Genomic DNA, 137429 nt, shown 5'->3' with positions numbered 1-137429 from the left:
AACCCTCCGATGCCTAAGTCAGTACGTTTCTTAGTAATGGAGTAGAGAGAATTGGAATTCGATGGTTTACCTTGACGTTGGACGTTCCTTATATAGGCGACGATTTACTTAGAGAGCAAGCCGACATTATTCCGGCTTTTATGGCTGCATTTATGCACACACTTATGATGACAATTATTACAACACTAATAATAGTTAATAATTGCGTACTTACGACGGTCATTCATTGCGCACTTATAATCGTAATCATTGTGCATAGTTATTGTCGTAATAATCGCCGCATTCATGACTAAAATTTAACGCCATACTAACTACGGAGTTAATCGCTTTAATTGCGGGCCCAGCAGAATTTGACCACTCCCACAATGCCCCCAAATTTTCTCTTTGGACACTCGTCCTAAGAGGAAATTTCCATTCTCTGGCTGTTTCGAATCTTGCCTCGATTATTTCCTCGAGCCCTGGCCGTCCCAATTCTTTCCTCGAGCCCTGGCCGCCCCGATTCTTTCCTCGGGCCCTGGCTGTCCTGGCCGCCCCGAATCTTTCCTCGGGCCTTGGCCGCCCTGAATCTTTCCTCAGGCCCTGGCCGCCTCGATTCTTTCCTCGGGCCCTAGCCGCCTCGATTCTTTCCTCAAGGCGAAGATTCATTTTCAGCATGAGATATGGAATTGCCCCCATTTCCTTTTGAATCTGATCAACAAAATTTTATTCTCCTTGGCCACCGGCCTTGGGTATTTACTCTGGCCACCAGCCTTACACATACATTTCAACAACACTAACCACAAATATATTTCAAATATAAAAGGAAAAAAAAATCAAAATATGATTACTAAAGGAAAGAACGCCAATTTACGTTACCCAGACTTTTATCACTTCGGGGCTTGTATTCCATCACTCCCAGTCCTTAGTGACAGAAATGAAATTTCTAATGGTGCAGCTCCCGCCATCACTTTTTAGGGAAAAGTGCTTCCCACATACGGCGCCACTTGTTGGTGTCGAAAAATTCCGTAGAGGAGTTTGACTCACCAATGAATGCGGACTGGAGCGGGAGCTGACCGGGAATGATCTAGAAGCTTCCCTCGAGCGTTGACTTGGAGTTTGACCGTCGGCTCGAGGAGAAGGGGGGGTACCTGCAGAAAACCCTCCGATGCCTAAGTCAGTACGTTTCTTAGTAATGGAGTAGAGAGAATCGGAATTCGATGGTTTACCTTGACGTTGGGCGTTCCTTATATAGGCGACGATTTACTTAGAGAGCAAGCCGACATTATTCCGGCTTTTATGGCTGCATTTATTTACACACTTATGATGACAATTATTACAGCACTAATAACAGTTAATAATTGCGTACTTACGACGGTAATTCATTGCGCACTTATAATCGTAATCATTGTGCGTAGTTATTGTCGTAATAATCGCCGCATTCATGACTAAAATTTAACGTCATACTAACTACGGAGTTAATCGCTTTAATTGCGGGCCCAGCAGAATTTGACCACTCCCACATCACTAGATCACGAAACTTTCAGATCCAAAAAGGAAACTTGTATCAGTTCCGATCTAAACTAGAAGGCAATAGAGCAGATCAATATGCAAGACAAAACCTTTCTCTTACTTGGTAATTGGTGAAGTCCACTGATGCAAAGACCCGAATAAAAAGCTTGGTAAAGGGGGGACATATTCAATGTGAACCTCCGAATTTCCAATTGGGAATCCATTGACTTTGGCATTGACTGACTCAGCAAGCTCCAAGTTGGAAGCCATTGACTGAAAAAAGCACACGTAAAACTGACGGAGCGACTTCGCAAACCATTCGAGAAGACCCTAATAAAAAAAGAATAAAGAACTTTTATTGAGAATAACTAACCATATCTGAAAGCTGCGTGTTTTCAAATTTGTGAGGAGTGTAAACTGTAAACACGTTATTTTGGTGAGAGGACAAATTGGAGAGACATAAAGCAAGATTCTTTGTAAAAAAAATGACCAAGGAATATAAGTGGAAAATTCATGTTCTTAATAGCGAAGCAAACCAAACAAACTCATAACCATAATAAGTTCGGGTTTACCTTCTTCTTCATTTGACGACACCTGAAATGGATAGAGCCACCCTGCTTGCTTCTTTCTTTTCCGGTTTCCATTTGACCGTGGCGCAGCTCCCTCTCTCTCTCTCTCTGTCTAAAGAATCCTTGAAGAGTTCACACTGTTGAGTTTGGATGATTCAGTATTGTTTTTGGTGGGAGTGAAGTGGGCCGTATTCTCTCATGCAAATGTCGAGGCCCAAACTTATACCCGACATTATAATTGGGCACGGGTTTGTATGATTGGGTACACCAATTAGACAAGATTCGAGTAAACATCTCTGCGAACTTGAAATTTTCATAATTTAAATCGGTCCCATTTTTTGTGTTCTTAAATTAAATTAACAACTCATTTTATAAATTTTTTTTTTTAGATAATAAATATTTTATTTTATGTTTGGGGAAAGATGACATTATTTTGCTCCAACAGTTTTTTGAGAGATGAAAACTCAAAACTCAATAGTCTCCATGCATTCTTAACATTAATTTTCTAGTTCTTCCTTAACATGATCATCTTTCCAATTTGTATTGACCAAAAGGGATTGATGATGAGCAATTGAGCATCTTCGTTTTTCGATTACTTGCTCAAGGGGCCAAGCGCCGTGGACTACAGTTGTGTCATCACAGTGAGAATTTCTAAAATTAGTGGACCAACAACTTCCTCAAATTATCGGAAAAAAATCAGTGAAATATACTATTTTACGAGGAAGAAGGCTGTTGAGCTCTCCAGCATCTGCGGACTACGGTGTCGGTAACAATACGGCACTAAAACGAGCTTCCGAGCTCTAAGCACTTTCGGAACAAGCAAATCATTCCCACAACGCAGGGTACCAAAGAAATTTGCATTTCCATCCCACGATGCTTTGATACTGAATTGAAGTGATTGTTTGTATCACTTATGCTTCCAACTTCCAAGAGATTGCGTGCATGAAATCACTTTTTCAAAAAGGAGCTAGGCATTCACATATATTTGCCGCGGAGTATTTCATGCTATGCTGCAACACTGAAGACCTTAGATATTTAGAATCAATGCAACACAGATTAGACAAAAAAGGCTTTAACATTTATTGACGATATACAGGTCTCAAAACCTAAGGAAAAAAAAAATTTGTAAGATAGAAGTAGAGAGTATACAATACAAATCACAGATACATTTGCATTAAAATTTATCAAGGAAAAACAGGTCGTCAAAATTTTTTGAAGGTTATGTAGCCAATTCAGGTTGAGATTTTCTTTGACCAGCTTTACATGGAGGTTTCTGAGATTGGGTAAGAAGAGTTCCCATAAATCACCTGTGTCTTCATCACATACCACTTCCCGTAACTGCTCAAGATCCAAAACTGATGAAGGCAGCTCTTGCAATCTTGAACACTTTCTCATGTTGATCTTTTTTAAACTGCTCATTCCACCAAAGTCTTCAGGGAACTCCACAATGCTGAAGCAATCAGATATGTCAAGAAAATCTAATCTCTTTAGGTCTTTAACTGAGCATGGAAGTTTTACCAAGTCTGTACAAGACCTTAGCCGCAACACTTCTACCTTCTCCAGTTTTCCAATCTCTCGAGGCAAGGCAGATAGCTTATGACAGTTGGTGATACTGAGCTTCTTTAGGCGAACCAGATTGCAGAGCTCATCAGGCAATTTCACCAAATCATTGCAATAGTCAATATTCAGTTCCTCTAAATTTGGCAATGCATTTGAAATTTGAAAGGAGCAATTACTGAAAGCTTCACCGATACTGCACATGAATAAAGAGATCTTCTTTAAACTCTTCAACTGTATGGGATGCTTGGTTATAGAAGGAATTGAAACACGCTCTAGTCTGATTCTCTTCAGATTTGGTAAAGAGTGTAAGATATCTTTATTGGACATATCATGTATTGTAACTGTTTGGACCCAAAATGAACATTTTGGCCTGACAAGGCACGTCTTGGAGAAATTGAGCCAATATCAGTGGCTCAAGCAATATATTGTCGACAAGCTCGAAATATATATTTAGAGGCTAAATAAAGCCTACTATGGAAGTATGACAAGTCAACTTTAGCATATTTTCCTACTTCAGCTAGGAAAAACCGAGCTAGACAAGGAAGGAGGGGTGGCAGACTAACCAAATGAAATCGAAATGTGCTGAAACTTTCCAGATCCATTCTAGACAGCCCAAGGATCATTTCTTATGAAGAGTGAAAGAGTTATTTTTGAGTGGAAGGCCTTCAAACAATCAGCCCAATTTTCTACAGAAGCAAAACTGGAAAACTGGACCTGTAAGAGGTCCAGCAGCATTTTCGGCCCAACCACATGGAATAAAAATCTGAAAATTTGTCAGGATGATCTGCACTCATAGTGGAACATTTCATATGAAGAAGTCGAAGGCATATAATAAAGTCTTGTTGGAGAAATAATTGAAGGAATAAAGGGGCAGAAACTGACCTAAAACCAGCTCAATATTCACATGTTCATGTTTCCTACCCACATGAAGAAAGCTAGATGCTTTTCTCTTTTTCCTTGGATATATTTTTCTTCTACAATCTCTTTAATAGATCATCACCACTTCCATGTTGCTGCACCTTCATGCTTTGCTTTCATTTCATCTTTTCTCTATCTTTTCCATATTTTACAAGTGAACTTAGATCTACTTTCATTATTTTTCTTCCACTCATCATTTCACTCTTCTTTTTCTTCCCTATATAAACACCTTCTCCTCTCATTCTAAAACACACAAACACATTCACAACACAACAACATCTCTAAGATGATCTAAGTTCTCTCTAGAGCAAACCTCTCTAAGAGCAACTCCTCTCCTTTTCTTTCTCTTAGCGGTGATCACACTCCTAGTCCTAGTCTTCTCAGAAGCCGACTTTCAGTGCCACCAAACCCTCTGTCAACGTACTTCGGTCCTAGTCTCCTCGGGAGCCGACGGTAGTGCCGCGACCACAACGGTTACGGAACCAGCCAAGCAAGGGTAACGCCCTAGCAACCCAGCCAAGCTAAAGTCACGCTTTAGCAAGTTCTCCTCACTTCCCGGTGGTTCTCGCTCTGCTCGATCTACAACATCGAGTATCGATTTGGTGATTTTCAAGAAGCTCCGCAAAAGTCCTCACCACGAGGCACAAAGAATCCCACGACGAGGTTGGTGCTCTCCTCGTCCACAATTGCTTGAAAGAAGTCAGGTCAAGGGACACCCCCGACGACCGCACCCGAACGGTGCTGGCACGCCCGCGCAGAAAAGAGACTGTTGACCAGCTGCAGCAAAATTGGAGCCAAACATTTTGGCACGCCCAGTGGGACAAGGTTAGAATTTTTTTTTTTGAAGACATTCAACCACCGGGCTTCAAAACAAACATTTTGGCACGCCCAGTGGGACAAGGTTAGAATTTTTTTTTTTTCTTTTTTTTCTTGAAGACATTCAACCACCGGGCTTCAAAACAAACATTTTGGCACGCCCAGTGGGACTGCACCAGAGTCTTTTTATGTTCACCATCATTGGGATGCCAGAGGAAATTCTTTACCAAAAGAAATTCCTGAAGTCATGGCGACGATAGAAGGCTATGTGCCCATTCCCATTCCAGAGAATGCGCGCATAGAAGAGCGGCTTGATATCCTTCAAAAGAATTCTACCGCATACCATGAGAATCTGAGTAAAGCTCTCACGGAGGACCGTCGACGGCTCGATGAGTTCACGATTCCAGAACCTGCTCGCGAAGAGGTCATTTCTGAGACTAACTTGCCTATAGGTGGCAATCAACGTAAGGGTCTCACTGTTGAGTCACAGCCTTACACAGAGGTTGTGCATGGAGAAGACGGTCCACAAGAATGTTTTTCTGACAATGAAATTGTCTCTGAACATATAGCTGATTTCTCCACTGATCAAGCCAAATACGTGGCCACTGATCAGATGCATGGGGGGCAAGATATGGCCCACGATCATCCCTTTGATCAAAAGAAGCAAGTTCATGATCATTTTAATTGTGACTCTGCTACTGGACGTCATGGGGAAGGTGATCAAAATCAGGACCAACTTAATTATCAATTAAGTTGTGGCCTACAGAAACCAATCTGTGGCTTTATTAATCAATTCAACTTGAAGTTCTTCATATATTCTTCAAGGCCAAGCGGTGGCTTTGATATATGTGGAGGGCACATCTACAACCCACGTTGCATGAATGGCCAGAACAATTATTCTAGTGGCCAAGTTGTCCTTCGCAACTGTAAATTTGAGTATCATCAATACAAGTTAACTCTTGTTTACAATTATCCAGCAAGTGAAGCTCTTGATATGGAGAATTCAGACCAGCAAGTGGTCGTCTATAATGGCCAATCTGTGGCTAATCCTGAAGACACCATGTTCTATGATATGGTAGTTGGTAACAAAGCCGATTTATACTCATCTTCATCTCCTCAATTGCAATTGAAGATCATGCTTCACCAACCAACAAGGATACTTGGGGGGCAAGATTACCCCTCTCACGAGCCAAATTCCTCCAAATTCTTCAACAAGAAGTATCTTTGTTCTTTTCCTACAAGCTCTCACATGAGGAATTTTTACCCTACAAATTTTGATACATCGGAGCTTGGAATGAAGCATAGATGGCCTCCCCCGTGGTCTTCTAGAGGTTAGCCAAACATGGTGTTGCTAGCTTCTTTCTTTCTTTGCTTTTATTTTTCTGTTACTTTTTCGTTTTCTTTTCATTAAAAAATAAAAAATAAAAAAAAAGTTGAATTTGGTAAGGTGTTGTGAATCATAACGGAATAGGTGAAGTCTCTTTTGTTAATATTGGCCTAAACTCGTTATTGGTGCCTAGTTCAGGTCCCTTAAGGTTAAGGGCGGCTTTTATTAACACTTGTTGAACTGTCTTCACACTTATGACCTTTCTCATCTTAATAAGTATAGCCTATGTGAAATGGTGTCTAGAAAGGGGACAACGTTCATGACAGGTTCTTGAATCCAGAAGTGCGTGCAAATGGGCCTAAACCACTATGTGGGAGTAGCTCATGCCAAAATGGATTCTGCCTCTCTTGTTCGCCCTCCCCCACCTGGCCATTTCAGTAAGGTTGCCCAAAGGATTTGAAAGAAAATTTGTGTCTAGACGACTATACTTGGGCCGCATGTCTAAACCTTGATTCACAATGTCTTATTAAAATTTAAAAAAAAAAAAAAAAATACAAAAATACAAAAATACAAAAAGAGTTTCAAATTTGTGCGTCGCGGAGGATGCAAAAAATTGTGTTCTTGCCTAATAGTGGCTGGAACTTGCTAATATACTTAAGAGGCCATTGGTATTGGTCTGGGCACATATACAAGAGGCATTTAATATGCCTAGTATGGTATTAGCAGTGGAGGAGGTCAAATCAATATTTTTGCCAATAATTGTGGCGAAAGCTGGGTTGCGAATTGTTGGCAGCGAAGTGGTTTTAATTACATGGCCTCGCAAAGGATGGTTTGCGAAGGAAGACTGGCGATTAATATATGTATGCTCACTATGTATAATTAAGAGGGAGAGAGGCTACTGTTCAAGTAATTTTAGTCAAGCCAATACAAGTGGCTTTGGAGCAACGACATTATAAGAGCAGTGCTGATTCAAGACCTCTTCAGTCAAGACGAAGACCCTTTGACTTCGAGGTCTGGGGGGCAATGTTTGGACCCAAAATGAACATTTTGGCCTGACAAGGTACGTCTTGGAGAAATTGAGCCAATATCAGTGGCTCAAGCTATATATTGTCGTCAAGCTCGAAATATATATTTAGAGGCTAAATAAAGCCTACTATGGAAGTATGACAAGTCAACTTTAGCATATTTTCCTACTTCGGCTAGGAAAAACCGAGCTAGACAAGGAAGGAGGGGTGGCAGACTAACCAAATGAAATCGAAATGTGCTGAAACTTTCCAGATCCATTCTAGACAGCCCAAGGATCATTTCTTATGAAGAGTGCAAGAGCCTTTTTTGAGTGGAAGGCCTTCAAACAATCAGCCCAATTTTCTACAGAAGCAAAACTGGAAAACTGGACCTGTAAGAGGTCCAGCAGCATTTTCAGCCCAACCACATGGAATAAAAATCTGAAAATTTGTCAGGATGATCTGCACTCATAGTGGAACATTTCATATGAAGAAGTCGAAGGCATATAATAAAGTCTTGTTGGAGAAATAATTGAAGGAATAAAGGGGCAGAAACTGACCTAAAACCAGCTCAATATTCACATGTTCATGTTTCCTACCCACATGAAGAAAGCTAGATGCTTTTCTCTTTTTCCTTGGATATATTTTTCTTCTACAATCTCTTTAATAGATCATCACCACTTCCATGTTGCTGCACTTTCATGCTTTGCTTTCATTTCATCTTTTCTCTATCTTTTCCATATTTTACAAGTGAACTTAGATCTACTTTCATTATTTTTCTTCCACTCATCATTTCACTCTTCTTTTTCTTCCCTATATAAACACCTTCTCCTCTCATTCTAAAACACACAAACACATTCACAACACAACAACATCTCTAAGATGATCTAAGTTCTCTCTAGAGCAAACCTCTCTAAGAGCAACTCCTCTCCTTTTCTTTCTCTTAGCGGTGATCACACTCCTAGTCCTAGTCTTCTCAGAAGCCGACTTTCAGTGCCACCAAACCCTCTGTCAACGTACTTCGGTCCTAGTCTCCTCGGGAGCCGACGGTAGTGCCGCGACCACAACGGTTACGGAACCAGCCAAGCAAGGGTAACGCCCTAGCAACCCAGCCAAGCTAAAGTCACGCTTTAGCAAGTTCTCCTCACTTCCCGGTGGTTCTCGCTCTGCTCGATCTACAACATCGAGTATCGATTTGGTGATTTTCAAGAAGCTCAGCAAAAGTCCTCACCACGAGGCACAAAGAATCCCACGACGAGGTTGGTGCTCTCCTCGTCCACAATTGCTTGAAAGAAGTCAGGTCAAGGGACACCCCCGACGACCGCACCCGAACGGTGCTGGCACGCCGGCGCAGAAAAGAGACTGTTGACCAGCTGCAGCAAAATTGGAGCCAAACAGTAACGATATTAAGGAAACCAATTAGTCAATGATTAAATAGTTGAGAATATAATAATGATTATCCGGTTACGATATATTGTTTATGTGATATAATATATTGTTTGGACACCTAACAAATAAAGGATTAATATGATCCTAAAGATATGCTATTAAGGTTACTTGGTCGTCAAGTTGTGTCTTGTTGTATCCTCGATGGGTTAGGACTTTAAGACATATGACCATATAAATACAGGGTCCCTAGGCTCACAGTCAATACGCTAAACATTCTGCCCCATTAAGATATAGCATAAGGAGACTGGAGAGACTAGAAGATCTTGTATTCTACGACGACATCAACCGAAGCAATGGCATCCGGACAAGGTTAGTATGCTATTTGGTTAATCAAAACTTATGGTATAATGTGTTTCTATGTATGCATATGTATAAGGATAATTCAGAATAAAGATTACATGTGGTATCAGAGCGGGTCATATGCATCTAGAAATCGTGAAGGTTGTTTTGATTAAATCTTAGGTTTTCAAAATTGAACAATTCAATTTTAATTTTAATTTTGCTGGATCTTGTTTTTAAAGAAAAGAACAAAAAAAAAAAAAAAAAAGGGGTCAGAACGCTTTACACAAAACAACGTCATTTATTTTTCCTTGGTAAGAGAATTTCTCTCTCTTCCCTACGCGGACGACAGCACCTGGAGAATTTCTTTTTCCTCCATTTTTTTGCAATTTTCAAGCTCCTTTTCATGGAGTTAGAAACTAAATTGATGCGAATCCTTCTGGGTTTTTACTACTCGTTGCATCACGATTCCATTGAGGTATGTTTAGAATCTTATGGTTTAATCTTTTGTGAATTCCCAAAATTTGGAGTTTCTAGAGTTGGTGAGTTTTTTCAAATTCGGGTAACCTTGATTCATCGTTTGCTTATGGGTAGTTGTTTATATTGTTTCTTGATGCTTATTGCATGCTTGATTGCAAAGAATTGAGGTTTTGTGCAGATTAAAGAATATATATATATATATATATATTTTTTTTTTCTTTCGTTTATTCTGGAAGTGATGAACTATTGCCTGCTGTGATTGTACAATTGGTGTGAAGACCTTTATGTCTATACGAACTAAAGAACACTAACCATGCAGGTACATAACAAAAACAAAACTCATAAACCGTATAAAGAACCAGTTTAAATTTTCTTACATAAAGCTGGTTGAGTATTGTTAGACCATGAGTCCATATCAAGAAAAGAAATTAAACAATTGACCTTGGTCAAAAGTTTAAGTATGCTTGGGACCATAAAGAATTTGGTCGATTTGTGGTTTTAACGATTATGATTGATAAATAGAGCCTTGGAATTTGTTTATTTGATTATACGTTAAAATCAGCATGCTGGGGTACTTTTAGGGTGCAATAAAGCGATGCCTCCTTACATCTTGGTTGTGAGAAAGACATCTTCACAGACATGCATTCTAATAATTCCTGCGGTATGAAAAGAAAATAAAGACATATTGTATGACATCTTTGGGATCAAATATAATATGTAAACTAAAGAAAAATGGGGTTTGAACAATTATACTTGTTTTATTGTTCTTGATTTAAGCATGTTTTATATATATTTTCTCTCATGTTGTTTTACATGTTTAAATTCAGTTCCTAGCAATGTTCTCTCTGTTGAACCATTAAGTGGTTCAAATTTTAAGAAGTGGAAGGAGGACATAATTATTTCGCTAGGACTAGCAGATTTGGATATATCACTTAGGACTCCCAAACCGGAGAGCGCACATGCCACCGGGACGAACCAACAACGAGCTGCGTATGAAAAGTGGGAGAGGTCTAACCGGTTATCTTTATTGGTTATGAAACGATCCATGACGGAGGCAGTACGTGGTAGCATTGAGGATTGTGAGTATGCTGTTGACTATCTTGATGCTATTGGTAAGAAATATAAGGAGTCTGAGAAGGCTGAAGGGGTTGCTTTGCTATCTAAGTTTAATTCATCACAGTATGATGGCAATGGAAATATCAGAGAGTACATCATGGGTGTTTTAGAGCTAGGTGCCAAGCTTAATTCTCTAGATTTTGGCATCTCTAAGAAGGTGATGGTGGCCCACATCCTAAATACACTACCACCCTCTTTTAGTCAAATGACTGTTTCCTACAACACCCAAAAAGAAAGCTGGACACCTGATGAGCTTATTTCAAATTGTGTTCAAGAGGAGGAACGTCTTCGTCGGGAGAAGGGAAAATCTGTTAATTTTGTGCAAAAAGGGAAACAAGGACAGCAGCAAAAGGGAAAAAAGAAGCAGCCATATCTTGGGCCTCAAGGGGGTGTGCAAAAGAAAACGCCTACAACTTCTTCGAAGCCTAGTTCTTCCAATTCTAAAGGATCTTCCAACCCAAAATCTGAACCTTTTCTCTGCTACTTCTGTAAGAAAGATGGACACATGAAGCGAGATTGCTCTCGCTACAAAAAATGGCTTGCAAAACAAGGTAACTCTTTGGTTTTCACTGTTTTTGAATCAAATAAAATTTCTGTTTTTACTATTTTTGAAACCAACTTAGTTTCCATTCCCACAAACTCCTTTTGGATCGATAGCGGCTCACCAATTCATATTACAAACTCTTTACAGGGTTACAGAACAAAGAGGAAACCAAGAAGGGATGAGCTGCAAGTGTTCGTGGGCAATGGAAACAAAGTTCAAGTGGATTTCATAGGCACTGTTAGGATAAAATTAGAGTCAGGATTTTCTTTTGATTTAAAGGATGTTGCTTTTATTCCCTCTATGAGGAGAAATTTAATTTCAGTTGTCAAACTTCGTAGAGATTCTGGTTTTACTTTTGTCATTGATGATGAAATAAAATTTTATAAAGACAATCATTTATTGGGAACTGCGCATCTTTTATATGATCATTGGTGTTTAAATTGTACTTTTTCTACAGAAACCATGCTTGTTGAAAATTCAAGTTTTAAATCTCCATCTATTTCAAAAAAGGGGCATTTTCAACAACCAAAATCTTCGTTTCTTTGGCACAAAAGACTTGGTCATATTTCAAAAGAAAGAATTCAGCAACTTCAAAGACAAGACCTTCTTAAAGATTTAGATTTTTCGGATTTAAATATTTGTCTTGGTTGCATCAAAGGAAAATTTACCAAGTTAAGAAAGAAAGGATCCACTCGAAGTTCCCATCTTTTAGAAATTATTCATACAGATATTTGTGGTCCTTTTTCTGTCAAAACAATTTGTGGAAACCGATATTTTATTACTTTTATTGATGATTTTTCCTGATTTTGTTACCTCTATTTAATTTCGGAAAAATCACAAGCCCTTGATGTGTTCAAACAATACAAGTCTGAAGTAGAAAATAAGTTGGGCCAGAAAATTAAAGTGGTGAGATCCGATAGAGGAGGAGAATATTATGGCAAATATGATGAAGCAGGGCAACATAAAGGGCCATTCGCCCTTTTCTTGCAAGAGCACGGTATTGTTCCTCAATATACTATGCCTGGGACACCGGAGCAGAATGGAGTTGCTGAAAGGAGAAATAGAACTTTACTAAATATGGTGAGGAGCATGATAAATACTACGACTCTTCCTACCTTTTTGTGGGGAGAAGCCATGAAAACTGCCAACTTTATCTCTAACTATGTTCCCAGCAAAGCAGTAGATTTGACTCCTTACGAGTTGTGGGAATCCAAGAAGCCTGCGTTGCATTTTTTCCGCATTTGGGGGTGTCAAGCTGAGGTTAACATCTACAATCCCGAGATCAAGAAACTTGATTCCAAAACCACTAGTGGGTATTTCGTAGGATATCCTCCGCATAGCAAAGGGTTTAGATTTTATTGCCCTACTCATTCTACTCGGATTGTAGAATCTATGAGAGCTACTTTTATTGAAGATCCTCATCTTGCACCAAGAATACCAGAATTTGTGTTGGAGGAAGAGGGAGAAGAAATACAAACAAGTGATGTTAATACACAGAATATTGTTACCATACCTTTTGCTGCCACATCTACTCAAGAGGAACCCCAAAACATGCAAGAGATGGACGTTGGTGATCATGGTCCTAATGGACCCCAAGCCATGCAAGCCATGCACGTTGGTGATGTTGTTCCTAATGAATCCTTGCACATTGATCCGCAAGTGGCAGCTGCACCACTTGTTCAAGATCTTCCTCCACCACCTCAGCCACCTATTGTTAGACAATCACAAAGAGTCAGGAGGCCAGCTATCAACACCGATGACTATTATGTCTATATGCAAGAAATTGATTTTGATTTCAGAGAAGAGAGTGACCCTACTACCTTCAAACAAGCAATTTGTAGTGCCAATTCAAATAAATGGAAAGAAGCTATGGAAGCAGAATTAGAATCGATGAGAAATAATGAAGTGTGGGAGTTAGTAGAGTTGCCTGAAGGAAAACGAGCTATTGGCTGTAAGTGGGTTTTTAAGACCAAGAAAAATTCTGATGGTTCAATTGAACGACATAAGGCGAGACTAGTAGCTAAGGGTTTTACTCAAAAAGAAGGTGTTGACTACAATGATACTTTTTCACCGGTGTCAACGAAGGATGCTTTTAGATATATTATGGCTTTGGTTGCTCATTATGATTTGAAATTACACCAAATGGATGTAAAGACGGCTTTTCTTAATGGGGATTTACAAGAAGACATCTATATGAAGCAGCCGGAAGGTTTTGAAATCGAAGGTGCTGAAAACAAGGTATGTAGACTCAAGAAATCAATTTATGGATTAAAGCAAGCTTCTAGGCAATGGTATTTAAAATTCGATTCGGTTGTTGTGAAAGATGGTTTTGTGGAGAATGAAGTAGATGAGTGCATATATCTCAAGGTCAATGGGAGGAATTTCATCTTCTTAGTTCTCTACGTGGATGACATTCTTCTAGCAAGTAATAATCTGGATCTGATTCTTGAAACAAAGAATTTTCTGGAAAGCAGTTTTGAGATGAAAGATTTGGGAGAAGCTTCTTTTGTATTGGGCATAGAAATTAAGAGAGATAGAGCACGGAAGCTTTTGGGACTCTCTCAGTCAAATTACATTGATAGAGTCTTGAAGAGGTTCAACATGGAAGGTTGCGCAAGCATTGATATTCCTATGGCGAAAGGAGACAGATTTAATAAAGGTCAATGTCCACAGAATAACTTAGAGAAAGAATCGATGGAGGGAAAGCCTTATGCATCGTTGATAGGGAGTGTCATGTATGCACAAGTTTGCACACGTCCAGATTTAGCTTTTGCAATTGGAATGCTCAGTAGATATCAGTCCAATCCTGGAATCATTCATTGGAATGCAGGTAAGCGACTTTTGCGATACTTGAAGAAAACTAGAGATTACATGCTCACTTATAGAAGGGTAGACAATCTGGAACCCGTTGGTTATTCGGATTCAGATTTAGGACGTGACAAAGATGAAGGAAAGTCTACATCAGGTTTTATTTTCATGTTAGCTGGAGGTGCTATTTCTTGGAGATCAATCAAGCAAAAGGCGATTTGCACTTCTACTATGCAAGCTGAATTCGCAGCTTTACATGAAGCTACAGTTCATGGCATATGGCTGAAGAATTTTATTTCTCAGACTCATCTAGTGGACTCTATAGAACGCCCTATCACCATTTATTGTGATAATACATCAGCTGTGTTCTTTGCCAAGAACAACAAGCGTTCTTCTAGTTCTAAGCAAATACCTTTGAAGCAGCTATTTGTTAGACAGAAGACAAGGAGTGAAGAGATAGTAGTACCTTACATAGAGACTGCAAACATGCTTGCAGATCCTCTTACTAAAGCTTTAGCAAATAAAAATTTTATTAGGCACACTTTCAATATGGGATTAGTTGCTAGTTTCGATCTAATTGAATAGTGGGAGCTTGTAAGCAAGCTCTGGGAGGACTGAGGCCATATTGAAAGATCTGGTGTTACTATTCTTTTATGCTTTTATGGATTTTATGACATGTCATTGAGATTTATTTGGATGTATTGAACCCATATTTAAAGTTACTTGTGCACTTATTCAGACCATTTTTATTGGTTTATATTGTTGCTGCAGCTTATGTTTTAATTGATAGCTATTGAAGGATTAACTTTGCTTGAAGGTTTATTGCAAAGTGGAGTGTGTGCTCGTTGTGGCATACATGCTTCTTGGAAGCATCAGGAGATTTGAGGATGCTCAAATAATTAAGTGGACCACCGTATGAAACAATAAGGTATCACATTAAAGAAAGTTTCATATAATTTTCATTTAAGCATTATCTTATGATCATGTGAACATTGTGCTAGTAATGTGGTTATGGGACTCTTACATTAACAGATTGTGTAAGCTGTGGTGTAGCTCTTTACTTGTCACATGTTTGACCGATCATGAGTTGGGTTATTATCATATATGTATTCTCGTGCGCACTAAGGAATTATTTAATCAGTTGAAGATTGGTATTGCTGTTATGATACATGAAAGTCCAAGTGGGAGAATGTAAGATATCTTTATTGGACATATCATGTATTGTAACGATATTAAGGAAACCAATTAGTCAATGATTAAATAGTTGAGAATATAATAATGATTATCCAGTTACAATATATTGTTTATGTGATATAATATATTGTTTGGACACCTAACAAATAAAGGATTAATATGATCCTAAAGATATGCTATTAAGGTTACTTGGTCGTAAAGTTGTGTCTTATTGTATCCTCGATGGGTTAGGACTTTAAGACATATGACCATATAAATACAGGGTCCCTAGGCTCACAGTCAATACGCTAAACATTCTGCCCCATTAAGATATAGCATAAGGAGACTGGAGAGACTAGAAGATCTTGTATTCTACGACGACATCAACCGAAGCAATGGCATCCGGACAAGGTTAGTATGCTATTTGGTTAATCAAAACTTATGGTATAATGTGTTTCTATGTATATGTATAAGGATAATTCAGAATAAAGATTACAAAGAGTACTCCAGTAGGTGAAAATTACTCAATTCAGCAGGTATGAAACCATGATTTGTGACTCTTAGAACCTTCAGATTAACCATTTTCTCCACAAATTCAGGTAAAGCATAACTCTTTGTGTTGAAATTCAAAACTAGAACCTCAACATCAGCTAGTTGAATGTTGTGTAAGTTTGTCGAGAACGTTTCATCTGCAAATAGCGATATGATGTTAGTAAGGAGAAATTGAATGCCGAAATACTATTCAAATTTCAAATTTATGCAAGTGCTCATGGATGTGTGGGTGCATGTGCATGTGTGTGCATAATTACGTATTTGGTGAGAGAGAGGACCAACCAGAGGAGATGGATAACAGGCGAGGTTTAATTGGTTGATGCTTCTGTTCAGTCAAGCACTTAGGTAGATTGTCTCCACGGTTGCCTATGATCAGTCGTTTTTTACTTGGGTCTAGTTTCGCTTGGTAGACAGCGAGCTGTCTGAGCAAATCATGTTGGGTGACAAAGTGTTCACTGTAGTAGTCATCATCCTCCACTGTCTCCTTCCTGGTTATGATCAAAACTTAGTTACTCATAAGACACTTGTTCGCCAAACATAATCCAAAAGCAAGTTATATCAGCATCTATTCCTGAATATAGATAAGCTGAATCAAGATCATACAAGAGAAACAAAGAAGCTTGCATACCTTGTGACTACAAGATCAGCCAAACTTCGGGTGGTAAGCTCATACACGTTTGTAATGGCCAGAAAATCTTTATCGAGATCTTCATATAACTCTGTCCACATATCAATCAGAGCAGCTGCGGGAATTCTTTGGTCTTGGGGAAATGAACCAAGGTCTAAAAAACATTCTTTGATGAAAGCTTTTTTTTCATCCAAAGCATCTAAGCTGGTTTGAAGGCGGAGAAGCACTTCAGTCTCAGAATCAATAATAGAATCACCTTCAGTCTCGGTATTGTTTTTGGTGGGAGTGCAGCCCACTGCATTCTCTCATACAAATGTGGAGGCCCAAACTTAAGATTCTCTAGGCTCAGGCTGCTAGGCCAGTCCAACCTAAACCCAACCCGACAATATAATTGAGCACGGGCTGTCTGATTGTTATACACTTATACCAATTAGACAAGATTCAAGTATCCATCTCTACAAACTCGAAATTCTCAAGTAAATCGGTCTGATAAGAAACTCGGACAACTACTTTCATAATTTTTTTTTAAATTTTTTTAATTTTTAATTTTTTATGGTTAGGAAAGATTAGCATTATTTTGCTCCATGGGGGATGGTCAACCAATTTGACCCTACAATCAAGGCTATTAAAGGGAAGTAATGACAAACAGTAAATGCGATTATTATTCGCGTCGTAAATACGGCGATCAATGCAGCATTCAACACAGCAATCATTGCCGCCAATAAGTGGCGGTTATTGCAGGAGTAAGTGCGATCTTAATGGTGACTTGTCACCCAAGTTACTGGTAACTTGCCGTGCAAATGTACTTGCAGCCCAAGGCATAAGTCATCTATAAATAGGGACGAGACGACCAGGTATGACATCGAACTCTAGTTGAGACTTTTATACTTGACTCAGAAAAATATTGACTTAGGCATCGGAGGGTCTTTTGCAGGTACGGCGAAGAGGAGTCTCTGCTTCCTCGTAAAGGCCAAGAAGCGGAGAGAGACTACGGAGGGAGGTTAAGGAGGGAAACTACAGAGAGAGATTACGGAGCGGAGAGAGGTTACAAAGAGAGGCTACGGAGGGAGGTGACGGAAAGAGGTTACGGAGTAGACTCAGTAGAGAGAGATCACAGAGCGGTGACAAGTTACGAAACTAAGAGGGTTCTTCTCTTCGTCAACATCAAGTCAATGACGAATATAAGCTTCCCGATCGTCCTCTATTCAGCTCCCGCTCCAGTCCGCATTAATTGTTGGGTCAAATTCCTAATCGGAATTTTTCACCACCAACACTCCAACAATTTTCAAGGGATGAAAATCTGTGGAAGTAATTATTTCAATTTCAATTACTCGTCATGCTCAAACAATAATGTTTACAGAGAACCGACCCTAAGATTCTAGAGGAGGTCGACACTTCCAAAGAATTAAAATGTGGTCTCAGAGCATCTCCTATGGTAGGCTATAAAACTATTTTTAGCTTACAAGGTGCTCCCATGGTAAACTATTTCCCCGACTCTTTTTAAGAAAAAAAATTTGGGCTGGATTTGGTAAGCTAAATGGTGGCAACGCTAATTTTTGTTGTTGTTTTTTTTTTTTTTTTTTGAAATAGAAGTTGAATTCATTAGATCAATAGTCAATGGCCAGAGTCTACCATAACTTACATAAGCCAAACTCGGCAAGAAAAAACTGAACTAAACTATCTAAGCTAAAGCAGATTATTAAAATCACTGAGACGCTCACTTTTAAGCAAGCCTATCTAAGAATGTATAAACCTCGCCTTCTATGGAAAAGAAATCATTCAACTATCCCTCCCTTGCCAATCACGCAATTGTGGTACAAGCAAGAAATTAGAAACGTCATAGAAGACTCATAGAAGTCCATGCACTCTCACATAAGCTTCACCCCAATAACAAAATTTAAAAAAATAGCTATCTCCTTCCCTTTCGAGTTGGAGTGTTTACCCACAGACTGCTTCTTCTTGGGAGACTTGTGTTGCTCATTGCCCTCATCATGCTTTGAGGTCTTATGTTTGTCAGCAGAAGACTACCTATTCTTACTGCTAATAGGGCACCCTCTCTTTCTCTTCATACTACCAGAAGTATTCTCTACCTGCAATACCGGGTCCAAACCAAGATTTTCAGAATCCAAAATGAGGTTTCTCTTTCCCACAGCAAAACTCAATTTCAGCTTCTTAGGGGATATAATCAAGCCATCATCCCGACCTCGACGTTTGCCAGTAAGTCGCTCCGGAGTTCCAGCTGTTTCTTGGAGGTCACGCACCACCATATGCCATTTTTTCTTTGGAAACAAGGCACCTAACGAGGGCTCACCGACCGGACCAGGGACTGGAGTCCGAAACACCAACGACGGGCACGAAGTAGAAACCCTAGCCCGCATACCAGTAATGACCGTGTTGTTGCTTGTTGTGCCAGAAGATGACCCACCTATAGTCCCCTGCACCGGCATATCTAGGCCTGGGCATAAGTCGGGGCGGGTCGGTTTGAGGCCCAAACCGACTCCGACCCTATTCCATCGATTTGACCCATTTTCAGACCGACAACCGAACGTTCTTGGGCTAGGCCGAATTTCCGGTTCGGCCCGGTTCGGTTGTGGACTGCACCGATTCAGTCTTGGCCCATTTTCAAGGCCCATTTTACGCAAGTGTACAACTGCTTTTCAGCTTTTGTATGGTTCTAGCCCATTTTTCTGGACCATTATTCATCAAAGATTTTACCTGATAAATTCTAAGCATTTTCAACAATTCTAAGCAATCAAACATCCAAACAGGAAACAATTTAAACTTCAAAAGATCAACATGGACTTGTATCTCACTCCATCAGTCCATCACCACTACTTAGTTACATTCCAAACTCCAAAGTCCCAAACTTGAAACAGAACAAAGTTCGATTCCATCATCACTACTTAAGTACTTAGTTACATGCCAAAGTCCCATCAGCAAGTGTCTTTTTAAGCAAATAAAATATAAAACAAAAGGAGAGTGCAGCTCCTAAACTTCACCCATCATTGATGACTCCAGGCCATGTCTCCCACTCTCCATCAGAGAGTTTCAGCAGGAAGGTCATCTACAGCACATGATACACCTGAATCTACAAAATTTCCCAAATCGGACAGTCATAATTCAACATTTGAATGAACTTCATGTCAACATACAAAGTCAAGAAATCAAAGAAATTAAAAGTTACACAAACTAACATAAAAATGTACCTGCTTCCATCTTTTCCAATTCAGAGTACTGCTCCATTTCATCCCTAGTAGGCTCTTTGAACAACGGCTTACTTGTAGCCCTCAACCAGTCATTTGAACAAACAAGGGCCTCGACCATTTTAGGGGTCAAACTTGACCTAAATGGATCCACAATCCGCTTTCCAAGACTGAATGCACTTTCGGAAGCTACTGTTGATGCAGGTACAGCCAAAACATCTCTTGCAATCTGCGACAGAATTGGAAATCTTGCAGCATTTTCTTTCCACCATTCTAACAGCTGAAAGCTTTGATTTGCAGGGTCTTCGGATGGCTCTAGCAGGTATTTATCAACCTCATTCTTGATCTCGACAACATCCTTTTGCTGCCTAAGCTTCATGAACTCAATCATGCTTGCTGCATGGCTGTCCTCTTCCACAGTACTTGCATCTGCAACGTCAAACCTAGGCTGAGTTGAAGAGAAAGATGCTTGTGCTGCCTCCGGATCATTTTCTGCATACTCAACGAAGAGCTGCAGAAACATGGTCTTCACTTCATTCACCATCACAGTCACCATGGAAATGTCTTGCTGCAGTTTTGGAAAAAAATATTCCAAGTACAACAGCTTGTACCTAAAAACAAAAAATTGAAAATCAAAATTGCAGCAATGTTCCAGAATGTGCAGAAAACAGAAATTAAGGTGCAGCTTTTTAATACAAAGCAGAAGTACCTTGGATCCAAAACAACAGCTACCAAAAGTATCTTGTTCAACTCCTCAAGCCTCCCCCAATATTTGTCGAACTTTTTCTTCATTGAATTCCCGATGCTCATCATCAATGCATCATCACCTTGTCAAAACAGAAATCATGCAATGTTATATTTAGAAAAAAAGAAAACTGACAAGTAAAAAAAAAACAGAATTTGTGCAATGATATTTACCTTTAGTACACTTGTCCAACTCTCCAATGATGGTGCACATCCAAAGCAATGGTTGGTTTGCAGTCACAACTTGTGTCCCACTAAACTTAAGTGTTGCCTCGTAAAATATCTTCAAGAACTTGACCAGCCTCGCAGCTTTCTCCCAATCAAGACCAATTGGAGGTCCAGCTCTCTTCTTCCCACCAACCCTCTCATTGAAATAGGATTCAAACTGTGAATCATCATCCTCCATCCTAAGAAAAGCTTTCCGATACTTGATTGCTATGTCTAGCATGAAATAAGTCGAGTTCCATCTAGTGCACACATCTAAAGGCACTATCCCCCCCTTATGGTCAATTTTTTCTTGGGCAGCACACTTTCGAAACTTCTCTAGCCTAGCTAGACTTGACCTAATGTACTTTACGCAGTTTCTAATCCCCTCAATTGAAGAATCCAACTCATACATCCCATCCTTAACTATTAAGTTAAGGATGTGGCAGCAGCACCTCAAATGTAGAAACTGCCCACTCAAGACCAACTCTTTCCAATTTCCGATCTTTTCTCTCATGTAATCTAAAGCCACTTGATTAGGAGAAGCATTATCCACCACAATACAAAAAATTTTCTCTACTCCCCACCCAATTAAACAAGTCTCCACTAGCTGCCCTATTGTTTTACCCCTATGGTTTGGTATCACACATAAATTAAGGATTCTTTTGTGCAGAACCCATTCATCATCAATGAAGTGGGCTGTGAGAACCATATAGTTGATATTTTGGACCGAAGTCCAAGTATCAGTGGTTAGGGACACTCTCTGACCATAAGTGGCTAAAATATTTTTGATCCTAGTCTTCTCCGACAGATACAGATCCCATATATCCCTAGCTATTGTCCTGCGGGACAATAGCTTAAACTGTGGCTGCACACTCTTCATGAAATCAATGAATCCCTGCCCCTCAACAAAGCTAAAGGGCAGTTCATCCCTAATTACCATCCTAGCACAAGCAACCCTAGCAACTTCCGGATCAAAAACCCTTGCAACTAGCTTCCCCCCATTATCTACCGAATGAAAAACTAGGTTTTTCTGTTTTTTTTGCACGTATATAAAGGGGACACTTCTTACACTGATAAAGCATGTGAGTTCTCATCGAACTTGTGCCATTTGACTTTGTGTGGCAGTAGTATGTCTGCGGACAGTAGTTGCATTTTGCCCTCGGCTTCACCAACTTTGAACCGTCAGGATTGAGCAACTGCGTGAAATGCTCCCACGCCACGCTCTTGTTCTTCCTCTTTGCAGCAGACTGAACTAGTGGCTCTGGAGCAGGGGTGGCAGCAGTAGAAGGTGGAACCGTGGCACTGGATGCAGGGGTTGCAGCATTGGTTCCAATGCTGCTTCCAGTGATCTCAGTCCCGGCTCCTTGATTTGTGTACATACATGTACATTTGCAAGCATAATTAGCTCTAATGGGCTACGCTCATTCTACCGCCAAAGGTACTAATTCCAACCAAAGGAATGACATGCAGACACACCGCCAGGCGGGCTACAGCCCCAACGTCGGACCACCTCCAGATCGCCGCCGACGCGCCGCCACGCGCCGCGCCAAGATGGCATCAGAAGCTTCTGAAACTGGGAACTGAAGCATATCAGTCCCACATCGAAAACAAAAAGAGAAGATCAACCTCTTCATCACCTATAAAAGGTCCTCTCCTCTCTCCTCATTAATTACGCATTCAATACTTACCTGCCGTTACTTTGTCAACATAAATACATTGACTAACTTAGGCATCGGAGAGTTGAAGACCGCCCAACGCGGTCTCCCTCTGACGCCCTTTGTATTTTACTTGACAGGTAGCGGAGACTTTGAGAGCGTCACAAGTATCGATCCGCCCACCGGATCAGCGTTAACAAAGGTTCAGCTACCGCTGAACTTTTTAGACATTAACATTGGCGCCGTCTGTGGGAATCCTTGAACAAAAGGCCGTCCCACCACAATTACCATGACTAATGGTAGCGGGGGAAACGCTGAAGAGCAGGCAGACCATCCTGCCGTCCCCCAACCTCCCGACCCAGCAGTAGGCGTTAACCCCGCACTATTCACAACCCCGGCAAACCCTGGCGGTGAGGCAAATCCAAGCAGTAGCCGCCCACCGGGCCAAGATCTCGTCACTATGTACGAGCTAGCGCTGGCGGATCTTCACAAGGCAAACAAAGAACGTGAGGCGGAGCGCAAGGAAAAGGCTGAGGCCCAGCGGCAGGTGGCTACACTCATGACACGTTTCGAGGAATTGAAGAAGACGCTGGAGACCACCGCCCGCCCAACACAGAGCGAGCAGTCACATAGCACCAGGCATAGCCGACCCTGCACCGGAACGTTGGGACCGGGGCCGGTCATACAGATGCAGGTACCGCTGAACCCACCCGAGTTATTGGGAATGGGACCACCGCCCATACCCCAACCCATGTTAGAACAAGAAGCGGAATCACTCCCGCACACCAACCGCTCGGAGGCTAGGGCAAGGACCGAGAATATTCCGCCTGTGCCAAGGCGCAGGCTGTCCCAGCGGGTTGTTCAGGCTGATTCCACCAACGATGCAACCGCCCAGATATTGGAAAGGATGCACCAGCTGGAGCAGAGGTTGATCCGGGCGGAGTCGGGCGTCCCAGCGCCAACTCAGAATCCGCTCTTCGCTTCCAGACCCGGGCCCTTCACCGCTGCCATTCTGCAAGCTGTCAGACCGGCATATGCAAAAACCCCAAAGATGGCGTATTACGGTGGAATGTCTGATCCCTTCGTCCACATGGACACCTTCAAGAAGGTCACCAACAACAAGGGGTTCGACGACGCCACCTTGTGCCACTTGTTCAGCGAAACATTGGATGGCGAGGCAATGAACTGGTTCGTTGAGTGTCCGCCTGGGTCTGTCAGTTCATTCAATGCACTATCCCATGCTTTCCTCTCCCGGTTCATCTTATTATCCGCCGGTCATCACAACACAAGTCAGCTGTTCAGCGTCAAGCAGGGGGAGGACGAGTCACTGAAGGCCTTCGTCACAAGGTGGCGGGCGGCAGCATCTCAGTGCCGTGACCTAGACAAAACGATGGCGTCAGCGGCCTTCAGGAAGGGACTGCTCAAGGGACCGTTCCTCTATCACCTCAACTACAATCATCCCAATGCGACGTATGACCACGTCATGAGTGAGGCGGTCATTCACGCCCAGGCGGAATTCATCACATATGGAGAAACCCCACCGCCACCACCAACACCAAAATCAACACAGCCATCCTCCAGTCATCAGGAAACCGCTAGCAAGACCCCCTCAGCACCATCAACTGACAAGAAAAGGGAGTGGCAACAGGGCCACCACCAGAGCAAGCGGCAGAAGGACCAGCATTACCATAAGGGCAACCGCCCAACCCATGGGGATAACCGCAACAAGCAGGCGGAGTCCTCGCAGCGGTATGCAGTTTTCACGGTCCTGACTGCCTCATATGAAGACATCTACAATCAGTGCAAGGATCAGATCCCGCCGCCACCCCCTCCAAAATACCCAAAAACAGGCAAACCCAGGAACACCGGCAAGTGGTGCAAATACCACGAGGACAGCGGCCACAATACCAATAGCTGCAATGCTCTCAAAACGGCCATTGAGACCTTGTACCGTGACGGCAAGTTGGAGCAGTTCAAGGTGCGTCAACCACCACCAGTAATTGCCAACGTTGAGACCTTGGGCCGCATCAACACCATCGATGGCGGTGCTCCAATCACCAGCATGTCTCACAGGGCAAGAAAGCGCTATGCACGCGCTAATCACCCAAAGGAAGTCTGCAACATCCGCTACGAAAGATCCGCCAAACTCCCAAAATCAGGTTGGGAACCTATTACCTTTTCGGAGGAGGAAGAGCGCGGAGTGCGTTTACCCCATGACGACCCATTCTTGGTCGATGCCATTCTGGGCAAATTCTCGGTGGGGAGAATTTTGGTAGATAGCGGGTCCGCTGTCAACGTCATCTTCAATGGCTGCTACGACCATCTCAAGCGGAACAAAAAACTACTCCAGGATCACGAGCCACTGCTCAGCTTCTCCGGTGACGTCACACAACCGCTGGGGTCAGATTACATGCGGTTGGTTATTGGCACTAGCCCCTGCATGGCGGAGGTACATACAGAATTCATTATTGTCGACTGCTTCAGTTCGTACAACGCCATCATCGGTCGACCAACACTTAACAAGCTCAAGTGCATCATTGCCGGGTACATGCTTCTCATGAAGTTCCCCACGCCCAACGGCACGGGCTGTGTCAGGGGAAGCCAACAGCTGGCACGAGAATGTTACTCAACGACTATAGCGCGGTCGACGCGTCGCCATGAAATTCTGACAGTAGGTAGTGAGGCACCGCCACCAAACATCTTTGAGGATCCTAGGGATGAGGAGGAGAAGTACGTAAGGAAGGAGCCGGTCGACCCTGACACGTCGTTAAAAGTTGTCTGCCTCTCAGACGAACACCCTGAGCGGACAGTCCGCATAGGCGCCCAACTACACCCAGAGGTGGAGGCAGAACTCACTCAGTTCCTACGTGATAATGCCGCCGTCTTTGCATGGTCATACGCGGACATGCCAGGTATCTCTCCTGAAATTATCACTCATAAACTGACCATCAAACCCTCCTTTTATCCCATCAAACAGAAGCGAAGGGCCTTCGATGAGGAAAAATACCGGGCAATCAGAGAAGAGGTCGCCAAACTCCAGGACATTGGGTTCATCCGCCAAGTCATCTATCCCCAGTGGATCTCAAACCTGGTAATGGTCAAAAAGGCCAGCGGCAAGTGGCAGATGTGTGTCGACTTTAAAAATCTCAACAAGGCATGCCCAAAGGATAGTTTCCCGCTACCTCGTATCGATCAGCTAGTCGATGCAACTGCCGGACATGAGCTCCTCAGCATGATGGACGCTTTCTCCGGATACAATCAGATCAAGATGCACCCCAGCGACCAGGAATGCACCACCTTCACCACCGACAAAGGCCTCTACTGCTACAATGTCATGCCTTTCGGTCTGAAGAACGCCGGTGCAACTTACCAGCGGTTGATGAACGCCATGTTCGCTGAGCATCTGGGAAAAATCATCGAGGTCTACGTGGACGACATGCTAGTCAAGAGCGTAAGGGCCAGCGGACATGTGGCAAACCTTAAGGTCATAGTAACCATTCTCTTGGCCTACGGCATGCGCCTCAACCCAGAGAAGTGTTTCTTTGCGGTCACCGCAAGCAAATTCCTGGGCTACATCGTCAGCGAGCGAGGCATCGAGGCTAACCCAGACAAGGTCCAGGCCATCCTTGACCTGGCAGACCCTGAATATAAGGTACACGTCCAGTGCCTCCAGGGCAAGTTAACCGCCCTTTCTCGGTTCATCTCTCGACTCACTGATAAGTGCGCCCCATTCTTCAAACTCCTCAAAACAACGCACAAGAAGGTCATCAATTGGAACCCAGAGTGCCAGGCAGCGTTCCAGGGCCTAAAAGAATACCTGGCGGCAGTCCCTCTCCTTTCTGTTCCTGTGCAAGGAGAAACACTGTTCATCTACCTGGCGGTCTCGGAATCGGCGGTAAGTTGCGCCATTGTCCGGCGGGAGGGCCAAGATGAGCTTCCAGTGTTTTACGCCGGCAGAGGTATGAACGGAGCAGAGACAAGATATCCTCCCTTGGAACAACTAGCCCTCGCACTTATCGTTGCCGCCAGACGCCTCCGGCAATACTTCCAGGCTCACACGATCCATGTGTTAACCAATCAGCCGCTGAGGCAAGTGATGCAGAACCCTGAGCACTCGGGGCGCCTCAGCAAGTGGGCCATTGAGCTCAGCGAGTTCGACATAGATTACAGGCCAAGAACCGCCATGAAGGGCCAGGCAGTGGCGGACTTCATCGCTGAGCTAACCGAGCGACAGCCGGAACCCGGTGCTGAGACTGGGCCCGGAACAGAAATGGTAACCGTTGAGGAGGTAGCTCCCCCACAGTCAGATTGGAACCTGCATGTGGACGGCTCCGCCAGTGCCAAGGCCAGCGGCGCCGGAATCATCTTAACAGGACCCGGGGGACTGAACGCGGAGTACGCGTTAAAATTCAACTTCAAAGCTTCAAACAACATTGCGGAGTACGAGGCACTCATCGCCGGTCTACTCCTCGCCATTGACTCAGGGGCTGACAGCGTCAACATATTCAGCGACTCCCAGTTAGTCGTTAACCAGGTCAACGACAGCTTCCAAGCCAAGGACCAGCAGTTAGGGGCATATTTGGGGTACGTCAAAACGTTGCTAAAAAAGTTCAAATTTCACACCATCACACAAATCCCCAGGGAAAAGAACGCCAAGGCTGATTCACTGGCGAGACTGGCAACCGCCCAGCCACATCAGAGTCCAGCGGACACAAGGGTAGAATACCTTGACAGGCCAAGCATCACAAAGACCCTGGCGGAGATCTTCAACATTGAAGTCAACCCCAGCTGGATGGACGAGATCATTGCATATAAACGCAGCGGCACATTGCCAGAGGATAGGGTCCAGGCACGACAGCTCAAGCGGAGAGCAACCCGCTACAACATTCAGAATGGCAAGCTGTACCGCCAGGGGTTCACCTATCCCAACCTCCGCTGTCTAACCCCAGAGGAGGGAAAGGTCGTCCTGGCGGAAATCCACGGCGGAGAATGTGGAAACCACTCAGGAGCTAGATCATTGGCCAACCGCACATTGCGACAGGGCTACTTCTGGCCCACACTGGGTGATGATGCCCGGCAAATTTCGAGGTCCTGCCACAAATGCCAGCAGTTTGCAGATCTCCCACATGCACCGGCAGAACCTCTGTCAGTCATCATCGGCCCTTGGATTCACTCCACATGGGGCCTCGATTTGATGGGAAAATTCCAAACCGCCAAGGGCCAGTTCAAGTACATTATTGTAGCCGTCGACTACAACAGCAAATGGATAGAGGCGGAGCCACTAACGGCAATTACTTCCGCCAAGGTCATTCGCTTCCTCTGGAAGAACATCTACTGCCGCTATGGTGTCCCACACACAATCATTACAGACAACGGTACACAGTTCAACAACAAGGAACTCATATCGTTCACCGCCAACTTGGGCACCAAGTTAAGTTTTGCATCTGTCGCCCATCCCCAAACCAACGGCCAGGTCGAAGCAGCAAACAAGATAATCAAGAAGCTGCTAAAAAAGAAGCTCGACAGCGCCAAGGGTTTGTGGGCGGAGAAGCTTCCAGAAGTCCTATGGGCCATCCGGACAACTCCAACTACCGCCACCGGCGAAACTCCTTTCTGTATGATGTTCGGCACAGAGGCGGTCCTACCTATTGAAGTAACTCAGCCTACCGCTAGGGTCGAGGGCTACTGCCCAGACACCAACAGCGACGGCATCAACCTGGACAGGAACCTCCTAGAAGAAAAGAGACACAGGGCCCATTTGCGCAACTTGCAAAACAAAAGGCAGGTATCGCGTTTCTACAACGCCAGAGTCAAAGCCCGGAACCTCTAACTGGGGGACTGGGTAATGAAGGAAGTCATTCCGCCACCAACAAAGCTCCGCCCAACTTGGGAAGGCCCATACAACATTGTGGAAGTCGTGAGCCCAGGCACCTTCTACTTAATGGACAAGGATGGCGTCAAATCGGCCCACCCTTGGAATACTGAACACCTTCGGTATTACTACAAATAGTCAGACCGCTACCCAGGAGCATCTTGACTTAGCTAAATTTTTGTTTAATATTTAGCTAAGGGAAGCTACCCGACGGGTACTACCCCACTTTTGCACGCTGATCAATCAGCTATCAATGAAACGAGGAATTATTCAAACCATTGTTACCAAGTCTAGCACTGAGGGCAACTGGCAACGCCAGCAATCGTCAGCGGACCTCGTCCGCTACGAGGTGCACTTGGACCAATTTTAATTCCTTTAATGTGTCATTGATTGGCAAAAGCAAAATGTAACTCAAAGTACTAACGGTACAAACACATCCCAGCGAACACCAAAACTCAAAATTTCATATTACTCAGCAAAACATTACAAAATGGCATGCCTCAACGGCTACAAAAGAAACAAAGTTGAAAAATCGGGAGAGGTCCAAACTGGCCTCAGGGGTGGCCTTCGACATCTTCTGCTTCGGCAGGCGGCGGCACGACCGCTCGACTCGTCTGATCGGATCCTCGCGCTGTCGGACTTGGAGTCTCGATGGTACCATCCGCACGGGTGTGCGCCGCCAGGAAACCAGCGCGCGACACCTCCGATGGGGTGGGGTTGGGAGTCTGCTGGGACCCTTCCGCCGGATGTGCACCACTTTCCCCGCTGCCTGACCGGGCACCTCCCGCTGGAGCGGCCACGCCGTCTCTCTCCAAGGGGGTACTCTTGGCTGGCGGCGCTTCGGGCTGCGACGCTTTGGCGAAGTCGATGGCACCCTTCCGCTTCAGCATATCTATGTTTGCCAGGGCCCCGGCCTTCGCCGACTCGGTCATCGCCTTCTTAAACTCCGCAGACCGCTTGAATGCTTCCACAGCGGCTGCCGCGGCAGTATCCCCTTCAGCTCTCACACGAGCAACCTCACCTTCTAACCGCTTCAACTCCGTCGCTTTGGCGGCGGACTCCCGCTGTACGATAATAAGTTTTTTATCCTTAGCGGCAATCCGCTCCTGCAGCAACGCAACGTCCTGCTCCAACTTGGAGACGCGGTCGTTCCTCTCCAAATCGCGCTCGATGGCCACGCGGAGCTTACCGCGGGCGTCGGCAAGGTCACACTCCGCCTTCGCCAGGCGCCGTTCTGCCTCCGCCAGCTTCTCCTTCTCCTCCGCCAACTCCTTCTGGAGACCTTGAATTTCCTCCCTCAGCTCCCCCTCGACCATGGGCTGCTTCGACGCCGCCACGAACATGTCGTGCAGTCCCGCCGATATTTGCCCAAACGCCAAGTTGAAGGGCGATTGGTCAATTGCTGTCGGGCGTGAGATACCCGCTAGGCCGCCGAACCCTAGCCGTTCGCATAGGTGGAAGAGAAATTCCCGCTCCCCATCTGTCATGAACGCCGCGTACTCGGCAAACGAGTCTAGCTCGCTGGCGGCGGGCTCTTCTTCCTCCACCACAACAGTCTTCGACGGAGCTCCTCGGGCCCTCTTCTGTCGGCGGGAGCCGATCACTTCCACGTCCTCCCCCTCTTCCTCGTCAGGAGAGTCAGCCTGCCGACGTTTTCTCTCCGGCGCCCTTTGGTTCCCGGCGGCAGTCTTCGTCACCCTCACCGGCGGTTCCTCCCTTGCCGCAATGACAGTGTCCGCCGGCGGCACCACCTTTTCCTTTTGGGGGCCACGCCTGTTGGCGGGCATCCGATCTTTCTACTACCCAGCCGCAGCGCCTCCCTTCTTCCCGCCAGCCACTTGGACCCCCGCCTGCACTACCGGCAGGCCATCCTCACCAAGATGGGAGTGGTGCGGCATTGGCAGCACCACCGGAACCTCCGACTGGCTCAGCGCCAATGTCTCGGGGTTCACCAGCGTCTGTTGGGCCGCCAGCCCCTCGGCGTACATGGTCTCCAGAAAGTTGTCCACCTCGGCGCGGTCCATTGCTTTTTCAAAAGCGTCGCGACTCGACTTATTTCCCGGCGGAGTTTCTAGGAAAATATACATAAACCAGTCAGTCTCGGCTACTTATTACAAAGGAGACATCGGTCTGACGGAAATTTCTTACCAACGGAGCGAGTAAGTTTCTGGTCGACTAGCAACTCCCAGCCAGTCAGAAGTCTAAAGTCCAGCAGGTTGCGGTTCCGCCAGCAGCCTCTGATCCGAGCAATGCGACACTCCTCCTCCCGCGTTAGGTTGTACCGCAGTCCCGCTGCACAAACACATGAATTAGTAAGAATACCAAATCTTCAAGATAGAAACCCCGCCGGCTACCTCCAGCGGAAATTGGTCACCAACCTCGGATGGGTTGGAACTCCGACTTAATCCTAAACGTCGGCCCTTCTTCGTTCGCTCCAGCCTGGTACTCCCATCCCTCCGTGGCGACACAGAAGGTCCCCCGCCAATAGGACATTGAATCCCTTAGATTCTCTATTAGCTTGGGTGCTCCCTGACGGCGGCTCAGGTTCACTTGCCCTCTGCAACCCTGGCGCTTCACGTACACCAGCTCGTAGAAGTGAAGCACTTCCGCCACAGTAGGCCCCTCGCACCCGGACAACCGCCACAAGGAATTCATCGCCAACAGCAAACGCCACATGTTGGGACAAACCTGACCGAACGCAAGGCCGAATTCACACACCAGGATTTGCAGATTCGGCACCAGCGGTAATGTCACTCCTTGGCGGAGTATCGCTTCGTGAACGGCCGCAAATCCCGCTGGGAGAATCGACGCCTTCTCATCCGCCGTTGGCGGGCGCAGCTTCACAGAGCCCGGCAGCCGGAACGTCCGCTTCATCTTGGTAACGGCGGCGAGAGTCATCCTTCCTCCTGCCTCGTCGACAGGGGTGCCATCCCGGAGGAACCACGCGGACTCAGCGTCCTCCCCCGCTGTTTCCTCATCCCCAGCGGATCCGCTGGCGGCGCTGTTGCTTGCCAAGCGCTCGTCGCGCCTAGCTTTGGCCGCGGCCACATCACCCGCCTTAGAGCTCTCCGGACGTGACGTACGACCCATCGCTACTGCCCAAGGTATGGTCTGTAGCGGCTCAACCTCTAGCGGTTCCGGCAGTGAGGTTCCTGCATGGGCAGACGGACGCAACGAGTCAATAAATATCCTATCCGCCGCGCTGAACGACACGTCAGACCCGGAATCCTCACTGCTCGATATCTCTATGACGTTAGCCATCCCAAACCCTAAAACCCACACCAGTTAGCACAAACACAGATCTGGCCTATTCTTACATCAGTTATCGACAAGAACATCAGTCACAGTTTACCCAGAAATCACAAAAACAAGAACAAATAACCAACAAACACTAAACCTAGATTCGACCATCTAGCAAACCCAGAAATCCCAACTGTCAAAAACACCAAAACCCATCCCCCAAAGCCCACTTTACACACTCAGAACACCCCAAATTCACAAAACCCAGAAAACTGCCAACAGCAAGTACATAGAAATTCAAGGGAACAGGGATAAGATTCAGAGAACCAACCTTACTGATGAAACCTTTGCTGTGATTGCAAGCGCTTGTCCTCACCAATAGAAACCTCGTCCCCAAGATCCGGTAACTCCACAGCTTTCGCCCCGCAGAACTCTATTCGCAAATCGCAGAGAGCTTGAAGACGACGACTCGGATTTGAAGTTTTCACAAAGTGTCAAATCTCGCTAAGGTTCCCCCCCTTTTATGTCAACATCAACGCGTTCTAGGCCGTCCGCTAAAATACGACACCACACACCAGCCGTACACGTGTCACCACTTTTCACTTACTCTCCGGATTAACCGAGGCGTCGCCTCGGTTACGAAATCCATCATTACTATCATTAATGGCGAGAAGACAGCTACGCTTAGGGGACAGGCCTCCGCACGCTAACCCTCTACGGGTTCAACACGTGTCAACCACCACCAGACGAAGCGTCTGGTGGGAGCAACCATTTGGGAAGAGTTCCCCAATCGTCCGAAGTATCCGCTGAGCGAAACCCCGCCAGCGGAACTTTTCCCTTGTCATCTTCCAAGTGACGAAGTCTCCGCTGAGCGAAACCCCGCCAGCGGAACTTTTCCCTTGTCATCTTCCAAGTGACGAAGTCTCCGCTGAGCGAAACCCCGCCAGCGGAACTTTTCCCTTATCATCTGCCAAGTGACGAAGTTTCCGCTGAGCGAAACCCCGCCAGCGGAACTTCTCACTTGTCATCTGCCAAGTGACGAAGTCTCCGCTGAGCGAAACCCCTCCAGCAGAACTTTTCCCTTGTCATCTGCCAAGTGACGAAGTTTCCGCTGAGCGAAACCCCGCCAGCGGAACTTCTCACTTGTCATCTGCCAAGTGACGAAGTCTCCGCTGAGCGAAACCCCGCCAGCGGAACTTCTCACTTGTCATCTGCCAAGTGACGGAGTCTCCACTGAGCGAAACCCCGCCAGCGGAACTTCTCCCTTGCCATCCTGCAAGCTGGGCATCTTCCGCTATGAACCTCTAGCGGAACCTCCTTTTCAGCTTGCTAGCTGCGTATGTTGTTCAGCACTATCGCTCAACAAAATACCGCCAGGCACGTCTACCGGACGCTGCTTCCTACTGCATTTAGCGGGGGGATATCCGCCAAACGGCGAATCCCGAGGCCACGCCTCACTCTGACAACGACCGCCACGCGGCGTTACCGTCAGACCGTCCCTACGGGACACGGGGACTTGTCAACAGTCTACGACGGCCCTGATCAGGCACGTTGACCCCGGTCATTTGGGTCCTAAAGCTTGGGCTCGCTACCCAACACCCTCTGCTCCGTGCAGCTCCCCCTCAACAAACAATTTGCCGACCATCCGGAGGTCTATCTTAGCCGGGGAGTGGGGGACTCCCTGGGGGCCTAGCAGGGGCCCACCCGAAAGGGTATAAAGCGTTTGCTCAGTAAAACCAACGGTTGACAACGCACTGACGCTAATTATGCTCTTGCAAGTCTAGCGGAAGAAAACGCTTCAAACCGCCGAACAACTCCCCAACCAAGATTGCCCTCCTTGACTGGGGACTTGGGGGACTTGTACATACATGTACATTTGCAAGCATAATTAGCTCTAATGGGCTACGCTCATTCTACCGCCAAAGGTACTAATTCCAACCAAAGGAATGACATGCAGACACACCGCCAGGCGGGCTACAGCCCCAACGTCGGACCACCTCCAGATCGCCGCCGACGCGCCGCCACGCGCCGCGCCAAGATGGCATCAGAAGCTTCTGAAACTGGGAACTGAAGCATATCAGTCCCACATCGAAAACAAAGAGAAGATCAACCTCTTCATCACCTATAAAAGGTCATCTCCTCTCTCCTCATTAATTACGCATTCAATACTTACCTGCCGTTACTTTGTCAACATAAATACATTGACTAACTTAGGCATCGGAGAGTTGAAGACCGCCCAACGCGGTCTCCCTCTGACGCCCTTTGTATTTTACTTGACAGGTAGCGGAGACTTTGAGAGCGTCACAAGTATCGATCCGCCCACCGGATCAGCGTTAACAAAGGTTCAGCTACCGCTGAACTTTTTAGACATTAACAATTTGGAATCGACGATTCATCCATTAGCTATCCTGCATCATGAACCCAAAATATTATCAATTTCAAAAAGAATAAATAAACTACAGTCAGTTTATCAATAACCACATATTATCAACCCAACATATTATCTCACCATCAGTTTCTCATATCTCAATTACCATAAAACAAATCAGTTTATCACCCATCAGTTTATCTCCCACATCACAAATCAGTTTATCGCAGAATCACAAATCAACCAAACAAGTATCACCCAATCACAGATCATAAAACCGTTTAACAAAAGCCCTAATTAAAAACTTTAAAACACAGATTACAAACCCACAAACAGTGAAACTTCAAACCCTAATCCCAAAACGGCAACATATTAACAATCAAAATATGAACACACACACACACAATACTGACAATAGTGTTCGAGATCCCTACATCAGAAAATCAAGACACAAAATCAAAAAATTTAAGTGAAACTTCAAACCCTAATCCCAAAACGGCAACATCTAGTGAATCAAAATATGAACACACACACACACACAATACTGACAATAGTGTTCGAGATCGGAGATCCCTACATCAGAAAATCAAGACACAAAATCAAAAAATTTAAATGAAAAGAGAGGGGCCGACCCGATCTGGAAGAGAGGGAGAGTGAACGGCGAGAGCGAGAGGTTTTGGGCTTTTAGAGAAGAAGAGGTGATCGATGAAGGGCGGCCGCCGATCGCTGGAATGAGAGCGGCGAAGGGTGAGTATTTGAGAAACTGAGAGAGAGAGAGAGAGAGAGACTGAGGCGGAAATGAAATGAGGTCGCTCGATTAGGTGTCTAGGGTTTTCTAAGGTCGAGTGATCTAGTGTGGTGTAGTCTACTCAGCCCTTGTGTTCCACCAGTCATCTGAAGACATGTATAAAAAAATATATATAAAAATAATTAAAATATATTTATTTAAACATCGGTTCGGTCCGGTTTAAACCGGTCGGTCCAAGATTCAAAACCGAGCCCGACCCGGTTCACACCCGGTTCGGTCCGGTTCTGTCAACTTTCGGTCACAAAGTCATCGGTTCGGTTACCGAACCTGAAAAACCGACCCGATTCGGTCGGTTTTCAGCCTCATTTCGGTTTTTTGTCCACCCCTAGGCATATCACCACTAGCCATCTCTGGTGCCCTAGCCTGGAACCCCAACACAGTCCGTTCAGCATCAACATCATCCTCATCCAATACCGACCCTGAGCACGGCAGTCCAACATGCGTTACAAAGCCACAGTTTGAACACTGCCCAAAAAGCTTGTCGTACCGGAATGTGCATCGAAACTCGACTTCATCCTCCACCAGATACCACATCTTGAAAGGCAACAGTTTATTCAGCGGGATTTCAACCCTAATCCGAAGCTTCCCGGCCTTCTTGGCATTCTTTTCGATCTCTTGGAAATCCCCCAATGTGTATCCTATCATAGTCATGACTCTTTCAGACCGGAACACCGGCGGGATCTCCTGAAGAGTAATCCAATATGACGCCATGACCAGGGGAACTTTTTCAACCGGTATGATGCCGTCATACCACGCCAACGCCACTGGAGCATGGTTATATCCCCATGGCGCACCGCGCTAGACCCAAACCCGATCAGCCGGATCTGACAGCGTGAAGAGCACATTTTGCTCCTCCGCTTCCTCCACTTGCAACGTTCCATTAATTCTCCAAGCTTTGCGAAACATCCCCATGAATGACTTGATCTTGAAATCACTGGCTGTGAAGAGTTTGCCCACCAAAAACACGATTGCTTGTCTCAAACCCTGGCCCTGTGTTGGGTGCAAATCGATCTGCCTCTTGTCTTCCGCAATAGCAAGAGAGGAGGCTAGTCTAGCAACCATGGTATCTGTTTGAACCCAAAATAAGCATTTTGGCCTGACAAGGCGTGTCTTAGAGAAATTGAGCCAATATCAGTGACTCAAGCTATATATTGTCGACAAATTTGAGATATATTATTTAGAGGCTAAATAAAGCCTACCTGCATAATTATGGAAGATTATGTGAGCTGCAACAAAAGGAAATGATGGAAGCATGGAAATGAAAAGTCAACTTTAGCACATATTCCTACTTCGACTAGGAGAAACCGAGCTAAACAAGGAAGGAGGGGCGGCAGACTAACCAAATGAAATCCAAATGAGCTAAAACTTTCCAGATTCATTCTAGACATCCTAAGAATCATTTATTATGAATAGTGCAGGAGCTAGTTTGGAGTGGAAAACCTTCATTTCCTTGGTCCAGTTTTCTGAAAGACAAAACTGGAAAACCGGACCTGCAAGGAGTCCACCGGCATTTCCGGCATTTACCAGAATGATCTAGACTCATGGTGGATCATTCCATATGAAAAAGTCGAAGGCCCATTCTGAGTTCTTGATGGAGATATAATTAAAGGAATAAATGAGCAGAAAGTGACTCAAAATCACTCCAAAACTCATCATTTTCAATCTCATTTAGTGCTCCACTATCTCCAATTAGTGCTCCACTATCTCCAATTAGTGCTCCACTATCTTCAATAAGTGCTCCACTATCTCCAATTAGTGCTCCACTATCTTCAATAAGTGCTCCACTATCTCACTTAGTGCTCCACTATCTCCAGTTAGTGCTCCACTATCTTCAATAAGTGCTCCACTATCTCACTTAGTGCTTCACTATGTCCAATTAGTGCTCCACTATCATTTGTTTAAGGTCAACCACTTTGACATGGTACCCTATAAGTAGAGGTTACAATGAAACAACACAATACACAATTCATCAACAACAATCTCTATGATTATCCAAGCCTCTCTAGAGCAACCCCTCTCCTTCTCTTACCGGTAGTCACACTCCAGTCCTAGTCTTCTCAGGAGCCGACTGTTAGTGTCACCAAACCCTCCAGCCAAGCTAAAGTCACGCTTTAGCAAGTTCTCCTCACTTCCCAGTGGTTCTCGCTCTGCTCGATTTACGACATCGATTATCGATTGTGATTTTGAAGAAGCTCAGCAAAAGTCCTCGCCACAAGGCACAAAGAATCCCACGACGAGGTTGGTGCTCTCCTCGTCCACAATCGCTTGAAAGAAGTCAGGTCAAGGGACACCCTCGACGACCGCACCCCGAACGGTGCTGGCACGCCCGCGCAAGAAAAGAGACTGTTGACCAGCTGCAACGAAACTGGAGCCAAACAGTATCAACAGAGCTCATCTTGTTGACAAGGAGAAGCAAAGAAACCGAAACCCTAACCCTAGGTTGAGAGAGAGAGTTGGCGGCTCTAACTTGGTATGTTGCTGATTTTTGTTGTTGTTTATTTATGAATAGGTATTATACATTTTACGAAAACCAATTTTCTAATATACATGTGTTATTTATAATGTTACTAAATATTAAAATATATCAGTGTAAAGATCTTGTTGAGATCTTCAATATAAGCCAAATATTTGAAATGTTTAGAATTTTAAAAATAAATGTGTAATCATTAATTTTTATAATATACTTATTTTTCGTAAATCTACTAGTTTTATTGATAGTCTCGTCAAAACCATACTCGGAGATATATTCTGAGCTAGCCAAATATTTGAAATGTTTAGAATTTTTAAAATAAATGTGTAATCATTAATTTTTATAATATACTTATTTTTCGTAAATCTACTAGTTTTATTGATAGTCTCGTCAAAACCATACTCGGAGATATATTCTGAGCTAGGAAAAAAAACTAGTTTCATAAATTATTTGTATGTCCAGACCGAAAAGTGCCTATGATTCTTCTTTCTCCTCATCACATATCACCTCCTTCAGTTTCTTAAGATCCATAACTGATAGAGGTAGATCTTGCACTCTAGAGCACTGTCTCATATTGATCTTTTCTAAAGTGCTTATTTGACCAATGTTGTCAGGCAACTCCTTAATGCTGAAACAATCAGATATGTCGAGAAAGTTTAACTTTTCAAGGTCCGTAATTGAGGCCGGAAATGTTTTTAAGTCAGTACAAGACTTTAGCCTCAAGACTTCCAATTTGATCAGCTTCCCAATCTCATCAGGCAAGGCAGATAGGTTATGACAGTGGGTGATACTGAGCTTCCTTAGCTCAATCAGATCACAGAGATCAACAGACAATTCCACCAAGTCACTGCAATAGTCAATGTTCAATTCCTCTAGATTTGGAAATGCATACGAAATTCGGAAGGAAGAGTTGCTGAAAACTTGACCAATGCTACACATGAATAAGGATATCTTCTTTAGACTCTTCACGTTTACAGGATTCTTGGCTATGGAAGGAATTGAAATTCGCTCTAGTCTGATTATCTTCAGATTTGGTAAAGAATCCAGTAGTTGAAAATTACTAAATTTGGCTGGTACGGAACCATGATTTGTAACTATTAGAACCTTCAAGTTTTCCATTTTCGCCACAAATTTAGGTAAAGCATAGATGTCTGTGCTGAAGTTTAAAACTAGAACCTCAACCTCTGATAGTTTAATGTTGTTCAAAGTTGTTGAGAACACTCCATCTGCAAACAATGTGCTATATGATGTCAGTGGAAGAATTGAATGTCAAAATACTATAATCAATTCTTTGTGTGCGCGCTATGTACTTGTGCTTCTGTTGGTGTGTGATTATGGGCATGCCTTTATAGGTATTTTAAAGAGGAAGGATTTGGGAGAACTAGAGGAGATTGATAATAGTCGAGTCTTGATGGGTTGATGCCTTTGTTCAGTCAAGCACTTGGGTAGATTGTCTCCCCATTTGTCTATAATAATCTTCTTTTGTTTGGATCTAGTTTCGTTTCATAGATGGCTAGCTGTCTAAGAAAATCATGCTGGGTGACAAAGTGTTCACTGTAGTACCCATCCACCTCCATCCTCTTCTTCCTGGTAATGATCCATCAAAATTAGATTTCTTAGAGCTAGGTGTTGAAGGAAAATCAACTTAGTGTGCCTTATCAAACTAGGAGTAGTAATAGGAGAGAATGTTCTAGATTTCCTAGTCCTATTCAGATTAGTTTTCCTTGTAACATTAGAGCATGTACTTTGTAATCCTTATATATAGGGCTCCTATTCTCAATAATGAAACACAATTCTCTCTCGAAATCTCTTTTACTTAAACACGTTATCAGCACGAGCCCTAACCACAAAACAGAAAACCAAAAACCAAAAACCAAAAACCAAAACCCAAAAATCTTCTTTCACCACCGCAACCCCTAGCCCGAGCTAGCCGAGCCTTCGCTACAGCCTGCCTTCGCGCCCCCCGCGCCCCTACGCTCCTTCGCTGCAGCCTGCGTGCCCGTGCGCTTGCAGCGCTGTATCGCTGCCACTGCAGCCTCACAGCAGCACCTGCTGCCTTGCGCACTGCCCCTGCAGCCTTGCCACAAGCCTACTGCCCCGTTTCAGCCATCTGTTACGACCAGGATTGCAAACTGTCTGCAATCCTAGCTTAGGATCGAATCGTATCTGCAATCCCGATCTAGGATCGATAGCACGTCTGCAATCCTTCACGGTTTCAAAGCTTCAAATAACCAAGTAAGTATTTACATTAAAGTTCCCGCTTTCCGAATTTAAATTTCCTCCTTCTTTTCTTCGGGGACTTGCAACCTCTCTTCTTCTTCATCCCACCTTTCTTATAACGTGGGTTCGATTCTTGAAAAGCGGAATCGTGGGGATTCACGCAATTAACGAACTAAGAGCGTTCGTAAGACTTCAGACTAAGAGCGTCCGCAAGCATCGATTGATGACCTTAAACATCATTGTTTCGGTCTAATCCAATCATTCTTGGAAATTGATTTCTTGGTAGCATAGCTCAGAAATCTTATTATCTATTAGTTGTTGTGGAAGTTTTTACTCCGAGACTAATATATTTCTTCTTCTTATTTCAGGATGTCAAGGCTTGACTTTCCTATCCTTGACTCAACTGGCTCGGAATATCATAGTTGGGTCACGGATGTTGAGAACCATCTCACTTCAAAAGGGATCCTACCCGTAATTCAGGCACCAAACCCAGATCTCCTATTCGAGCGTACGGCTACGAATAATGCCACCGCCCTTATCTTGATAAGGCGCCACATGGATAAATCACTCTGATTGGAGTACATGGCAATCAAGGTTGATAGAGAATTATGGGTTGCGCTAGAAGAGCGTTTTGGTAATGTCAAGGATACCCTCATCCCTGACTTGAAAGTTCAATGGAGCAATCTACGATTTGCTGACTTCAAGTTTGTAGCTGAATATCATTCAGAAGTTCTACGCCTCAAAACCATGTTGGGGTTCTGTGGACAACCCGTCACAGAGCAAGAACTAATTGAGAAAACTCTCTCCACCTTCCCCATCTCAGCTATTTTGCTATCAAAGCAATATCGAACTGAATACAATACTGGACGGATCACGAGGTTTCATCAGCTAATTAATGTGATGTCTGTAGCTGAAAAACATGATAATATCCTCGTGAGGAATTATAAATCAAGGCCTATCGGAACTAAGAGCGTTCATGAGGCGAATTATAATAATGCACCCAAAAGAGGGCGCAAGGAGCGGAACCCTAAAAATAAGGGACACAACGGACGTTTTGGTCCATATAACTGCCCTACAAAGGAAGGAAACCGCCAAAATGGAGCGGGAGCACGTGGCAACACGGGCCAACGTGGGAGAGGGGGACACAAGGCCGCCGGCCATAGAGGTGGCGCCATTTTCCAACAAGGACGTCAATCTCGTCCTCATGCACAAGATGCATCTCAATTAAAGGGAGGAAATCGTAATGATGCATGCCATAGATGTGGATCTATTGAACATTGGTTCAAGCAATGCAATGCAAGCAAACAATTAGCTGCACATTACAAGGCGTATAGAGACTTCAAAGAGCATGAAGCCTATTTTGCCGAAGAAGAAGAAGAAGATGGTGATGATGCCAACGTCAATCTCACCATAGCGGACTTCAAATCTGACAAGGAATTGCACAAGGATGCTGCAGATTTTGATTAGTGTAGTCCTTTATTTTTCCAAGAATTATGTAATGGCAATTATGCCTTAGTCAATAAATGACATTTTGTATTAACTCTTTCTTATGTGGCGCATCCAATGAAATATGATGTCTAGGAAAGTAAGGGGCCGTGACCAGTTACCCATTTTTAGCCCAATATTTCCCCAATCACTCCACCTTCAACTGTTTGTGCCCACTTACCCAATTCAACAGTGTCATGACTCATCTAGGCTCTGAAAAAAATGATATTACGGTAGTGCCACTACACTAAAACCGCACGACTCGTCAGTTACCCGTCTCTATCAAACGTCAAACCGATTCAAAACTCTTCCTCCCTCGATACCCGATTCTCTCTCTCTCTACCTCACTCGCTCTTTCTCTCACTCTCTCTCTCACTCTCTCACACCTCGATACTCACCGTTCTACGGCGACGACGCTTCAAGGTCCGACAACAGTTTCGCTTTCCCTTTTTCGGCTTCGAAGATATCGAAACAGGTAAAAACTCAATTTCCGAATCCGTTTTCCAGATTTTCATGTTTTCTGAGGAATCTATTACAGAAATCTTCGTTTTAAACCTGTTAGTAGCTTCAAACTGGTTACATATCTGTGAAATTTGTTATATGAATTTGCATGTGCCAAAATCTGTGAAATCTAGGGTTTCCGGTTCATAATTGTGAAATTATGTGCTGAATGTTGTTTGTGGGATTATAATCTGTTAATTGAGTGATAATGAAGACTGTTTGAAAGCCTGTTGTGGAGTCCTAATCATAAAAGATATAACATTATTGCCCCCCAGTAGACTTTGAATTGAGGGTCAATGATCTCTGCGTTGTTCATTGAAGTACAGAAATCTACTATTCCAACGAAAATGGAGTGTTTTTTTGTTTGTCCACTGGGGGGCAATAGACAGATTATTGGCTCCCAAAAATATTTAATTTCCCTGTGGTTCTTAAATCTGCTGTAATTAAGGCTTTGATATGTATTCTGTTTTTAAGTTTGATATCTGGTTTTTGTAGTTTGTTAAGTAGCAGTAGTAGATAAATGAATAAAATTGTTGGTGTTTTTTTTTGTCTAGTGGGGGGCAATAGACAGATTATTGCCCCCCCATAATGTGGGCTTTGAGACATTATCTGTTGTTTTGTGTGTAAAGAAGTGCTATAATCTGTGAAACCTAGAAAGTGGTGTAATATTTGATGGTCTATTGGGGGGCAGTATACACATTTTTGCCACCCAATAATGTCTTCATTAGGGGTAAGTAATCATCTCTTGTTGATTATAAAATGATCAGTTTGGTTTTTTTTTTTGTGATAAAGTGCAATACTCTGTGAATCCTGCAAACTTGTGGAAGTTTTGATGGTTTAGTGGGGGGCAGTAGATACATTATTGTCCCCCAATAATGTCTTTGTTAGGGGTCAGAAATCTTCGCGTGACGATTTTAGAATAATCATTTTGGTTTTGTTTTGATGCAGAATGAGTATACCGAAATTCACCCTGATGAGTGACTCGGAAGAAGATGAACGGAGTTCAGATAGTTTGGATAACCGTACTGAGTTAACGTTTAATGAGCCCCTGCAAAAAAAAATTGACGAAATCAGGAAGAGGAAGCGACAACAGGCGGATGAGATTTCCGACCAAGAATCTGCTGAAGAAGAAGTCAATGAAGATTCAGAACAATCGATAGAAGAAGAATCAGAATCAGAAGGCGAACAGACAACGAAAAGGTTTGTAATCAAAACAAGACAACAGCCAAAAGTGAAAACAGTTCAAGAGGAAGAGGATTCAGAAGAAGAAGAACCAAATTGGAGGAAAGCCAAGAAGCATAAGAAAGGGTCAATTAAAAAGGAAGTGCAGAAAAAAGAGACCCAAAAAGCGAAGATTGAGTGGATGCAGCAGAAGTGCACGCTCAGTTCCTTCTGGAGAATGGTTGACGCACACAAGGATAGAATACCGGACGAAACAAAGGAGATATTGAGGGGTACAGACTTTGGTGACATGATCGAACCATTCTGGCAAGACAAGATAACCGAGATCCAGCTCCACAAGCATGAAGCGGACCTTGAGATAATCATGAGGCACTTCGACCACACAAACAACAAATAGAAGTTTGGGGATGTTGTTATGGAAATAACGGAGGAGGATGTCACAGATTTATTTCACCTTCCGGCTGAAGGAGAAGTGTTCAATGTGAACAGGAGGGTGGTGAGGGAAGACATGGAAGACTCCGCAATATTTGGCAGCCCTTTAAAGATGCAGGCTGTCCTCAGAACAAAGGTGGAATCGAAGCTGGTAACTGAGTTGACAAAGCCGGCAAAACAGAAAGATGCCAGGAAGATAGCCGTGCTAATGATCACGTATCTATTCAGCACATTCTTCTTCAATCGAACCGGAGCTCAGATTACATGGGATATGGTCGCCGTATGTGAACGGATTGAGACCATAAACGTGTACAACTGGCCAAGACTGATTATGAACTTCTTGATGGAGGGGCTATAAAAGTATAGGAGGAACAGCCCATCTACAATGAATGGATGCCTTCTTCTCATCTACTACTAGTTCCTTGAGAAGACAAAGGCAATGACCTGGATACCTGGAAAGCAGAATGAAACTCCACGATTCATCCGATGGTCGATAAAGGAAATATTTAGCCTGGAGCAGCTGTACAGGAATGAGAACTTAGCCGTGGTAAGGAAAACACAAAAACATTACATGGATGTACATATGTGATTACTACACCGAACTGACTTGTTATGTTGTAACAGGATCTGATAAAAGATGGACCGTGGTCTGCGAGGATTGAACTTGAAGACCTCGAGCTGGGAGATGAGGTGCAGGACACTCCAAGCTTTGACAACTGGGTGAGTATCACAGCTGATCTTGTCTACTGCCTATTATTGGGGGCAAATAGATACATTATTGAGCCCCAATAATGTTTTGACACTTGTTAAGTAATAACTTAAACTAGACCTTGGAAGTGAAAAAATGATGTTTGTGTGTTTCTTTAATACATTGGCTTGTTTTCCATGGAAATATGAGCTTTTATGGTGGTCTACTGGGGGGCAATAATATTATTATGGCCCCCCAGTAAACACATTATTGGGGACCAATAACTTACTGGTTTTGGTTCAATTTTTGCAGGTGCCACAGGCAAGCCAAGCGGAAGAGGAACAAAATGAAAGGCTGACAGGGAATATCAAAGAACTAATCAGGGAGATGGAAGCAGCCATTGGTGAGACAAAGCCCACCAAAGAAATGGAGGCAAAGCTAGGAAAGCTTGCCAAAGCAAACGGGGAACTGAATGCGCAGAACAAAGATCTTTGGGCCAAGCTAAAGGTTGCCGATGAGAGGATTAAAGATCTGGAGAATGAAAAAAGGGCAAAAAATAACCTCATCAGGGCGTTGTACATCAGGCTTAGAAAGGAGAAAGGAGAGGTCCCCCCACCACAAACACAGCTTGAGATAGTTCCTTTCACGCCGAAAGTGGCCCCCCAGGATGAAGTTGAGGATGAAAATCCAAACTTTGGACCAAGCGTCGGAGAGGAAACCCATTATGCAGCCAGTGTGGGAAAGTCGACGGACACGATGACGTCAACGTTTCCCATTGCAATGGAAGTACCTGAACAACAAGATGAAATCCGTTTACAACCAGAGCAACCAGAACTTGAGAATCAAGAGGAAGATGAACAGCTCGATCACATCATAAGGATGATTGCTGAGAAAGAAGTGATGGCAGTAGTTAGAAAGGGAAAACAGAAAGAAGGGACCCATGCCGAACAGCAAAAACAGAAGAAAACTCCGGAGATACATTCTATAGAGAAGAACGTGAAGACATACCGGAGGGCCGCCAAGAAGCCTAGAGAAGAGGAGTGGGAGTATGACACTCCAGAAGAAGCAAAAATGAGGAAGAGAGCTGCGCCAAAGAAAGCTGGAATCAGGCCGCAGGTCTAGAGAAAAATGGAGAACAAGATCAAGATCAAGGGTGTCAACTATGATAAGCAAACATGGAGGACACTGGACCCAGCAGTGGCAAGGCACTATCGAGACTTCTTCAACGTTGCTGTGAAAGACACGTAAGTACACAGCCTGTTTTAATATGGTACAACAATTCCGTTTCCGTATTTCATACTGATTACATCTGCCTTAAAATCAAATGTTTCTGTTTGAACAGAACCGAGTACTGGACCAGCATCGATCTTCTACGTCGGATCACCAAGCACGACCTCAGAGTAATCATCCAAGAGGGGGATGTCGAAACTGATGTAAGTCTTCCAAAGAAGGGATCCATTTAATGTGTTACTGGGGGCCAATAGAAAGATTATTGCCCCCCAAGTAATTTGGTTATTTTGTGCAATTTGGTTTAACCATGTTCACTTATTTGATACTTTCGGAAAATGAAATGACACAATTGCAGGTGATCAGCGTTTATATTGACTTGTTGAAGTCTGATGTCGCAAAGCGAAATGCGCAAGTGGGATTTCTGACTGTAGACGCTGCAGTGAGTATCCTAAACCCAGCACATTGAATTTTCAGTTTAATAAAGAGTAGTAGTGTGTAAATAAGGTTAAAATGGAGGGCTTTTGGTTGGATTACTGGGGGGCACTAATCGGTTTATTGGCCCCCCATAATCTATTGACTATATGTTATCACTACACCAATTTCAGAATCAGACAACACATATCAGACGACAGCAAACATTTTAACTGTCGTCTGAAATAATCAGACGACAGCAAGAAATATTCTGTCGTCTAAGTTTTTGAATCCAACAACAGTTTTTTCTTGGCTCTTGTGCAAAAGCATTTCAGACAATGGTTGATTTTTTTGATGTTGTCTGAATGAGTCAATTCAAACAACAGTTATTATGTGATGTTGTCCAAGGTTCATTTATACAATGGTTTATTTTTGCTGTTGTCTGATTATTTTCAGTCACACAACTGTTTTATTTTATTTTAGGTGTCTGTTGTCTGATATTTTTTAAGTCAATGCCTACTGAAAGATGTTGTCTGATTGTTCTGATTCACACAACAGTTTTTAGGTTTCTATTGTGCCACTCTCTTTCAGACAATGTACTTGAGTTGATGTTGTCTGAGTTTTAGGGTTCAATATGCTGGCGCCCTAGAATTGACTTTTAAGGCTTGGTTAAATTTTCAAAATTCACTTCCCTCCGTTCGACCAAATTTTGGTGAAATGACTCACTAGCGACCCATTTGCTCTACTCTTCCCCGAAACTCTATGTCTCTATCCCTCTCATCCTCTCTCTCTCTACATCCTGATCGAAACAAAACACAAAACTCTAGAAAACGATTCTCTCTCTCACTCTCTCCCCGTCCTAATCGACCCAAACCACAAAACCCTAGAAAACAAATAGATTTCTTTGTGGTCAGCTCGGAGGTGGACTGGACGGAGCTGTGTGGCCATGCTTCTAGTCGTGGCCGGAGGACGTGCAGCTTAGCGTTGACTCGTCGAAGGAAGGCAAAGAAGATGGTGGCTCCGGTGAGTCTACCCTGATGGTCGGAGATCGGTGACAGAAGAAACAGAGTCCTCCAGATCCACTTTCTCTCTCCTCCTTCTCTTTCTCGTCTGTGCTTTAGGGTGGTCCAGTACTGTGGTCCTCTTCGGATTCGTATAGAGACGAACGTTTCTCTACCTACTATACACCGACATCGACTCATTTAGCGAAATCAGATCTCAAAATCAATTGTTTCAGACTATCAAGGTGAGCCAGTTGCGAAATCAAATTGGAAAAGCAATTCTATTTTAGTTAGTCGTGTCGATTTTGGATTTTTTGCCTTTGTTTTTGTTCTCAGTTAAGCTTTTCCTGATTGCTTCTTCTTCTTATGCTCAGTAGAGTGTCGAAACTCGAGGCTTTGACGCGATACTGTGGTATTTGTCATCTAAAGAAATTCCGAAGAAAGAAAAACAATAGAAGCTCTTGCGTTGTTGGGATCGAGGGAAGAGAAGAAGAGGTTTTTCATCGGAGGTGATGTTTTATTGATGTCTGTGGTTTTGTGGTTTTGAATCGGTGGATTTTGCTGTGGTTGGGTTTCGATTGATCTTGATTTTTATGTTTTGTTGAGGTATTGATCTTGGTCTTCAGTGGGTGATTTTTGTTGAGGTTTGGATGTTCGGTTTTTATGGATGTTTGGGTGTTTTCTTTGTGTTTGACTGGTGGTGATCGTTTTGTTCTTTGTGCAAGTTTTATGCAAAGGAGTATTTGGGTTGTTCTTTTGCCGGTGTTCCTGGTTTGGTTAGTTGGTGTTACTTGGTTGTGCTGCTGTGAATATGGTATGTATCGATAGCAGGGTCTTAGTTTTTGTTATACTCTCTCTCACTCTCAGAGATATACTGATTTGATAATGAGGTTTTTGTACTGGTGTTAATCTCACTGCCACCCCCTTATCATATCCATCACAATCTCTCTCTGTTTTGAGTATGCGTGAGAAAGTGTGCAAGTAGTCCTCTGTCTGTGAAGAAATTGAAAGACTAGTGGGAATAGAAAGTAGTTTCTGTGGGAGAAGAAGAGCCTCTTTGAGAGTGAGAGAGAGAGAGAGAGAGAGAGAGAGAGAGAGAGATTTTCATATATTGTTGTTGTTCACCATGAATTGATAAAGCTGCGGCCTATCCCTCATGTCAGCACAGTACAAGTAATCAATAATTGAATGAAACCAATTTAATACCCACATACCAAACTATCTTTCATTTTTTGTTTTCCCTTTTCTCTATCTTTCATTGAATCCCTTTTCATGTCAGCACTATGCAGATACATTACTAGCTAGATAGGTTAACTACCAGAACATCATTAATTAGTTACTTAGAAATATGACTTGAAAATAAAGAAGATTAATATACTGTTTTAGCTAGTAAGTTATACAAGCAATGCAGCTGTCTATGCTTTCTTTCCTCTATTGTCGTTTGGCTCTTGATGCAGGATGAGGACTTGTTCACAATTTTCTCACGCTTTGGAACTGTGCAAGTGTAAGTAGTATTCTTGTTTGTTAATTACTAATAACTTCTGGGATTTGTGAGTTAGGGATTACAAAGAGCTTATGTGATGATATGTAAATGATTGCAGGGCTGACATAATACGTGATTATAAGACTATAGACAGTTTGTGTTATGCGTTCATAGGTGAGTGAATTTTATGTTAGATACTAATTCTTTCCTTCTGTTTCACGTACGAAATATACTTGTCTTCTGTGCTTGAGAATGTATTTTTGTTACCTTCGCTTTATATGTCCTTCGATTTCTGTCCTTCCAACGTCTGTGCACAAGTTCAGTGGTTGACCTTAGTCCTTAAGTATCATCACGTTCTCTATCCTTTACTTATTCTCTTCTTGTCGAATTCATTTCAGTTTCTTTAGTGTAGTATTCAAATTTCTGATTATGTTAAGCTAATCATTATGACATTTTGTAATGCCAGAATTTGAAACGAAAGAGGCCTATGAACAAGCATATTTCAAGGTATGCTGAAAGAATCAATTTACCTATTTCTTGAATCTAATTGTCATTTCTTGCGTGCATGCATGATAATCTCAGTACTTGCTTCATTCTATGATTCTTAATCTTGTCATTAGTTATTGTAGCAACTTTTATGGAGATCATAATTAAGATTGAACTTGTGGTGTTGCTCAGTTCTTTTCTTGTTTAAACAAAATAGGTTAGTAGAATTCTTGCAGCAAAACGTAAGTAATCTTGCTGCAAAAATTGACTTCTGATTTGTTTGAGTCATTCTCTAAATAAATAAGGCATTCTGTAATTAATTGATATCAAAGTCCATTTTTGTTGCACAAATGAATAATGCTTTGATTGATGACTGAAGAAATATTCTGTAAACAAGGAATGAAATACTCTGCAATTATTTGATATCAAAGCCCATTCTGGATCTCTTGTTTTATTCAACATTTTTGTGGTACAGATGGATAATGCGTTGATTGATGATCGACCGAAGAATTCATGTAGAGTTTAGTCAGAGTGTTGCAAGGTTGTGGTCCCAATACAGGCGCAAAGAAGGCCTATGCTTTGTGTTTTCAAAAAAGGCTCAGTTTTTAACACCACCCCATTTTTTCAAAAGCCATTTTGTACCACTCTAGCAAATGGGTGAGTTGTTTTCATGAACATTGTATTACCACAAAGGTCTTTTAGGGATATATTTGAGTTTAGATGGTAATTAGATCATAGAAGAGAGAGCCAACTTAGATATCACTCATCATATTCTACATTTGTATAGTTTTCAACGTGAGGGCTTTATGTTTCCCATTTTTTGTAACTGTTTGCTCTGTTTCGTGATCTCTCTCCCTCCCTCTCTCTCCCGTTTGAAACCTTTAATTCCATTTCAAGCATGGGAGTTGATGATTCTGAAACTGACGCTATAATAAATTGTGAGATCAAACTAGAATTCTGATGTTCATATACCTGTTGGATCATTTCATGCCTTGTTAAGAGATTTGTATTAGTTTTTTGTTGGCTTGTTTTAAAATGAACTTTTAGTCAACTAGGCGGCATTGGGTGAAAAAAGTGCTTATCTAACTTCCCATCATTCATACATACATAAAGGAGAGGCATCAAGGCATAGGGGAGTGATAGCGAAAGTAAAGGCTGTTGTTGATGCAACTTCTGCTGGCATCTTCATTGTCATCACAAAGTGTGTTCTTCAAGACTTGGTTGGTTTCAACATTTTACTAAATTTTGTTAGAAAACTAGTTATGTTGATGTAATGACTTTATTGGATATATGGATGAATGTATCGGATTTTAACATAAATGAATGTGTTTTGGATGTGATGTCATTTTGAATGTCTATTAAACCGTTTAATCCAGCTAAAAACTATTGTCCAATAATTTATCATCACAAAATGCCTAACAAAAACTGTTGTATGAGCCATCTAACTATAATACTATAAGGACTAAAAGAACGAGAAAGTCATTGTCCATCAAAACAACAAACAACAGTTTTTTGGAGAAATCTATAGTATCAGTAATGGATGGACAATGGGATTTGCAAGTACATATTGTCTGACTAAGCCTTCAGACAACAGCAAGCATATAAGCCCTTGTTGTCTGGCACAGCCTTCAGACAACAGCAAGCATATAAGCCCCTGTTGTCTGGCACAGAATTCAGACAACAGTAAGTATATAAGCCGCTGTTGTTCTTTGTGGTATTCAGACAACAGACTGGGTAGTAACTGTTGTTGTACTAAATTTTATCAGACGACAGTTTTCTGGTATTGTCTGATTCATGTATCAGACGGCATTGAGATAGACAACAGCAAACCTTATACTCAGACGACAGTGAAAAACTGTCGTCTGATTGAAAAATTGGTGTAGTGTATTATTTGTGGGTAATATGTTATTGATGGCTGATACGTTTATTTGTGTTTATAGAGTGGAAATGAAGTGTACTATGTTTGTCTATTGGGGGGCAATATACATATTATTGCCCCCCAGTAACATGATTGTTTGGAGTCAGTGATTGCTTATTAGTTAACAGTTTTCAGTTTTATCTTGTATTAACTTGGTTATGTTTTCTATACAGTACTATGCTCTAAAGTATGAACAAAACAAAGAAAAAGATGAGGATACTAGACCGTTTGAGTGTGGTGTCGAAACAATGTTGTATGAACCTCTGTGGTCAATCTTCCGTTTCAAAAAGGTCCTAGTACCAATTCACCACAGTACAAGCATGCACTACACTTTGCTGGTAGTCGACAATGAAAAAAGGAGCTTCACTCATATGAATTCAATGACGCCAGCAATCAATGAATTCACCAATGAGGAGAAGTACCACCTGAATGCAGCAAGAGTGGTATGTAATCACATGAACAATGCTTGTTTATGTTTTTCATGAATTTGTTTAGCATGCTTTTGTAGAACTAAACATTTATATCTGCGAAATGACAGGCAAAGCACATCAGGAAGTTCATACATGCTGTGAACTTGACTAAGATGAGAATCCCGGGTGACAGCCAAGATCCAGAGGTCACACGAGAAAAATGCAAAGGCGAAGATGACAAGGAAAACCTAATTATTGTTGAAGAAGCAATGACCGAGGAGGAAAAACAAACGAGGAACTGAATATTGCAGAACAACGTTGTGGAGACAGACTATGAACTATATGAAGACTTTGAGTGTCCGCAACAGAACACAACATCGTAAGTAGCTCAAACCACACTTTTTGACATTGTAAATGTGAAACATGATGTTATTGAATTGATTTCTAAATGCCACTTAAAACAATCTCTCTGTTTATTGCCCCCCAATAAAATTAACATAAATTCATTTACTAATTTTGCAGTGTTGATTGTGGACCATTTTTGCTCCATTTCATGGAAAGCATAGTAAATGGGGAAGATCCTACCAAGGAAGGAGGGGACAACATGAGGCAAAGAATGCTTGAGAGGTTCATGCACCTTTTATTGGGCAGAAAGTGAGGAGCGAAATTAGAGATAACATATGTAGAAATTTGGTTTCAGTATTTGAAGAGTAGGGATTGTACAGTTCTTGTACTATCATTAATTTCAAAATATGGTGAAATGGGCTGCAATATTTAATGATATAATATACTCTTGGTGACTTCAATTAATAGCAGGTCCTTTACACGAATTAGGGTGACATTACATGCAGTATTCGATACATGCTCCACAATAGACATGTTTATTGCCCCCCAATAATATTTGGTATTTTGGTCAGAATAGTCATGGGGCTCACTAATAAGATGGCGAGAAATATCTCAGTTGGTAATGAAAAGATTAAAATTGTTGGCAACATTTGAGATGGGTATCAAATCACAAGAAGGGCTATAGTCCAAAAATGGATGACATTATTGGGGGGCAATAGACAGTTTATTGCCCCCCCCATGAAACCACCTGTAAGCAATAAAAGCAACTGAAACCTGTTCGAAATTTAACTTCAGCTATCTAAAAGCAATTTTATTCAAACCAAAAGTAAAAATCTGCTATCTGAAAAGAATAATGATTGTTTGAGCCTGAATATAAACAATTACTGGCCCCCAATAAACCCATTACTGCCCCCCAATAGAAAAAAGTAAAACCTATCAACTCTTTACAGAAAAATATACTACTGCTGAACGAGAGGTTCAGTGCAGCTCAACTTGTTATGAGTGCCCATTTTGCCACAACGAATCAGCTTCTTTTCAACCTCTCCAACAGACTTGAACCGGTTCACCCTAGGCCTCCCGGGTGGCCTCTTCACAAGGGGAGGTAATATACATTCCGATGCAGATTCAGAAGAAGACATATCAACATTGGTTATCGGCCGGATAGGAAAACTGTAGCTCTTCTTGAACATATCAACACAAAAGTACTCATCAATATAATCATAGACATTTTCAGAGGCACCTTGTATTGCAGCAAGGCCGTGAGGACAAGGAAAACAATTGATCTGCCATTTCACACATGAACATGAATGATAAGAAATGTTGACTACATAGGAAAAGTCAGATCGAACCTCGTAAACTCCAGGGCTAGAATAATGGACACTGAAACGACGAGATTTCTCCATCTGCACCTTCAACCTTTCCTCCATTTTGGGAGTTAGTTCTGTGGTCCAACGTTGTGCCTCATCCCTCCTCTCACCCATCTACTCCATTTGTTTTATTCTTGTCTGGTCCAGCATACAATAGACCGGCATCAAACGCTCAATTGCAATCCAAGAGTTACATGATTCAGCAATCCCATTAGCCATAATTCCATATCGGCAGCTAGTATAAAATGCACGGCACCAATTTTCCACAGGGATTTCAGCAAGAAAAGGGTCAATAATATCGGCACCTCCAACTGCTCTAAGCAACCGCAAATTGAAATGGTATTCCTTTTCAGTGGAGGAATATGCAACCTTAAAAAACTTCTGCTTAACATCTTCTATCAAGACAGAATTACCTTTACCCCTATATTTACCGGCAAGGTTCGCTACCAAATGCTTGTAACAAAACAGATGAGGATTACCAGCAAATACCTTATCGAAAGCACTCAACAAACCAGTACCCCGATCACTAATAAATGTGATGACTCTTCCTTGAGGTTCAAGCAAACTTTTCAAATGCTTGAAAAAGAATGTCCAATTTGCATCTGTCTCAGAATCACAAAAACATATGGCTAGAGGGTAGAAACCTGCATAAACCAGAACACCGAAAAATCAGTGTACTGGGGGCCAATAATGTTTTTATTGCAGAGCAGTAAACTATCGCAGCGTGGGGCCAATAATAAAATTATGTAAAACAATGAAAGAAACTAAAACAAGAAATATTAATCACAAAGATGAATAAACTTTAACAAAAGCCAATATTACTGGGGGCCAATAATAAAATTATGGGGGGGCAATAAACTATACCGCTACCTTGATTTCCATTCCTTCCAGTTGCAGAAAGAATCTGACCCTTGTAAATGCTTTTACCAAACGTTCCATCAACATACAACACAGGCAAACAGAATTGGAAGCCTTCAACACAACCTCCGTAAGCAACGAAAAGCCTCTGAAAACGATTAGTAGATGGGTCAACTTCCAACACAAAAGAAGAGCCCGGGTTACTCTGCAAAACAGCTTCCTTATACCAAGATAACTTGTTGAACGAGTCTGCATCAGAACCATAAATCGCTTCCTTAGCCCTATGCTTTGCTTTCAAGGCAACCTTGTAGGAAATATCAAACCCATATGTTGATTTGAACTTGTTCATAATCTCCCTTGGCTTCAATGAAAGATTATAGCTAACATCAGCAGCAATGCAAGTCTTGACAACCTTGGATCCCAAAAGTTTGTGCTTTTGAGTCCTAACTACACCCTTGCAAGTGTAAATATTATTCAACTCTGTTATATAAAGGCAACCATTGGCAGATGATGAAAGAGCGCGAAGATGCCAATCACAACCTTCGTTTCCAACATTTGCACAGACTGCATGAATATGGTCCAAATCATTTCTCAAGAATACAAACTCAAAACCAACTGCAACTGCATACTTCCTGAGCTTCTCACGGAGCTCAGCAGCACCATGAAACTTATCCCCAACATGATGAATATAAGAACTCCACTCATCAGACAAATACGTCTTGTGAACTTCAGTCCTGAATGCATCACCCAAATAATCATCTTCATCAATAACTTCCGAACAACTATCCACTGAACAAGTTCTGTTGCAACTTCCCCCAATCTTTAAAACTGAAATATCGACACACTCTAACCTATGTATTCTAGCAGAGCAAAACAGCATCTGGAAATCACGATCGTTACGAAGAAAACAAACTTCACACCCAGGAACTGAATACTGAAGCTCAATAACATCACTTGGCAAAAACTGGAATGTACGGAAAATGTCTTCATACAACTCAGAGAAGCTCATACATTGATTCAAAGGAATCATATAACCTTTGCCAGAGTAAAGGCACCTAGCAACCAGAGGATCAACCATAATCCTGCGAAAAAAACACAGGAGAACGAATCTATTATTAACCCTAAAACACATATTACTGCCCGCCAATAAACCAATTAGTGCCCCCCAATGATTTAATCAAAACTACCAAAACACAGAAATAGCAGTACCAAAAGGATAACTAGACAACAATTACAGCGACTTAATAACACATAAAAAACATTACTGCCCCCCAATACACAGACTATTGGTCCCCAATAATATAGTCAAAACTACAAAAATACTTCGGAAACTGTAATAAATTGCTATGCACCCAAATAAAAAGATCAATAAACAACAATTATAGAGACTAAATATCATTTAACACATATTATTGGCCCCCAATAGAAATATTATTGCCTCCCAATAATATAATCAGAACTACAACAACACTTCGGAAACTGCTCAAACCCAAATCCAAGCATGAATTCACCAAAAAAAACACGCAGGTAATACAGAAATTCAAATCTAACACAATGCACTCAAAAACACCTGGAAATTCAAATCAAACCTGCAAAAACACTTCAAAACCAAAACAAACATAACACGAAGCTCTGATTCAGAAAAATCAGTTCGAAAATAACCCAACAATTCGTACACAAAAAGACCTAAAATCAAACAGATTAAATCGAGCTAAAAATCATCCAGATTAGATAGAGCTAAAGAAAAAAAAGCAAACCGCAATGGAGGAACACAAAGAGCATCTCGATCTCGCTCCATGTGAAAGTCGCAGCAGATCTTCTCTCTCTAGGAATCGCAAGTTGTACATACGCATACATTGACAAGCATAATTAGCTATAATGGGCTACGCTCATTGTACCGCCAGAGGTACTTATTCCGGCCAAAGGAATAGCTTATGGATACACTGCCAGGCGAGCTACCGCCTGAGCCTCAGATCACCCCCAGATCACCGCCGACGCGCTGCCACGCGCCGTGTCAGGATGGCATCAGAAGCTCCTGAAGCTGAGAACTGAAGCACATCAGTCCCACATCGAAAACAAGGAGAAGATCAGCCTTCTCCTCACCTATAAAAGGTTCTCTCCTCTCTCCTCATTAATTACGCATTTACTATTCATTTATTGTTATGTTGCCTATATGCAATGACTGACTTAGGCATCGGAGAAGTGAAGACCACCCAACGCGGTCTCCCTCTGACGCCCTGTCTTTCATTTGACAGCTAGTGAAGATCATCAAATCTACAGAGTAGCGGTCCGCCCACCGGACCCGCGTTGAACGAAGGTTCGGCTACCGCCGGACTTTGAGCATTAACACAAGTCTTCTACCACCAGCTCTAAATACAAATAGCAGAGATTCACACACTGAAATCGCCGGAGAGCTTTACACACTGAAACCAGGGAGCTTCTGTCTCCTGCCTCTAAAAATCGCACAGCTCCTCTCTCTCTCTAAAATGGTAAAGCTCCACTCTCAAAAACCAGGGAGTTTCTCTCTCTACAATTCCAGCCGATCATCTCTCTCTCTAAAATCGGAGAGCTTCGCTCCCTAAATCTCGTTTCTGTTACAATTTGAAAGCGTTTCAGTTATAGAGGGGCAAAAGGGTCAGAAATATTGGATAAAACAGGCACGTGTTGAAAAGGTTGGGTAATTGGGGTTTTAAAATGAAAACTGTTGATTAAGTGGGCAATCTTTTAGAGTGTTTGGGTAAGTGGGGTTAAATAACCCAAAAATTGGGTAAATGATCATTTCCCCGGAAAGTAATTGAGATTAGTGGTACTTAAGAGAGCCTCACTCCACCGACATCTCTCTCTACTTCCCTGGTCATATTTGATTGGAGTTACCAAACGGATATAGTGACTACGATTTGCCTAACTTTGATTTTAGGACTAAATTCAGTTTGCCCCCTCAAACTTTGGGGCAAACATCAGTTTGGTCCCTGATCTTTTTTTTTAATCATGATGGTCCCTGCACTTCCATTTTCCATCACGTAAGTCCAAAATTCAAAATTGGCTTGAAATATGACGTCAGATGCTGAGTTGGACCCGACATCCGGGCCCATTTTTCAGATTTTAAATCACCAAGAAGGGTAAAATGGATATTTCTTATTTAATTTAATTTATTTTTTCTTTTATTAGAATTTAATCAAATTTCTAAAGTTTTTTTTCTTTACGGACCAAAAAAAAATTTCTTTTTTCTCGGCATGAAAATCTTTTGCTTCACTTTGCCTCTCTCTGCCTAAAACTAAATCGATCCAACCTCTCAATCTTCTCAATCCTCCGCCGCCCTCTTGCTCTCCTTCTTCGCAGGCTTCCTCTTCCTCGAAAATCGCACCACCACCGCGGCATTCTGAAATGACCGATACAGCCTCCATCAACGACTGCTTTGAATACGTCAGGGTCGCCGGAGACGCCACCAAGGAGGATGAAGATGATGACAAAGTAGGCGAAGGCGAAATTGGCTTCTGGGTCTGATTTGGATCGATCATATTCTGTACCAAAACGGCGTCGCCTCTTTCCTCCTCCTCGTCGTTATCATCGAGGAGCTGCTTCTCCAAAGAAGGTTCAATCGTTGGCTCTCCAGATCGACCGATGGCACCTCTTCTTCAAAGAAGGTTCTATCGCTGCTTCTCCTTCCTCCTCGTCATCGTTATCATCAAGGAGCTGCTTCTCTAGATCAATCATCGTCTTCTCAGAATCAACAGACGAAATTGAAGCAATCGGGTTGAATGGTTGTTGAGATTTGGTGGCCAGAGCTGGATCGATGGGACAAAAATCGGAGCTGGATCGATTGCGAATCCCAGATTGCTAATTTCAATTTCCAATCTCGACACCATCGAAATCGAAGCGATGGCTCGATTTACTTTCTAATTTTGCTTCTGTTCCTTTTGGTTTGCGATTCGATTTGGTTTTCTATTTTATTTGTTTCCATGTATTATGGGGTTTTGAAATCGGGGTTAGATTTTTGGTGTTGTTCGACTGGATTTGATTCGTAACATGTTTGGATTGCTAGAGATTTGGGAATGTTAAGGGCATTAGAGTCTGATTTGTTGTGTCAGACTTTTTGTTCTTCTGAGTTCTGATGGAGAAGAGAGAAGGAGGTCGAGGGCGAGAGGGTTGTTGGTGCTTTGTGTTTCATGGCGGAGGAAGAGGAGGAGGAAGAAGAGAGAGGGAGTCAGCCATTGTTTTTTGGTTTTTGGGTAATAAGGGGTAGTTTGGACATTTCGTCCATATTGAGGGTCAATGTCTGAAAAGTGGGCCCGGATGTCGGGTCCAACTCAACATCTGACGTCACGTTTCAAGCTAATTTTGAATTTTAGACTTGCGTGATGGAAAATGAAAGTGCAGGGACCATCATGATTAAAAAAAAAAACATCAGGGACCAAACTGATGTTTGCCCCTGTTCATACCTACACTAGCAAGCTAGTTCTCTACATCACCAAGCATAAGTAACACCCTCTTTGAGACATCCACAAGCCATGGTGAGGCCCAACCGAGACTTGCATCGTGTAGCCCTATGTTCAAGCTACGCGGCGGTATCCGGAAGTCGTAAATCCGCCACCGGGAAGCCACCTTCCCGCCCTTGCCAAGATGCCACCACAACATAGCTTTCTACATGTTAAATAGACTAGAAATATGTGGAAACTTATCCCACATCGAAGAATAAGTAGAGGAAGGGCATTCCTTCATCTATAAAAGGGAATGCCTCCTCCCACAACTGAATTCATTCATTCATCCCATTACATCTTTTGTAATCTCGTTGGGCCGCAAGGCTCGACACACTAGTACACATTCAAGTGGACGTAGTCTCCCGCTCATGCGGAGGTGAACCACTATACATCTCGTGTCAACTCTTTCTCTCTCTCTATCTCTCTCTCTTTGATGCTAACTAGAGTCCACACGGATTCTAACGTTAACATTTGGCGCCGTCTGTGGGAAGCCAACAATTGGCTTCGTCACCTTCCATGAGCTAAGTCTGCTTAGCGGAACTTGAAGAAATTCCTCCCTTCTTTGAGTTTATGTTCGAATTAATGTTTCTTGGCGGCAACTAGAGCAGAATGTGCAGAAATTTGCACTTTGTGGGCCGGTCAACACTGGTCAACACCGGTCAACACGTAGTCAACGCCCAAGGAGTGGTCAAAATTTGCAGAAATTGCTCAAAACACCAACATATCGGTCGGCAATGGTTGGTCAACGCCCGGCGGAGCTAGTCAACGCCCATCAGGCTTGGTCACACTTTCGGTCAACGCCCAACCCATGAAGGTCAACGCCAACTACAAAAAAAAAAAAAAAAAAAAAAAATTTGGATTTACTCTGGACACCCAGAAAAACTCTCTGGGCACCCATGACCAGTTTCAAAATTTGCATGCGCGCCAAAGGCTACTCCTCCGCTGCACACGCACACTCCGCAACGTAGCCTTCGCAGGCGCACTTCGCAGGCGCACCACAGCTCCGCTCCGCCCCGCTGCAGCCCCGCCACGTCAAGCATTAGCTCCACCGGCCCCGCTATCTAGCTATACCGCCAGCGAGCTCTACTGCTCAACCATCAGCGGCCAAATCCAGTCACCGGCGGCACACCACCGCCCAACTCACCATGTTCCGCTGCACACCTGCAGTTCCGCCAGCCACCACCGCCAGCGAAGCTCCGTCACCACCAACCTTCCACCGCTAAACACCATCAGCGGCTCCTTTTTTCGCCAGGCTAGCAGGCCCAACTCCCGACCTTCCTCCGTCAAGCGGACACCGCCGGAAGGGCTCCACCGCCGAACTTAGCCAGCGGCTCCTCTCCGCCCAAATCCGCCGAGTTTCCTCCGCTAGCTAGCTCGGACGGCGATGCTCCGCTGCACTCTAGCTTCGGCGATGCTCCGCTGCACTCTAGCTTCGGCGATGCTCCGCTGCACTCTAGCTTCGGCGATCCTCCGCTGCACTCTAGCTTCGGCGATGCTCCGCTGCACTCTAGCTAGCTCGGTCAGAGATGCTCCCACCACCACCTAGTGCAACGAGAGCAACAACTAGCGACCTCCGCTCCGCCACACTTTTTCAGCGGCACACCTCCGCCGAACTTCAACGCTGGCTAACCGGTCAAATTCCGATCCGCTAGACGAAGGCTCCGCTCCGCCGGCATGTTCTTCAGGTTCCGCCGGCGAGTCTTCTGCCAGCAGGTTCCGTCCGTCCGCTAGCGGGTCTTCCACCCACGAGTCTTGCGTCGGCGAACCTTCCGCCAAGCCTCGGATGCAGCTCAGCGCCTCCTCTCTGAACCAAACTGGAAAGCAGATAAGTTTTTCCTTCGGTGCTGCAAGGCTAAATTGCGAACACATGTATATGCCTATTATAATTGACAGAGCATATATATAATTTAATATATCCTCATTGCTTGCTACACGTCCTTGACCAAGCACATATATTATCTTATCATTTCTTGCAAAAGTTGGTGACCTACCATATGCAACACATGTGCACCTATGAAAGTCCATGTCAGGCATTGACAATCGATAGCTTTATATACATGCATATGCATATATATGTACACATATTTTAAACCCATCTAATATGCATCCTAATACTCTGATAAATCCATGTCTCCATGTCTCCATCAGACCATGACATGCATATCCAATTGCATTCACATTATGCAGCTATGTGTATATGGCTACCTGCTTATAATAATCATAAGCCTGCAAGATCACATGCTCCGCCCATAGTTTCTTGTACTTGGTCATGCGGCAGTGCCTTTTAAATTCCTATGACATATATAATTGTATATGTCTAGCAGCTTTATTCCAAGAATGATCAATGCCTATATTGTTTGTTCAAACTTGGTCATATACAACTATATATGCAGCGGCACTGAGCATATATATTGCTGATTGCACACACTCGTGTCCGCATTTAATTGATGCTTCGCTTTTAATGGCCTTACTCAAGTGCTCCACCATTCTTCTCCGCTCAATGCACTTAACAATCATTTAACACTTCAAAAATGATTACATGAAGCATGCCTTTAGTCCACCTAACATGGCCAAATTGCAATTCATCTTAGATTGCTTATACAAATTGCTTCAAATCTTTTCAAAGTACATATGCAAATTAGTTATGTTGATTTTACAAATCCACATATTAATCATTTCTTTTGTTTCAAGGCAATTCAACTATTTCTATGGAGCATTCAACCGCCACTACGAGTTGACGGACATTATCGGAGTACTTTCTCCGCCACAATGCAATGGAGCGTCACGCTCGGCCGACTCCAATTCGCTCCAAATCGGCATAAGATAAGTAGCAATATCTTCTCTTACGCTCTTGCAAATTGAGCTACCGCCGATGCCATGACTATACATCTCTCTATAAACCCTTACGCATGTCTACGACATGTTCCTGGCCACTTTACTACTTGTACATGCTTGCTCTATGTGTTTGTCATTTTTTTTTTTATGCACATACATACTGTACACATCCACGGTCTACGACCAAAACCGCCATGCGGCCAGGCAACGCCTCATAATAGCCATTGATCCGGCAGCAAGGGACTAGTTAACGCAGCCTACGGCAGCCATTGATCCGGCAGTTAACCCCGACGCTTGGGTACCAAAGATTGGGATCGCTTCCCAACACCCTCTGCTCCGTGCAGCTCCCCCTCAACAAACATGGCTGGGGAGTCGGGGACTCTCTAGCGGGGCCTAGCAGGGGCCCGCCCCATTGAGCTTCCGCTCACGAGCTTCCCGCTCATGCCTTCCCGGCAACCCATTGAGCTTCCGCTCATCCCCCTTGAGCTTCCCGCTCATGCCTTCCCGGCGCCCCATTGAGCTTCCGCTCACGAGCTTCCCGCTCATGCCTTCCCGGCAACCCATTGAGCTTCCGCTCATCCCCCTTGAGCTTCCCGCTCATGCCTTCCCGGCAATCCTCGAGCTTCCCGCTCACGCCTTCCCGGCATTCCCAATCTTCACATTCATGTCTACTCGACACACCACACGTTAATGGAACATGGAATTCTTCTACCATTTGTCGCTCCCGACAAATTGAATTCTTTTCGCGTTCCATTAATACAAGCGACAACCAAACAAACGCTTACCTTCGCTGCGCTCATACAACGTACATTTATCATATGCAATCCATATGCTCACACGACCATACGCGCTCTCGAGCTTGTACGTCATAATCGATCGTCCTCGACGCCATTCGCGTGCATACATCAACATGTATCACGCACCTCATACGTTTATATATGCCAACGCATATCCATACAATTCACTTTTGTTGCTCCAAGCAACGCGCATTCTACGTATGCCTGCTTTTTGTTGTGCAGGTTAACGAGTCCCTTCTTGCTTGCGGAGCTTGGGGACTTGTAGGGGCCGTGCGCCTCTCGGATATTACTTATGCTTGATGACTTCATGATTTGAACTCCCCAACCAAGAAGCTACTCTTACTCGGGGACTTCGGGGACTTGTTCATACCTACACTAGCAAGCTAGTTCTCTACATCACCAAGCATAAGTAACACCCTCTTTGAGACATCCACAAGCCATGGTGAGGCCCAACCGAGACTTGCATCGTGTAGCCCTATGTTCAAGCTACGCGGCGGTATCCGGAAGTCGCAAATCCGCCACCGGGAAGCCACCTTCCCGCCCTTGCCAAGATGCCACCACAACATAGCTTTCTACATGTTAAATAGACTAGAAATATGTGGAAACTTATCCCACATCGAAGAATAAGTAGAGGAAGGGCATTCCTTCATCTATAAAAGGGAATGCCTCCTCCCACAACTGAATTCATTCATTCATCCCATTACATCTTTTGTAATCTCGTTGGGCCGCAAGGCTCGACACACTAGTACACATTCAAGTGGACGTAGTCTCCCGCTCATGCGGAGGTGAACCACTATACATCTCGTGTCAACTCTTTCTCTCTCTCTATCTCTCTCTCTTTGATGCTAACTAGAGTCCACACGGATTCTAACGTTAACAGCCCCAAAGTTGAAGGGGGCAAACTGAATTTAGTCCTTGATTTTATGTTGGATTAGATTTTGGTCACGAAACTTTGATGTAATCATTGGCTATTATTAATAAAGTATCGATTTATTTTATTCAATGTCTCGGACATGTTTTAATTTCGAACTTTATTATTTTTCAGTATGTTTCCCGGAGAGCAAGAATGCCTCGTGGATAGTGCAACTACACATACCATCCTTCGAAATAGGCAACTATTTTTATGGATGACGCCTTCTCGATCTTCCATGACTACGATGGCTGGATCATCTCAATTGATTCATGGTCGAGGACCAGCCCAATTTATGTTGCCAAATGGCACAACTTTAAATGTCACCGAAGCTCTTTATGCTCCTAGGGCAGGAAGAACCCTATTGAGTTTCAAAGATATAAGAGCCAATGGTTTTCATGTGGAAACACATTGTGAGAATGGACAAGAGTTCCTTTGCATCACCTCTAATGACTACGGACATAAACGAGTATTAGATAAACTTATGTGTCGCTCTAGTGGGTTGTATGCAACCACTATTCGAGTCATTGAATCCAATCATGTTATGAGAGATGATTTATGGGATTCTGACACATATAGGCTTTGGCATGACCGTTTGGGACACCCAGGTCGTGATATGATGATCCGTATATTAAAGACTTCACACGGACATTCATTTTTCAGAACGAAACGAAGTAAAAGTCGGATTTTGGACTCCGAAAGAGCTCCTGCGCTTCACGGCGCCGTTCACCCCCAGAAAAGGCCACCCTTGGCCTGCGCCACCGTCCCCCTGCGGCCTCAGGGTGGCATTGACGCCACCAATGCTCTTTCCAATCCAAAATTTACTTCTCAAGTCACTTGTGACTTCGTGGCTCAACCAAAATCCTCATTGGTTGTTTCTAAAGCCCATTATTCGTTCTGCAAAGCCTGCTCTTTAGCAAAATTAGGATCGAGACCATCCTATGTAAAGGACACCAAAGAAAATATACCATTCTTACAAAGAATCCAAGGTGATATTTGTGGACCTATTCAACCACCTTGCGGACCATTTAGATATTTTATGGTGTTGGTTGATGCATCGACACGCTGGTCACATGTCATGCTATTGTCCACAAGGAACGCTGCATTTGCTAAACTCCTAGCACAAATAATTAAGTTAAGGGCTCACCACCCTGATCATCCTATTAAGTCTATAAGATTAGACAACGCTGGGGAGTTTACATCAAAAACTTTTGATGATTATTGCATGTCCATTGGGATTGATGTTGAACATCCAGTTCCTTATGTTCAAACCCAAAATTGTCTCGCAGAAGCCGCTATTAAACGACTACAAATGGTCGCTAGGGCATTGGTGATGCGCACCAATCTCCCTATTTCTGCTTGGGGCTATGCAATATTGCATGCAACTGTGCTTATTCGTCTGAGGCCCACTGCCACTCAACCCTTTTCTGCGTCCCAGATGGTGATTGGGTATGAGCCTAATGTCTCACACTTACGCATATTTGGGTGTGCAGTATATGTGCCTATTGCGCCGCCACAGCGCACCAAAATGGGTCCTCAAAGACGATTAGGCATTTATGTTGGATATGATTCTCCAACGATTATCCGCTACATAGAACCCTTGACAGGCGATCTCTTTACCGCTAGATTTGCGGATTGTCACTTCGATAAGACAGTCTTCCCGTCGTTAGGGGGAGATAATAACATAAATGTTCAACAGGAACGACATGAATTGTCGTGGTCTGTCCCCACTCTGTCTCATCTTGATCCCCGAATCGCACAGTCCGAAATTGAAGTGCGGAGAATTCTCGATCTTCAGAACGTAGCAGAATCGATGCCTGATGTGTTTTCTGATATCGCTAAAGTGACGAGATCACATATACCTGCTGCAAACGTGCCTGCAAGGATTGATGTTCCTAAAATTAGAGGACATGATGCCATCTCAAGGGCAACTGAGCATGGCGCCAAATTCCCCTCTCACAGTGATGGTGGCATTGTGGCTAGGCCCATGGCTCCTGCCAGGAAGCGCGGGAGGCCCATAGGTTCGATGGATTCTCGCCCAAGAAAGAAAGCGAGTTTGGCACAAAATAATCCATTAATCATCGATGTAAATAATCCATCTCATGAGAATATTCCGGATTATGGTTATGTCCAAGAGACATCATTGGGGGACGCTCCAATGTCAGAACCAACTCCAGAGAATAGAGAGATCTCCATGAATTACACTAGTGTACATGAGATGATGTAGTGTACATGAGATGATGGATAGAAATTCTAAGGCGATTGATGATGCATTTGCATATCATATTGCAAAAGGAATTATAGAATATGATGATATCGAACCTCGCTCTGTCGAAGAATGTCAATGAAGAGCAGATTGGCCTAAATGGAAAGATGCGATCCAGGCTGAATTGGATTCACTAACAAAGAGACAGGTATTTGGGCCTATAACGCAGACACCCCCAAATGTAAAACCTGTTGGCCATAAATGGGTCTTTGTTAGAAAGCGTAATGAGAAAAATGAGGTGGTAAGATATAAAGCCCGCCTTGTGGCGCAAGGTTTTTCACAACGCCCTGTAATCGACTACGAGGAGACATATTCTCTCGTAATGGACGTTATAACGTTCCGCTACCTTGTCAGTTTGGTAGTTTCCGAAAAACTTGACATGCAGCTTATGGATGTGGTTACAGCATATCTCTATGGGGATCTAGATTCAGAGATATATATGAAGGTTCCAGATGGACTTCAATTACCCAAATCAAGTGGCTTTAAACCACGGAGCGCGTTTTCAATAAGATTAAAACGCTCACTATATGGATTAAAACAATCCTGACGGATGTGGTATAACCGTCTAAGTGACTACTTGATTGGGAAGGGATATATTAATAATGAAATATGCCCATGCGTGTTCATTAAAGGAACAAGTTCCGGATTTGCAATCGTAGCAGTTTATGTCGATGACATGAACCTAATTGGAACTCTAGATGAGTTAAAGGAAACTGCTAGATACTTGAAATCCGAATTTGAGATGAAAGATCTTGGGAAAACACGGTTTTGTCTCGGTTTAGAACTCGAGCACCGTAGTGATGGAATTTTGATCCATCAGTCTGCATATACTCAGAAAATTCTAAGGCGCTTTCATGAAGATAAAGCAAAGCCTGTGAGTACTCCCATGATTGGTCGTAGTCTTGAGCCAGGAAAAGATCCGTTTCGTCCAAAGGATGAGGACGAAGAATCATTAGAGGCCGAAGTGCCCTATTTAAGTGCAATAGGCGCATTATTGTACTTAGCTCAATGCACAAGACCAGACATCTCCTTCGCAGTGAACTTGTTAGCTCGACATAGCTCTGCGCCAACACGCCGCCATTGGATTGGTGTAAAGACAATCTTTTGATACCTAAGAGGTACGATTGATATGGGCCTATTTTATCCCTACAAAGAGAAAAGGAATGACGGAAATTTGGGATCGGACCCCAAGAGGCAAAACGCCACCGTCCAAAGGATTGCCGCCGGCCATGTTGCTGCCGCCGCCGTCCAGGGTGGCCGGCCTCATCCTACTCCCCTCCATCAAAACGACAATGATGTTTTGATGGGTTTTGCTTATGCAGGGTACCTCTCTGACCCTCACAAAGGTTGCTCCCAAACAGGTTATGTCTTTACCATGGGAAGCACTGCGATATCTTGGAGGTCTACGAAACAGACCCTTGTTGCTACTTCCTCAAATCATGCAGAGATTATTGCTCTACATGAAGCCGTGCGTGAATGTATATGGCTAAGGTCTGTAATTAGACATATTCAAGGAAGCTGTGGTTTGAAGTCTACCACAGATGAACCTACATGCATTTATGAGGATAATGCAGCTTGTATTGAGCAAATGAAGTTAGGTTTCATCAAGGGCGACAACACCAAGCATATATCGCCTAAGTTCTTTTATAATCAGCAACAACAATCACTTCTAAAGATTGAAGTGAATCAAATTCGATCAGAGGATAATGTAGCGGACTTATTCACTAAGTCGTTACCTAAATCCACCTTCGAGAAACATGTGAAGAGCATCGGATTGAGAAAGTTATCCGAACTCCCACGATTGTAGCGATCAGGGGGGAGATATCGACATCAGGGGGAGTTATGATATCTAAATGTTCGATCTCGAAGAGTGAAGGACGTGTTGTGCTCTTTTTGTCCTTCGACCAGGGTTATTTTTGTCCCACAGGGTTTTTGTTACCTGGCAAGGTTTTTAACGAGGCAACGGATGAAGCGTCACCACAAAGTTTGAGCAGCACAAGGGGGAGTGTTGAAGGAAAATCGACTTAGTGTGCCTTATCAAACTAGGAGTAGTAATAGGAGAGAATGTTCTAGATTTCCTAGTCCTATTCGGATTAGTTTTCCTTGTAACATTAGAGCATGTACTTTGTAATCCCTATATATAGGGCTCCTATTCTCAATAATGAAACACAATTCTCTCATCGATTCTCTCTCGAAATCTCTTTTACTTAAACACTTGGCACTTACTATTGCAATATTATATTCTGATTAGCTTCTATTCATGAACATAGAAACATTTGAGTCTAGTATCGTACCTCGTAACTATAAGATTAACTAGACTTCGAGTGGCAAGCTCTTGGAGATTTGAATTGGACAGGAAATCTTCATTTAACTCATATAACTCTGCCCATATATCAATTAGAGCAGAAGCAGGGATCCTCTTGCCTTCAGGAAATGAGCCCAGGTCCAAGAAACAATCCTTCAGGATGGTATCTTCTTCATCCAAAGCATGTAAGCTACTTTGAAGGCATATGAGCAGGTCAGTTGAAGAATCAAGAACAGAAGCACCTTTAGACAGTGCCCTTACTCTTTTAAGCCAGAACTCTGTAGGTTTCTCACAAAGTGATCTTCCAACCACTGAAATGGCAAGTGGAAATCCTTTACAACACTCCACTATCTACAATTAAATTGTCCCAAATGAAGTCAAGTTACTAATTGGATTGCAGACCGAAAATTCAAATTTGCCAAGAACATTTCAGTGGTTTCATGAAGAAAATGTTTATAATAACTATGTACTTTTCATTAGTAACAATCATACATGTAAAATCACTTAGTGGTATTCGTGAAATCATAATGTGCTTGATCATTGGTGTGTGTATTCAGATTTTTTGTAAAAGCACAACATAATGTCTTCCTCCCCTAAATCTTATAAGGCATAAATAAGAATATAACTTCTGCATTTCTCACCTTTCTTGGAAGATCTTTTGGAACATGAGAGCTCTTATCTCCTAGGGAAGCTGAATCGTGGAAAAGGGCCATTGCATCTACATAATTCAGTGGTTCTAGTATACGTGGTGAACCGAATCCTGGGAACTCATATCTTGATGTCACCAAAATTTTGTAATTTGGCATTTTCAATTCATCAAACTTCTGTAGGAGAGATTCTGATCCAGGTCAAACATCATCGAGGACCAACAACAAAGGATTCTCTCCTGTTTCCTTCAGAAACTCTTGCAGCCACCTAACCGCAATTACTTCACTTTCAAAAGTGGGAACCTTGGAACCCATACTTGATTGACGCAGTTCTTGAACAACAAGGTCCAAGTTTGGTCTTTTTGAGATGGTAATAAAAAAGATTTTTTCCTTGAATTTAACTATAAAAATATAAGTTGTCATGAGATGATATTCAAATTACCTATTCTTGTACAAAAGGAAAAACATATATTCCAACCATTGAGTTAGAACAAATGATTGGTTATAAGTCCTACAAATCACAAGAGCCAAATATATTTCTACAAAGCAACAACAGTTCAAAAGCTATAAGATATCATGATCTATATCACATACCTTTGACTTGCTTATCTTGACAGAATTTGGTTGCTAAAGTAGTCTTCCCACATCCTCCAGGAGCAGTCAGCACCAGCCTTGACACCCCATCCTTAAGAAGCTTCATCTTCAGTTCACTCAAAGCCTCATCCAATCCAACAAGAAACTCTGGAAGTTCAGGTAATGCACACCAAGCATTAGGTACCCCTGCAGAGTGATTCTGTATCACAAAATTCTCTTTCATTTCGTTGATCACCGCCTTTATACTCCCTACTTCAGCCTCTATATGTCCTACAGCAACTGCGATTGTCCTGACATCCCTGTTGCTCTGTACATTCAGTATACTCAACACTCCTTGAAGAGATTCATCCCATTTAAGGAGTTTGTTGGCGTATTTGTACAGTTTGTAGTAGTTGCCAGAGTGGATCTTTGAGCACTTGAGAACAAGCTCCTTGCCATCCTTCATTACTTCTTCTAGACCTTCTAGTTCCTCCCTTGGGATATCCAGTGCCTCGTTGCATTCTGCCATCTTTAGGATCACTAGTTTTAGAGAGTCTAGCTTGGTTTTGATGGCTTTGAGTGTGGGATCGAATATGGTATTCTTTTTTATCAGCTCTTTAACACCAGCATACAGCTCCTCGAATAGTATATCGACTGGATCAAACATTTTGGTAGGAAGTCAGGAATCTTGAGACAAGAGAGCAGATTCTGATCAGAAAAAAACAAGAAAAATTAGACCACTAAAATTGGGAATCCAATAACATGAATGTCATTTAGAACCAATAACATGACCAAAAGCAAGCAATACGAAACTAGATTTTCTCTTCTTTGTAGGTGATCATGCAAGACGAGCAAGAATACTGTATATTCTTCTCCAATAAGAAATGAACTAAATATTGTTTGCGAGACTGCCTATTTGGTCTTTGGTATTATATATCCAGCGGGAAAATTGATCGAAACTTCCGAGTATCAGAAGACTTTAAATATTGACTTGCCGACAGGTGACTTAAAACTAAAGCAAAGCATACGCGGAGTTAAGCAAGCACGCGGAGAGACTGTCATAGAGTAGGAGACCCTCGGTCTTTTTTTTTTTTTTTTAATGGGTCTAAAGAAGACTCTGCTTAACTCATCACAGTCAGAAACTTTCATAGTGAGGATAAAGCCCACCTACCAAATAGAGTCAGAGAGGACACATAACTGATATGATGTAATGCTAATAACATTAGCAACTAGAAGAACACTCGCATATAGATCTAAATTAAAGCGGTGTTACCAAGTGTTGTGATCATGCCGAGATGCATAGATATTATAGAACATCTAGGGAATCACTCATCATATTAAACTGAACTGCCAAGATTAAACTTTCCTGAGAATTTACAACTGGGAACTGAGGTCATGGAATGTATCAAAGAAAGTTGCCTAATACATCATGTACTTTTTTTTACTATGCAATATCTCATGCTATTTACAAAGCAGGAAAACAAATCCAAAAAGGAGAAGGAAGTGAGAGGAAAGGAAACCATGAAACACGAATCAAATGTACAGATCTCGGAAATTGATTAGGAATAGACGACTCTCAAGATTGAAGCTTATGGAGCCAATTTAGGTTGACAGTTTCTTTTTCCACCACTATTCTTGTGTTTCCAAGAGGTAAGAATGGTTCCCATAAATTTCTTGTCTCATCATCACATATCACTTCCTCCAAATGCTCAAGATCCAAAACCGACACAGGCACTTCTTGCAATCTTGAGCATTCTCTCATGTTGAGCTTTCTTAAGCTGCTCATTTCACCAATATCTCCAGGCAACACCTTGATGCTAAAGCAATAAGAAATGTCAAGAAAGATCAACTTCTTTAGGTTCCTGCTCGAGCCTGGCAACTGTGCCAAGTCTGTACATGACCTTAGTCTCAGCAGTTCCAACTTTTCCAGTTTTCCAATTTCTTCAGGCAAGGCAAGAAGCTTATGTGAGTTGGTGATACTGAGATTCCGTAGATGACTAAGATCACAGACGTCGGCAGGCATTTCCACCAAGTCATTGCAATAGTCAATGCTAATTTCCTCTAGACTTGGAAATGCGTACGAAATCTGGATGGAACCGTCACTGAAAGCTTTCCCAATGGTACACATGAATAGAGATATCTTTTTTAGACCCACCAATTGTATGGGGTTCTTGGACATTGATGGTATTGAGACACGCTCCAATCTAATTCTCTTTAGATGAGATAACGAACCCAGTAGTGGGATATTACTTAGTTCAGCAGGCGAGAAACCATAATTTGTGACAACAAGTACCTTCAATTTACGCGCAGTGTCCACAAATTTGGGTAAGGCGTAGTTCTTTGTCTGAAAATTCAAGACTAGAACCTCAGCATATGGTAGTTCCATGTGGTGCCATTTTGATGAGAAATTTCCATCTGCAAAGAACCAAGTCATTTGGTGTGAATATGGACTAATATGTGACTGTACTATTCAAGACTTAGTCTGTATCTTATAAGCACATATGTGCATACATGTTCGTTTGTGCATTTCTATGTAATTGTTATCAAAAGAGATGGATTACCAGTTGAGATGGATAATAAGCGAGCTTTCAAGGATTCATGCTTCTTTTCACTCCACCACTTGGGAAAATTGTCTCCAGATATGTTTATAATCAGTCTTTCTCTATGTCCTGGGTCTAGTTGTTTTGTCTCATAGATAGCCAACTCTCTAAGCAGATCATGCTGGGTAACAAAATGTTCGCTGTAGTATCCATCCCCCAGGCTCTGGTCCTTCCTGTTTTTTAGTCAAAACTAAGCTGATTAGAAACAGAGATCGCTCAAAATATATTGTACTAAAATAGAAAGTTATGAGCAGCATCTATCATGAATATAAAGGAAAAGCTTATAGAGAAAAATCATGAAACAGGAAGCTAGCGTACCGTGTGACTACAAGATTAGCCAGACTTCGGTTAGTCAGCCTCTGGAGGTATGCAACACACAAAATATCTTCATCTAGCTGATCATATGACTCTGTCCACATATCAATGAGGGCAGTAACTGGGATTCTTTGGTCTTCAGGAAATGAAGCAAGGTCTAAGAAACACTTTCTGATGATAGCCATTTCTTTATCCGAGTCCGAGACAACTAAGCTGCTTTGGAGGCGAAGAAGCAATGTGGTCTCAGAATCAAGAATAGAAGACCCTTTGGACCATTCAATTAGTATTTGTTGCCAGATCTCTATTCTTTGTCCGCAAAGTGATCCTCCTGCCACCGTAATTGCAAGTGGAAATCCCTTACAGCCCTTTACTATCTGCAATTGCAAAGTCATTTACTATTCGAGTTGCAGATCTCATTATTTTCATGAACACGAAAAATTGATTAAATAAATATCTACTATTTTCTACTTTGGCTTAGTTTTTTCTCTATAAGTAAAGCAAGCTTAAATGTTTAATTACTAGCAGGTGCGGTAATAAGAACAGATGTGTTTACACTGGAAAAAGTATAGAAGAAAAAACGTCCTCACTGTTGCAGGAGATAGAGTCCTAGCATGCCTAGTCCAAACGAGGTTACTTAACCTAGTTGTAATAGGGTTAGTATATTCTCATAGAGATCCTATTGATATCCTAGTTACAATGTAATAGAATTTTTCACTTGTACTCCAAGAATAATGTACTCGTAATCCTCTATATAAAGAGACCCTTATTATTAATAAAATACATCCTACATTCTCCCAAGTACTTATTCTCTACAACACTTGCCACCTTTTGTAACTTGTAGTTATGAAGAGACAAATACAAATATATAGTTCATTGCAGTTAAGAAATTACCCGACTCGAGAGGTATTCTGGAATATGTGAGCTTTTATCTCCCAAAGATGCTGAATGATGAAAAAGTTTCATGGCATTGTCATAATCCAATGATCGCAAATGATATGAGGAACCAAATCTCGGAAATTCAGATCTTGATGTGACCAAAATCTTGTAATCTGGCATCTCAAACTGAAACTTGTCTAGTAGGGATTCTGATCCGGACCAAACATCATCCAAGACTAATAGTAAAGGGTTTTGTCCTTCTTCCTTCAGAAATGTTTGCAGCCACTTGACTGCGGTTATTTCATTTTGGAAAGTAGGCACCTGGGAACCCTTGCGTTGGTATAGCTCTTGCACAATAAGGCTCAGGTTTGGTGTGTTTGACACAGTGACAAAGAAGATATTATTCTTGAATTTATCTATACAAAAAAAGCACAAGTAATTAGTCAAACAGATGTCATCTCAATTTTGGTCTATAATCCTACAAACAAAAAAATATACACCATTGCAATTCTAAGTAAATTCAAGGAGTAGGAAACGAAACTAGGGAAGCAATTTTCTGAATGAAACATATCACAATTCACAAGCATAGAAATGATACCTTTGACTTGCTCATCTTGACAAAACTTTGTTGCCAATGTAGTTTTCCCACATCCTCCGGGAGCAGTGACCACTAGCATCGAGACTCCATCCTCCTTGAGAAGTTTCATCTTCAATTCCTTCAAAGGCTCATCCAATCCAACCGTAAACTGTGCAAGTTCAGGCACAACACCCCAAGCTCCAACTTTAGCTCCATTTCGTGTCTCAAGTTGGTCTTCAATCCGCTTCAACCCTGCCTCCACAATGCTACTGCTTGTTTCAACTCGGTCTTCAATTCGGTACATCCCCTCCACTATATCTTCACTTATCATTTCAACTCCGCTGAGCGCCTTCTCCATATGCCTACTGGTTGCTGCAATATGCTCAACCTCTGCCTCTAAAAAGATACTACTCGTTTCAATCCCAGTGACCACCCTCTCTATTGTCTTTACCGAAACCAAGGTCTTCTTCCCATCTCTTACTCCTTGCGCCTTCAGTAGATTCAACTGTCTTACAAGAGCACTTTCCCATCCAAGAAGTTTGTTGGCGTACTTGTACTTCTTATAGATGTTCCACTTGCGAACCTTAGAGCACTTCCGGACTATCTCTATGCCATTCTCCATATGTGCTTTGAAATTTGCTACTTCCTCCTGTGGAAGACCCAGTTCCTCATTGCTTGCTTCTATCTGCTTGATCAGTGGTCCATATGAGTCTAGCGCAGATAGAATGTTTTGGAGGAGAGGTCTATATATCATAGACTTGCTGATGAGCTCTTTAAGCACATCATAGAGAACATTGAACAGCAATCCTCCAGCGGCCCCACCAAAAACATCACCTCCACCAACCATTGATTACAGAAAAATCAAACAGAGAGAGTATTTTGGGTTCTTGAAATTCTGGAAACTAAGATTCTTAGCTTTGGAAATTGGGACACATGAAACCAATAAAGATGAACACTCGAAATCAATCAATTATTTCTCACTGTTATTGGTGATCATAACAGAAAAGATGAATATATAATATTCATCAGGAAGCTGAATGGAAACTTCTGTGTTGGAGCCCCATTGACTTGCCCGGAGACTTGCAGATCAACAAAGCAATAACATTACTATTTCTAGGGAGCTTTCATGTGGTGAAGAAAGAAGGATGAAAGAACCCACCAGCGCCAAATTACAAGTTTGCCCCACCCACATATTTGCTTTTGTGACTTGTGAGATGTGGGAGCACATTTTTTTTTTTTTAATGAATTCTTGAGGGACAACTGTGAAGTGTGAACAATGGCATAAAAAAATTAAAAAAAACTGTGAAGTGTGAACAATGTTGAAGGCATAAAGACAAAAGGAACAATATGTTGCTAAAGTTTAATACTTGATGGCAGAGTTACCAAAGAAACTAGCTGTGGATGCGTTCCCCTGGTCAGCTGCTGACCAGGGGATCGGGACTGTCTGTATCCAAGTATCTTCATCCAACTATCTTATTAATATAATAACGTCTGTCGGGCGTGGAGCTGAGCCTCCCAGTTAGGCTGGGTTCCAAACCCCTTTCAACAAAAAAAAAAAAAAAAAAAATATCTTCATCCATGACACGCCTTGAAATTGAGAGAAAGCACCCTGTATCTTTCTTCCCAATTTCATTTCACCAAAGCCGAGTAGATTAATACTTGAATGCGAATGCCTTGGCTCCTTCTCTCTTTGATCCAAGAATCCCACCTGCCATAGCCCATAGACAATGTCCGTTTCTTCGCTGAAAAAGTGACCACACGGATTCACCTAGAGCTTGGCAAGTTTGAAGCTGCTACACACAATTACTTGGAAATTGATCACACAGAAATCACTTGGAACGTTTCGTTTGTGTTTGTGTAAGAATTTTTAGCCATAGACCCAACGTAATTTAATCAAATTCCAAATCTTGTGAACTCTTTTAGTCTTCATATATACACATATTCAATGTCACGAAATACAGTATACACTTCCATTCTTATTCTGAATGAATTTCAGAACTCAACCTCAGTTGGATTCTTGCATTCTTTTTATTCTAAAGATAAGAAGATATATTGGGAAACAAAATTGAACCACAAATCACTAGGAGCAACATTTATTAAATGAAAGAAAACTTTCAATATTGAAACTTTTGGAGCCAATCTAGGCTGAATTCTTCTTTGACTTCCTTTACTACTCCGTTGCAAAGTCCGGATGAGAAGGGTTCCCACAGCCCTGCTGTCTCTTCATCGCATATCACTTCCTCTAGTTTCTGAAGATCCAGAATTGATAAGGGGAGCTCTTGCAATCTTGAGCACTGTCTCATGTTGATCTTTCTTAAACTGCTCAGCTCACCAATGTCTTCAGGCAACTCCACAATGCTGAAGCAATCAGATATGTCAAGAAAATCTAATCTTTCAAGGTCTTTAACTGAGCATGGGAGTTTTACCAAGTCTGTACAAGACCTTAGCCGCAAAACTTCTACCTTCACCAGTTTCCCAATATCTTGAGGCAAGGCAGATAGCTTATGACAGTTGGTGATACTCAGCTTCTTTAGGCGAACCAGATTGCAGAGCTCCTCAGGCAATTTCACCAAATCATTGCAATAGTCAATATTCAGTTCCTCTAAATTTGGCAATGCATTTGAAATTTGGAAGGAGCAATTGCTGAAAGCTTCACCAATACTGCACATGAATAAAGAGATCTTCTTTAAACTCTTCAACTGTATGGGATGCTTGGTTATAGAAGGAATTGAAACACGCTCTAGTCTGATTCTCTTCAGATTTGGTAAAGAGTCCAGTAGGTGAAAATTACTCAATTCAGCAGGCATGAAACCATGATTTGTGACTATTAAAACCTTCAGATTAACCATTTTCTCCACAAATTCAGGTAAAGCATAACTCTTTGTGTTGAAATTCAAAACTAGAACCTCAACATCAGCTAGTTGAATGTTGTGTAAGTTTGTCGAGAACGTTTCATCTGCAAATAGCGATATGATGTTAGTAAGGAGAAATTGAATGCGGAAATACTATTCAAATTTCAAATTTATGCAAGTGCTCATGGATGTGTGGGTGCATGTGCATGTGTGTGCAACTGCATATTTACGTATTTGGTGAGAGAGAGGACCAACCAGAGGAGATGGATAACAGGCGAGGTTTAATTGGTTGATGCTTCTGTTCAGTCAAGCACTTAGGTAGATTGTCTCCACGGTTGCCTATGATCAGTCGTTTTTTACTTGGGTCTAGTTTCGCTTGGTAGACAGCGAGCTGTCTGAGCAAATCATGTTGGGTGACAAAGTGTTCACTGTAGTAGTCATCATCCTCCACTGTCTCCTTCCTGGTTATGATCAAAACTTAGTTACTCATAAGACACTTGTTCAACAAACATAATCCAAAAGCAAGTTATATCAGCATCTATTCCTGAATATAGATAAGCTGAATCAAGATCATACAGGAGAAACAAAGAAGCTTGCATACCTTGTGACTACAAGATCAGCCAAACTTCGGGTGGTAAGCTCATACACGTTTGTAATGGCCAGAAAATCTTTATCGAGATCTTCATATAACTCTGCCCACATATCAATCAGAGCAGCTGCTGGAATTCTTTGGTCTTGGGGAAATGAACCAAGGTCTAAAAAACATTCTTTGATGAAAGCTTCTTTTTCATCCAAAGCATCTAAGCTGGTTTGAAGGCGAAGAAGCACTTCAGTCTCGGAATCAATAATAGAATCACCTTTAGACCATGCCAATGCTCTTTTACGCCAGAACTCAATCGGTTTTCCGCGAAGTGATTTTCCAACCACTTTAATTGCAAGTGGATATCCCTTACAAGGCGCTACTATCTGCAGTTGAATTGTCCCAAGTGTAGTTAAATGACTATATGAGTTGTAGAACGAAAGTTCAAGTTGGGGTAACATCTCTCAATTTCATGAAGAAAATAGTTACATTAACTATTTATTTTACTTTTGATGAGTAAAGTGAGCATGAATGTAAGAATATAAGGAGGTTGATATGGGTAATGTGTTCACTTGTGAGTGTGGATACTTGGTGTAAAAAGGAAACATAATGGATACTTTGTGTAAAACCGAAAAATAAATCTTTCCCCCCTTAAGTTTGTGAGTCATAAATAAGAATATGTAGTGCATGACTGCATTCCAGACTAAGGAATTACCTCTCTAGCAAGACTATTCCATTGACCATCTCCCAGGGATGCTGAATGGCGGAAAAGAGTCATTGCATCTCTATCATTCAATGACTTTAGATGATAAACTGAGCCATATTCTGGAAACTGTGATCTTGATGTCACCAGAATCTTGAAATTTGGCATTTTCACTTCATCAAATTTTTCAAGAATATATTTTGATTCAGACCAAACATCATCCAGGACCAACAGTACAGGGTTCTGTCCTTCCATTAGAAATTTACGCAGCCACTTAACAGCAGTGGCTTCATCTTGGAACATAGGTATGTCGGCACTCTTGCGTTGATGTAGTCCTTGTACAATAAGGTTGAAGGTTGACTTCTTTGTAACAGTGACGAAGAAGATATTGTTCTTGAATATACCTATCCAGTTGGAATAAAATAAGCTGTCACTGAGAGGTCAACTAAATCTGTCTAAAAATTGTGCGTAAAAAAAAAAAAAAAAATAGCAATGGTAATCTTGATCTGAATTGAAGCCCCAGCATTTGCAAAGAGTCAAAAACGAGTTGAGCAGTTTTCTTAAGAAAAAAAATATTCTGATCATGAAGTAATAACAAATGCCTGGTTACTTTTCCAAAGTAATAGTTCATACCTATAAGATGAGGCAAATATATTTTTACAGGGCTATTTGTTAAGACTGACAGTTCAAAAGTAATGACTAAAAGAAAAGAACAATCCAACAGCAATGGAGATTACTTTTCAGAACTAGCGAGTCTCGGGGCTCTTTGAAACTAATATCCCCTAGCCATATTGAAAGAAGAAATCTTAATGAAAAATTTGAATCTAATAAGACATTACATTTGAGCAACACCCATCAGAGAAGTGCTTTGACTATGAAGTCATTATCTGCAGCTAGTTTACATATGGTATTGTCTAATGATAACTCTCATAAAATAAGACTGGAGGATTGATATCATCCCTAACAGGCTAACTGAGATAAAATGAAGCTAAATTTCAGATCATTGATACTATAAGCCCATTTCAAGTAGAAGTATTAAATACCAATTCGACAGAAAGAAAAATGATTTTATACCTTTGACTTCCTCATCCTGACAAAACTTTGTGGCCAATGTGGTTTTCCCGCAGCCTCCAGGAGCAGTTAGCACAAGCATTGATACATTATCATTCTTAAGAAGCTTCATCTTCAATTCCCTCAAAGGCACATACAATCCAACTGTAACCAATGGAGGTTCAGGTACTTCACAATCTAACGGGTTCTGTACCTCACCTCTCTTATCAATCCGCCGGACCATCGTCCCTAAATTTCTTACCTCATCCAAGGTCACCTTCATGACACTCATCCCTTCTTCTTTTAATTCCGCAACACTCACATCCACTCGCTGCACCACCGTCTCTACATTCTTTACTCCAACCAAGGTCTCCTTCACATCCCTTGCTTGTTGCCATTGCAGTATAAACAGCAGATTCTGAAGAGAGTTCTGCAATTCAAGAAGTTGGTTGCTGTATTTATACTTTTTGTAGCTTTTCCACTTGCTAAGATTGGCGCACTTGGTAATAAGCTCAGGGCCCTTCTCCATTTGTACTTTAAATTCTCTAAGTTCCTTCTCTGGACGATCCAACACCTTATTCCAGCTGTCCATCTGAGCAATCAGTGGATTCAAAGCTTCTATCTTTGACTTCAGCTCTTCAAGGAGAGGTCTAAACATCGAAGTCTTGATCACCACTTCCTTAATCACTTCATACAGTATAGTAAACGGCACTCCCATAGCACCACCTGCAGCGAGGTCCGCCATTCTTGATCCTTTACAACAAAATTACCCAACACCAAAATCAGAAAACTTAGTAAAACGTAAACATTTCCACAACATAACCAACAAAATATGACAGAAAAAAGTAGTATATTCCAATCCAAACTCGCATTACCTCTGTATTGGTGATCAAACTATATAATAAAACAAGCCCCTCCACTCCCACAGCTTCTTTGGATATCACCAAATCACGAAACTTTCAGATCCAAAAAGGGAACTTGTATCGGTTCCAATCTAAACTAGAAGGCAATAGAGCAGATCAATATGCAAGACAAAAAATTTCTCTTACTTGGTAATTGGTGAAGTCCAGTGATGCAAAGACCCGAATAAAAAGCTTGTAAAGGGGGACATGTTCAATGTGAGGCTCCGAGTTTCCAATTGGGAATCCATTGACTTTGACTGACCCAGCAAGCTCCAAGTTGGAGGCCATTGACTGAAAAAGGCACATGTAAAACTGACGGAGCGACCGAGCCAACCACTCGAGAAGACCCTAATAAAAAAAGAATAAAGAAACTTTTATTGAGAATAATTAACCATATCTGAAAGCTGCGTGCTTTCACATTTATGAGGAGTGTAAACTGTAAACACGTTATTTTGGTGAGAGGACAAATTGGGGAGACATAAAGCAAGATTCTTTGTAAACAAATGAGCAAGGAATAAGTGGAAAATTCATGTCCTTGATAGCGAAGCAAACCAAACAAAGTCATAACCAGAATAAGTTCGGGTTTACCTTCTTCTTCATTTGATGACACCTGAACTGGATAGAGCCACCCTGCTTGCTTCCTTCTTTTCCGGTTTCCACTGACCGTGGCGCAGCTCCCTCTCTCACCGTCTAAAGAATCCTCGAAGAGCACACACTGAGTTTGGATGATTCCGTATTGTTTTTGGTGGGAGCGAAGTGGGCTGCATTCTCTCTCATACAAATGTCGAGGCCCAAGCTTAAGATTCTCTAGGCTCAGGCTGCTAGGCCAGTCCGACCTAAACCCAACCCGACAATATAATTGGGCACGCGGGTTACACTAATTAGACAAGATTCAAGTATCCATAATCCATCTCTGCAAACTCGAAATTTCTGTAATTTAAATCGGTCTGATCTACCAAGAGTCTACCGTGTTCTTAATTTAAAAGAAACTCCGACAATTTCTTAAAAATATATAATTTTGTTTTTCTATGTTTAAAGAAACATAAGCATGTTTTTTCTCCAACATTTTTTCTTGCACGAACAGTTTTTGGAAGGATGAAAAATCTTTGCAGGCACTTCTTTCAATTTCAGCTGTTCGCCATGTTCAAACAATAATTTTTACGAACAAGCTAGTGAAGTCAAATGACTAATACCAAGTAGTAGGGCTGGGCATAAACCGAACCGGACGGAATACGGTGAAAAAAGTCAGTTTTCCGAACGGGACCGGCTTTTTCCGGTTCGGGACCGGGTTTAGTCGTTGAACTGACCGGATTAAAACCGAACCGAATAATTAAATATTTAATTTTTATTTAAATTTATATAATTTTTATATAAATTAATACTTTTTTAATGGTTGTGGAGTTTTCATTGGTTGAAATCAGGTTACACATGGAACCTAATGCATCTGATTCCTCTCAATAAAAAAAAAAACCCTAACTCCAAAGTTTGACTTTGAGGTCTCTCACGTCGCTCTCATCTCTCTCACGTCGCTTTCATCTCTCTCTCATCTCTCTCACGTCGCTCTCACCTGTCTCATCTCTCTCCTCTCTCATCTCTCTTGTATATCTCTCATCTCTCTCAGACTCATACTTGGGACGACGACTCCTTCGACCCTCTCATCTCATATCTCTCAGACTCTCATACTGAGGACGACGACCAACGTCGATCAACGCCGACCAAGGACGACGACCAACGCAGATCAATGCCGCCTACCAACGACGAAAACCAACGACTGCCGATCAACCGAAACCGAACCGGGCCGACCTGAAAATTCGAGTCACCCGATTTTTTCGACCTAGCCCATTAAGATTCAGTTTCCGGTCCAAAAATTAAGCCCATAACCGACCCGGGCCGACCCGCGCCCACCCCTACCAAGTAGCCATTGTCTGGCTTTGAGCAGCTTAATCAACTGTTTAGGGCTAGTTTGGGATTGTTGTGACTTTAAAAAAAAAATTGATGCTGCTGTGTTGTGAGAATAATCAACTGTGAATTAAAATAGTTTCGTGTTTGGTAAATAATATTTTTAAAAGTGTTGTCAGTACATAAAACAACTGCAGAGTGTGTTTTGATCTACAGCAGCTTCTAAAAGCAACATCTGGACTGCTTCTAAAATCTACTGCCAGTGACCTATAACTTCCAATTAAAGCTTCTTTTTATTTATTTATCAAACACAATAAAATATAAAATTTTGAACAAAAGCTGATTTTTTTAAAAGCGAAGCAATTCCAAACGGGGCCTTAGTTAGGGCTGTCATCGGATTGTGGTCGGATCAGGTTCGTATCGGGTCACGGTATTTGTTGTGTCACAAGAGACAAACCTAAACTCAACCCATTTAATAATCGTGTCAAAAATCTAAACTCAAATCCAACCTATTTATTAAACGAGTTAATCGTTTCCAACCCACTTAACCAATTTAATAAATAGGTCGTGCCATGTTGGATAAAATGACTCATTTAAGGGTTAATATTGTGACCCATTTAACTAAAAAAATACATAAACTGATTAAATTGACTAGAATAGTGTTAATGGTGAAGTGGTAACTCTAGTTTAAAGTGAAAAAAAGACTTATTCAACCCTTATATACATATAATATTATTATTTTTAAATGGTTCGTCTACGCGGGTTATATATAATATATAACCCGACTCATTTAATAAACGGGTTATACGGGTTCACTTCGTATTGGCGGCTTGATTCTGCGGCCGACCCGCTTTTTAATCATGCAGGTTCAACCCGTTTTATTTCGTGCAAGTTTCAAGTCGTGTTATCGGGTAGTATATATAACCCGATTTATATACTATCTCCCCTTTTCTATTTTCGAAAGTTATGTCATACATTTGTGACTCGATGAGTGTACTAGCTATGTGAAAGAGAAAAGATTGAGATGAGTTTATCCGGAAGTCACAACTATTGTTAAGATGTGATTTTTCACTAGTTTTCACTGAAAAAGAACATTTCATGTTCTCTTGTATAAAGAATCCAAAATTATCATTACAAATTGCTAAAATGTGAAGCATGCACATCATAAACTAGTTGCTAACAGCCTAACAGTTTGCAGATTTATACCATATACCACCCACGAACAGTTATATATAGCGCTTAGATTAATGTTTGCACAGCTAAAGTGGAATGCACATATTTCATTTTGGTAACTACGGATATGAAAATGCTAACTGAGGTAAAAAAAAATTTGATGAAAATGAGGTAAGTTGAGGAACATGAATGATAAAATTTGATACTTGGGTATGAAATTGAAAATGCAAGCATAATTTTCAGGGGACCTAAAATGTAATTAATCAGAAAACGCATCAGGCATAAAGTCTGCTACGTTCTGAAGATCGAGAATTCTCCGCACTTCAATTTCGGACTGTGCGGTTCGGGGATCAAGATGAGACAAAGTGGGGACAGACCACGACAATTCCTATCGTTCCTGTTGAAAATTATTGTTCCTATCTCCCCCTAACGACGGGAAGACTGTCTCATCAAAGTGACAATCCACAAATCTAGCGGTAAATAGATCGCCTGTCAAGGGTTCTAAGTAGCGGATAATGGTTAGAGAGTCATATCCAACATAAATGCCTAATCGTCTTTGAGGACCCATTTTGGTGCGCTGTGGCGGCGCAATCGGCACATAAACTTTACACCCAAATATGCGTAAGTGTGAGACATCAGGCTCATATCCAGTAACCATCTGGGACGCAGAAAAGGGTTGAGTGGCAGTAGGCCTCAGACGAATGAGCACAGCTGCATGCAATATTGCATAGCCCCAAGCAGAAACCGGAAGATTGGTGCGCATAACCAATGCTCTAGCGACCATTTGAAGTCTTTTAATGGCAGCTTCTGCGAGACCATTTTGGGTGTGAACATGAGGAACAGGGTGTTCAACCTCAATCCCAATGGACATGCAATAGTCATCAAACGTTTTTGATGTAAACTCTCCAGCATTGTCAAGATGAATTGACATAATGGGATGATCAGGGTGGTGAGCCCTTAATTTAATGATTTGTGCTAGGAGTTTAGCAAATGCAGCATTTCTTGTGGACAATAGCATGACATGTGACCATCGTGTCGATGCATCAACCAACACCATAAAATATCTAAATGGTCCGCAAGTTGGTTGAATAGGCCCACAAATATCACCTTGGATTCTTTGTAAGAATGGAATATTTTCCTTAGTGTCTTTTGCATAGGATGGTCTCGATCCTAATTTTGCTAAAGAGCAGGCTTTGCAAAACGAAAGAGGGGCTTTAGAAGCAACCAGGGAAGTATCCGGTTGAGCCACGAAGTCACAATTGACTTTAGAAGTAGAAAAAGAAACCAAGGAGGTGTTTGGCTCCAATTTTGTTGCAGTTGGTCAACAGTCTCTTTTCTGCGCGGGCGTGTCAGCACCGTTCGGGTGCGGTCGTCGGGGGTGTCCCTTGACCTGACTTATTTCAAGCAATTGTGGACGAGGAGAGCACCAACCTCGTCGTGGGATTCTTTGTGCCTTGTGGTAAGGACTTTGCTGTAGTTTCTTCTTGTTCACACAATCGATACTCAATATTGCAGATTGAGCAGAGCGAAATCACCGGGAAGTATTGAGATCTTACTAAAGCGTGACTTTAGCTTGGCTGGGTTGCTAGGGCGTTACCCTTGCTTGGCTGGTTCTGTAACCGTTGTGGTCGCGGCACTACCGTCGGCTCCCGAGGAGACTAGGACCGAAGTACGTTGACAGAGGGTTTGGTGGCACTGAAAGTCGGCTTCTGAGAAGACTAGGACTAGGAGTGTGATCACCGCTAAGAGAAAGAGAAAGAGAGGGAGAGGAGTTGCTCTTAGAGAGGTTTGCTCTAGAGAGAACTTAGATCATCTTAGAGATGTTGTTGTTGAATGTGAATGTGTTTGTTAGAATGAGAGGAGAAGGTGTTTATATAGGGAAGAAAAAGAAGAGTGAAATGATGAGTGGAAGAAAAATAATGAAAGTAGATCTAAGTTCACTTGTAAAATATGGAAAAGATAGAGAAAAGATGAAATGAAAGCAAAGCATGAAGGTGCAGCAACATGGAAGTGGTGATGATCTATTAAAGAGATTGTAGAAGAAAAATATATCCAAGGAAAAAGAGAAAAGCATCTAGCTTTCTTCATGTGGGTAGGAAACATGAACATGTGAATATTGAGCTGGTTTTAGGTCAGTTTCTTCCCCTTTATTCCATCAATTATTTCTCCAACAAGACTTCATTATATGCCTTCGACTTCTTCATATGAAATGTTCCACTATGCGTGTAGATCATCTTGACAAATTTTCAGATTTTTATTCCATGTGGTTTGGCCGAAAATGCTGCTGGACCTCTTACAGGTCCAGTTTTCCAGTTTTGCTTCTGTAGAAAATTGGGCTGATTGTTTGAAGGCCTTCCACTCAAAAAACGCTCTTGCACTCTTCATAAGAAATGATCCTTGGGCTGTCTAGAATAGATCTGCAGAGTTTCAGCTCATTTCAAGTTTATTTGGTCAGTCTGCCGCCCCTCCTTCCTTGTTTAGCTCGGTTTCTCCTAGCCGAAGTAGGAAAATGTGCTAAAGTTGACTTTTCATGTTTCCATGCTTCCATGCTTTCATAGTAGGCTTTATTTAGCCTCTAAATATATATTTCGAACTTGTCGACAATACATAGCTTGAGCCACTGACATTGGCTCAATTTCTCCAAGACACGCATTGTCAGGCCAAAATGCTTATTTTGGGTCCAAACATTGCCCCCCAGACCTCGAAGTCAAAGGTCTTCGTCTTGACTGAAGAGGTCTTGAATCAGCACTCCTCTTATAATGTCGTTGCTCCAAAGCCACTTGTATTGGCTTGACTAAAATTACTTGAACAATAGCCTCTCTCCCTCTTAATTATACATAGTGAGCATACGTATATTAATCGCCAGTCTTCCTTCGCGAACCATCCTTTGCGAGGCCATGTAATTAAAACCACTTCGCTGCCAACAATTCGCAACCCAGCTTTCGCCACAATTATTGGCAAAAATATTGATTTGACCTCCTCCACTGCTAATACCATACTAGGCATATTAAATGCCTCTTGTATATGTGCCCAGACCAATACCAATGGCCTCTTAAGTATATTAGCAAGTTCCAGCCACTATTAGGCAAGAACACAATTTTTTGCATCCTCTGCGACGCACAAATTTGAAACTCTTTTTGTATTTTTGTATTTTTTTTTTTTAATTTTAATAAGACATTGTGAATCAAGGTTTAGACATGCGGCCCAAGTATAGTCGTCTAGACACAAATTTTCTTTCAAATCCTTTGGGCAACCTTACTGAAATGGCCAGGTGGGGGAGGGCGAACAAGAGAGGCAGAATCCATTTTGGCATGAACTACTCCCACATAGTGGTTTAGGCCCATTTGCACGCACTTCTGGATTCAAGAACCTGTCATGAACGTTGTCCCCTTTCTAGACACCATTTCACATAGGCTATACTTACTAAGATGAGAAAGGTCATAAGTGTGAAGACAGTTCAACAAGTGTTAATAAAAGCCTCCCTTAACCTTAAGGGACCTGAACTAGGCACCAATAAGGAGTTTAGGCCAATAGTAACAAAAGAGACTTCACCTATTCCGTTATGATTCACAACACCTTACCAAATTCAACTTCTTCTTTTTTTTTTTTTTTTTTAATGAAAAGAAAAATAGAAACGAAAAATTAACAAAAAATTAAAAGCAAAGAAAGAAAGAAGCTAGCAACACTATGTTTGGCTAACCTCTAGAAGACCACGGGGGAGGCCATCTATGCTTCATTCCAAGCTTCGATGTATCAAAATTTGTAGGGTAAAAATCCCTCCTGTGAGAGCTCATAGGAAAAGAACAAAGACACTTCTCGTTGAAGAATTTGGAGGAATTTGGCTCGTGAGAGGGGTAATCTTGCCCCCCAAGTATCTTTGTTGGTTGACGAAGCATGATCTTCAATTGCACTTTTGGAGATGAAGATGTTTCAAGATCGGCTTTGTCGCCAACTACCATGTCATAGAACATGGTGTCTTCAGGATTAGCCACAGATTGGCCATTATAGACGACCACTTGCTGGTCTGAATTCTCCATATCAAGAGCTTCACTTGCTGGATAATTGTAAACAAGAGTTAACTTGTATTGATGATACTCAAATTTACAGTTGCGAAGGACAACTTGGCCACTAGAATAATTGTTCTGGCCATTCATGCAACGTGGGTTGTAGATGTGCCCTCCACATATATCAAAGCCACCGCTTGGCCTTGAAGAATATATGAAGAACTTCAAGTTGAATTGATTAATAAAGCCACAAATTGGCTTCTGTAGACCACAACTTAATTGATAATTAAGTTGGTCCTGATTTTGATCACCTTCCCCATGACGTCCAGTAGCAGAGTCACAATTAAAATGATCATGAACTTGCTTCTTTTGATCAAAGGGATGATCATGGGCCATATCTTGCCCCCCATGCATCTGATCAGTAGCCACATATTTGGCTTGATCAGTGGAGAAATCAGCTATATGTTCAGAGACAATTTCATTGTCAGAAAAACATTCTTGTGGACCGTCTTCTCCATGCACAACCTCTGTGTAAGGCTGTGACTCAACAGTGAGACCCTTACGTTGATTGCCACCTATAGGCAAGTTAGTCTCAGAAATGACCTCTTCGCGAGCAGGTTCTGGAATCGTGAACTCATCGAGCCGTCGACGGTCCTCCGCGAGAGCTTTACTCAGATTCTCATGGTATGCGGTAGAATTCTTTTGAAGGATATCAAGCCGCTCTTCTATGCTCGCATTCTCTGGAATGGGAATGGGCACATAGCCTTCTATCGTCGCCATGACTTCAGGAATTTCTTTTGGTAAAGAATTTCCTCTGGCATCCCAATGATGGTGAACATAAAAAGACTCTGGTGTAGTCCCACCGGGTGTGCCAAAATGTTTGTTTTGAAGCCCGGTGGTTGAATGTCTTCAAGAGAAAAAAAAAATTCTAACCTTGTCCCACTGGGCGTGCCAAAATGTTTGTTTTGAAGCCCGGTGGTTGAATGTGCTTCAAGAGAAAAACTTTTGATGTAGTCCCACTGGGCGTGCCAAAATGTTTGTTTTGAAGCCCAGTGGTTGAATGTCTTCAAGAAAAGAAAAAAAAATTCTAACCTGGTCCCACTGGGCGTGCCAAAATGTTTGGCTCCAATTTTGTTGCAGCTGGTCAACAGTCTCTTTTCTGCGCTGGCGTGCCAGCACCGTTCGGGTGCGGTCGTCGGGGGTGTCCCTTGACCTGACTTATTTCAAGCAATTGTGGACGAGGAGAGCACCAACCTCGTCGTGGGATTCTTTGTGCCTTGTGGTAAGGACTTTGCTGTAGTTTCTTCTTGTTCACACAATCGATACTCAATATTGCAGATTGAGCAGAGCGAAATCACCGGGAAGTATTGAGATCTTGCTAAAGCGTGACTTTAGCTTGGCTGGGTTGCTAGGGCGTTACCCTTGCTTGGCTGGTTCTGTAACCGTTGTGGTCGCGGCACTACCGTCGGCTCCCGAGGAGACTAGGACCGAAGTACGTTGACAGAGGGTTTGGTGGCACTGAAAGTCGGCTTCTGAGAAGACTAGGACTAGGAGTGTGATCACCGCTAAGAGAAAGAGAAAGAGAGGGAGAGGAGTTGCTCTTAGAGAGGTTTGCTCTAGAGAGAACTTAGATCATCTTAGAGATGTTGTTGTTGAATGTGAATGTGTTTGTTAGAATGAGAGGAGAAGGTGTTTATATAGGGAAGAAAAAGAAGAGTGAAATGATGAGTGGAAGAAAAATAATGAAAGTAGATCTAAGTTCACTTGTAAAATATGGAAAAGATAGAGAAAAGATGAAATGAAAGCAAAGCATGAAGGTGCAGCAACATGGAAGTGGTGATGATCTATTAAAGAGATTGTAGAAGAAAAATATATCCAAGGAAAAAGAGAAAAGCATCTAGCTTTCTTCATGTGGGTAGGAAACATGAACATGTGGATATTGAGCTGGTTTTAGGTCAGTTTCTGCCCCTTTATTCCTTCAATTATTTCTCCAACAAGACTTCATTATATGCCTTCGACTTCTTCATATGAAATGTTCCAATTTGAGTGTAGATCATCCTGACAAATTTTCAGATTTTTATTCCATTTGGTTGGGCCGAAAATGCTGCTGGACCTCTTACAGGTCCAGTTTTCCAGTTTTGCTTCTGTAGAAAATTGGGCTGATTGTTTGAAGGTCTTCCACTCAAAAAAAGCTCTTGCCCTCTTCATAAGAAATGATCCTTGGGCTGTCTAGAATGGATCTGCAGAGTGTCAGCTCATTTCAAGTTCATTGGGTCAGTCTGCCGCCCCTCCTTCCTTGTTTAGCTCGGTTTCTCCTAGCCGAAGTAGGAAAATGTGCTAAAGTTGACTTTTCATGTTTCCATGCTTCCATGCTTTCATAGTAGGCTTTATTTAGCCTCTAAATATATATTTCGAACTTGTCGACAATATATAGCTTGAGCCACTGACATTGGCTCAATTTCTCCAAGACACGCCTTGTCAGGCCAAAATGCTTATTTTGGGTCCAAACAGGAGGTATTAGTGGCGTCAATACCACTTTTGGGCCGCAGGGGGTAGGCGGTGCCAGCCCTACCTTGGATCGAATTTTGGTTATGACTTCTTTTCGTTTTGAAAAATGGATGTCCGTGTGAAATCTTTAATATACGGATCATTATATCACGACCTGGGTGTCCCAAACGGTCATGCCAAAGCCTATATGTGTAAGAATCCCATAAGTCATCTCTCATGATATGGTTGGATTCAATAATTCGAATAGTGGTTGCATACAACCCACTAGATCGACACATAAGTTTCTCTAATACTCGTTTATGTCCGTAGTCATTAGAGGTGATGCAAAGGAACTCTTGTCCATTCTCACAATGTGTTCCCACATGAAAACCATTGGCTCTTATATCTTTAAAACTCAATAGGGTCCTTCCAGCCCTAGGACCATATAGAGCTTCGGTGACATTTATACTTGTGCCATTTGGCAACATAAATTGAGCTGGTCCTCGACCATGAATCAATTGTGATGGTCCAGCCATCGTAGTCACAGAAGATCGACTAGGCGTCATCCATAGAAATAGTTGCCTATGTCGCAATATAGTATGTGTGGTGCCACTATCAACAAGGCATTCCAACTCTCCAGGAAACATACTGAAAAATAATAATGTTCGAAATTAAAACATGTCCATGACATCGAATAATAATACGATACTTTATTAATAAAGATAGCCAATGATTACATCAAAGGTCCCAAAAAGTCTAATCCAAAATAAAATCAAACTAAGACACATTGTAGTCACTCTATCCGTTTGGTAACTCCAATCAAATATGACCAGAAAAGTAGAGAGAGATGTTGGTGGAGCGAGGCTCTCTTAAGTACCATTAATCTCAATGACTTTCCTAGACATCATATTTCATTGGGTGCACCACATAAGAAAGAGTTTAATACAATTGTCATTTATTGACTAAGGCATATTGCCATTACAAAAATTCTTGGAAAATAAGAGGACTAATCTAATCAAAGTCTGCGGCATCCTTGTGCACTTCATCGTCAGCTTTGAAGTCTTCTATAGTGAGATGGACGTCTCCACCATTTTCTTCTTCTTCTGCAAGGTACACTTCTTGCTCCCTCAGGTCCCTGTATGCCTTGTATCTTGCAGCTAGTTGCTCGCTTGCCTTGCATTGCTTGAACCAATGCTCACTTGATCCACATCGATGACACACATCATTGTGGTTGCCTCCCTTTAATTGAGGTGCACGTTGTGGGCGTTCCCTAGGAGGGTTGGTGCCACCACCACGGGCCATGGCGCCACCACCACGGCCAGGGTTGCCACGACCCCCGCTCCCACGTGTGGCATTGCCACCATGTGTATCCCCACCAAACTTGCGGTTTCCTTCCTGGTTGGGGCGGTTATATGGACCCATACGTCCCTCATATCCCTTATTCTTAGGGTTCCGCTCCTTGCTCCCTCTTTTGGGTGCATTAGAATTCGCCTCATGAACGCTCTTAGTTCCAATGGGCCTTGAATTATAATTTCTCACGAGTATGTTATCATGTTTCTCAGCTACAGATATGAGATTGATAAGCTGATGAAACCTCGTGATCCGTCTAGCACTGACTTCAGTGCGGTATTGCTTTGATACCGCAATGGCTGAAACGGGGAAGGTGGAGAGAGTTTTCTCAATTAGCTCTTGCTCTTGGACAGGTTATCCACAAAACCTCAACATGGACTGTAGGCGAAGAGCTTCTGAATTATATTCAGCAACAGACTTGAAATCAACAAAGCGCAGATTGTTCCATTGAACCTTCAAGTCAGGGAGGAGGGAGTCTTGAACATTGCCAAAACGCTCTTCTAGCGCTACCCATAGCTCTCTTGCATCCTTGATCGACATATACTCCAATCTGAGTGCCTTATCCATATGGCGTCGCATCAAGATAACTGCTTGAGCATGCTTTGTAGGTGTTCGCACAAACACACGATCCGGGTTAGGTGCCTGGATTATGGGTAATATTCCCTTTGAAGTGAGGTGGTTCTCAACATCGGTTACCCAACTGTGGTAATCTGAGCCTGTTGAGTCAAGCATGGGAAAGTAGAGTCTAGGTTCATTCGACATCCTGAAAAATAAGAAGAGAAGATATATTAGTTTCAGAGCTAAACTTCCACGAAAACTAAAATAATAAGATTTCCGAGCTATGCTACCAAGAAAACAATTTCCAAGAATCTCTTTTGGATTAGACCAAACAATAATGTTTTAATATGGTCACAATTTGATGCTTACGGACTCTCTTAGTCCGAGCATTATGAACACTTTTAGTTCATACGAACACTCTTAGTTCGTTAAGCGTGAATCCCTATAATTCCGCTTTATTAAATACTCAAAATCCTGTTCATATATTCCAAAATTGTGCAAAAAATAAAAAGAATTTAAAATACAAGAAAGCAGCAACCTTAATTACAAAACTTACGTGTTGAAATTTGGAGCAGATTCTCTTCTGAACAGCTTTCACTTTGATTGTTGTACCGGTCTCAAAATAACTCCAATAAGGCTGAAATTCGGAGGTCAGATGGAAGAGACAGAGACGAACAACTCTGATGAAGAAAAGATTTTGATCTGAGGTTCCGAACTAGATGTTTCGGAGCCTGCAAGCAGACGGACGTGCACAGGCAAGGAGAAGGATGCAGTCGGTGTGCGTTGGTGCTGCAGGGGCAGCAGGGATGCGTGCGCAGGGGCGCGTAGGTGCTGCAGGGGCAGGTGAGGCTAGTGTGGGCTAGGAGCTGCGGCAGTGAGGCTCGAAGGTGGCAGTGGCAGGTTTTGAAGAATTTTCTGGTTTGGTTTTTGTTCTTGTGGTTAGGGCTCGTGCTGATAACGTGTTGTAGAGAATTGGAAAAATTGTATTGTATTGTATTCATCTCACCATGAGGTTTATATAGGGTTACATCATGTATACAAAATGCAATACATAATAGCTATACTAATCAATCGCACATTACAAGTATGTCAATCGCATACATTACGAGTCTGTCAATCGCATACATTAAGTAATACCTATTGCATGAATAGTAATTATCATTTACAACAACAAAAAAAATAAATAAAAAGAAGAGAGGAAATATCAGGTTAAAGGGGAAGGAAGGCTCCGACACAGCCACGCGGAGAAGGCAGGGAGAGGATCCTTCACCGCTTCAGAACGCTCCACAGTCTCCATGCATTCTCAATATTGATTTTCTAGTTCTTCCTTAATCCTTAACACGATCATCTTTCCAATCTGTATTGACCTAAAGGGATTGATGATGAGCAGGTTCTTTCTTCGATTCCTTGCTCAAGTGGCTAAGAGCCGCGGACTACATAGTTAATTGGTTGATTAGTGTCTTTATATATAGTGAGAGTTTCTAAAATTAGTGGACCAAGAATTTCCTAAAATTATTAGAAAATCAGTGAAATATACTCTTTTACGAGGAAGCAGGGTGTTGAGATCTCCAGCATCTACGGTGTTGGTAACAATTAGGCACTAAAGCGAGCTTCCGAGCTCTAAACACTTTCGGAACAAGCAAATAATTCCCACCAGGCAGGGTACCAAAGAAATTTGCATCTCCATCCCATGATGCTTTGATACTGAATTGAAGTGATTGAGTGTATCATTTTTGCTTCCAACTTCCAAGCGATTGCGTGAAATCACTTTTTCAAAAAGGAGCTAGGCATTCACATATATTTGTCACACATTATCATGCTATGCTGAAACATTGAAGATCTTAGATATTTAGAATCAATGCAACACAGATTAGACAAAAAAGGCTTTAACATTTATTGAGGAAATACAGGTCTCAAAACCAAAAGGGGGAAAAACTCGTAAGATGGAAGTAGAAAGTATACAATACAAGTCACAGATACATAAAATCAAGGAAAATCAGGTCTCAAAAATTATTGAAGCTTATGTAGCCAATTCAGGTTGACATTTTCTTTGACCGGCTTTATATGGAGCTTTTTGAGACGGGGTAAGAAGGGTTCCCATAAATCACCTGTGTCTTCATCACATACCACTTCCTGCAACTGCTCAAGATTCACAACTGATGAAGGCAGCTCTTGCAATCTTGAACACATTCTCATGTTGATCTTTTTTAAACTGCTCATTCCACCAAAGTCTTCAGGCAATTCCCGAATGCTGAAGCAATCAGCTATGTCTAGAAAGTTTAACTTCTCTAGGTTCCTAGTCGAGTCTGGCAACTTTGCCAAGTCTGTACAAGACCTCAGCCTCAATACTTCTAAATTGACCAGCTTTCCAATCTCTTCAGGCAAGGCAGATAGCTTATGCGAGTTGGTTATACTGAGCTTCTTTAGGTTAACCAGAGCACACAGTGCGGCAGGCAACTCCACCAAATCATTGCAGTAGTCAATGTTCATTTCCTCTAAATATGGCAATGCATCTGATATTTGAAGGGAACAATTGCTGAAAGCTTGACCAATGTTGCACATGAATAGAGATATCTTCTTTACACTCTTCAACGGTATGAGATTCTTGGTTATGGAAGAAATTGAAATGCGCTCTAATCTGATTCTCTTCAGATTTGATAAAGAACCCAGCAGTTGAATGTTGCACAATTCAGCAGGTAAAAAACCATGATTTGTGACTATTAAAACCTTCAGTTTGTCCATCTTGACCACAAATTCTGGTAAAGCATAGTTCTGTGTGTCAAAATTCAAAACTAGAACTTCAACCTCTGCCAGATCAATGTTGTCCAAATTTGTCGAGAACACTCCATCTGTAAACAATAAACTCCATGATATGAGTGAGGGTGAAATTGAGTGTATAAATATCTATTTGAATCCCCTGTGTGTGTGTCCCGTGCACATTACTGCTTATGTATGAGTGTACATAAAATGCATGTGCTTGTGTGCATATGTTTGCTAAAGAGAGAGATGGGACAACCGGAAGAGATAGATAATAGGCGGGCCTTGATGGGTTGATGCTTCTGTCCTGTCAAGCACTCAGATAGATTGTCTCCCCATTTGTCTATGATCCGTCTTTTATTATTTGCGTCTAGCTTTGGCTGGTAGATAGCCAACTGTCTAAGCAAATCATGCTGAGTAATGAAGTGTTCACTGTAGTACCCATCTGCCTCCATCTTCTCGTTCCTGTTAATTGATCAAAAACTACGGTGCTTACAAGAAATTACTCGAACCAACTTACACATACATAATGTGATAGAAAATTATGATGAGGAATTGAGGATCTGTTCATGAGTGTACACAAACTTGAGGCAGATTATAATACAGGCAAAAGCAAAGATTCTTGCTCACCTTGTGATTAGAAGATTAGCCAGACTTCGAGCAGCAAGCTCGTGGAGGTTCGCAATGGACTCAAAATCTTCGAGCTTATATAGTTCTGCCCACATATCAATGAGAGCAGCAGCAGAGATCCTTTGGTCTTCAGGAAATGAACCCAGGTCTAAGAAGCATTCCTTGATTTCCTTCAACTTATGATCTTCTTCATTCAAGGCGTCTAAACAGCTCTGAAGGCCATCTAGCAAATCAGCCTCAGAATAAAGAATAGAAGCACCTTTTAGTGTAGATGCTCTTTTCAGCCAGGATTCTACAGGTTTTCCACAAAGAGATCTTCCAACCACTGTAATGGCAAGTGGAGATTTTTTGAAATGCTCTATTATCTGCAGTTCAATTATCCATGTGAAGTCAATTACCATGCGGGTCCAAAAGTTCAAGTTTGTTAAAACATTTCAATGGTGTCATGAAGAACATAGTCTAAAATTACCATATACTTCTACTTTTTACAAGCAAGCATAAATGTAAGAATATTGACAGTTTGACGGTAATGTGTTCATTTCTGTGGAAAGCAAACATTATATATTTTTCCTCCTTTGATTTAAGTCATGCATGGATGCTTTGCATAAAAAATGAAGATTTCAATTATAAGCCTATAGTATTTATGTTGTGCTTTGACAGGGACTAAGAAATCACCTTTCTCATAGTATCTTCAGGAACATCTTCAGGAACATAACAGCTCCGATCTCCGAGGGATGCTGAATGTTTGAAAAGAGTTGCTGCATCTTCAATATTCAACGGTTCTAAAATATGTTGAGTACCAAATCTTGGAAATCTAAATCTTGATGTCACCAAAATCTTGGAATTTGGCAATTTGAAATCATCAAACTTCTGAAGAAGGGATACCGATTCAGACCAAACATCATCCAAGACAAAAAGTACAGGATTCTTTCCTACTTCAATCCGGAATTGCTGTAGCCACTTAACCACATCAACTTCGCTGTGCAAAGGAGAAATTTTATAACCCCTGGAGTGATAAAGCTCTTGTACAACACGGTCATCCGACTTTCTTGAGACAGTGACAAAGAAGATATTCTCCTTAAATTTGTCTGCCAAATACATTAACGAAAGCTGTCACCAAGAGAGCAACATAGAAATCTGCCTAAAAGCAAACAAGAAAACTTATGTAGCTAATGTTTAGGACCTGCGGTTATAAGAATCGATATCTCAACCTCAATCACAGGCCCAACATATGCAATGAGTAACTATTTTCTTATCAGATAAAAGAGTGATAAAATGAGTAATGCAATTGTCATAAGAAAACACAATCTGATCATGAAGCTAAACTGGCAAGGTTACTGCTCCAAAGTAATAATCCCTATCAATGATTCAATGAATGCAGCAACTATACACCTAAAACGCCCAAACTGTTAAAGTAATAATCAAAACAAAAGAACAAGCTACATATGTCAGCAATGGGGAATGTTTTTACTAAGTATTGCATGGAGGAGACTCAGGTCTCTTTGAAACCTTTGTCCTTTATCCATACCAAAGCTTGACAGAAATTTTGAATCCAATAACAGTGTTGAAGCAACAGCTCATTACCTAATTGTGGCATTACAAAGTTCTATTAATAATTACGTTTCTGCATCTGGATTACATTTGGGTATAGTGAATGTTAGTGTTGATACAATCTTACAAAGGGCAACCTCAGCAATGATACCTTTGACATGAAATGATACAAGCAAACCTAAACCTATATGGCTATATAACTGTTAAAGCAATTATAAAACTGAAAGAACAAACTACATACATACATCAGCAATTGGGAAAAGATATTCACACAAGATGAGAGAAGTAAGAGATGTGACCGTTTGCCGGTCCACCAATACAAATAAAATGATGTCAAATTTTGAAATACTACTAATATAAACAGTTTATTAGCAAGTATGAATACTTCACCAAATAGAGGGGAAAAAACAGAAACTGATATCATACCTTTGACTTCGTAATCTTCACAAAACTTTATTGCTAAAGTGGTTTTCCCACATCCTCCTGGAGCAGTGAGCACAAGCATTGTTACTTTCTCATCCTTAAGAAGCTTAATCTTCAATTCCCTCAAAGGCATATCCACTCCAACTGTAAATGATGCACCTACAGGTACTGCACCCGAACCTCGAACCTCGTCTATTTTCTCAACATTGTCAGAAATCCGCTGTACCACTGTCTCTATGTTTCTCACACCCCTTGCTACTTGCAAGCTTGTTACATCAGTACGCTGGACCACAGTATCTATATTTCTCACATCCCTTGCTACTTGCAAGCTTGTTACATCAGTCCGATGGACCACCGTCTCTATATCATTTGTCGCAACCAAGTTCTGTTGCACATTCTCTGCAACTTCCAGTATTGTTGTATGAGTATGCTGGACAACCGTCCCTATATGTCCTACTTCAACCAGCGTCTTCTTCCCATCTCTTGCTGCTTGCACGTTCAGTATATCAAATAAACTCCGAAGAGAGCTGTTTAATCCAAGAAGTTGGTTGGTGTATTTATACTTTTTGCAAATATTCCACCACCTAACCTTGGAGCACTTGGGAATGAGCACTGCACCCTTCTGCATTTGTACTTTAAATCCTTTAAGTTCATTCTCTGGATGATCCAACACCTTATTGCACTTTTCCATCTCATCGATCAGTGGTTTCAAAGAGTCTACCGTTGAGTCAAGATCTTTGAGGAGAGGCTTAAACATCTTAGTCTTGACCACCACTTCCTTAATGACGTCATAGAGCGCATTAAATGGTACACCCATAGCACCCCCTGCAACAAGGTCCATTCTTGATTCTACAACAACGCAACACCAAAATCGGAATTCTTAGTATTCAGTTAAATCCAAACTTTTAGACAAAACAACCAACACAACATGAGATGACCAAAGAAAAACAACAAAATATGAGAGAAATGAATGATATCAATGTAGCATTGCCAATCCAAACTCAGATTACCTCTATATTGTCGATCAGGCTAGACACAAAACCCAAATTGATTTGAAGAGTTTGAGATAAACAAGCCCCTCCACTCCGGCTAATTAGAAAACTTCCAGACCAAAAATCAGAAAACTTGAATTAATTCTAATCAAAACAAGAAGATCACAACAGAGCAGATGAGTATGCAAAACAAAATTCTCTCTTAATTTGTAATTGGTGATATCCAGGGATGCAAAGACCCTTGGTGCAGATAAAGGAGAACATATTTTTCTTCAATATATAGAAAAAGATTTCTAATTGGGAGTCCATTGACTGACCCAGCAAGGACGCCATTGACTTGTTAGGAAACTTACACAACAATTTCGAGGAGACCCTCATTAGAAAAACACATAATGAGAATAATTTACCACAACTGATAGAACAAATTAAGCTGCCCTGTCAAGAATTTTCACATCTGTGAGCACTGTGAACACTTTTTTTTTTTTTTTTCCTCCCCCTAATGGTGAGGACTGAGGACAAAGACATAAAAGCAAGAAAGTTTCTAAACTAATGAGAAAAAGATTACTGAAGTTTATTTCTTAGTAGAGACTAGAGAAGCAACCCAACAAACTTATAATCCAGATGCAGTAATTTGGAAAGTTACCTTCCTTCATGTGATAAACCTACACTGAATGGAGCCACCCTGCATTTTCTTTTCAATTTCCATTGACCAAAGAGACAGAGACAGTAGTAGGGTGTGAATGTGTAGCTCCCTCTCTGTGTCTCCCAACAATCCTCTCTCTTTCCGAATTCCATTTCCAGATTTCTTTTCGAAGAGCACGAACCTGATGCTGTTACTATTCCAGTTAGTTATGGGGTGGACTGGGACGTCACGTACTCTCTTTTGTTCGAAGGTACGGAGGAGATGGGTTTTTGGGCTTGAGCCTTCCGTTTTTGTACCTGGGTCTGGGCTTTTGATGTTATATCGGTTCTGTCTTCCCCATTTATTCGTATTTTTGTACGCTAAATTTGTTAGTTTAACTTATAATTGTTTTGAATTGCGTAACTATTCTTCAGGATCGAATGGTTACAGTACTATGGCTTGTTCTTAAATTAGGTCAAGCGTGACTTTAATTTACTTTTCACGGGAGGCTTTCCCCAACCAATATTTTTACTTTTTATGAAAGAATTTTTTGGAGGCTTATTGATGGTCTGACTCTACCACTACGTTTACGTTAAAAGACAAAAACAAAGCAGCTAATTAAACTGCTGACCAGATCGAGATTCATGAAATTGTACACTGCAGTCACTTTTCCAAGTAAGTCCACCCAGTGTAGAGCACACCTAGATTGGATCATTACAATGTTCTTATTCTTAAAAAGAGAAAAACTTATGCAAAACAGATGAACCACAAATCACTTAGCTCCAACACTTTATGAAAGGAAATAACGCCCTCAAGACTAAAACTTTTGGAGCCAAGTTAGGTTGAATTCTTCCTCGACAGCCCTTACCACTCCTTTGTTCAGTCTAGGTAAGAAGGGTTCCCACAACTCTTCTGTCTCGTCATCGCATATCACTTCCTCTAGATTATTCTCAAGATCACAAATTGATATAGGCAGTGCCTTCAATCTTGAGCATTCTCTCATATTGATCCTAATTAAACTGCTCATTTCTCCAATCTGTTTAGGCAGTTCCTTGATGCTCAAGCAATAGGATATGTCAAGAAAGTTTAACTTCTTGAGGTTGGTAGTTGAGCTTGGCAATTCTGCTAAATCTGTGCAGGACCTTAGCCTCAACACTTCCAAGTTTTCCAACTCTCCAATCTTTTCAGGCAAGGCAGATAGAATAGGACAGTGTGTGATACTGAGCTTGTTTAGGCGAACCAGATTGCATAGCTCATCAGGTAATTCCACCAAATCATTGCAATAGTCAATATGCATTTCCTCTAAATTTGGAAATGCATGTGAAACTCGGAAGGAACAATTGAAAGCTTCTCCGATGCTACACATGAATAACGAGATCTTCTTTAGACTCTTCAACTGTAGGGGGTTCTTGGTTATGGAAGGAATTGAAACACGCTCTAATCTGATTCTCTTCAGATTTGATAAAGAATCCAGTAGGTGAAAATTACTCAGCTCAGCAGGTAAGAAACCATTATTTGTGACTATTAGAACCTTCAGATTGTCCATTTTCTCCACAAATCCGGGAAATGCATAGTCCTTTGTGTCGAAATTCAAAACCAGAACTTCAACCTCTGCTAGTTCAATGTTGTGCAAACTTGTTGAGAACACTCCATCTGCAAACAGAATGTGATGTGATGTGAGTGAGCAGAAATTGAATGTGAAAGTACTATTCCAATTTCAAATTTTTGTGCGAGTGCATTTGTATATATGTATGCATGCTATGTATTTGCCAAGTAAGATGGAACAACCAGAGGAGATAGATAATAGGCGAGGCTTGATGGGTCGATCCGTTTGTTCTCTCAAGCACTTGGGTAGATCGTCTCCATTGTTGCCTATTATCAGTCTTTGTTTATTTGGATCTAACTTGGTTTGGTAGATAGCCAGCTCTCTAAGCAAGTCATGTTGAGTGACGAAGTGTTCATTGTAGTACTCATCACCCTCCACTGCATCTTTCCTGGTTATGATAAAAACTAGTTACGCATAAGACACTTCTAGTATACATGATCCAATTGCATCTTATGATCATACCTTGTGACTAGATCAGCAAGACTTCGTGTGGTAAGCTCTTGCAGGTGTGTAACAGCCAGGAAATCTTTATCTAGCTCATGCAACTCTGCCCACATATCAATTAGAGCAGCAACAGGAATTCTTTGGTCTTCAGGAAATGAACCAAGGTCTAAAAAACATTCCTTTATGATAGCTCCTTTTTCATCCAAGGCATCGAAGCTACTTTGAAGGGAACGAAGCACTTCAGTTTCAGAATCAATAATAGAATCACCTTTAGACCACTCCATTTCTCTTTTCCTCCAGAACTCAAAAGATTGTCCGCGAAGAGATTTTCCGACCACTTTAATGGCAAGTGGATGTCCCTTACAGCGCTCTACTATCTGTAGTCTCCCAAATATGGTCATTCAGTATGAGTTGCAGACCAACAGTCCGAGTTTGGTTTACAGAAATAAAAAAGATCGAAGAAGAAGAATTCTCAATTTCATGAAGAAAACAGTTAAAATAACTCTCTTGTTTACTTTTCACGAGTGAAGTAAGCATAAATGTAATAAGAGCATTTGGAGGTCAATGTGTTGAAGTTTGTGAGAATATTTAGTGCATTGCAGATTAGAAAATCACCTTTGTAATAAGTTTGGTCCATTGAACACTAGAGCTCCCATCTCCCAGGGATGCTGAATTACGGAAAAGAGTCATCGCATCTGCCTCATTCAATGATTTTAGTGTGTATAGAGAACCATATCCTGCAAATTGTGATCTTGATGTCACCAAAATCTTGAAATTCGGCCCTTTCACTTCATCAAAAATTTCAAGAAGAGATTTTGATTCAGGCCAAACATCATCCAGGACCAACAGTACAGGTGTCTGTCCTTCTTCCTTCAGATACTTATGCAACCACTTGAGGGCAGTTGCTTCTTCTTCGAAAGTAGGTACTTCGGTACCCTTGCGTTGATGTAGTCCTTGTACAATAAGGTTGAAGTTTGCCTTCTTTGAAACAGTGACAAAGAAGATGTTGTTCTTGAATATATCTATTAATGGAATAAGTAGAGGTCAATCAAATCTATCTAAACCCGAATTCTAGTCCCAGCATTGGCAAGTCATAAATAAAATAGTATAATACCTTACAGGGCTATTTGCTGAGATCAATACTAAACTAACTTTCGTCCAAAAAATAATAATTAAAAAAAAAAAACAATACTAAACTAACTGGAGGGAAAAATAAAACTGATATCATACCTTTCACTTCCTCATCTTGACAAAACTTTGTGGCCAATGTGGTTTTCCCGGATCCTCCTGGAGCAGTCAGCACAACCATTGACACATTATTATTCTTAAGAAGCTTCATCTTCAATTCCATCAAAGGCCCTTCCAATCCAACTGTAACCCGTGGCGGTTCAGGTGCTTCACAATCTATTCGATTTTGTACCTGACCTTGGTTTTCAATATGCTGGATCGCGGTACTGCTTATGCTTCTTAATTGATTCGTAACATTCATCTCTTGGTGTTGTCTCAATGCCGCAACATTCACATCCACTCGCTGCACCACCGTCTCTATATTCCTTGTTGCAACCAAGTTCACCTTCCCATCCCTTGCTTGTTGCACTGACAGTACAAGTAGCAGATTCTGAAGAGAGTTCTGCAATTCAAGAAGTTGGTTACTGTATTTATACTTTTTGTAAGTCTTCCATACACTAAGATTGGAACACTTGAGAATAAGCTTGGGTCCCTTCTCCATTTGCATTTTGAAATCTCTAAGTTCGTCCTCTGAAATCCCCAGAGCTATATTGCAGATCTCCATTGCATCGATGAGGGGTTTCAAGGCGTTTATCTTCGACCTCAGGTCTTCAACAAGTGGTTTAAACATTCTAGTCTTGACCACCACTTGCTTAATGGCTTCATAGAGCGCATTAAATGGTACTCCCATAGCACCACCTGCAGCGAGGTTCGCCGCCATTCTTGATTCTTTACAACAACCTAATACCAAAACCAATATATATACTAGCTTAGTATTCACTCACATCTAAACTTTCAGACAACATAAACAAAAAGCATGAGATGGACAAAACGAGACCGACAAAATAGGAGAGGCATGATAAAGCATTTCCTAATCCAAACTCAGATCACCTCTATATTGGTGACCAGACTATACACAATACCCCATTTGTATATGAAGTGTTAATGATAAACACCAAAATTAGAAACCTTTCGAACCAAGGAAAAACAAAAATCAGAAGAATTTGTACTTGTTCAAATCTAAACAAGAAGATCATATAGAGTGGATTAGTATTCAAAATAAAATTCTAACTTACTCTGTGATTGGTGATATCCACTGATGCAGTGACACAAATAAAAGCTTGGTGGCCGGAGATAAAGGAGAATAATTTCGGAGTCCATTTACTTTGCCATTGACTGACTAGGAAATTGCTAGGAAACTTACGTACGTATGTGCGGGGCTAATTAATGGGCAAACCTTTCCTAGAAAACCCTCGTAAAGAGAGACTTGGATCAGAAACTACAAGTCTTGGACGAATTAACGCGGAGAAGACAGATGCTTCGGAAAAGGACAAAACCATAGCAATGTGCTTTCTCCATGCAGATCTTATTCTAATGCTTTAAAGAATCCAAATTCGTTGGTAGCAGAGAGTGGAAAATGGAGACATAGTAATGAATCCAAACTTGTAATGTCACTAAGTTGCCATTATTGACCAAATGAGTGTGCTTCCATTTTTTTATTTTTTCTAAATCACCTGCAACAACCAGTTTAGAGAGACCAGCGCACATTCACAATTTAAAAAAAAAATATATGGTCATTGCATTCCCTCTATATTATTTTGTTAATAAAAAGAAAAAAAATTACAAAATGTGGGCCATTCATCCGATAACCCACCTCTTGAACAATAAACAAAACCCACACCTTCTCAACACCGTTCTACTACTCACACTGCCACCGGAGTTGGAAACTTGGAATGGTCTCCTCCACCAAAATCTTATTACCCAAAGTGTAAATTTGAAAACTAGGCAAATTTCAGCATGTGCATGGGGAAAGAAACATGGTTGTTGATGGCCTTACAAAGAAAAGCCGGATCAAGATTTTAGCCTCCACAGATTGCCATCTATGCCTACATTCATTTCTACTAGTCCACTACGGTCCTTGATGATATCACTGAAGCTGCTCGTCTGCTTGGAAGTGTTATGACATCTGCTATCTCTTACCTTGTTATTTTTTTTTTTCCCTCTGTTTTGGGTCTTGGACCCCTATTGTACCGAAAACAAAAAGAACTGGACAACTTTTCATGGAGTATGGGTTCTCCCTTTTAATATGGGAAGACGGCAGACACGTCAACCAACTATAACCAAAACTTTGTCAGCCCAAAATTTCATTCCATTTTAACTACTTTGGGGTTCGGGCCCAAAGAAAAAAAATATAAGTAGTTTCAAAAGTTAAAGACCAATACCAAATGGTATTGAGCTTCCATAGCGGCTACCATAACTGAGCAATGAAATTGTTGAATGAGACAATCTCAAAGTCCTTTCCTCTACTACTATGCTTCAACAGAACCCGCTCATTTTCTTCTCAAACAAACATAAATAAACCGTTAACTCAAAAATCTTTCTTCAAATCAAACACCAAAGACGGCCTGGTTAGCCGTTTATGCAAAGACGGGAAATTTACGCAAGCCATAGACATTCTTTGCGACCAAAACCTCTTAGCCGAAGCAGTTCAATTACTCAACCACATTTTTAAACCCTCTACTTCTCTATACTCGACCCTCTTACAGCATTGTCTTCAGCACCGTGCTCTTGATCAGGCCAAATTGGTCCATTCCCACACAAGAGTCTCCGGTTTCGAGCCAGGGCTGTTCCTTTGTAACCGTTTCATTGATTTGTACGCAAAATGTGGGAGTCTTTTGGATGCCCAGAAGGTGTTTGATGAAATGCCTGAGAGGGATTTGTGTTCTTGGAATACTATGATTTCTGGGTATGCCAAAGTGGGGAAGATCGGTGTAGCTAGGAAACTGTTTGATGAAATGCCTCAAAGAGATAATTTTTCTTGGACGGCGATGATTTCCGGGTACGTTCGGCACGAAAGGCCTAATGAGGCTTTGGAGTTGTATAGGATGATGCAGAGACGAGAGAGTTCAAAGTCTAATAAGTTCACTGTGTCTAGCGTTCTTGCTGCTTCAGCAGCTATTCACAGTTTGAGAATGGGGAAGGAGATTCATGGTTATATAACGCGAACTGGGTTGGACTCGGATGAGGTGGTTTGGAGTGCCTTGTCGGATATGTATGGGAAATGTGGGAGTATAGAGGAAGCTAGGCGCATTTTCGATAAGATGGTGAATCGAGATGTTGTGACATGGACGGCGATGATTGGGAGATACTTTGAGGATGGGAAGAAGGGCGAGGGACTTGCCTTGTTTTCGGAGTTGATGAAATCCGGGATTAGACCTAATGAGTTCACGTTTGCAGGGGTTTTGAATGCCTGTGCTGATCATGCTACTGAGAACCTAGGCAAGCAGGTACATGGATACATGACACGGATGGGATTCGATCCCTTTTCATTTGCAGCAGGTGCCCTTGTTCATATGTATTCAAAGTGTGGAAACACTGCTAATGCGAATAAGGTGTTTAAAGGGATGCCCAGTCCAGATTTGGTTTCGTGGACTTCCCTCATTGTTGGATATGCTCGGAATGGTCAAGCTGACGAAGCTCTTCAGTTGTTTGAGTCACTACTTAAATCAGGTACTCGGCCTGATCACGTAACATTTGTAGGTGTTCTTTCAGCTTGTACTCATGCTGGATTAGTAGATAGAGGACTTGAATATTTCCATTCTCTTAAGGCAAAACATGGGTTAAAACATACTGCGGACCACTATGCATGCGTAGTTGATTTGTTAGCCCGAGCTGGCCGATTTGATGAAGCCGAGAATATTATAAGTGAAATGCCCATGAAGCCTAGTAAGTTCTTGTGGGCCTCCTTGATTGGTGGTTGTAGAATTCATGGAAACGTCAAGCTGGCAAAGCGAGCTGCAGAGGCATTGTTTGAGATAGAACCTGAGAATCCTGCTACTTATGTTACTCTGGCCAACATTTACGCTACCACTGGCATGTGGAGTGAAGTAACAAAGGTTAGAAAGGAAATGGATGAAAGTGGTATAATAAAGAAACCAGGTCTGAGTTGGATTGAGATCAAGAGAGAGATGCATGTTTTCTTAGTTGGAGATCAGTCTCACCCCAGATACAATGAAATAGATCACTTTTTGAGTGAAATTTCAAAGAGGATGAAAGAAGAAGGCTATGTTCCTGACACGAACTTTGTGCTGCATGATGTTGAGGAGGAGCAGAAAGAGCAGAACCTCTCGTACCACAGTGAGAAGCTTGCAGTTGCATTCGGGATTATTTCTACTCCACTAGGAACTCCAATCAAGGTTTTTAAGAATATAAGAACATGTGTAGATTGTCATAATGCAATTAAATTTATTTCCAAGATTTCCGACAGAAAAATAATAGTGCGGGATTCAAATCGATTCCATTGTTTTGAGGATGGGAAGTGTTCATGTCTCGATTATTGGTGATTTGAATTGTTAAAGCATTTTTGTCGATTGCCATCTGGGAACTTTGCACTTATTCTTCTGAGCTGAAAAGGTCTTTACTAACAACAGTTCTTGTTCACAGTAGACTAACATCTAGACTGAAATCTAAAATTCTATAGAAAAGGGAATACTGGATTTTAGAAACTATTTCTTTTTAAATGATAAAAAAAATCACTTTATTGATTATTTTGAACAGAGAATTATGTTATCACCTCTTACAAGGCAAATTACATTTATTCTTCACTTTCCACATGCTTGTACAGAATTTTTCATTTTCTATGTTTTTGGACATATCTAAGCTGTATCTTAATCTTCCATAGCTCCACAAGTAACCAAATTCAGAAGGATTCTGTTTGGTTTGTACAGTACAATTTTCTTTAGTCCAGCAATAAGCTTTCTTCCACTTAGCTTGAAAATCCAAGCACTCTGTCCTCCCCCTTCATGCACATTCTGCATTTGATCATCCCATCTCCTACATAGCTCCTTCATGTCAGCCGAAATCCTTACAACATCCAATGCCATCTTAACTTGCAAGTCAATCATAATCAGCCTTCCAAGAGAATCATCCAACTCTTGGAGCTTCTTGTAGTACCTCTGGCTGTTGTAGAAGGCGCAGCAACCCGACTTTGAACACTTATCGACCAACTCCTTACCTCGAATTAGCTGTAGACGTATTCGGTGGACCACATCATCTGGGAGATGTTCTTCAGATAAACGATCAATTTCATAGATTTTTGGAGCAATGGATCGGATTGTGAATTCAAGTTGTGCAAGAATGGACTCATAGTTATGCGCTCTGTCCCTGGCTTGTGAAACTGCTGTCAATAAGCCCTCTAGTGCACGTCCTATTGTAGCCTCTATAAGGAATTTTTCCATCATTATTGATTTGTACCTTTTTGTAACAAATTAAAAGCTTGTCTTTGGTTGGAGATTAGGGAGTAATGCTTGTATTATTTATAGCTCTCTGCTTCTAGTGGCTTAATTGAAATTACATGAATAAAACACTATGGAATTAAGAAGTGATCAAGGCATGGACTTGGTCCAATACTACGTAAAAGACAAGATCAAAGCATGGATTATCTAGAAGAGATTTGATTACAAGTTACAGCCAATTAAGCTGCTGATTGACAAGGTCAAGGTTCAGGAATTATATTGAACACTACAGCCAAGCAGCGCAGGCAAAGCAGCTTCTGAACCTTCTTCTCCTTCTCTTCCTAAGTTGTCATCTTCCTTGTATTTTACTTCGGATCTTCTCGTCTACCATTTCACAATACTTTTTCCAGTTAGATACATCAAATTTGTTCATGAAACGATTGTTGTGTTGTATAATGGTTCTCAAATATGGGAGCACATATCTATCAGTATTAATTAAGCCAAGAAGGCTTATGGTTAAATTTTTAATAATCCCGAAAATTGCCCTCCCTTTATATTAACCTATTGCCAGCGAATTTTAATACCTAAGGGCAGCGAATTTTAATACCTCAAGGATAACAAAGGAAAATGATGTAGGACGAGATTTTAGCCAACTTCAACAAAGAATCTCGAAAAGAAAGAAGCGTCTTCACATTAAGAAGAATGATTTGAATATTGAAAATTGGTATTCAAATAGGCTTTTTAATGATGGAATTAATCATAAATTACTCTTTTGGATATATCGGGATTCTCGAGCGAAATCTTGGTTGGGATTCCAAATATATGTTTGCGTAATATTCTTTAATATCTAGGATTTTATTTCCGATTTTTATTTAATTAGGTTTCCTAGTTTTAGTCTATAATAAATTGTTCTTTTTGTTTTCTAGTTGTATTAGGTTTATTCTATGTGCCCTATATAAGGCACCTCTTCGATTGTAATTTTCATTCAAGTTATCAATAAAAAAACCAAATATTAGAGAAATTTCTCTATGTTTCTTACGGCTGTGCCCGTAATTGCTAGTGGATTCTAGCTCATCTCATATGACTTTCGACGCTTGACGGAGCCTCTTACTATCGTGTTCACGCTTCCCGCATCAGAAAAACAAATACAAAAACAGAAAAAGGAGGACGCGACACGTATGGTAGGAAGAGCGCCAAAACTGCTCAGCAGTTATGCTTTTGCCCCCTAAATTGATTTATAAATTTACATGAAGAAAAAAAAAAAAAAAAGTATGTATATCATTGTTACTTGAATCTTGAAATGTAGACAGTTACATGGAAGTTGAGATGTTTAAAATTATGATTAAAATTTGATTAGAATTTCTCCAAGAAATGCAGACACTTTCACTCAAAATCATCCACTTTTTGTTTGTAAATGCACACTTCTTCGTACATTTCTCCTAAGTTGTACTTGTTACAGTAAGCTATATACTGCTTGATCACTACAAGATCTTGTTTGTAATGTTATTAGTTATTAAAACAAAAGCCACATTACTATTTACTCATTTTACTGTATGTTGAGGCCTAAGTTGAGATGTTTAAAATTATGATTAAAAATTGATTAGAATTTCTCCAAGAAATGCAGACACTTTCACTCAAAATCATCCACTTTTTGTTTGTAAATGCACACTTCTTCGTACATTTCTCCTAAGTTGTACTTGTTACAGTAAGCTATATACTGCTTGATCACTACAAGATCTTGTTTGTAATGTTATTAGTTATTAAAACAAAAGCCACATTACTATTTACTCATTTTACTGTATGTTGAGGCCTAAGCTCGACTAGGGCTGGGCACGGGCCGGGCCCACCTAATAGTTCACTGGGCCCGGAACCGGCCCGTTTTTTTACTGTTCGGGCCTAAAGCCCGTTTTGACACTTACAGGGACCGACCCGTTTACTTTCGGGCCGGCTTTCCGGGCTTTCGGGCCCAAATTCCATCTTTTTTCTTTACTCTCTGAGTCTCTGCCCACATATATAATCCACATTCCATTAATTTCATGATTTCAAGTTTTCAACAAGTTGAAGTTCAACACACTATCCATATCTAAAATTCAACCTGCACATTCAAATATACATATTCTTTGCCCACATATATAATCCACATTCCATTAATTTCATGATTTCAACAAGTTGAAGTTCACCACACTATCCATATCTAAAATTCAACATGCACATTCAAATATCCAAATATGTAGAGTTCATTATCCAAATTCAAATACAAGAAGGCAAGAATATTGATTGAAATCAAATACAATTCTGTCCCAATTCAAATACAAAGCACTCACAGTCCCAATTCAAATACAATGTCCCAATTCAAATACAAACTTACAAAGTCCCAATTCAAATACAAAGCTGCAATTCTGCCAATTCAAGTAAAAAGTCTCAATTCAAATACAAAGTTGCAATTGAAATAGAAAGTCCAAATTGGAAGAAGCAATTCAGCAGTTTTTCTTTTCTCCAGTCTTCTAAGCATTCAGCAGCTATTCAGCAAAGCCTTCCATCAATTGGCAATCACGATCCCTACACCAGCCAATATACAAAAAGTCAAAAACTATCAACCAGTGACTCTATTGAAGATAGATCAAAACTGGAGCATCCCACAAGCAGCCAAAAACTATCAACCAGTGACTCAATAGAGAACATAATAATTAGTTTGTAAGAATATTGATAATATCACCTGACTGCTCAGCCAGCTTTGATTTTTTTGCCTTACAAGCAGCCTTTTTTGCTGATTGTTCACTGGATTTCTCCTTCGCATAATCTGCCATTTCATTAAAACACATTAAATTAACATTGAATCACATCAAAAAGTGAAAAACAATAGCATAGAAGAGTAATTAAACATGTAAAGAGGAAACATACCCTCTTCACACAACTCATAGAACTCCATCTCCTCGATTGTTGGGAAAAACTCAATACTTTCAACGTTCTCTGATTTGATCCAATTCTGTAAGCATATTAATGCTTCAACAGATTTAGGAGTTAGAGAACTCCTATAAGGATCAATTACTCTATTCCCGGTGCTAAAACACGATTCGGAAGCAACGGTTGACACTTGAATTGAAAGAACATCCCTTGCAACAAGCTGGAGATTAGGATACTTGGAGCCATTAAGCTTCCACTATAGTAAGATGTTGAACTCAACTGCTCTTGGAGGCTTTTCAAATGGATCCAACAAATACCTATCTACCTCACTCTCCACGACAACTTCACAGCTGTTTTCTAACTCCCTCTCCCAATCATCGAGCATTTCAGCCATTTTGCCTGTCATATTGTTTGCTGCAGAACTGCTAGTGCCATTGCCACTATTCACAGCCTCTCTTCCTCGATTTTTTTGACCGTTTTGAGCAGCAGCCGATGAAGCATACAAATCTGTCAAGGATACCAACAACTCCTTCAATTCAGCTGATTTTTTTTTCCGCAGTTTCATAGTCAAGATGCAGATGCTTCACCAAATTATGCTCAACATTCCTAAGTTTGTATCTGGGGTCCAAAACCAATGCTACTAACAGCAGCTGATTCACATCATCTATGTTATCAAAATACTTCCGGAACTTTTCCCTCATCTTCACAGCCATCTGAACCATAAGCTTCTCACCTTCACTTCCATCTTGCATTTCTGGCGTCCTAAATAATGCATTAATCTCTCCATTTACAGCAACAATATCGTGAAATGCTCTATGTGCAGTAGGCTTAGTAGATGCGCTGATCCGGAGTGTGACATCATAGAAGACCTTCAAAAACCCCCACAAACAATTCAGCCTTCACCCAATCTTCGTCGTTTGGAGGCCCTATCCTCTTCACCGGTTTCCTGCGTTTTGCCTCTTCAAGACCAGCTTCTTCTTCTAATAGTTCCTCATCCTCATCAAAATAGCTACAATATTTCACATCTTCTTCTTCTGCTAGTCTAACAAATGTCTTCCTTAACTGAATTGCAGTCTCTAACATCAGGTATGTAGAGTTCCATCTTGTTGGAACATCGAGAATACACACCTTCGTGCATTCAGGCACTTCTTTTTCAACACACAGCTTAAATACATCTAATCTAGAGGAAGAGCTCCGGACATATTTCACCGCATTCCTTATACTAGCTATGGCTCTTTCTAGTATAGTCAAACCAGATCTCACAATCAAGTTTAAAACATGTGCAAGACATCTAACATGCAAATGCTTGCCTCCCAAAACAGGGGGTATAGCCCAATTGCTAGTTTTTCTCTTCAAATAATCAATGGCAACCTTATTTGCAGATGCATTATCAACACTCACAGTCAACACTTTATCAATTTTCCACTGAACCAAACAAGTTTCAAGCATTTTTCCTATGGTTGTGCCCTGGTGATTGGAAATGACACAAAAGTTCAAGATTCTTTTGTGCATTTTCCACCCACAATCTATGAAATGGGCAGTCAACACCATGTAGTTCACATTTTGTACCGATGTCCATGTATCGGTAGTGAGACAGACCCTATGCTTGCTTAATTCCATTTTCAGCTCCTCTTTTTTTTCATCATACAATTCTAAAAACTTTCTTACAATGGCACGTCTAGATGGGACTTTCCAACGGGGGATAGCTACTTCACAAAAATGCCTAAACCCAGGTTTCTCTATATGACTAAATGGCAGTTCATCAATAACTATCATTTTACAAGCAGCTAAAGTACATGCATCTTCTGTCCAGGTTCTAGACACTAGACTATGGGAAGCCATCCTATCGCTAGTTAAAGCTTGCTGCCCCTCTATATCAGCCCTACCAGGGTATTTTTTGCACACAGTCTCAATATGCCTTCTTAATGTGCTAGTACCACTAAAAGAAGAATCCCCAGCAAGGTCAGTAGAACAATACCTGCACTTTGCTCTTACTTCACGTGCAACTTCCTGCTTCTTTCCATCCACCACTTCCACTATTGCCCGATCAAACTTCTTAAAGTGTGCCCAGACGTCGGACCTGGTTGTGACCTTCAGTGTCTTGACTGCCTTCTTCTCAGCCCTCTTCCTCTTGCCTTTTGTTGGTCTTGGAGGACGAGCAGATGTTGCGGCTGTAGGCTCAATCGGAGCATCATGTCTTGGTTCCACTGGAGCTGTTGGCGATGGTACAATATCATTCCCATCAGTAGCCATGCTACAACCAAAACAGGAAGAAAAATTAGAATATTAGTTATTAGATTAGTAACAATATGAACAGCTTCGAGCAAAGGATGAATTCCAAAAGAAAGATCAAACTCATCAAAGTGCAGTTTTTGTTATCACTGTAAAAGAATGAATCTTTTGCACAGAACAAGCCACAATAACACTCATTGTTATGCACAAACAACAACTCAAACTGTCCGGTATGCATGTTAGGTTCAGCTTGAAACTTTCCACTTTCATCTTTTCAGAAAAATCATCAGTCCCATATTAGTTAGTACAGTTCTCTGTCCTTATGCCATTTGATACCATTCAAATCCTGACCAATGTAGTTATATCATCTTCAATTTTCCCAACTCATTAAATCCCATGTAGTATCTGGGTATAGCTACATTCTATGCTTGCATCTATACAAAAAATCGGAAACAGAGACAAGCAGCCAAGTATAGAGTTCCAATGACAAAATATTGTAAATGCAAGAAACACATTGAAGTAGTGACCACATACAGTAAGTGATATAATCTCCAACTTGGAAGCAGCCCCTAGAATCCCAGCCAGCAGCAGAAGCGATATCAGACCTATAGAAATCAGAAAAAAAAAAAAAACAAAAAGGTTCAGCAGCTACTCAGACATTTCATCAAACACTTGGTGTGCATAGAAGTATAGAACTTAGGCTTACAGAGTTACAGATTTACGAGCCATAGTTATTATACATTGAGTTACAGAATTACTTCAAAAGAATGAATCTTTTTGCACATAAAACTCAACCCAATACTTCCCAGAAGTCACAACAAGTTTGTATATTTGAGAAAAAGGACGAGAAGAAGGGAGATGAATTTTTACCTTCGGAGGAGAAGGAATCAGACTATCAGTTCGAAAGAGAACACCTCCGGAGCCACCAGTTCGAAGAAGAACACCTTCACAAACTCACATCTTGATGTGAAAACTGAAAAGAGAGAGAGACAGAGAGAGAAAGAGAGTGAGTCTCGGCGTCTCGCAGTGCAGGTGAAGAGGAGAGAGAGAGAGAGAGAGAGAGTGAGTCTCGGCGTTGGTGGATATGGCAGAGGAGGAGGCGGAGGCGGAGGTGCTGGGTTCAGATCAGGTTTGGCCGATCGGGTTCAGATCGCAGTGCAGGTGAAGTGGAGAGAGAGTGAGTCTCGGCGTTGGTGGATATGGCAGAGGCGGAGGCGGAGGCGCTGGGCTCAGATCGGGTTTGGCCGATCGGGTTCAGATCGCAGTGGAGAGAGAGAGGATCGGGTTTGACCGTTTGGGAAGGAGACGGCCTCTACTCTCTAGGTTCAGATCGGGTTTGAAGAAATGGCTGAGATTGATTAGGTTAGTACTTAGTCGTATTGGACTTTAGGTTTGAGTGAGGAACAATTTGGTGTATCTGATCCTATAGTAGAAATTATGAGCCTTATATGAGGTCCAATAATATATGGACATATGTATCATTTTAATTTAGACGGGCCTAAACGGGCTTTCCTAGCTTTGAATGGCTGGGCCCGGCCCGAACCGTATCTTTGAAAGTGCAAGCCCGGCCCGAACCGTTTTGGTGACAAAAAAATTAGGGCCCGGCCCAAACGAGTCGGGCTTTGACAGGCCGGTCCGGGTTTGCGGGTTTTCGGGCTTAAATGCCCAGCCCTAAGCTCGACACCTTCCGCAACGAGTCCTCTCTTTATCATGGAAGTATCAGTTTCATGTAGAATACACACACTCCAGACTCCCAGAAATTAATTATTTCCTCTATTGAAAAATACATCCAACTCAATCTTGTTCCATCCATCTCCTCTGCTTCGAACTTGTGGAGGTACATTATCACTTGGAGAATCCAGGAACACATTATGCTGAATTGCTGATACACAACTTAATAGGCCTTCCGGGACAACCGCGTCTAGAATTCTAGATATCTTTGAAAGCTGATATACAAGGATTTGGTTGTGGAGTTAAATTTTAGTCTCTATACGTTCCTTGATCTCAAGCCACATCGGAGAACTTGTACGTAACAACATATATATTTCAGTGGTAACACTGAAGTCACTGAACTAAAACTTGACAAGAGGAGCCCTAACGGCATCGAACAGCTTCAATTAGGCTCAAGACTGAAGGAGGGGGATAATCCAAAGGATGACTACCAAGACCAACATCATGCCCCAATATGGCAAGATTATCTGCAACCTTGTTTTGCTCACGACGTATATGACGAATACTACAGTTCCAGTCACCAAAGATCAGTTTTTTTGCAGTTAAGGTGCAGATTGTATAGTGGGTGGCTTTCCAAGATAGAGTTCACGATGAGATCAACAACAGCCTTGGAGTCACACTCTACTTCCAGGATTCTAATATCATTATGCCAAGCCAATTGCAGGCCATAGAGAAGACCCAATAACTCAGCCTCAAATTCAATAACATCACCTCTACCGAAATTAGCTATAAAACCTTTGAACCATTTACCATCAGAATCGCGCAAAACACCCCCAGCACTTAGATTCCCTTCTGAGCTCCGCTTGTTGCCATCAGTATTTAACTTGAAAACTCTAGAAGAAGTACATTGCTGCAAATTAAGAATGACAAAATATCCAAATTCCATCAGGAAAAATATAAAATATTAATTAATTTTTTAAAATTCAGAAAACAAAACTTGTCGTGATCAGTATAGTATATTGAGTTATTGACATCCAGGTGTGAGAATCTACCAAATTGGCTTCATCGAGGACGATGGCGGAATCGCAGAGACGGAGGTAGAGGTCCTTCAAAAAGGAAAAGGGCTCGAAAAACACAGATCGATAGAAGATTTCAAGGTAATTAGAAGGATCATAACTCTCCCAAAAGGTTTTTGACTGGTATCCCTCAGGTATTCTCTCCTTTATCATCAAATATATTAGAGATATTGTAAGTCAAAATGTTTACAAAACTTTTTAGAGTGATTTCTTACGAAACTTTTTTGAGAAGTGTATAAAACATCCCCAATTACTTAATGCACACTCCCTATATTTTTTTGTCAACAAACTTCCATCTATACCCCTCCTCATTAATAAATAAATAAATAAATAAAAACAAAAACAAAGAAGAGTCCACAAAAATAAAATAAGAATTAAATGCTTTACATTTCAAAATATTAATTAAAGATTTTCTTACAGGTTAAATTTTCTCCTCGTCTTCATAATACAATCGACGTCTCTTCAAGATCATAAGTATAAAACCAAAGGAAAATGATTTGTGGCCTCAATGAGGCCTAAGATTTGTGGCTTCAATCCTAGGTGTCATGCCATGTCACCTACACACATCACCTATTTGTCAAATCATGTCATGTAATTCTTGAGTAAAAAGACTATCTTATCCTTCCAAAATCTAATGGCTCTAAATTATTTTGGTTTTCATCTAAAAATAAAATATATTATTTTGGTTTTTTTTTTCTTTTTCTTTTTTTCGTTATATATATATATATATATAATTCGTCAAAAAAAATTATATACAAATATGTGTGTGTGTATAAATAAATATATATATATATATATTAATGTCATAATTCTAACCCACAAAATTTAAAAAAAAAATTTGATTAAAAAAAAAGTCAAATTTAAAATTGATTCCACAAAAATGGAAAGAAAACATATTAATATCTTAATTATAACCCATCAAATTTGGTAAATTGAAGTAATATTCAACTCTTTTAATAAATGAATTTAATAAAATTAATGGAAGATTAGTTTACCTTACACTAACAAGTTAATTAGAAAAGTCAAAAATTAAATTGGATCCACAAAAATGGAAAGAAAATGTATTGAAATCGTAATTAAAACCTATGAAATCTGGTAATTGAAGAGGTAAGAAAATATCATTAATAAATTGAATTGATAAAATTCTAGATTCCATCATTTCAAAATTTCTCGATAATTTAATATTGTCTCATCCAAACGCAACATTAGGAAGTGTTCCTTAAAGGTCCAGTGAGACTTCATTAATACAACTGTTCGTTTATTTTTACATGAAAAAACAATTATAATGTTATTAATACTATGTAGAAATTCAATGAACAATAGGTGTATAACACAGCAATAATAAAAGAAAAAGTGCAATTAAGGAATGTGTAAAATAGAAGTCATCGTCCACATTAACATTAAAGTCAGCTAACATGTCTTACACGAACAAATAAGTAATAAGTAGCTAATAATGAGCCAGTAAAGTTTACTGGGGACTTTTCCCTAATGGCATATTTACACTGAAATAGAAATCATCATCCACACTGAAATTTAAAGTCAGCTAACATGTCTTACAGTAACAAATAAGTACTAAGTAGCCAATGATGAGCTAGTAGAGTTCACTGGAGACCTTTACCTAATGACATGTTCACACTTAAATAGAAGTCATCATCTACTGAAACTGAAAGAGCTAACATGTCTTGCACGAACAAGTAAGTATTAAGTAGCCAATGATGAGCTAGTAAAGTTTACTGAGGATCTTTTCCTAATGGCATAATTACACTAAAATAGAAGTCATCATCCACATTGTCTTATAGTAACAAATAAGTACTAAGTAGCCAATAATGAGCTAGTAAAGTTCACTGGGGACCTTTTCCTAATGACATAATTACACTAAAATAGAAGTCATCATCCACACTGAAATTTAAAGTTAGCTAGCATGTCTTACACTAACAATAAGTACTAAGTAGCTAATAATGAGCCAGTAAAGTTTACTAGAGACCTTTCCCGAATGGCATATTCACACTAAAATAGAAGCCATCATCCATTGAAACTTAAAATAAGCTAGTGTGTCTTGCACGAACAAGTAAGTACTAAGTAGCCAATAGTAAAGTTCAACGGGGAATCTTTCCCTAATAACATATTCACACTAAAATTGAAGCCATATATCATTCACATTGAAATTGAAAGTCAGCTAAGTACTAACATGTCTTATACGAACAAAAAAGTACTAAGTAGCTAATAATGAACAAGTAGAGTTCACTAGGAACTTTTTTCTAATGACATATTTACACTAAAATAGAAGCTATCATTCACATTTAAAAATCATTATTGTCTATTGAAAAATTTGGGATCAACAAAACAAGTATACTTTCAGAAATTAATTTCCTCATGTGCAATATATTGTATTCCATATTAAGCAATTTCTTTTCAGATATCAACTTCCCAATCAATTTAGATATCTAGGTTTTCAATCACCAGATTTTATGAGTTAAAATTACTATTTAAATACATTTTCTTTCCATTTTTGTGAATCCAATTTAATTTTTGACTTTTCAAATTAACTTGTTAATGTAAGGTAACTAATCTTCCATTAATTTTATTAAATTTATTTATTAAAAGATTTAAATATTACTTTAATTTACCAGATTTCATGGATTATAATTACGATATTAATATATATATATATATATATATACATATATATATATATACACACACACACACCACATTCATTCTCCATCGAAAATATATAAATTTTTTGGACGAATTATATATATATATATATATAACTTTGTTTTTAACGAATTATATATATATATATACACACACACACACACACACCCATACTTTTTTTTCAATATGTATAATGAACAAAAATCCAAAATAATGAAAAAGAAAGAAAGGAAAAAAAACCAAACAATATTTTTTTTAGAAGAAAGTCAAAATAATTTAGAGCCGTTATATATTCAATAAAATATATATATATATATTGACGAATTATAGATAAATATATATATATATATATATATATATATATATATATATATATATTCACAAAAATATATAAATATAAATTTTTTTAGACGAATTATATATATATAATAAAAAAAGAAAAAGAAAAAAATAAAATAATGTATCTTTTCTAAAAGAAAGCTAAAATAATTTAGAGTCATTAGATTTTGAAAGGATAAGATAGTCTTTTTATTCAAGAATGACATGACATGATTTGACAAATTAGTGAGGTGTATAGGTGACATGGCTTGACACCTAGGATTGAGGCCATAAATCTTAGGCCTCATTGAGGCCCTATATCATTGCCCAAAACCAAATTGGTTGAAACATACTGAAAGAAGTTATAAAACCATCAAATATATCTTGGATACATGAATACATCATGATCAATCACTTTGTTTGCAAAACAACCACCATGACTTATTCTTTACCATTTTAATATTGACCATAACTATATCGATCACAAAGATATTGACATACATTGAATAATTTAAAATTTTAGAGGCATCAAGTTTTCAACTTGAAAAACAACAAAGGTAGGAAAGTTAAGTTATTCAATCTTTTAGCGATATACCAGTATCTGTACATTAATGTACCTCAAAACCTTATGTTTTTCCCTTATAAACTTCATTCCAGTTTATTTGACATTACCTGTGTCAAGAAGACTGAAGCTTGCTGAACGGTAGAGGAGCAGCAACCCTAAGCAAGCGGCAGTTCCAGCAAATACAAATTCCTTTTTCTTTATCAGAAACAACGCATGCTGAGCATGGTCTCTCCAAATGGAAAAGACAACATATAAAACCAAAGCAGAAACTAGCAAAAAAGGAACCGCTGACCAAATCAATCCTACTACGAAAGAAATCGCCGCCCATATTGATCCTACTAGAATAGAAAACGCTGCTCAAACCGACCCTACCAAAAACGAAAGCGCCACCCAAACCAATCCTAGCATTCCTAGCAAAATCTTACGGGATGTAAAGAACAAGAGCATCATAAATGTGATAGAGTTTTGAAATTGCTCATATCTTTTTGCATTTTTCGTAGCCCAAAGATAAATTTCCTCCAGTACCTCCCTTGCAAAAGCTGGTACAAAATGTTTGTACCAGTTCGCAACTACTGCTTCAACTGCGAGAATTTTCTTCAACACCATCTTGTATATATTCCTACAAAGAACAAAATATCATAAAACGCTAATCCAAACTCAATGTTTCCTTGAGTTTCATGACTTCATCCTAGAAAAGCCCATATCTCATATACATCGTACAGTTCTACACCGCCATCCCCAAATTCCTCAAAATAAATTCTTTGGTCAAAACATATAGAAGAACAATTGACCCCAATACTACTGATTGAGCAATTCAAATAATCCTAAATCCTTGTAATAATATGGATTCATTAACTTGTAAAAAGGCACATAAATAGTAAGCCTTTACAGACAACTGTTGAATATATAGTACCTCTTTGCAACGACAACCTGCTTCAGCCTTCTGCAAAAGAATCAGGAAGCAGCCATGCTGGGAGGGATATATACCTTTACTTTTCTATGGGTTATACTAAACAAAATTAATATGTTGTCAACGAACAAGCAATAAAATAGTTGAGAAAAAATTGCTTGACAAGTTCTGCAATTTAGCATTCGATACTAAAATATTTGAGAAGAAATTATCAAGCAATTTCTTCTCAAATATTTCAGTGCTTGTTCGTTGACAAAGAATATGTTGCATACAGTGCTGACTTGCATGCTAATCGGAAGCTACGGGGCGCGTACATACTGTAATAATATATTAATAGTGCTGCCTTTTCTTTCTGTTTTTGGGCTACGCGTTCAGGTCCCGACTGTTTACTATTTCTTGTTTCTTCAACCTCAAGTTATAAACCCTCGCAACAAATTGATGAAGCTTTTTTGGACAATAGGTTCAGTTTTGTTATCATTAGAATGTGCTTTTTATTATTTTTTATTAAAATTATAAAAATAAATAGTTAAAATGTTTCTAACCGTGCTCAAAAATTTAAAGAGTCATAAATTATTAATTTATCTTACAATTGAGGTATGCTAAAGGTTAGACTAGACTGATTAAATTTGAGATTATAAGAGTGTTAGTGATGAAGTTGGGAAGATCATGAACATTTTGAGCAACTATACATATGGTATAAAGTTTTAGGGGCTAAGTAAAGTTTAGTCAAATGTCTTTGCAATCATATCAGATCGTTACGCGCGCATAGGACCTAAGACGAATGACCTTGAATGAGAAAATATCCCTACGATGCATGCCACGATTACCATCATAACTGCTGCCTCACATAGAGGTATGTTTGGAAGGGGAACAAGGCATGAGACCTTATTTAAAGAGACAGCCAATAAAACCTTATAAGAACTCTTTAAGGTGAACCTGTTCACTTTGTTATACAAAACTAACTACATTTTCAGTACCCCCACCGATGGTATATAGTCCTGACTCCTGACATTCAGCATTTTTGCATGCATGGGTTGTACCTGGAGTTTACAGGAAATTGGGAGTTGCTAACAAGTTAAAAAGAGCACAAAAACAAAATAGATCTGGGCGAGTTGTAGTTCAATAGTAATTAACAAATATAGTACTGATTTGGTATCGCACTAATGAAACATAATAATTCTGAGCTACTGAGCACATATCGACCACTAATAGATGCTGCATATATGCAATGAAATGACACCATCCGTGGCTTGCTCAGCTGAGTGGAACCATTGCAATCTTACAAATAACTTCTAAAAACTTCAGGACAATACGGAACAACGCCCAAAACAATTTACAGACTAACCAAACACCATTCCCAGTTACACCAAATATAGACCGACTTGTCCCTGTGGCGACAATAAACATGAACGCCATACTTGCCAAAGATAGAACAAACACGAAGACCAACCACGACTCGTGAATTTCATTGAACGCCGTCTGCATATTCCATACCGAAAGCAAGATCTTCCTCGCCAAAACCAACGTCTCCTTCCCATCCTTCACTCCCTCCGCCGTCAGTATCTCTAACTGCCTCTTTAGGGATCGATCCAACTCCTGAAGTTGGTTTGTGTAGCTAGGGTTCTTGTACCAGTTACGAACTTTCGAGAACTTTTCAACCAGCACCACGCCCTCCAAGATCTTCTTTTTGAAATCCTCTACTTCCTTGTTTGAGAGATTTAATTCGATGTTGTGGTGTTCTATCTGTTTGATCAGTGGTTGTAAAGAGTGGAGCGTGGATTTGATGTTTTCTAGGAGGGGCGTGCACTGTGTTGACTTGTTGATCAGTAGTTTCTCGACGCCGTCGTACAGCTTTCCTAATAGGGTCCCCAGAGCAGCCCCTCCAACAAGTTCTACTACTCCAACCATTAATCTTGAATTCTTGATTGGTTCTTCAGAACAACAAAGCCCTGCACCAGTTAAATCTGAAAAAAAAAAAAAAAAAAAAAAAAGCCTTGTACTTGGTTTAATATTCTAATATCTAACACAAAGGTAAAATTAGAAAAGTGAGAGATGAGGGAAACTTTAAAAATCTACAACTAGACTAGAGTTGTATGAACTCTAGATTTTTGATAAACAACTAGAAGTTCTCCTACTCATTAATTGGGATTAGCATATATAAGCTCGACAGTTCCGTGTTTAAGGCCAGTTAAAAAAAAAAAAAACAATTGTAAAGAGAATTAAGGACCTCGATCTATCTCTTTCTGGTACTTATAGAAGAAGACAAAGACTTGCGTTCTAGACTACGATCGTTTTTCTTTTCTGGTTGAAGACTTGAAGACTTGTAGACTGATAGATCCAAATGGCAGAGCATAAATTTGTGGAAATTTTGCTAAACAAAAGTAAACCTGTGTACTTGTCCAATGCTATAATGGTATTAAGGGTGTCATCTAATATAACTAGTTGAACAAGTGGAACTAATTAAATTGAAGCTTACAGTTTTGTCTGGCATGCTCCATCCAATATATACTAAAACTAAATAGGGTTATTATCACAAATGGTACCTGAACTATACCTCAATCTTATCGATGGTACCTGAACTTCAATTTTGATCACAACCAGTACCCGAACTTTTCGATTTCATTTTAAATGGTACCTAGAGCCACCTCCGGTAACTATTCCGACTAAAAACGGCATGGGAGGCAATCATAGTGATGATTTTTCATGATTTCAAGGGTTGCAATCATATATAGTGATGATTTTTTGGTAATATACTTGCCTTGAACTTGTTTTTTTGTTTTTTTTTTTTTTTAGATTTGGCTTTTTTGGCCGGAATAATTACCGAAGGTGGCCTTAGGTACCATTTAAAATGAAATAAAAAAGTTCGGGTACTGGTTGTGATCAAAATTGAAGTTCAGGTACCATCGATAAAATAGAAGATAAGTTCAGGTACCATTTGTGATAATAACCCAACTAAATATATACCAGAATTTCTCGATCAAGCAATTTCTTCTTAATTTCAATAGCCTGCTTGATGACAAAGAAAGAATTAAGAGAAGAAGAAAATACTTTTCCGCGGTTTAGTTGACTCTAATTTAGTAATTTACAATTCCAATATTGGAAGCTACTTGGCAACAGGCATTGCCCTTGTCAGTACCCATTTTGTGACTTGTTAGCAAGTAAACCATTGATGTCATTCTTGTATAGTACGCGTTTAGTGGTTCCACTGGTACATACTCAAAGGCATTTCACTCAAAATGGGTTTCACTTTTGGAGGATGGGGCTTGTCTTCCCCTTTTGAGGACCACTTCCACGCGACAAAGGTGCAACAACAACAACAAAAAGACAAAGATTCAAAGTCCCATTTCCAAATATGTAGACATCTTCCCAAAGTCTTTGCATCCAACTGATCCAAGGCATCGGAAACCTTGGTTGAGAAGATTCTTTCCTCGTCCCACAACCATTCCAAGAAGCAGATTCAAAACGTAACAAATCATACCTCGTTCAGCTTTGAGGTAGAGACAGTTGGCAGATATCAATATATGCAATGCATCATATGTTGGAAAATTTAATTAATTTAAATTATATTTTCTATCCTTATCTTAATGAAAATTGATAAAGGATTATAGTTAGCATAATTTCATTAGGACTATTGTTAAGGGTAAATGTGTAATTAGCACCACATGGACTTGGTATATATAGTTGCAGGTTCTTCTTTCCGAATGTATCAGAGCATATACCTTCTAATATAATTTCCTTCTCTCTCAATTTCCTGTTTTTCTTGCTTTTCTTCTTCAAGCTTTCATGGTATCAAAGCCAGGTTCTGATCGGGACCGGGTTTCTTCATCAGAGCACCGGAATCTTCGTCAAAGCTCTAGCCACTCAAGTAAAGCTTACTTTCTCAGTGTCCTTGATCGGCCTTTTCAGAGATTTTGTGTGCAGGTTCTTGAGATAAGCTCAATTTCATAGTTCTACGATTTGATTTTGTCAAGATTTGGTGCAATATATTAATGATTTGTTGAAGAATTCTGGTACAAAAGCATACTTTTAGTGATTGAATTGAAGCAAGTTGTTTTTAGTGATCTGATTTGGAAAGTTGAAAGTAGGGGTGGGCGTCCGGACCCGAAAGACCGAGGACCCGACCCGAATTGAGGAAAAAAGACCGAATCGGTTCGGTTTTAGAATAGAAATTTTCGGTTCGGTCTAAAGCCCGACCCGAATTCATGTAATCGGTTCGGTCTCGGGTTTCATATTTTCAGGGCCCGAAAGCCCGAACCGACCCGAATACTGTAGCACATGCCACATGTCAGTCCATGATTGGGTGTTAACTCAACCTCAGCCTCCCTCTCTCTGCGACTTTGCTTGTATCGACCTCAGCCCCAAATTTCAGATCTGATGAAATCTCCCTCTCACTCTCTCAGCCCCAAATTTCAGATCTGAGTTGTCTATCTCTCTCTCCTTCCATTACCAATTCCTGCTCCGGTCTCGATCTCCAATCCTCACTCCTCCTAACCGAACCCCTCTTCACTCTCCCTCCATCCAACGCACCACCGACGAACTGGGATTGAGGAGGAAGAAAATATATATATATATATATATATATATATATATATATATATATATATATATATATATATATATATATATATGAATAGAAGTGCAGAAGAAGATGAATAAGAAGTGTCGAAGAAGACTAGAAATGAAAGAGGGAGGAAGGAAAGAAAAAAACAAAAAAGAAGAAGAAGAAGAATATATGAATTAATGAATAGAAGTATAGAACTGCAGAAGAAGAAGAAGAAAGTGTCGAAGAAGACCAGAAAAGAAAGAGATAGTATAAAGTAAAAGAGGGCAGAGCCATTTATCTTGTTTTGTTTTATTCCAACCGCTCAGGACAAATAAATATAAACGTCGAACATAATGTTTTGAGAGTGTCTCATGCTCCAGTGGTTGGGAGCAAGGATTTGGTGCAAGAGGTCAAGGGTTCGAACCTTGCCTCTAACCAAATTTTGTGTATTTTGCATATTGGGCCCGAAAAGCCCGAAGCCCGAACCGGCCCGTTTGGGATCGTTTTATGTCGGTTTCCATTTTCGAAAAAGCCCGAACCGGCCCGAACCGAGTGTTTCGGGCTCGGTCTCGGTTTTACCAAATTTCGGGCCCGACCCGACCCGTGCCCAGCCCTAGTTGAAAGTGAATAATTGAAACCCTAGCTTTTTCGATTGAGGAAATTCAAGACTCGGATTTGTTGCTCTCTTCTTTGTGTGAGAGATAATCGATTTTACATACATTCAGATACTATTCAAGCCAACATTTTATTACCTATGTTCGATTTTGTGTTTACTTGAAGTTACTCATCTCTAGCATACAGTCCTTTGGTTCACTCTCAGTCTCTACTTGCTCTTGTGTACTCTGACCTTCAGAAATTTGGGGAGTTTGATTAATAGTGTGAAAATTTAGAAGAACGTCTCTGAACTCTGAGATTTTGGGGATAATTGAAGCAACTCAGTATTATTGGTTTTCTTGTGAAGAAGTTGAAGGCTTGGAAATTGGGTATCTCCATATTTCTCTGTTTGGTTTTCTTTTGAAGAAGTATCTTATACTAGTATTCGGTTATGTGTTTCTTATTACCTCTGCTCTCATAATCATGAATATCAGTCGGTTGGATGATTGTCTCCTTTCCAACTTCTGCAATCTCATCACTCTGCAGTTAGATGATACTAACTATGTGACTTGGAGATTCATGCTAGAGTCAATGTTAGTAGGGTGTGATCTAATGGGATATATTGATGGGTCTGTGCCTTGTCCTCCACAATACAAAATCACAGAGATTGGTATTACCCCTGAGTTTACACAAGAGTATAAGGATTGGAGGAAGAATGACTCTACTTTGATTACTTTACTAGCTACTACTTTGTCATTAGATGCTCTTTCATTCATTGTTGGAAGTAAAACCTCAAAAGAAGTTTGGTTTTTGCTTGAGGAGAGATATGCTAAACTTTCAAAGTTCAAAGCTTTTGAGCTCCGGAACTCTATGCAGAAAATTCATAAAGGTAATGATAGTATTGACAAGTATATGGAGCGATTTAAAACTATTCGGGACAAACTTTCATTAGCTGGAGTTTATATTTCTGATGAAGATATAGTGACTCTGATCTTGAATGGAATATGCCTGCTGATTTCTCAACCATAAGGATTGTCATCAGAGCTAGTAAGACACCAATCACTCTAAGACAGCTTCGCACACTATTATTGGATTTTGAGTCTGACATTGTTCAAGAATCAAGATCTCTTGCTTCTGCTCCCGTGACTACATCTATTGTTAATCATGAGAACCAATCTCCTGGTACACATCTTACTACTCAATTTTCTTGTGTACCTCAACATACTATTATGCCTAATAATACCAACTATGTCACTACATCTGTTTCTGCTATGAATACTGCATATGCTGCTAATGCAATGACGCAAAATGGAAATTTTGGGTTACCCCATATGTCAAGTAATGGCTACATGATGACATTCTCTCCCAGTGCATCTGATTTCAGTGTTCATCCTCCTGATGCAAATTTTGTTCACACCTCACCATATTTGCCTACTGATTTTTCTCAACATCTTGGTGGCTTTAATCCTGCTAGTTTAGCTATGCCTTTTAATTGCTCTACTCCTGCTAGCACAAACACATATTATATGCCTTCTGTCACTACTGGGGTCACAAACTACAGTGCATATAATATGTCTCCTGTTAGCACAAGTCAAGTTGGATATGCTTCGCCACCATCTATGCATTATGGGTACTCACAACAACACAGGTACTCACAGAACAATGTCACCCAGTCAATATTGGCTCCACAACAAGGAAACTTCTCACAAAGTAATACAAGGAATTTCACATGCCAGCAAGCACGTAGTAATGACAATGTATACTCTGATGGTGGATATATGCAAGTTCCCTATAGTGGTAGAATATCACAGCCCTACCATGGTCCACAACATGATTTCTCACAGAAATTTGTGGATCCTTCTGGGAAGTTCAATGAAAAAAGCTCTAATAATATTTCAGAGAACAACAACAACAGTTGTTATCCTCAACTTCCAATCAACAGGATTCTCAACTACAACAACAAAAACAATGGCAAAGTGGACACTTTTTCACAGCAGCAAAATGGTGGTTTTCAGCAAAATAACAAATTGCAACATCTTGGTGCCCTCACACAGGAGAGAGAAAATATTGACTTGAATAAGGGTGCTGCAGAGAATATGGGAAAACATGTCACTGCGGAGGAAACAAATAAGAAGGCTGGAACCAAAGGGGCTAAAGATAGTTTGGACAAGATCATGCTTAAACCTATGCACAGGTTAGAAAGAGAGAAAATGCAAGTCTTGGAAAAGGGAAACAATTATCAATATCGTACAGTTGAAAAGAAAAAAGGAGGAAACAATCTTACAGAATGTGAGAGCTTGGACAAAGTTTTAGTAAAACATGTTCCCAGGCTGGAGAAAGAGAAGATGAAGAGGAAATTTGGTGCCTTCACAAAACTTGGTGTTGTGCCTCCTGCAACCAACATGAATCAATCTCAACACGATAGTTCCGGCTGTACTGTAGAATGTCAAGCCCAGGCTGCCTTTCCCACCTTTAAACCAATGCTAGTCTCCATTGATACCCCAACTTGGCAACAAGCTATACTCAAAGAAATCAACACTGTGTTGATACAAGGCTCTTCACAGCTACACTCCACTCCTCTAGATAGACCATTAATGAATTGTAGGAAGATCTGTCATGATATGGAGCTGCAGCAATCACAGCAACTCATTCCACCCGGATAAGATAAACATCTCTGTGCTCCTGTATTGACTACAATTTTTTGTTTCTGTTGCAACCTGATGAGTGTTCTTCTCCCATCAGGTTGAGGGGGGATGTTAAGGGTAAATGTGTAATTAGCACCACATGGACTTGGTATATATAGTTGCAGGTTCTTCTTTCCGAATGTATCAGAGCATATACCTTATAATATAATTTCCTTCTCTCTCAATTTCCTTGTTTTTCTTGCTTTTCTTCTTCAAGCTTTCAACTATGTCAAATATGATAAGTGATATGTTTGATTTATTTCAAATGGACTAATTAGATGTCAGTGTTAGATGAAACCAATTGTAACTAACATTTATCTGAAGGTTCAAATTCAACAGTTGCAAAGATAGTTGAGAGTTCTGTTCATATTGAAGGTTGCAAACCTTGAAAATGTATAGAAACATCTCTTCCCAAAAGACATCTGACCATTATACTAATTATACATAAACAGCCCTTTCCCACCCAAAACCTGAATTTTTGATCAAAGCTTTTAACCTTAGAATAGCATCCATACATATAGATTAATAGAGTTTTGAGAGAAGATTCAAATACTACATTCGCTGTTTCTTGTTGATTAAAGTGTTTTCTCCACAAGAAGAAAGATCGTTGTATCCTGGGAGGCATTCGCTAATTCAAACCTTCAAGCATGAGGGGCGATTTGTCTTAAGGCTATAGAATCAAATTTTAGCCTCAATCTATTAAAGGTTTTTATAAGTTTTCATACCATAATTTTCTTATATCGTATTTGATTTGAATTACAGTGGTTTCTTATACATATTCTGATTTACAATATAGCAATTTCCTAATTAATTTTCTAACATCATAAAGATAAGTCAACCCTAAAATCCTCGTCTGTCTTTTGATCAGGTAGTCCCACTGAAGACCCTAATGGCTGTGAAGAGTATTTATTATTAACATTGTATGGTACCTGGGAAACGCATGAATAAAAATCCGAGCCCATCTTTAAAAACCAAAACTGGAAATACAACATATTAATTATATGGCCACAAGCGGCTCAGCCAAACCAAGACCAACATGAACCGTTCTAGCTAGGGAGAAATCCCTAGTCAACAAACAATGAATTAGCTAAATACATTGTAGAAGAAACAAGACGAACGAAAGCACAAGAGAAGTGGCCACACATACAGCTAGGATCAACAGGAGCAAAAAAACTCGGCAAACCAGTTTCTCTCAAAAAGAATATTTACCAAAAACGAAGAGATGGAGTTCTGCCTTTGCGCTTCTTGGCCGTCAGATTCTCAAACTGTTTCTTGACATCACGATTCAGCTGGGGGAGTTTGTCGCCTAAGACAGATGGGTATAGAGAATTATCTTCTCTGGAGAAGTCTTCACAATGCTTTATGGCCTTGGAGAGTTCCTTTTTATAATCTTCTACTTCCTTGATCGAGAAATGTAAACTCTCGTTACAATCTTCTATCACTTCTATATATTTGACTTGTAGTGGCTTTAATTCATCGAGCCTGGATTTGGTGTTTCCGAGCTCCTTTTTGAAATTAACTTTGTTGTTTATCAGTGTCTGGACACAGCCATACAGCCGTGGCCGAGCCAGAATTTAAAGCTAACTGGGGCACAAATATAAAATATCAAAACATGAAAAATCTATTAATGAAATTCTATCTATTAAAATGATGATTGTTCTCGACGAGATTTCATATTTTAAAATTGTTTCTAAACATTTTCCTTATTTATGCTAGTAAAATGTCTTTCTCAATAAATGAAATCAAACAATCAAGTATCAAATCGGAACAAGATTTGATTTTTCTTGTAAATGTACTCCATATAAAGAAAATATTTTATAATTAATTAATCCATTCAAAATTTGAAAAATACAACATACCAAAAAACAACAAGGTTTGATTTTTCTTTTAAAAGTATTATATAAAGAAAATATTTTATAATTAATTAATCCATAGATCAACTAAGTTACTTAAATAATTAAAACAAAAATGCTGAAGTTAAGGAGAATCGAACCCTGAAAGGGTTTCAGGGCAAAAAGACGTCTTCCCGCTGCACCGGTGGCAACTTGGGATGTTCATTAACCTGTGTGGCTCCGCCATACAGGTGTTCGAAAAGTGCCTTGGCACTATGCTCCTCTGGTCGATTGGTGTGTATCAGTTGCTCGAGGACGTGGCCACATATATTTTTGAGCCGTGCCTTGACACCAGTTTCCTCAGGTCCATTGGTGTGTATCAGTGTCTCGACTCAGCATTTTACGCCTCCCAAAACTGCTGCCACGGCACCAGTCCCCTCATGCGAGTTAGATTTCTGGCCTGTCAGTATGTGAAGCTGCTCCTTGATAGCTTTATCCAATTCGTCAAGTTGTTTGGTGTACCCAGAATCTTTGAGCGAGTTAGATTCCCCGGAGAAGTTTTTGCAAAGCTGCATGTGCTCCTTGAGTTTCTTTTGGAAGTCTTCTACTTCCTTGATTGAAAGACCGAATTTGAAGCTTTCTATCGTTAGCTTTAAATTTTTGACCACCGGTTGTAATTCTTCGAGCCTGCATTTGATGGTATTGAGCTCCTGAGTGAAATGATGCTTGTGCCTTATCAGTCTGTCACGCTCGATCTTGATCAACTTCCCCAGATCATCCACGGTAACCTTAAGCACGGCATGTGCAGCCATTCTTGATTAATTTTCTTACAAATCGCAAGAACTCAATAACAACTAATTCTATTAGAAAACTGAAAAGCTTATTTCAAAAAAAAAAAAAATCTGAAAAGCTTTAATGCAAGATAACTTTAGAAACTATATGAGACAAAGGAAAGAAACTTGAAAGTTGAAGCCCTAATTCAGACTCAAATCTGATTCAGCTTATACGTCCAAGAGAATGAAAAAACAAGACTCTATATAGTTGCCTGCAACTCCATTAGCAAAATACTATACATAATTAACTTCAAAATTCCCAATACAGAGAAAAGATTAGTTTAGATTTCAGGTGTAAATTAAAAAATGTAGGCTCCCCAAGAAGAGGATATAGACTTAATACTTTACCATCTCAATTATGCCTGTTTTGGATATTCGTTTAGGTTTTAGGTGATAATGGTATTGATTAATGGTATGACTAACCAAAAGTTGGAGTTTTGTGTTAATTTAATCAATAATCATTGTCTAATCCAAAACAGTAATCACTTTTGGGGGCTCGTATATGTTTGAAATGCAGCTAAACATCGCTGTTCCACCATAAAGTCATTAACATAAAGAAAATTGGCTGGCTTGATTGATTAGAAGATGTCCTTAACTAATAACAACTAAAATTTGGTGCTCTATATTACATCTTTTTTAGGAAAATGATTGTTGGTCTCAATGAGGCATAAGATTTGTGGTCTTAATATTAGGTGTCATGTCATATCATATCATCTATAGGTGATGTATCTTATCTTTCTAAAATCTAATGGCTCTAAATTATTTTGGCTTTCTTTTAAAAAATATATATATTTGTTTTATCTAATATTGGCTATCTCAATATTAGATTTTAGAAAATTGGCTATCTTATCTTTCTAAAATCTAATGGCTCTAAATTATTTTGGCTTTCTTTTAAAAAAAATATATATTTGTTTTATCTAATATTGGCTATCTCAATATTAGATTTTAGAAAATTGGCTATCTTATCTTTCTAAAATCTAATGGCTCTAAATTATTTTGGCTTTCTTTTAAAAAAAAATATATTTTGGCTTTTTCTTTTTTCATTTTTTTATTTTCATTAATTACACTCATGCTTAGATTTAAACAACAATTTTTTTCTTCAAGCAAGAATAGAAAAAATTTCATGTAATTCAGTCAATAGATTTGCAGATACATTCGATCAATAGATTTGCATAAAACATATATATAAATTCGAACTTTGTTGGGTTCTTGCAAATTTTGAAAATATAATGTGAAAAACACATATTCATATGATTATATATATATACACTCTTTTGTTCATTTTTTTCTCTTCTGTAGTTAGGGTCTAAACGTTACATTTGAGTTTTTTTTTTTTTTTTCTCTCTCTTATATTTAGACTATAAATGATAATTGATGGCTGCTACTAACATGGAATATATTCTTACCTCTTAATTTAGACACACCACTGAGCTCCAATATCCAAAAGAGAGACATTTTATAATTGAAAAGCTAGGAAAACAAAGTTACTTTCAAGTTTGGCCCTTAAATTCGCCACTTTAGATAATGTATATGCTGATGCTATAGTGATATTCATGACATGGGGTCAGCAGAGTAAATTAGATAACATGAGATATGCAGAAGCATAAATTAATCAAACATGCATAAATCGTTCCTGGATCCACACACATATTTGAGCATTGATAAATGAGATTTATGGCGAAATTTGAAGAAGCTAGAAGAACTTAAAAAAAAAAAATTAAAAATTAAGGTGAAATTCTCACAGTCTTGAGATGAGAGCTCATTTAAGGCGGCGCGTCCTGCGCAGTCCAACAAGAAGAAGTCAGAGAAGGGTGTCGAATGCACCGAATCGAAGCCCCAACAACATCTGTTGATTGATCGATGTCGAAACCCCCAGCAGAGTGTATCGGATCTCGAATTCCTTGATCCCCTCCTTGAAGGCTACATATAGATATAGAGGAGAAGATGAAGCAATCCAAGGTGAGCGAGGTTACAGAGGCCAAACATGGACGACGTCTCTGAGAAGATTCAGCCTTCCATCTCGTTTCGAGAGAGCTGGATCATATATAAATTTTGGTAAAGTGATCGAGAGTGTTAAGACCGCACTGTTGGCGTGTGGGTTCAAGAGAGAGAGAGAGAGAGAGTGTGTGTGTGTGTGTGTGTGTGTTAGTGAGAAGTGGGAGAGATGGATCTAGATGAACCTGAGAGAGTGAGAGATCTAGGGTTAAACTAAAAAGTGCGAGAGACAGATCTAGAAGAACTAAAGAAAGAGATCTGACAGGGAGAGAGGGGGCTTTTTGATCTGACGGTTGCCACTGAATATCAAAAAGGGAGAAACCCCCAAGTTGATGGACACCAGTATCATAAAATATCACAAAAATTGAGCCCAATTCAAATTTCTTCATCCGTCAGTTCCGCAAATAGTTTGACAGTGGAAAGAGGAGTCCACTTGCATGCACTTTTGGACTATTTGGCCTACTTAATACCCACTAATAACAGAGGCTCCCCAATAAAATATTTATATAGGTCATTTACCCTACTTAATATGTACTGATAACAATGGAAGGTAAAAAAGTTCCACTGATATTTTAAATCAGTGTGATACTGTTCTCTTTTCACACTGATGAATATTTATATAGGTCATTTACCCTACTTAATATGTACTGATAACAGTGGAAGGTAAAAAAGTTCCACTGATATTTTAAATCAGTGTGATACTGTTCTCTTTTCACACTGATGATTTTTAGTGGCTAAAAAAGAGGTGCTATTGGGGAAATTTCTAATAGTGGTAATATGTGAAGAGCTTAATTGGTCAAACCATTTTTTGGCAAGCGCGTTAGAGCAACTCCAACAGCTTCCCCATATTTTAATTTTTCTCTATTTTAGGGAAAAATGAGCCTCTTTTGCTCCAACAGATTCCCTATAACTATCTTTATTTTAGGGAAAGTGAGGAAAGAGAAAACCAAATTCCCTATATTTACAGCAATCTCTAAAATTTTAAGGAAGAATATGGAAATTTTAGAGATTGCTCTAAAACGGAGAATCTGTTGGAGTTGGAGAAGAAAACGATGCTAAAGCTTTGACTTTTGCTTCCCTATTATACATAAATTATAGGGAACCTGTTGGAGAGCAACTCCAACAGCTTCCCCATATTTTAGTTTTTCTCTATTTTAGGGAAAAACGAGCCTCTTTTGCTCAAACAGATTCCCTATAACTTTCTCCATTTTAGGGAAAGTGATGAGAGAGAAAACAAAATTCCCTAAATTTATAGCAATCTCTAAAATTTTAAGGAAGAATTTGGAGATTTTAGAGATTGTTGTAAACTAGGGAATCTGTTGGAGTTGAAGAAGAAAAATTGCTTAAAGGTTTGACTTTTGCTCCCCTATAATACAAAAATTATAGAGAAGCTGTTGGAGTTGCTCTAAGACTACAAGTTTCTTAATAAAGTTATTGTTTCTATTTAGAAAGGAGAAAAAAAAACTCCTCCGTTATACCAAATTGACGAAGATGATCATAAAGATTAATCCAAATAAATAATGATATAAAAACCAATTATTAGATGAATTTGTGGATGATCGATGTGCTAAGAGTAATGCAACTACTTCAAGGCTTCAAGCACGTACAGGGTTTATCCCTACAGAGGCTGATGTAGTTACTCATTCTATAGTGAACTTTGTGTAAGTACAAGATTTTGTACATGTTATTTGTTGGCATTCCCATACAAAGCTAGTGAAGTATATCATGACAATTCATCACTGAAGAAGCTGGAAAAGGGCCTAATACTGATCTCACAGACGTTACAGGTAAATGCATCTCATGAGTCAGCATATGCATTGGGAAGTTTAGGTTTTAGGAAGTTTGTTTCGGAAAGTATCTTTTTATTCTTAAGTTTTATTATCCAAAGATATTTTACACCAGTTAAAACACATTCCTTTGAAGACCTAATTGATTTAGGTATGTTTATTTTAATTGGCAATCTTTTGTTAAAAAGATTTTTCCTAATAGGAATCAATTAGGGTTAGGCGCATTGATTGTACACGATTCTTTTTCCTCCATATAATTTTGAAAATATGGTCTAGGTTTAGAAAGCTTTTAATTTGAATATCATATCAATTTGCATGTGATTGATGCATATATTGTGGGACTAAACTAATTGCTATCTTATAATGTTTAAGGAAAGAAGTTCAGGAAATCATATCTGTATTTAGAATGGTTATGATTGCATATCAGATAACTTTCCTTAGAGATGACAGTTACATGATATCCGTAAGGATTAGTTGAGTCTCACGATGTGTTTAAAAAACCTTCCAAGCTTATCTCAATTTGTGATTAATGTGATTGGATTGAGGGGTAGTCTTTATCTTCTATAAAAGGTTTTGAAACTGCATTGTGGCAGTTAGAGTTTTATGATTGAGAATTTTAATTGTGCTGCATAGTCTGCACTAACTGTTTTACAAAACTCTCATTGTTTGTTTGATTGATTGATCATACTGCTTGTTCACTGCATTCATCACTTGCATATGTGATTGAGATCAGTGAGGCTTCAAGGCAAGATTGAATTTGAAGGCGTGTCCAGATTTCTTCATCTATACAGATTGCTTCATAGTTGTTTAGAATAGGTCTTTTACAGTTGTGAGCAAGTTAGCATTGTTGCTAGTCAATGTGGTTGAGTTGAATACCACTACTTGTGATCTGTAACAACCTTGATTCATATTGGATTTGATTCTCGTGTAGGCTACGTAAATAGCCTCGCAGTGAAGTTTCCTCAGTGGAGAGGTTTACACTGCGTCAGCAATTCTTGTGTTCTTTTATTTGTATTGTTGCTTGTTTGAATAACTGTCATTACTCAAACTCTATCAATTTTGTTCCATCCGGTAATTACACTTTGTACCAAAAAATTAAGTGTGATTTTAATTTTATGATTAGAGGTCGGACATTTTTTGCTCATAAATGTCGTGGTGATCAGTCCACCACTTGGACATGGTTCCTCGACCCTCCCTGTTGGAGGGCATCTCCCTATATTCTGCTATTGATTGGCGACGAACAAAAGAGAATCTCCCTCTGGGGTAATTTCCCGTAAAGAGAATTTATTATTAACCCTGTACTGGGATTCTGGGAATTTATGGAGTACATCTTTTTTATTGAAAAGCAAAAGCTAGAAAAGAAAACATAATACCAGCAGGAAAGACAACAGCGGTTCGGCCAAACCAAGTACCAAGATGACCTGATCTAGGGAGACATCCCCCTTGTCAACAAACACTAAATCTTCTAAACACAAGGCAAAAGAAACAAGACGATTAAAGAAACGAATATAAGAAATGTGGCCACGTGCACAGGAGCTAGCTAGGAAAGCTCCCCAAACAAGGTTCTCTCATCAATGGTTGTGATGACCAGGAAACAAGTCAGTAATGACTGTAATTCTATGCTCGTGCTTGATGATATTGTTCTTCAGTACGTGAACCTGTCCCTGGAGAGACTTATCCAATAGGTGAAGATCGTCGGAGATCTTGTTCCAATTAGATGCTTTGGAGAAGTCTACGTCACAAACCGTAATGCCCTCGGAAAGTTCCTTTTTCAAATCTTCTACTTCTTTGATCCAGAAATGTAAGTCCACGGTTTTGTCTTCTATCACTTCTATATATTGGACCTGAACTTGTTCTAATTCGTGGAGCCTGGATTTGACACATGCAAGCTTGTTATAGAAACGACCTCTGGTTTGCATCAGTGTCTCGACGCGGCCACGCAAGGTTTCGAACAGTTCCTTGGCACCAGGCTTGGGAATTGGGATGCTCAGGTCGGTTGGTGTTTATCACGGTCTGGATGCCGCTGCGAAGCCACCCTTTCAACATTACCTTGGCACCAGTCTCCTCAGGTGTTGAGTTGGTGTAATGTAACGCTGTATTGGTGAGGACTCCGAGCACACCAGTCCTCTCAGGTGGGTGGGGTTTCTGGCCTTGCAGTATGTCTAGCTGGCCCTGGAGAGATTTCTCCAGTTTGTGAAGTTGATCGGACAAGTAGGTGTTTTGGGGCGACGTGGGTTGGCTGGATAAGTTTTCACAAACCGTTTTGTGGCACTCGAGCGTCTTTTGAAAATCTTCGACTTCGTTGATTGAAAGATGAAATTTGAAGTTTTCTATCTTTATCTTCAACTCTGTGACCACGGGTTGTAATTTGTCGAGCAACGAAATAATTCCATTGAGCTCCTCCTTGAAATTACTCTTGTGCTTTTTCATAAGTTTGTTCACTCCCTTTATCAGTTCCTTGAGATTAGCCTCGGCCTTGTTAATCGCTTCATTTGCACCCATTCTTGACTGTTTGCCTAAACAACAAAAACTCGATAACAACTGATTAATTCAAAATCAGAAAATTCAAAAAAAAAAAAATTTAGTACAAGGTAACTTCAGAAACTGTTTGAAAATAATTGGAAGAGACTTCAAAATCCAACAGTTATCCAGACTCAATTCTCTTCCAACAATCAAACTTTATATATCCAAAAGAGTGGGAAACCAAGACTATATATAGACTGCAACTCCATTGTGAAAATACTAGGATGAAACAAATATGCCTAGAGGGGGGGGGGGGGGGGGTGAATAGGCTATTCTCGCAGAAAACACACTTCCCTTCAATTCAAAAACGTATCAGACAATACTCAGGATTGAAATACAGGTATGGATCCCAAAACAGCAGTAAGATAACTAGGCAATCAAGATAATCACAAACACACAGCAACCAAGAGAGCAGAATTGTTTGCGCAGTAAAAACCTCAAAAATGAGGAAAACAACTGCGGGGCCTTTAAGGTTAAAGACCCTAATGAAAACAAATCACTAGATGAAAGAATACAAGTTCTTTACAAACAATCCAAAGCTCTGACCTCGGCTTACTTACTAGACACACTAGTAGATTGTCTGATCATGTACTTGTAGATCTTTACCACCTTTGAACTGTCTTCACTTGTTGATAGGTGCTGACCTCAACCTTCAACCTTGTACGCACATCAACGACTCCAACTGACCTCGAGAGCACTTGATGTGAAGAATGTAATGAATGATGGATGTGTTTGACTCAATGATCTACTTAAGCATGGAACAAGTAGTTCATAGACTCGAATTTGAAGCACACGGTTTCTCACAAAAACAAATGAAAAATCTTGACTCAATAGATGCACCAATTCTTATTCGGCTCAAGGTTCCCGATGAATGGTTGAACACGTTGTATATGTATATCAGACTCCCCCTAAAACCTTGGACAATAAAGACTCCAAAACCTAATTCACTCCTAATATGGAAGGAACAAATCATAAAAAGATATTCAACAAGTAAACCCGATTCTATCCTTAATGAAGACGATACGTCTTAACAGCACAAATTATGTAGTGAAATATCCTTTTAAGACGCAACTAATGAATGTGCAAAAAACGTGAAAAAGAAGACATAACATCCAACGACCTGACCTGACAGGGATTGCAGAACAGATTGCAATCCCAATATGCATGTAGATTGAACTTAATAAAACCTGATCTGATAGGGATTGCAGAACAGATTGCAATCCCAGTATGCATGTAGATTGACCTTAATGAAATGCAAATGCATATGCCCATACCTGGAGTGCATCGAAGAGTCAGCTGGAGCATTGTATGATCATATATCACTTCCAGTTTACACTTGATAACTCTAGCAGACCTATGATTCTAGCTTTTGTATTAGGAATGCCAACATACATCAAACCTATACTAACACATTGGTTTAGCATTAATCTATACGTAACTTCGTTATTGTTTCCCATGCAAAACAGATTGGTTAATTAAAAAAAAAAAGACCCCCAGTACAAGAGGATAAAGACTTGACCCTAGCTATAGTCTACTTTCTAAAAATTTATTGTTTGGACCTTTGTTTAGCGTCGAGGTAATAATGGTACTGATTACCAAACATAAAATTGGTGGTTTGTGTTACTTATACTCTAATCCATAATACTAATCGCTTTTGGTGGCTCGCACATGTTTAAAGTACAGCTAATTAGTGATATTCGGCCCTAAATTCAAAGGCATCGGCCGGCTTGTTTTGGTCGTATTAAACAGCATTTCTAGAAAGGATGGAGCGACGTCATATTAAGAATATATTGTGATGTTGGTGAGTTGACACCATATTTTAATTAGGTGTAGGAAATTATAGAAATATGATGGTTGTGATCAGTGTCGTCAGACTATTGATCACAATGGTATGGTGTCTTTCATCTAGACACAACAAAGGAAATACAAATGTCTGAATTAATGACAATGGAAAGGATTAATTGAGGTTGTATTTATAGAACTCAACCATTGTACCTCTTGAGTGAAGAGGTATAACTAATCAATAGTTATACATTTTCAGCATAATTGTCAGCATTCATGTACCCTTTCAGGATACGTGAATTTCCTTGTTCAAGTGCATCTTGATGCACCAATGTTATAGTACATCTCCTCACACATAGCATACTCAATGTGAACCCATTTAATCACATGATCATATTCCAACATCTCCCACTTGATCACGATGATTCAAGTTTCCAATGGCTTATAAGTTCTGGATGTTTTTACTAAGTGTTGCTTATTTGATCGCAATCACCGTTAACTATCTATCCTGATTTATTTTGGATATCCATTCTGAGTATAATACTCACTGATTACTCTAGATTTTCCAACCGTCAAATAATGATTTCATTTACCACGTGTGCACGCTTTTAAATGATTTTTCATCTGACCACAACTTATCTCATTTAATAAGTTGGCATCATTCTCATATATTATGAATTTTAAGCATCCGCACCTAATTTTAACCATCCACACCTAATATTAATGGTAAATTTATAATATGCACTAACCTGTATATAATGCAAATTCATTATTTTTGCCTCAAAGCGGATTTTACAGACAAGAAGATTTGTTATAATATATTTTGTTTCCTGGTTAGTGCCCTCTATCTTATTTCTGACCAATTTTAATCAGATAGAGTTGTATTAATTGTCACTTTTTTGGCGTCCCTAAAACACTACAATGATACTTACCAGCATGTTTAATCACATCTAGATGATTTTATACCCATTTTACAAACATGCTCTTTGAATTTTTCCAGAGTT

At 40.6% G+C, this 137429-nt stretch overlaps 9 protein-coding genes and 2 long non-coding RNA genes across 15 annotated transcripts; 2 read left to right on the top strand and 9 right to left on the bottom strand.

Annotated features, from left to right (window-relative positions):
• Positions 1 to 3261: 3261 nt before the first annotated feature.
• On the bottom strand, positions 3262 to 19158 carry LOC133709763 (probable disease resistance protein At5g66910). Its single transcript, XM_062135657.1, has 5 exons — positions 18750 to 19158; positions 16712 to 17006; positions 16366 to 16571; positions 16056 to 16220; positions 3262 to 3810 (listed from the first exon to the last, which is right to left on the bottom strand). Exons 1-5 carry the CDS (start codon positions 19156 to 19158, stop codon positions 3752 to 3754), a joined length of 1134 nt encoding a protein of 377 aa, XP_061991641.1. The 3' UTR covers positions 3262 to 3751.
• An 18594-nt stretch (positions 19159 to 37752) lies between these two features.
• On the bottom strand, positions 37753 to 41189 carry LOC133709511 (probable disease resistance protein At5g66900). Its single transcript, XM_062135321.1, has 2 exons — positions 41165 to 41189; positions 37753 to 38504 (listed from the first exon to the last, which is right to left on the bottom strand). Exons 1-2 carry the CDS (start codon positions 41187 to 41189, stop codon positions 37753 to 37755), a joined length of 777 nt encoding a protein of 258 aa, XP_061991305.1.
• Positions 41190 to 46147: 4958 nt separating this feature from the next.
• Positions 46148 to 49013, top strand: LOC133720080 (uncharacterized). Of its 3 annotated transcripts, XR_009851681.1 has the most exons (6): positions 46149 to 46673; positions 46806 to 47034; positions 47154 to 47932; positions 48030 to 48085; positions 48378 to 48418; positions 48873 to 49013. It is a non-coding gene; the product is annotated as an uncharacterized LOC133720080 (long non-coding RNA). The 3 variants fall into 3 exon arrangements; XR_009851674.1 differs by having other exon boundaries at positions 46148 to 46673; positions 46803 to 47932; XR_009851673.1 differs by having other exon boundaries at positions 46150 to 46673; positions 46806 to 47932.
• A 17862-nt stretch (positions 49014 to 66875) lies between these two features.
• On the bottom strand, positions 66876 to 69376 carry LOC133720067 (probable disease resistance protein At5g66900). 2 transcript variants are annotated; one of them, XM_062146257.1, is made up of 4 exons: positions 68899 to 69376; positions 68128 to 68814; positions 67528 to 67934; positions 66876 to 67237 (listed from the first exon to the last, which is right to left on the bottom strand). In XM_062146257.1, the coding sequence occupies exons 2-3, from the start codon at positions 68771 to 68773 to the stop codon at positions 67735 to 67737; spliced, it is 846 nt and encodes a 281-aa protein (XP_062002241.1). In that variant the 5' UTR covers positions 68774 to 68814; positions 68899 to 69376; the 3' UTR covers positions 66876 to 67237; positions 67528 to 67734. The 2 variants fall into 2 exon arrangements, with proteins under 2 accessions (XP_062002241.1, XP_062002245.1); XM_062146261.1 differs by having other exon boundaries at positions 68920 to 69376.
• Positions 69377 to 69507: 131 nt separating this feature from the next.
• On the bottom strand, positions 69508 to 73630 carry LOC133720032 (probable disease resistance protein At5g66900). The gene is made up of 5 exons (XM_062146232.1): positions 72496 to 73630; positions 71913 to 72313; positions 71025 to 71395; positions 70668 to 70879; positions 69508 to 70521 (listed from the first exon to the last, which is right to left on the bottom strand). The coding sequence occupies exons 1-5, from the start codon at positions 73319 to 73321 to the stop codon at positions 69683 to 69685; spliced, it is 2649 nt and encodes an 882-aa protein (XP_062002216.1). The 5' UTR covers positions 73322 to 73630; the 3' UTR covers positions 69508 to 69682.
• A 749-nt stretch (positions 73631 to 74379) lies between these two features.
• On the bottom strand, positions 74380 to 79373 carry LOC133720015 (probable disease resistance protein At5g66900). The gene is made up of 7 exons (XM_062146217.1): positions 79150 to 79373; positions 78535 to 78909; positions 77684 to 78412; positions 76622 to 77013; positions 75928 to 76292; positions 75582 to 75787; positions 74380 to 75430 (listed from the first exon to the last, which is right to left on the bottom strand). The coding sequence occupies exons 3-7, from the start codon at positions 78402 to 78404 to the stop codon at positions 74589 to 74591; spliced, it is 2526 nt and encodes an 841-aa protein (XP_062002201.1). The 5' UTR covers positions 78405 to 78412; positions 78535 to 78909; positions 79150 to 79373; the 3' UTR covers positions 74380 to 74588.
• Positions 79374 to 91909: 12536 nt separating this feature from the next.
• Positions 91910 to 96732, bottom strand: LOC133720024 (probable disease resistance protein At5g66900). Its single transcript, XM_062146224.1, has 6 exons — positions 96404 to 96732; positions 95397 to 96242; positions 94095 to 94507; positions 93420 to 93784; positions 93049 to 93254; positions 91910 to 92881 (listed from the first exon to the last, which is right to left on the bottom strand). The coding sequence occupies exons 2-6, from the start codon at positions 96232 to 96234 to the stop codon at positions 92043 to 92045; spliced, it is 2661 nt and encodes an 886-aa protein (XP_062002208.1). The 5' UTR covers positions 96235 to 96242; positions 96404 to 96732; the 3' UTR covers positions 91910 to 92042.
• An 892-nt stretch (positions 96733 to 97624) lies between these two features.
• Positions 97625 to 101517, bottom strand: LOC133719979 (probable disease resistance protein At5g66900). 2 transcript variants are annotated; one of them, XM_062146181.1, is made up of 6 exons: positions 101361 to 101517; positions 100288 to 101025; positions 99673 to 100079; positions 99076 to 99434; positions 98796 to 99001; positions 97625 to 98660 (listed from the first exon to the last, which is right to left on the bottom strand). In XM_062146181.1, exons 1-6 carry the CDS (start codon positions 101443 to 101445, stop codon positions 97825 to 97827), a joined length of 2631 nt encoding a protein of 876 aa, XP_062002165.1. In that variant the 5' UTR covers positions 101446 to 101517; the 3' UTR covers positions 97625 to 97824. The 2 variants fall into 2 exon arrangements, with proteins under 2 accessions (XP_062002165.1, XP_062002171.1); XM_062146187.1 differs by lacking the exon at positions 101361 to 101517 and adding an exon at positions 101176 to 101354.
• A 993-nt stretch (positions 101518 to 102510) lies between these two features.
• On the top strand, positions 102511 to 104733 carry LOC133719991 (pentatricopeptide repeat-containing protein At4g37170). The gene has a single exon (XM_062146190.1). The coding sequence runs from the start codon at positions 102549 to 102551 to the stop codon at positions 104625 to 104627; it is 2079 nt and encodes a 692-aa protein (XP_062002174.1). The 5' UTR covers positions 102511 to 102548; the 3' UTR covers positions 104628 to 104733.
• A 218-nt stretch (positions 104734 to 104951) lies between these two features.
• LOC133709434 (protein RESISTANCE TO POWDERY MILDEW 8.2-like) lies at positions 104952 to 105521 on the bottom strand. The gene has a single exon (XM_062135213.1). It carries the CDS (start codon positions 105519 to 105521, stop codon positions 104952 to 104954), a length of 570 nt encoding a protein of 189 aa, XP_061991197.1.
• Positions 105522 to 107946: 2425 nt separating this feature from the next.
• LOC133720008 (uncharacterized) lies at positions 107947 to 111261 on the bottom strand. Its single transcript, XR_009851629.1, has 3 exons — positions 111189 to 111261; positions 108235 to 108318; positions 107947 to 108077 (listed from the first exon to the last, which is right to left on the bottom strand). It is a non-coding gene; the product is annotated as an uncharacterized LOC133720008 (long non-coding RNA).
• Between the last annotated feature and the right edge of the window lie 26168 nt (positions 111262 to 137429).

Source organism: Rosa rugosa, chromosome 1 (assembly GCF_958449725.1).
Source record: "Rosa rugosa chromosome 1, drRosRugo1.1, whole genome shotgun sequence".
Taxonomy (NCBI): domain Eukaryota; kingdom Viridiplantae; phylum Streptophyta; class Magnoliopsida; order Rosales; family Rosaceae; genus Rosa; species Rosa rugosa.
The sequence above is the reverse complement of the archived record's forward strand: the minus strand, read 5'-3'. Positions and strand labels throughout refer to the sequence as shown.

Bases quoted from the DNA above. Each gene is read 5' to 3' on its own strand.
- LOC133720024 (XM_062146224.1), bottom strand. From the start codon at position 96,234: ATGGACCTTGTTGCAGGGGGTGCTATGGGTGTACCATTTAATGCGCTC. The intron at 94,508-95,396 runs GTATGATATCAG...TGTATTTGGCAG, and splicing joins TGAAGATTACGAAGTCAAAG to ACAAATTTAAGGAGAATATC. The intron at 93,255-93,419 runs GTGAGCAAGAAT...ATCAATTAACAG, and splicing joins GCTAATCTTCTAATCACAAG to GAACGAGAAGATGGAGGCAG.
- LOC133709763 (XM_062135657.1), bottom strand. From the start codon at position 19,158: ATGCCGGTGCAGGGGACTATAGGTGGGTCATCTTCTGGCACAACAAGC. The intron at 16,572-16,711 runs GTATGCAAGCTT...GATCATAACCAG, and splicing joins GCTGATCTTGTAGTCACAAG to GAAGGAGACAGTGGAGGATG. The intron at 3,811-16,055 runs GTAATTTTCACC...ATTCATGTGCAG, and splicing joins TTTCATACCTGCTGAATTGA to TATCGGTGAAGCTTTCAGTA.
- LOC133719991 (XM_062146190.1), top strand. From the start codon at position 102,549: ATGAAATTGTTGAATGAGACAATCTCAAAGTCCTTTCCTCTACTACTA.
- LOC133709511 (XM_062135321.1), bottom strand. From the start codon at position 41,189: ATGAGTCATGACACTGTTGAATTGG. The intron at 38,505-41,164 runs GTAAGTGGGCAC...CATTGTTTGCAG, and splicing joins TCATGACACTGTTGAATTGG to ATGGAGTGTTCTCAACAACT.
- LOC133720067 (XM_062146257.1), bottom strand. From the start codon at position 68,773: ATGTTTGATCCAGTCGATATACTATTCGAGGAGCTGTATGCTGGTGTT. The intron at 67,935-68,127 runs GTATGTGATATA...ATATTTTTATAG, and splicing joins TCAAGATAAGCAAGTCAAAG to TTAAATTCAAGGAAAAAATC.
- LOC133720032 (XM_062146232.1), bottom strand. From the start codon at position 73,321: ATGGTTGGTGGAGGTGATGTTTTTGGTGGGGCCGCTGGAGGATTGCTG. The intron at 72,314-72,495 runs GTATCATTTCTA...TTTTTTGTATAG, and splicing joins TCAAGATGAGCAAGTCAAAG to ATAAATTCAAGAATAATATC. The intron at 71,396-71,912 runs GTAATTTCTTAA...TTGCAATTGCAG, and splicing joins CAGAATACCTCTCGAGTCGG to ATAGTAAAGGGCTGTAAGGG.
- LOC133719979 (XM_062146181.1), bottom strand. From the start codon at position 101,445: ATGGACTCCGAAATTATTCTCCTTTATCTCCGGCCACCAAGCTTTTAT. The intron at 101,026-101,360 runs GTAAGTTAGAAT...TTTTGGTATTAG, and splicing joins TGGATATCACCAATCACAGA to GTTGTTGTAAAGAATCAAGA. The intron at 99,435-99,672 runs GTGATTTTCTAA...GGGAGACTACAG, and splicing joins GGACCAAACTTATTACAAAG to ATAGTAGAGCGCTGTAAGGG.
- LOC133709434 (XM_062135213.1), bottom strand. From the start codon at position 105,521: ATGGAAAAATTCCTTATAGAGGCTACAATAGGACGTGCACTAGAGGGC.
- LOC133720015 (XM_062146217.1), bottom strand. From the start codon at position 78,404: ATGGCGGACCTCGCTGCAGGTGGTGCTATGGGAGTGCCGTTTACTATA. The intron at 77,014-77,683 runs GTATAAAATCAT...CCAACTGGATAG, and splicing joins TCAGGATGAGGAAGTCAAAG to GTATATTCAAGAACAATATC. The intron at 75,431-75,581 runs GTTGGTCCTCTC...CGCTATTTGCAG, and splicing joins CCTGTTATCCATCTCCTCTG to ATGAAACGTTCTCGACAAAC.